The following is a 144,179-nucleotide window of genomic DNA, read 5'->3' as shown; positions in this document are numbered from 1 at the left end:
TCCTAAGTGCAGGACTCTGCACTTGTCCTTGTTGAACCTCATCAGATTTCTTTCAGCTCAATCCTCCAATTTGTCTAGGTCCCTCTGTATCCTATCCCTGTCCTCCAGCATATCTACCTCTCCCCACAGCTTAGTGTCATCTGAGAACTTGCTGAGGGTGCAATCCATCCCATCCTCCAGATCATTAATGAAGATGTTAAACAAAACCAGTCCCTGGAACAGCCCGAGGGGCACTCCTTCTGGTGTAGTTGCTCCTGAATGCTAGACCCACAGAACAGCTTTGTACATGATGCATCTCTAGGGCCAATGTGTGTCGCTTCAGACCTGTGCTGTACCACCTACAGAGGGAGCACCCTGCCAGGAGGGATGTAGGAAGAGTAGCACCTCTGTTGGCCCTAATCATGACTTGCCATGCAGGTGGGAAGATGGTGCCTGCCCATGGTCTCTTGCATGTGGCTGAGTGTCTTGCAGAACCCTGCCCATTTTTTGTATCCATTTCTTCAGCCTGCACACCGAACATCACCAGTCTTGCCATCATTCTTCAGGCAGGACCCCAAGCTGCAATTCCTTTACTTCCCTTCTTGCAGAGACAGATTGCAGCTTCCACAGGGACGGGTGGAATGCCCAAACCTTGTGAGATGAATGTTCTGAGTGGACACTTGATGTTTGTGAAATAATCGATCTGGCTTTGCTAGGCAAAATGAATGTAGACATTCTCGTGTGATGCAGAGACACCTGAGCTGCATTTATCCCTTTACCATCCAGGGGGATGCAGATATTGTCATCAGGGTCAGGATGAAGGTCTCTTATCTAGGAAACATTGTGCACAGTGAATGTGGTAACTTTGTGTAGCTTTGCCACTTGTCTGTATGGAGAACTCCACCTGTGTCTATCTGTCTGTCCTTTCTTGCAGCTGGTACGACTGAATAGAAAAGAAAGGCCCTATCATCTTTGTAGCAAGGAAGCACAACTGTGGAGGAGTTCAGTTTACTGATCTGCAAGCGTCATTTGATTTCCATAGCAAAGTGAGTGATGTAGCAGAGCACAGGGCACTGGCTGGGAAGAGCCCAGTGTATCTGATTCTGAACAGCGTCTAATATTGCGCCATCCCCGGCCTGGAAATGTAGCCAGAGGAGACCTGCCCCTCAGTGTTTGCTGGGTTCAGGCAGCCTGAGAGGAGAACTAATGGTCTTCACGGGGAAGCAGTGCTGGGAGTAAGAGCTCAAAGCAGATAACAGGCCGAGCATGGGCCAAAAGAGATGCTGAACTGGTACATGCAGGGACATTAGGTGGGCCAGTGAGACATGGGAGGGGAATAAAGGGTCTGGGATTCTGGTGTTGTCTCCGGCGGAGGAAGAGAAGAGGTGGCTTCAGGGAAGCGCTGCCTTGTCATTCTGTCGGGGCATGTGAGGAGGGTGGGGTGGATGCTTGTGCACTGATGTGATGTCCTGTGGCTAATGTACTGAGCATAATGCTACCAGTGAGGGCTCCTCTTCTCTCCCTGGTTTGCAGAGACTTTCCATTCTCCGCGGGTTTAGTGCCTTCCGGGAACAAAACGTGCTCAGCTGCACCACAGCAGACGACGTGCACCTCTCACTGTAGAACGGCTGCTGTGTCATGGGAGCTATTTCCTCTCCTCCCCTTTCCCAGAACATGGTCACCTTTTCCTTTGCGGGGGGACGGTGCAAGCTGAGCGGCTGGCGACAAGCACCGCTGTCTGCAAATCGGTGATATTTTTGATGTATTGACTCTTCGTAAATTGGTGCCTTGTATAAACTCTGCCCAGTGGTTAAATGCTTCCTTGTTCCTGGATCAGTTAGATTCCAGAAAACATTTGGCTCTCCCTTGGCAAGCTGCTAACCTCATCAGACAGGTATAACCATTCTTCCTGGCCTGACTGGAATGCGGAGATGCAGTGAGGTGGAGTTCAGGGCGTCAGTCGATAGAGCACTGAAGCATGGTGCTTATATGGCTGACTTCATAAAAGAGGGAATAAATAAAGTCTTCTACCGTTCACCCAAGAACAGAAGCGAGAGACAGAGAGGGTGTGTATGTGTGTGTGCAGAATTGTATACATAGACCTACAGCATTTCAAAAGCCTGTACGGCTGGCAGGGTGGCAGAACCCACCCACCCACCTGGCTTAGAGTGGGTTCCCTTCCCTTGGAGGCGCTCAAAGCTTTGTGGAAGAGAGGGGTTTGGTGCAGAAGGCTGTGTGAGACCCTCCCATGGTCCATGCGTTAGTCAACTAGCCTTCAGACAGCGCTTTCCAGGTGCTCTTGGGTGCTGCAGAGGCCCTCAGACAAGAGTCTCACTGCATATTTGAAGACTTCTAGTAACAGCACCTCCCTGTTTGCCCTCCACCTCCTTCCCCACTCACCCGTTCTCCCACTGCCGGAGCCCAGCCACCTGCCTTCACCTGCTGGGAAGGGCCCGCAGTGAGTTTGTTAGTATTACAGTAGCATCTAAAGGCGCCAACGAGGATTGGGACCCTACTGCATTGGGGTGGCACATGCATATAATCGTGCCTGACCTGAAGAGGTTATATAGGAACATAGCAACTGGCTGGCTGAATTGCTCCCGGGGTCCCATCTCTACCGGTGACTGGCACCAGCTGCTTCAGAGAAAGGGGCAGGAAAAGCTGCAGTTGTGGGATAATCTGCCCCAGGGAAGTTTCCTCCCAACCCCTAATATTTAGAGATTGGCTTATGCCCGGAAGCATGAGGTTTTCTCTCCGTTCCAAAACTCCCTATCGGCACTCAGTATTCTAACTGGATACTCTTATCCACAGGGATGTTCGCTCTCTTTGAATCTTACTAAGGTCTTGGTCTCAGCAGCTTCATGTGGCAATGAGTTCTGCAGTCCAGTTATGAGTTGTGTGAAAAACTATTTCCTTTCATCGGTTTTGAATTTGCCATTTTTCAGTCTCATGTCTGTCCCCTTGTTCTTGTGCTACGGGACAGGGACAACAGAAGCTCCTGATCTCTCATCTCTAGACCAGCCATTATTTGATAGACTTTTATCATGGCTCCATCTCCTTTCTCAGGTAACTATCCCAGTCTTTTCAGTCTCTCTTCAAATGAGATTTTTTCCAGGTCTTTAGTCATTCTAATCTAAATAGGCAAAGGGTGGTTCTCCACATTTTACAGAAGGGGAAATGAGGCACAGAGAGTGAGTCCAGGAGCACAGAGTGAGGTTTTTGCAGAGCTGGGACTAGAACCCAGATCTTTTGAAACCCTGGGAAGTAGCTTAAGCCAGTGGCAGCATTCCTCTCCCAGAAGATACAGTATGACGTTGTAAATAACACAGGAGCCAGAGCTTAAATCCATCAGTGCTTGAAATGAAGCTGTGGGTGTGGTAACTGTATCTGTTAGTTCTGATAGTGTATGGAAGTGGGAATGAATCCTGAGGGGTCTCAGAGTAGCAGCCGTCGTAATTGATGGGCTGAGCTTTGAAATGAGCACACATTGAGTCGGGAGCATGTGGATGCTGGACTCGGCATAGGTGCGTATTATAACTTCAGTTCATTGTAATGAACTGGATGCTAAATAGCATGCAAGGTTATTATGGGGACGGTGTGCACATAGTAATAAATAGAGTTGTAATGAATTCAATGTTGTTATAATGAATGCAGGGATAATGTAATGAATGTGCGTGTGCTGTGGGGATTAAGACACTGGGGTGATGAATATTGTCTGCGCACCATGATGAAAAGCCTATCTCCAATACAGACGTCCAAAACCTAATTTAAGACTGAGAGCAGCTTATTAAAAACGAGGAGAGGAAATTGTCACGGATCTATTTAGAATCCCCTGGAAGTTAGGGCGAGCACTAGAAATGAAACCGCTGTGTTTTGGGGTGAAAAGCAGAGAGATGGGTGTGACCGGGTCTGAGATTGGGCTGGGGCTGGCTCTCTGCAGGGACAATGGCAATGGAGCCCTTGTTTAAGCCTGGCAGGTGGATTCCAATATTGCACAAAGGCAGCTGAGCGCAGGCTGCTTTCTGGTTAAACGGGAAACTGAGCCAGAACTGCCATGGGTTGGCACAGGCCATGTTGAGCCCTGTGACCAGTGGCTGGAGGCAGGGGCAATGGATTCTTTCTAAAAGTGGGGGGAGGCCCTGCCCCCTCTGTGACCATGCCCCTGCCCCTCCTCTTCCCCCTGAGGTCCCGCCCCTGGCCAAGCCAGAGCCGGGACGCCCAGGCTCCTCCACCTGCCTGGGGTTGAGGGGGGCCTGAGAGCAGCCCCCAGCCCGCATCCCCGTCCCCTGGGCCCCCTGCCCAGGGCATGTGGAGCGTCCGTGGCTCTCCACAGCCACCCACCTGGCTCTTACCCTGACCCAGCTCCTTTAAACCCTCCAGGGTTGACTGGCTTTGTCCTTCCAGGAGGCCTCAGAGCTAGTAGTTCTGGCATTGTCCCTCAACACTCTGAAGGGGCCTGATAGGTCACCACTGAACTCTCTTTCCTGCCAGGACCACTCCAGATGCTTCACTAAACACCAGTATATGGAAAGGAGGCCAGAGCCAGGCCAACACAGAGGATCAAACTATCGCAGCCAGCTCCACGGCCCTCACGACCCGCCCTTCAGCAACAAACTGTCTCCCCAGAGATGCAGACTGGCCTGCTCTGGAACATACAAAGTAAATCACTGGTTTCAGGAGCGGATCAGTGGGAACCAAAGGAATCAATCTCAGGCAGCTGGATTCTTTGCTCTTTTCCAAGCTCCATTTTTGGCAGGAGTTTTTTGCAGCTCTGGAGAGAGGGAGTTGGATGCTCCAGTTCCCTTCTTGAATAAAATGGGGCAGGTCACCCAGCATCAGCTGCTCCCCAGAATCCAATTCAAAGCCCTAACTGCACCCAGGTTCCAATTCTGACCCAGACAAACAGCTTTGTGTTAAATGCCCTGACGCAGGAGCTGGATGTGCCGTCCAGCAGCTGCTTTGCTGAAATCCCTGAAGCCAAACGCGCCTGTTGTCTCATTTTACCTCAGTTCATTTCCTGTATCTCTGAGCAGTTTGTCTCTGTGTGATGAAGCCATTAGATGTTGTAAGCACTAATAAATGCACTCTTGGATTTCTTTAGGGGGCAAACTGGCTTTCTCAGAACAGGGTCTAAGTTTTACTTTTATCTTGCGTTATCAAGGAAAGAATCCCCAAGCCCCATTGAAAATTGATGATCTTTGCTACTGCCTCTTTATATTTTATTCTCTTTCATTAGATCAAACTAATTTTTCTTTTAATGATGGCCAATATGCCTTGTGGAATATACACTAAATTATGCTAACAGATTCCCGCCGTAGGTAAACAGAGGAAACTAACTATCTATTGTTATGTTGTGGAAAAAGAACACACACACACAAACCCCTGCCGTGTCGCACTTGGTCTCAATTAGGGTTGTGCTGGGTGGACTGGCAGGAATAATGCTGGGCTTGGTTCCGTTCACATTAGACACTTGGTCACGCTCCCACTGGCCCGACTGCCAGAAGGTAACAGGGGTAGCAGGAGTCATGGAGAGGAGCTGCCTGGTGTCGGGCAGCAGATGCTCCTGTATCCAGGGCTGAGTTCAGGAAAGCCGCAGTCTGTCTCCCAGGCTGCGGAATCCATGCACGGCTTGGTGAGCTGAGAATGCAGCCGCGAAGGATCAGCTCTTCCCTCTTAAGCAGGCAGTTGAAACCAGGGCACGTATAGGGAGCGAGTTTCTTGTAACTGGTTAGTGTCCATACAAAGAGGGACGGGTAGTGCTGATTAGCGCTAGGCAGAGCGCAGGGAGGGGCTGTCTACACTTCCCACTCGCGGCTCTCCCGGTGCCCCTCATTCCTGACCTGTGCTCCCAGTACAGTGCTCAACACAGGTGCCCCACAGCACCGCCTTGGCACCCGCTGCTATGCCGGGCCTAGGCTCTTTGAGAGGGGCCATTTGTGCTGACTAGTAATCAAATTGCTGTTGAGCTCTGTGCTATGAACAAGGCTCCATCTTCTGTTTCTTTTCCTGGTAACCGAAGTATGTGGTTAAAACATGTGTTATTCAGAACAAATAAGGGCCACATTCTGGGGGCTCTCTCTGGATTTGGTCCCCTTTCTTACCCTTACATTTGAATGGCCATTTCCTTTATCATAACCTGACAGGGAACCTAGATTTACTGCAATAGCCTTTCCCCTCACAGATCTTTCTGTCTGACATTTTGCTGGACTTTCATTCTTTGTCCCACTCTGGAAGCAGCTGGTGGGGCCCAGGGATATGCGGATTATTATTTAATGTGCATTGGTATGGTAGTGGCTAAGGACCAACCAAGAATGGGGCCCCAATGCACTGGGCATTGTGCAAACAGAGTAGAAGACAGCCTTTGCCCTGAAGACTAAATAACAGCCCTCTGGGGTGTGGTTAAGACGTGCATTCCCCAGGTACTAGCTAGCCCCCTCAGAGTTCTTTTAAATGCAATATATAATCCCTATCCTTCAAAAATTCACTGCATGTTAATAAGAGTCACATTTCAGAAATGTCATCCCCCCCAGCTTTCTACTAGACCTGATCTAACTACTAGCTGTGGACTACTCATCCCTCTCTTTTCTCACTGCAAACAGGGTGGTGCTTTCCCTGACCCTGTTTGCTGTAGGGAATGATTGCAGGCAGATGGGTGCGCCATGCTGCCTTGGCTGTTACATATCCAGGTGGTGTGACTGGTCACCCAAGTCACACGTTATGGCATCTGTTCCCTGACTGGGTGTTGTAACTCTGATTAAACAGGAGCCCTGGGCAGTGGCTCTCCCCCGAGGAGGGTGGGGAGCATGTTAGGGAGCTGCAGGCCCAGGGCACTGGAAACCTTCCTTGTCCCTTTGTGCCTTGGGGAGAGTGCTCTGTTTGGCATTTATATGGTGCTGCAGGCAGATTTACAGAGTGCTGGGCTCTTTCCCCAGGGAGTGGGAGGGACAGGCATAAACCGGATTCACTGGCTGCCTAGCGGAGTTGGCCCTCGGCTTGCTCGGGGGACTCTCCAAGTTCCTGCTGTGGCTGCTGAGACCAGCTCCCTAGTGCTGCTGCTTTCTCCAGGCACCTGGCAATCAAAGCTTTGATCTTGACTATTTTCCTGGCCGGTCACTGAATCTTGCCGCACTGTTCGCTATGGCAGTATCACTGAAAACTAACTTTATGTGGCAAAGCTCTTCTTGCTAAGCAGTGTGTAACTACACACGGCCAATGCCTCCAAGACATGGGAGCTAACTGTGTTCTGTCAATATCCCGGGGCATGTCAGCTTTAAAGCCAGGATGCATGGGGGTGGGACTGCACCTCCATCACTCACCCAGGCTGAAGGAGGTTTCAGTTTTATTATCTCCTGAACTAGCCAATGCCTGGAAGGTTCTGACTGAAGCCATTTGAAAACATGACAACATCTTCAGGACAAGGGGTGGCTAATCTAATGAAGCTAGATTGCATTAGCTATGTGCTGCGTAAAGCGAGGAAAATGCAATTAACGCATTCCTGAGGACAGATGTCGTCCTATGTAGGGGGCACTCCAATGAAGACGTCTACAGAAGCCTAATGAAAATAAATGATCAGTTTGAAATGTTCCTCCCATCAATAACGGCGCCTAAGCTGCCCCCACTTCTCCCCAGTCCTCAGACACCTACTTCTAACGACAGTCACTTTGACCAGCTGCATTTTGTGATTTATACAGCAGAGGGCTTGGGATGGCTCAGAATAGCTGAACAGCTGTTTGGAACTGAATATGGAAGGTAAAAATAAAATAGAAGAACAGGGAGGTTTGCACAGAGCTCTGTCCCTGCTACTACCTGCCCAGCGGTCTTCCCTTCCTCTGCCCCCTCTTCCCCACTTCCTAGCTGAGCTCGCCCGCACAGCAAGCAACGTTTGCCTTGTAATTGTGCTGAGAGGGTCATCCTGGGTGTGCTAAAGTCCTGGCTGATGCGTCACTCCCAATAGCCCGATCTGCCACTAGCTGGAGAGAGAAGGGATCCCTCCTGTGCCCCCACAGCTGAGCAAAGCCTGGTTCAGTCCCTGACAGACTGGACTGAATGAGGTGGGCTGTGTTCCCAGCCTGGGGCTACCCCAGGACTCCACCCCACCACCGAGCCTGCCTCCCCTGCTCACACAGGATGGACGGGACTCGTGTGCCAGGGCGTGGCATCAGGCCTGATACCTGGAGAAATGGGGATACGGCTGCAAGCCTGCTCCTGACAACATCCCCTTACGCAGTTATCACGACTAACATACAAACAGGGTGACCATAGGGTGGGAGCAGCTGGGCTGAGACGGGGGAGATCTGGGTTCTGTCCCTGCCGCTGCTGCAGACCTCTGCGGGTGACAGGCTGAATGCGTCCTACCTCCAAGGGGCGGAGGGGAGGAGGATGAAACCTGTGGATGGTTGTGAGGTGCTCAGACACTATGGTCAGGAGGGTGCCCAGCTATTCCCCCTTCCGAGGAGCCAGCATGAAACCAGCTCTCCATGCTGTCCCATTCCACCCATGTTTTGGAGATTACGTGGTACCCAAGCCTTGTGCATCTGTCCAGAGGGGATTCACCGGGCCAGTGAATAAGGGCGGAAGTGCTGGCAAAGTGGGTCAAAAGTTTGGCATGACCAAGCACTGCACAGAACTATTCCACCGCCTCTCGGCCGCAGGCCTTCCAGGGCTCTGATGGGAAAACGGGGGTGGCGGCAGGGATTTTCTGTGTTTCCCTTTGGAAATCATCAGCAGCCTACTTCCGCACATCCTGGGGAAGGACGTGGGAACCCTCCCCAGAGGGGCTGAGAGGTTGCTTGGTTTCCATGAAGCATGGCCGTTCTGGGCCTCTGGCAATGGGAGGAATCACTGAAGACGCAGAGCTGAAGTGTGTCGCGCTGAAAGGCAGGCCGGCTCCCATTTCAGTGCTTGATGGGGTACCGTGATGCTGGAGGCGGAGGAAGGGGCATCAGGCTGTAGTTCCCACTGAGTGATTCTGGATCAGGGGAGTGTCTCCCAGGGCCTATTTTGCTGAAGGAATAAGGTTGCTGAGTTTTGGTGCTGTAGCTCACGAAAGCTTATGCTCAAATAAATTGGTTAGTCTCTAAGGTGCCAAAAGTACTCCTTTTCTTTTTGCCGATAGTTTGTTACCATCATGAACCATGAGGAGACCTCACAGCCGTGAGATCTGTGCACGTTCACACGGAGGGAGGAGGTGTATAATTACTGTGTGTGCTCTGAAGATCAGGTTCCTTGAAACAAGTGTTGGCTGTCTGGGGCGATGTCATGGACGTAGCAGTGGGGAAGGGAGGGGATATGGTAACCCACCCTTTGCAGTCTATATTTATAAACTACCCCCTCGGAATGAAATCTGCCTGGTGGCCTCTCTGTGGCTGTGAGATGGGAATAGGGGATGCACCCCGGCATTGCTGGGCTGCTGATCATTGCAGGGCTGTTGGACGCCTGATGCTGACGCTCAGGTTGCTCAGTGTGAGAGTGTTGGGGTGAAACCCTCATGCTCCCTCGCAGAACTTGAGTAACTGGGCCTTGTGCAGTGGACTGGAGGGGGGAACATAAACCGCCCTCCCGACCCACCCAGCCTCACCACAGTGGCTGCTAAGACACTGAGCTGTCTGGGCCAGCGACTGCCATTGATTACATGGGTGTATCTGTATGAATCTGGCCCAATGGGGCTCTGCTTTGGCTGAGGTCTCTGGCTGCTCCCTGGCTGTAAACAAGGATGGCCGTAGTGAGGGTGGCCTGCTGCCTTCCCCGGACTTGTGCAGGAGACTGGTGAAGTTGTAATTGCATCCCAACCTAACCTGAGAGCAGTGAAGTTCCTGCAGGCCCTGCAGGGTCGGCTCCAATCTCCCTGAGGCGGGCTCTGCGCCTTCCCCACACCCCAGAGCCTGTATGCGGGCCCTCTGCCGTTGTGAGGCAGCAGGAAGTAGGATGCGAAGCAGAGGTGAGAAATTTCTGACCCACATGTTCTCAGCGGGTACAAACCAGAAACCCTGTCCCAGCCAGGACCGCTCAGCCAGCGTACGCCAGCTGCAAAGCTGGCCCCATGTTCGAACTCCCCTTTCCACACATGCCACGGCCATGGCCTCCCTGAGTTCAAATGTCCAGAGAGGACTGCAGCTCACTCCCAGTCCCCGTGAGCCAGCTCAGCCCCGGGCCCCACACACGCAGCTGAAACGAAGTTCACCAAAGATAGTTGATTACATCCCCCACTGACAGGGCTGAAAAAGCATCACCATGGACCGTGCCTGGCAATCCAGCCCCCAGCAAACGCCGAGAGGGCGTCTGTCCGGGGAGGGGCAGCAGAAGCTGCCTGCCGAGGAAGCAGCTCAGATCCATCTGCCAGGCCTGGTAGAGGGTCCTGGAGCGGGTGTGCCAAGCCGGGCCTGCTGCTCGGTGAGCAGGGAGAGCTCCAGGGCTGGTCTGCCCTGCAGGGATTCTGGGCAATGCCTGAGGCTGTTACCCAGCACCCAGCCTGGCAGGTCCTGCCTGTTCGGAGCAGGAAAAGACCTTCTGCCAAGAGCTGTTGCCCTGCCACATAAGAACAGGGAGAGGCCATCTGCTGTCTTGTCTTAATCCCTCCATCCGGCTCTCCCTGCAGCCTCACCCTTGCAGAGGCAAAGCCAGGTACCTCCTCAGCTCCTTTGCCATGATTTAGTCTTTGCAGTATGCTGGCGCTAGAGGCCCCGTTGCACTGCGCCCTGCGCCCTGCGCAGACACCTAATCAGAGCCAGCCCCTGCCCCAAAGAGCTGACAGGCTAAGGGGCAGGGCAGACAAGGGTGGGAGAAAATAGTCCACCCCATTTCACGGAGGGGAAAGAGACAAGGCTCTGGTCGCCCGGGGAGTCCATGGCAGAGCTGGGACTAGATGTCAGTTCTCTGGAGCCACCAGCCAGTGCCGCCTCCAAAAGGCAAAGCTGCCTTCAACGGCCTGCTCTCCCTTCCAGTCGCCCTCCCTGGCAGGGTTGCTGCGTCACTCCTTAGGAGGGTGACATCCAGCTGAATTCAGCTGCCCACTTGGCAGACTCAAGGCGTTCAGCAGTTGCCAAGATCCTCTCTCACAATGGGCCCTGAGCTCCAGCTCCAAACCCGCCACCCCCTCAAGCTCTTGCATGTTGGGCAAGGCCTGTGTCAACCCAGCATGGCTAGGTAATGTGTCTGAGCTGTGAGGGACTCGGTGAGTGGGGGAAGGGAGCTGCAGCTAGCCAAGGGCAACCGGCAGCAATGGCAGGGCTGGCTGAGGGCCAGACCCCAGCTGAGTGTTCCTAGATACTCCAGCAAGCGCCGCGGGAAGCGTTTCCCCCGATACTGAGCAGCGTCACTCGCCCGGTGTAAATCAAGGTTAATGCCAAGAAAACCCAGCCTGGCTAGTATGGGCCGTTCGGTTCAGGTTCGTATCCCTCCGTCACCCCGCAATATTGTTCATGAAACATTGTGACTAATGTCTGTCACTGGTGGCTCCGTCCGTCTCTCGTGGGAAGAGCTTTGTGTGCTGCAGCGTGGTTTGTTTGGGTAGGGTTTTTAAAACCCGGTGCTTGGTGTTCAGTAAAGACAGATGGTTGGAGGAACATGCCTGGCACTTGCAGCAGGAGGTTTGGGATCATCCGTCATTCCCGCAGGCATTTGTTCCGGTCTCAGAGAGCCCCCAAGAAAGTTCTGCCCCTGAGTCTGCTCAAACTCCTGTCAGCGTCTACAAATATATTCCAGCCTCCCCATCCCCCAACTAGAAATTGTCCTTTCCCCACCTTGGCTCCATGAAAACTTCCTTCAAGGGAGGCCGCCTGTGTTCAAAGCCCTTTGATGCTGCTGACCCAGCAGCCCCGCCGAAAATGAAGAAACTTTGCCCTCCTGTCCCTTTCTCCATAGCAATCTGGGAAATGCAAGTTCTGATCACGCTCTGTGCAAACATAGCCAGCAATTTGTTCCAGCTTGGAAATTACTAAGTAACTCTCTGGGTGCAGGGGGTCCTTTCTGGGCTAGGGTATGGCTACACTGCAATAAAAACCCCTTGGCTGGCCCAGGTTAGTTGACTCAGGCTAGCAGGGCCCCCACAAGGTGGGATGCTCCCAGAGCCCTGGCTCCAGCATAAGCCTGAACATCTCCACTGCCCCGCAAGCCTGGGCCAGCCTCAGCTGCGCGGCGAGTCTGGTATCGCAGTGCAGCTGTACCCTTAGTGCAAAGATTATAAAACAGGCGATTTTTTTTTTAGGGTGACTTCATGCTTGCTGGTTCGGGTGGGGAGTGTTTAAAAATAAATTGCCATTCAAAAATGCCCTGTTTTTACGTGCTGACTGTTAAATTGTTCATCAACTCTCCCCTTGTTAATTATCCTGTTTTACAGGAGACAATAACAGCAGGATGCACTAAAGCCTAATTTAGTTCTTCGCTCATGGTTAAAATACCTTGAACAATTTACTCTCCCACTTAAACAACGTTTTATAAAATGCAGGGACTTTATCCGGTAGCTATACTGTGATACTCATGTGCAAGTGCAAAGAATTATCTTTCCACGTCTGCCTCTAATTCACCCCCTTCTCCTTGCATTGCCCCTTTTTGTGACTAAAATGAAATGTATAAAAACAAACTAAATCCCCTGGGACATGAAATGCCCGAGTTCTGTGTCCCTGCACAATGCTAATGCTGAGGAATCCAGCAAGCTAAAGTGAGGAGGGGTCTTGAAGCCAGGAGGAAAGCATGCCTCATGATTGAATACACGAGACCAGACGTCCCCAGGTACTGAGCACCCTCCCCTCCTGCTGACTTACAAAAACCAGACCCATAATTTCCCTTGCAACCTTTATGCAGCCATATTGCTTATATTGTAGGGCCAGATTCTCAGCTGCTGTAAATTGGCATATCTCCATTGAAGTGAATGGAGCTACATTGATTTTCACCAGCTAAGGACCTGGTAAATTTTCTAGTCCTTTTCCTCGTTATACTTTCATGTACAATACTGACTGTTTGTTATTTTAAGCGATGCCGTATTCATGCAGCGCACCCAGTCTGGCACAGCTCGTGTTCTGGCAGGCACCCCGGCAAAGGCAGCGCGGTGTGTATGGATTGGGTTGGAGGTTTTCCATTGTGTCTGTAACATGTACTTGGGTAGCCATGTCTTTCCCCCCCTTCTGCAGCCCCACCCATGTTATAAATAGTCATTAAAAACACCCACTTTGCAAGTTGCGGGCAAAAGTAATTTGCATTAAATGGCCATTGTGTGGCAGACAGTAACTGACAGTGATGGGTCTGTTCAGAGAAGAAAGTTTATTTTCGGAAGTTTGATTCATTATGGCCACATCACATTTTGACAGTGTGTGATGTGACATTTGACACATCACATTTCCATGCAAGACAAAGTAACGATTTAATGTATAACTCTGCTTTATACAGCAACACAATGTATCAGCCTCTGAAAATAAATTAAAGAGCTGAGATCCACCCCGACCTTACCAAGCAACGCAATTAATACATCCTAAAGATGAAAATGTAACAGGCCCTTGGAAAACCTTCTTTCTTCTTTGCAGACAAATGCAGCAGTTCACATAGCGCTTTAGAAACAACATTCAGAAATCACCAATTTAGACATAAACCTGAGGACCTGGCCCAAGTGCAGACATTGAACATCCCATCACACATTTTAACAGAAAATGGAAAACGTTCAGGAAGCTGTAAAACTGCTATGTATCAAATGGTCTGCCCCACTGAGACTGCCATCCTCAGGGCACCCCGGCTAGGCTAACAAATACAAAGGGCCAAATTCCGCCCAGCTGGAAGGTGGTAGGGTGGACCAGTGGCCAGGCACTGGACTGGACTCAGGAGACCTGAAGTGCGAGCAACTGCATTTCCTGACCCTGACCAATGGACAGTGGAGATCCAAGGGATCTTCCCAAACGGCAGGTACTAGGCGAGTCCCTCCCACTTAGGCGCGACATTTTGCCATGTGTTTCTAATGCGACGAGTGAGGTGTATGGACTACACTGCTACAAAGGCTGTTCTGCATTCCGGTCAATTCCTGCACCAACATCCCTCCCCGGTAATGTTGGGATTGAGACTGCCAAGGCTACCAATGAGAAGGGCTCAGGCTGTGCCTTGTGTGGCCGAGGAGAGCTGGGGAGTTGCATAACATGCTTCAGCCTCCCGAAAAGGCCATGTCTGATCTGGCCCATGCGATTTCCTCTCGCAGCAGGGCTCATGCTGAATCAGTCCTGCGATGTTTTCATTCATGGAGAGTGCTAGGGGATGCCAAAACCACAGCTGCTGTTCAAAACGACTACAGCTGACAGTGCTGCATTGGAGGGGCTTCCTGGATTCGAGATGCTGTCGTTGCCTGGCCGTAGGATACGGTGGGAAATTGAACATGGAATTATTCTGGCAGGACTAGGACTTCAGCAGATCTGATGTCTTCGTTACCAGTCCCTGGAGCCACAGCTGGAAGACCATCAGAGTTCTTGTAACTTGTCAAGTTAACGACCTTCTTCACCTACACGTGTGTTTGCAACCTGACGACTTTAGACTGCAGCTCATGGGCTTTTACTACCCAAATTCATCGGCCCTGCATCTTGTTTTGCTGGTGTACTTGGAATGGTGCCATTGCACAGTTACTGGAGAGGGAGTGAGCAAACGTGTGTGTGCCAGCAGGAACTGGGCGAGTGTGTGACCCTGCTGTGCCGCACAAACCCCAGTGACCTTTGGACTGAAAGGGGAGAGTGTTCCCATCCTGGTTGCCAGCCTGAGCCTCACATCTGCAAGGCAAGGTTAGAGCAGCAATAAATTAATTAACACAACTAAACCAATAGCAGGCACAACGTGACAGCTGTCCAGAGTCAGTTTCACACTCACTGTATTACACACACACTCAGCTGGTACCATTGCTTTAAAATCTCGTGTGATTAGAAACGCCGATGAAAAGCCTCAGCCCAGCCCATCAGTGGAGCCCGGCTACTGCCATTCAGCACCTGCCCTTTGGGGAGAGCCCTTCCACCCTAGGGCTGGCGCTCCACCCCAACAGGAACTTTTAAGTGTGAGAACAAACTCCTGACCCACACTCCATGCAGTCAGGGTAGCTGGTAGGTCGGGGCCCCACATACCTGCTGGGTGACGGACTATAGCCTGGAAGAGCCGACATTCGAGTTCAGACTGTACTGTACAGGCATATCGACTTCTGAATGAGATAACAAAGGCAGCTGCATCATAGCCTGTGCAACACACACACACACACACACACACACACAGAAAGACGTTGCTTCGGAGCTCCTGGTTATGAGCTTGTGCAGAGGGAATAAATCTGTTGCTCTTGCTCACATGAGCCATTGTAATAAATTCTACTTCTCCCAGCAGAAACTGCATTATATCTTCACTTAATTTAACTTTGTCCAGAAAGAGGCGCAATGAATGCAATCTGGGTCCCAGAGTCTATTCTTCTCAGGAGATATACAATATTGCCAATTTACATACCACTTACCCTGGGAAGTTTATATTTACAGCCTCCAATGGCTATTTATTCAGAGGTGCAATTGCCATGCTTCCAGAGCACCTAAATCTCACAAAAAGCATTTTCATTGCCCATCAATCTCGCCTCTTCCTGAGCTTTAATAGGATTCACTTAAAAATATTTAACAGAATAAAAACGCCATGACTGAATATCATTCCCTGCACTGCCTTGAAATATGAATCGTGAGCGTATCTCAGCACTGGGCCCGCAGCTCCGGCGCTAACTATGCGAAGCAAATGGCAATGTCTGGCCCTGTTGGCCCTGGGTCTTTGGAAGTCGTTACCTCGAGATAGGTGTGAGTCTCTCATCTGAATTACTGCCCAGCTGTCCTGGCCATGCCAAGCACCTGCCCCGCTTCTCCTCCTCCAGCAGTGAGGGCAAGGGCTCTGCACCTGTCAGGGCTCATCCCTCCCCTCCCTTGCCATGCACAATAAGCTCTACTCGTGGGTGGGTTTGAGCTGAACATCTGGCTGCAAAGGGGAGGGTTCTCTGGATAACCAGGGCATGTCTGGGAGAGGCTGGGCCCAGTGCCTGAGCGAGGGGGTGGCACTCAAGGGCAGATGCTGGCTGCTGCAGAATTGATCTGTAGCTGAATAGCTGATAGATCAGGTAACAGCAGCTGGGTTTTGTAGGTCCCAGTAAAAGCAGCTGCTGATGCAAATGGCTGCCTCTGTGCCACTCTTTACCTCCCTGCTCGGCTTAGCTCTGGCTCTGACCCTCTCAGAGACACTGCCAGATTGCAGCGCATGCTCCTTGCGCACTGGCCTGAGCACGCTGCACTGGGGACATGCATGCCCTGGGCTGGGGGATGATACTGTCAAAGTTTGACTCAGACTCACAATTTATCAGACCACTCCGTTTTATTAGCAAAGCTGCTCTGCTAATACATTTAGAAGTGAGCCCCCCGAGTGGAGCTTGTGTCTCTTAATTTATACAGTTTTTTGGAGAACAAGTTACAGAGAAGTTACAGACAAAAGAAGAAAAAGATTTTAGTCACCACCCTTCGAGATCCCTGAGACCAGTCACGTATCTTCAATTACCTGCCACCCTTAACAATCTCCTTTAACAGCTTCCAGTTAACTTAACTAATTGCCCTTCACACCTTCCATTCTGATGCCTGCTTCTTAGACGTGCTGGCTCTATCTTAATTGCTTCTCCATTCAAAAGCTAACTGTCCCTACGTGTGCTCCCTCAGATACTTTGTAACATGTTTTGGCATGCCCTCTCAGATACAATGTATCCAGCATGTCCCCTTATACAATGTTATACTTCCACAATACCATGGGTGCATGCTGCAGGGCTGCCTCATACAGAGCCCGATGTTCAGGGGAATCCTCGGAGGCTCATCACCCCTCCTGAGCAACCGCTGCTGGGGAAGAGGGAGGACCCGAGCTCCCGGCCGAGCAGAACTTTGCTGTCTTGAGGTTCTGCCAAGCGGTGGCGAGTGACACGGTATCAAGGAGCCAGTTGCCTGGCAGTCCCTGAGCGTCACACAGTCCCACAAGTCTGTCCAGTCCCCACCCCAAGGGGGGTGGCAGGGTGCTATCAAATGCCAGGCGCAGCAGCACGAGTGGGCATCATTAAAGCAAAGGATTCTTCCAAGCAAAACCTGGATCACCTGGTTGTAAATTCATGCTGGAAACGTGCAGGGTGGCGCAGCGGTGACTCTGTAACGTATGAGCTGTGATTCTAACTCAGATACGAGACGGCTGGTTTAGTTCAAGTCCATTACGGAATTTAAATACTGTGCAACTTAATGGAGACGTTTATGATTGTACATAAAGCAGTGAACTGCGCTCCATACAGGGACTGTAATCGCATTTGGCTGTGTGCTGTCTGGCCATAAAACCACTGGAAGATGAGGTTTATCTTCGGAGCATGCTGAGCAGGATGACTACCCAGCCAGCCCCGTGCTGCGTCAGGGCTGCACTCCACTACGCACGGGCTACTGCTCCCTTTTCGCCGCACTGAACCATCAGGCGAGCCCGAAAACACTGAGAACAGCAACACCTCCATCCCTTTCAAACTCTGGGCCCTCGCGTTCTGTGAGCTGGCTGCAGAGGGAAGGAGCTCGCTGATGTAATGTCTCCACTGCTCCTCCTCCAGTGGGCAGCTGCTTTGGCTTGTGATTCAATATGCCATATGTCGCTGGGTTTTATTCTAGAGCGCACGGGATGGCTAGAAATTGGACTCCCTCTTCTCCCAGCGGTGCTGCCCTTGTGACCAGACAGTGCATGGGAATGAGTTGCTGTGTCAAAGCCACAGTCTCCTGGGCAAGGGCCCCAGTCTTCAGGGTAGGGACCAAGTGTGCGACGGGGGCGAGAGGGTGGGGAGGAGGTGGAGAAGGCTGCTACATAGCCCACTGGCATGAACACAGACTCCAAGCCTGCCGCAGCATTAGCAACCTCTGCCTCTCTGCTCGCCCAGCCAGCATGGAGCCAGGGGGCACAGGGCCTCTTTTTGCCTTCGTTAAAAAAAGTCTGAGCCTGAAAACAAACCAGCCAAGTGGGGGTGGGACATGGTGAGCTGGGGAAATGGCCCAGCTCAGCCGGCAGAGAGAAGGGGCTGAAATGCAGACCCAGACCCAGACCCAGAGAGAGCAGCAGACAGTAAAGCCTGCAAAACCAGCATCTTTGCCACGCTAAGGAAAGCTGCTGCTTCCCCCAAAAGCTTTAATCCAAGGGAGAGGCTGGGTCAGTTTCCTGGAGGTCTAGGGCTCATATCTCCCCAGGTGACCATGCCCCTGTGATGCGCCCAGGTGGGCCAGGCCCCGGCTGTCGGCGCTGCTGTTTACGTCTCCGGTGCTGGTTCTGCAGCGTTGCACTGCGCTTCTGGTAGGACTGAGCCCTAAAATTCTGGGCCTGTTAATAAATCAGGGGCTCATAAAGGTCATTTTTAATTATGTCCTGTAAATTAGATGCTGCTTTTAAAAAATTTGGACCGACGAGCTGTCTTATCTCTGCTTTTATTAAAGCCTATAAATAACCCACTGTGCCTCTCCTCTGCTCCCCTTGTCACCGGAGATATATTGCTGGCTTCCACATGCGTCTTCATTACAGCTCAGTGCGCCAGCCGTCTGGAGAGCTGGGTGCATTCTGCTTCACCCCCACCGCCCCGCACCCCCCAGGGATCCTGTGCGCCCGGTGGCAACATTGGCCTCATTATGCAGCAGATTGTTGTAATTCAACAAAAAATAAGGCCTGGAACAAACAGAAACAAGGTCCTCAAGCTCCGTCGGTGTAACAGAGCCCATGCCACCACGCCTGCCAGCTGCATGACCCCTCCCTTCCCCGGTGCCATTGAACGCACCCTCGTTACCATTCTGCGGCTAGCTTTTGTTTACATCCATTCACATCCCCTCCGCTGCCCTGCCCTGGCGGCTGTGTGTGGCAGTGATAAAGGCCTCCCTTTGTTGGATGTGGAAGGTGCTTGTCAAGCTCATTGTGATAAAACCTCATTTCTAATTGTGCAGTTAAACAGCTCCTGTGCTTGAAGGGCATCTCCCGCTGCCGGGCAGCCAGATTTATTGTCAGCCATCAGTAGGAAATGGCAAGACACCCAAGGCTACCTCTGCCCTGGAAGGGTTGATAGCGCAGATGCCTTGTGCACCAGCTCCGCTGCAAAGGTTATCGGCCCTGGGATGGACATTGCAGACACCACGAGCCCCAAAGAGTCACTTCAGACTTGGCCTCCACCGGCGGCTTCATCCGCTGGCAGAGATCCAGGCTGTGTACACTGCCTGCAGGGCAGGGAGGAGCAGCCGCGTGGCCCTGGTGCTAACACCATGGAGCTTCCGGGGGAGTCACCACCTGCTAATCGACACGTCTGCAGTGGCTCCCAAATGACCCTTCTTCAGGGACATTGCTTTGTTCGCTCAGAGACGACCCATCTGCAGTGAGCGCTGCAGGGGTAATTTATTTTTTTAAACCTACTCCCTGCTTCCCTTCATGCCAGGGGCTTGATCACTGGCCTGGGAGCCCGCCATGCTGTAGGCCTGGGCATGGACCAGGTGTGTGTTGTCAGTGCAGACAGCCTGGTCCCTCTTTGCAGTGTCCCAATGGAAGCAGAGAGCACAAAGCTTCATTCATTAGCCAAATGTAGTTAGCAGCTTGAAAGCTGGCCGTAAAGAAAGCAGCGACGTATTAGCTAGCTCCTGCCTCCACCCCCAGAGCCACAGAGCAGGGGTGACGGGTCGGGGGCTGGAAAGCAGCTGGCTAGGATCCAGCAGGTGAAGCGCTCGCTTCGTTAGCATGGAGATGCTGGGAGATTAATACGAATAGGAAAGACGCAGCCATTTCCGTGACACTCGCATTGACAAATCGCTGATTAGGATGATGGATGGTGCAGGCTCTTTGTGGTAATTAGCAATTGTTCATATTTAAATGTTACGCTCCCTCCAGACCTGGGCGCTCATTAATAGTCCCCAGAATCACGTCTCCTTCTATCCTGTCCCCTTATGGGGCTGCTTCCCAGGAGCCAACTCGAGTGACCTCTGTGTGGAACTCTTCCTTGTCCCCCCAGGGACCGAGCGAGCCACAAACCAACCAAGGGGCTGCGGCAACAGCTCTTCCAGAGACGGCAAGCCCACCCTGCTCCGGTGCCTTGTAAACCACAGCCTGCACTCACTGCGCTGGCCTGCCGTGGCCCCAGGGAGACAGGCGGGGTCATCGGACCGGCCCCCATCCCTGCCTTCTGGGAGCATGGGGCTAGTCTGTCCACACTCAGCACTGCACATTTCCAAGGGTCTCTGCTACTCAGCCAGGCCAAGGGCTCTGCATGCCCTAGGCGTGTGGTGTTGCAGCAAGGTTAGGAGGAAAAAGCCCATTTCCTGTACGTCCTGAGGGGGGTGTTCCACCAGGGAGACTAGTCGAGTTCCTTCTTCGGGAGCAGGTGTATTCCCTCCCCCCACACACACTCTTTTCCTCAGCATGGTGGAAGAGCTTGGCCTGTGTTCTGAGGCCATTCCCGCCTCCGCCAGAAAAACCTCCCACGGCTTTGGGCAGCTGGCAGACAAGCTCTGTGCCCTGCTCATGTTTAAAATTGACTGTTCCCCAGCAGCGGTAACTTAGCCACGCCGCCCGGTACACAGCAACGAGCAGTGACAGCAGCCGAGCGCCCAGGACAGTCCAGCCGACAGACCACGTCCAGCCTGGGCAGAGCACGGTACCTGAGTGTGCCACCCGGGAGCAATGGAGCTGGGCCTCCAGAGGCTACGGCCGTGCACACGATACATCGGGACGGTGCAACAGAAACCCCGTGGTTTGCCCTTCCTCAGCCTTGCAGCTCTTCGTCCTGGCTGCTGTAGTCTCATGCGCGAAGCATTTGCATTTGCCTGGGAATTTAATCTAGGCTGATCAGGGACTGCAGGGCATTGATCTTCCCTGTTGTTGATCATTGTTCTGAGGACGTTTCCACTGTGTCTTTAACATTTTCAAGTAGCTTGGTTTTTGTCCCGGTTTCCTGTGAATTCCAGGACTTGACAGGGAAACCCCGAGTTAGGAAAACTATGATGCATCTGGAATAAATAAAACTGTCGCAGAGGGAAGAGCCACGGAACACACTTTTACAATATTCTAGTCACATGCAAAGTGACCTGGGGCAAGGTCCTTCCCCTTCACCCTCTACCTGTCTGTGGGACAGGGTCAGTCCAGGCCCCTCCCCCCAGCATGGGGCCCTCTGGGCTCCATTGTACCACACATAAGACTCATTATTTAATAAGAGCAACAATAATAATTCCATCCTTGGGAAGTGAAATTCCAAACTCTCTTCTGTTGCCAGGTGTCAAACAGACTGTCCCTGCGAACAAGAGTCCAGTTCCTCAGCGCGTGCTCTGCTGCTGCCATGAGGTCAACACAGCAACGCTGGCTTCCCTAGCTAAGGAGCTGTCCCTCACCTGGAAAATGAAGACACCTTTTTCTGGATACCAGAATGCGATTTAGTCAAGCTGCTGTGTGTGGCAATGAAACAATTGCAGTCTGGTTAACTCCTCCACACAAACGAAGGAGCAGGTGCATCAGATTCTGTACGGGGCGGAACTGAGGCACAGGGAGGTTAAGGAACTTGCCCAAGGTCACACATGGAGTCTGTGGCAGAATTGGGACTTGAACCCACTTTACCAGAACCCTAATCCAGGGCACAAGACCAGCCTGCATCTCTCTCTTTGGGCTGGAACTTGTCCTTCCACAGCCAAACCACATGCCCACAAGGACAGTTTTCCCAGCCTTTGCTGCAGGTGGAAGAGGTGACAAACATCTGTGACAAACCCCCATTTCGCTCCTGCGGCACAGCCCACTCTGACAGAGAGAGGCCGCCTCTTCCTGCCTTTCTCTGCATGCCGGAGAGCACACAGACCATTCAGTGAAGCCCCGCACGTGAGCGTGCACGGAACTGCCATCCCAGCAAATTACTCTGCTTGTTAGGGTGATCAGACTGTACGGTCCATTTGCAGAAGTGGCAGGGGAAGTACGACTTACCCATATAATTGCCCATGGTTCATTACAGGTTTTGTACTAAGGCAGCATGCCTTGGAACAGGTCAAATGCCGGTCATGGGATGGGCCAAGCAAGTTCAGAACCTTAGGCCAATGTCCCTGTTTGTTGCAATTGGCCAATTAACAAGCTGGAACTTCGAAGACAGGGCAGTTCACTTCCAGCTAATGGGTTAATAGATTCTCATTGGGAAAATATCACAGCGCCTTTCTGGACAGTGATTATGAATGAGGCCATAAAGCCCGTTATAATGGCTCAGGTAATTGCTAGGAACTTAAGGTGAGTGCTGATTAGGAGCTGGCTCTGAGGGTGTCCCATAGTGAGGAAGTTATGACAAGGGAGAGGCTGGCCTGGCTCCTCTCTCTGCCTCCTTGGCCACAGTTTCAGCATTCACTGAGTGAGAGGCATTCACAGCGCTCCATGCAGAGCAAGGCAGAGGGTCAGTGCCCTTCAAGACACTGGAGAGCTCCTGGCAAGTTCACCTGGATACCCTGGTCAGCAGTCCTTGCTGAGCGTCTTGGGCCCTCATCCCCCTGTGAGAGCCAACTCCATGAAGGAGTGAGCAGAGGGCAAGTCACAAGGCCCTTCACCCTGCCCTAGGGGCACTTCCTGGAGTTTAAGGCAGAAGGGACCCTTAGACCAGCTACTCTGATCTCCTGCATAGCGACCCAGTCACCCCTGTGCTGAGCCCAGTGACTCATCTCTGACTAACGCATCTTCCAGAAAGGCAGCCAGGCCCATCAGGAGCTGGTGGCAGAGGTCTAGTGGCCGCTGTGCCCCAGACCAGGCAGGCGGGCGCACCCCTCCAAGAGCCCCCACCGGGCTGACCAGCTCCGCTCCCCAGCCAGTCGGCTGCTTTGCTGCATCCGCTTTCCCAGTTCACTTGGGTTAATCGTTGCCGTTGCCCAGTCCAAAGGGCTCCCTCTGTTCTAGTGGCAGTTTAACTCTCCACAGTGACTCTCTCAATCCTCCTCCTCAAAGGAAACCTGCACAACACCTTCCACACAGGAGCCTGGGAATTCACTTTCCTAACTGTGCTAGACACCAAAAAGCCTGGCCACAGCAGAGACACTAGTTTTATGGCTCATTAGGACAATTTGTAACCTACTAACCCTCCTTTGGCCTGTGAGGGCAGAGGTGTTAACTGCCCACTTCGTTTAACTGGTCTCCTGCAACCTTAACGCAAAACAGTGTGTTCCACCTTGTACAGGGCTGTGTCGCTCTGATTACCTCTCCTAGACCCGAAGCAGAGCTCTGAACAGCGGCAAAGTTTGTCTCTGCCACCAACGGAAGTTGGTCCAGTAAAAGATTTAACATTTTTATTGACGTTAATGTTTAAAGTCAAAGTTACCCAAGAGGGAAGGTACTGTACCTCTGAGGTCAGGCTTGGGTTATGAGGGACTACAAGTATCGGTTACAAGGTTTGCGAGATACATACATAGCACATAACCAGCATAGACCCAGATTGGGGTGTAGGAGTTTTTAAAATGTCAGTGGCTAAGTGGGCTTGAGTACGCCATCCAATGTATTTAGAGTCCGAGTCAGTATTGGTGTAGCGCGTAAGCACATGGGTGGGGTGCGTCCGTTGATTCATCAAGGAAGGAAGTGGGTTATTTCCCTGGCCGGCGGTCTCGATTACTCGACCTGGTCCTGGCGGTGTCCCATGATGTGCTCCATGTATATGTCTGTGATTACACCTCCCCCACCTTGTCTCGTTACTTCCCATGGCAGGTGAACACACTCTGGTGAAGGAATATGCCAAGGTCAACTCCCAACATGTCACACCCACCCAGTCTGGAGCATGGACCTACACACATGGATGCTGGCACAGCTCCACGAATGCGATGGGATTGGGGGGATACTCTGATCAACCTTTTAACCTGAGACCAGTTAGGAAGTGGAGATAAACCAGACAACAGATTACACTGAAGGGCAATTGATACACCTGCTTGGTGATTGATTGCACTGTATTCCCCTCCCATTTGTCCTGCCTCTATCACAGACCAGGGTACGGGTTCTTCACTCCTTCCATTGTTAGCCCCATGGGGGCAGGGATTCCCTGAATTGTTTTCCATCCATGCATCAGATGGCTTCCTTTCTAGATGCAGGCAGGGCTGTGGCAGAGTAGGCTTGGAGAGAGATGAGACTTTGGAATTTTGTAAACAGAGGAGACGTGGACAGCAGCAATTTCAGCAAAGTACTGGGTAGACCAGCAGTTCTCAAACTGTCGGTCAGGACCTCAAAGTGAGTCGTGACCTAATTTTAATGTGGTCGCCAGGGCTGGCTTAGACTTGCTGGGGCCAGCGGCTGAAGCCCAAGCCCTACCATCTGGGACCAAAGCCTGAAGGCTTCAGCCCTGGGCAGTGGGGGTCAGGTTACAGGCCTCCTGCCTGGGGCTGAAGCCCTCAGGCTTTTGCTTTAGCCCTCACCCCCAGGGCAGCAGGGCTTGGGTGGGCTAAGGCTTTGGTCCGCCTTCCTGGGGTCATGTAGCAATTTTTGTTGTCAGAAGGGGGTTGAGGTGCAACGAAGTTTGAGAACCCTGGGATAGATCTTTCTGGGAGGATCCAGCCAGGCTATCGAAGGCAAACACTAATGCAGCAGTTGTAGCTCTGGCAGCCAGGGGCTTTCCTTGGGTGGGCGGGACAGCTACAATTAGCCAGGATGCTTGCTGTGTTTGTGGCAGACATTTTTCAGAGGGTAATTTCCTCCTGGGAGAGGTTGGTACCATGCTAAGAATGTTGTTGAATATGCAAGGCATACACATGGTAATGGATGGGGCTGTAAAGTTTTCCTCTGCTGCACTGCAGGATCTGTTCTAGGAGAAGTGAGTCGAGACGGGGCTGGGGGGGGTTGGTGTGTTGTACAGAAAATATCTGCAGACCAGTCACCTGCATCAGCCTGGGCGGTGGGAGGGAACAGCCCCAAAGTCAATGTCAGCTTTTGGAACCAGTCCCAACAACGGGGCCAGTTCTAACACTGTGAACAGCGATAAGGAGAAAGCGTCCAACATGAGGAGAGCGGAGAGACATGGACGCTGTTCAGTACAACAGCTTAATCCAATAAGCCAGAAACCCAGCCTCCGCTGTGGCCAATGCAGGGAATTGCTCAAGAGTGGCTCAGTGAGATGGAGATCCAACAGCAGTGGAACTGTTTCCTGAACTGCAGAGGTGAAGGAGCCCATTTCATACCATTAATTAATGCCAGCTAATTAGACAGGTGGTGGGGCCGTAACAACTCAGTTCTTGGCAATTTTCCTTTCTCCACATGGAACGCTAAGGTAGAGACAAGGTTTGTCAGGCAAACGATGGGGGCTGGTCTTGTGGGTTTACAGCTCCAGACTCCGCCCCGGGAGATCTGAGTTCAAGTCCCAGCTCTGCCACAGACTCTCTGGGTGACCGTGGGCAAGACTCTTAATCTCTCTGTGCCTCGGCTCCCCCTGCGTGGAATGGGCGCAATGGTACTTCCCACTGCGTGGCCAGGGGTGTTGGGAGGTCCAAACTATGCGTTTGTGATGTTGAATGATCTTTTAGGAGGGCTATATCTTGGGCACCTCTGCCCCCCCACCAAACTTGGATCACGTACCCTACCCCAGATGCCCATGAGGCACTGAGATTTTCAAGACGATCTGCCTAAGCGTGAGGATTTTAGAGCACCTTGGGGTGGGAAATACTTGTTCAACAGTGAGTTTCAACCGAACTCGAGCAGAGTTCCTGCATCACTACCAGCAGGGCCACGCTGCGCCCTACGGACACTCACGAGACTAACACGGCCATCCTCGCAGCACTCGAGCCAAGGCCCCAGGCTTGGGATGCCGAGTGGGGACAAGAGCAATGGTCAAGGGCTCCCGCCTTCCCATAGTCACTGTACCAATGGAAGGGCCTGATGCAAAGTGGGACCATGGTGCTGTTTTTATATTTATTTCTAGAGTTAAAATCTGGTTTACAGTTTTAAGTACATCATTTTAAAAAACCATTGTTGAATTGTCTGATCAGCAATGTTTATATAATCTCGTGCCCCTAGTTGCTTCAATCAAATAATTACATTTCTATCAGTTAAAAAAGTTAAACATTTGTATTAAAAACTATTCATCTGACCTTATCTACCCCAGATCCCCCAAAGCCCACCTCTAATTACTGTAATTTTAATGGATTTAAATTTTGTTCAACTTCTTGATGCTCAGGAGCATGAGCTTTACTGCGGTCCCCAAATTCCACAACCACACCAGAGTCACTCAGCCGAGTGCAGTTAAACCCCAGGCCCAGCGCCCAGGGGAGGCAAACCGGCAGATGTTCAGTGTTTAGGCTGCTCCTCCTACTGAGCCTTCCCCGTCAGAGCCCCTGAGGACGGTGAAGGTCAGGGCTGGTTTGTATTTCGGGGCAGGGGGCGGTTGTCTTGTCACCCGAACAATTTTTTTAAACCTTGGTTTTGTCTCCAATTAGCCCCAGCTGCTAACCCTGCCTTTCAGGCTAACCTTTCCCTCACGTGCAGGTAGGCAGCCGCTAATGATTTCAGTTCTTCCTGCGTGCCGCCGCATGCAGCCAGTGGAGGGTTTGTCTCAGTATGACAAGATTTCAGTTATAAATGGCTTGATTTACAAAGGCAGCGTCTTCACCACGCAGCTGGCAAGCTCCCTCGGAGAGGCTGGGGTGTAGCAAAAGCGCATCCTCAGCCAGTGATGGATGAGCCCCACACCCACCTGTGCAGGACAGGCATGAACTTAAGCTCCTTGGTCCACGTTTAAAGGAGTCAGGCCCCACCTGTCCAGCCTCCTGTCCGCTGCGGTGCGCCTTGAAGCCTAGGGCGCGGGCCCGGGTGGAGCCACCGCAGCCCCTAGGACAGTGGGTCTCAATCTATTTACCATTGTGGGCTGCATATGCAGCTCTGTAAGTGTTATGTGGGCAGCATCCACACAATGTATATTCTACCCTGAGGAGGTCACACGGGCCACCCCTCAGCGCAAGTGGCCCGCAAGCTGAGAACCACTGGCTTAGGCAAAGATCCTGGATCCGTGATCTGCACTCACTCACCCCTCCCAGCTGCACCTGGTCTCGCGCTTTCTGCAGGATCCTAGAGAGTTGACCAGTGAGCCCCCTGGCCCAGAGGAGAGGAGAACTGATGGAGCCAATGTTCTTTGCTAGTGAGACGAGAGGGAGGCCCCCACTCCTGCAAACAAGCATGCATGTGACTTTACGCCTGACCTCAGCAGGACTAAGGAGGTGCTTACGTGCTGGCAGAACCGGGGCCTTATTTCCCAGCTGGAGAGCTGAGTGCACTATCCCCTTGACTTGCTAGAGCCTCTGATGATTTCTTTAGTGCCCGTGTGATTTGCTGAGACAGCTCCTGGTGGAGGCTGGCTGAATTAATTGGTAGACTGCAGGGAGCACAGAGGAGTTCACCCATTTTAGTTTCCATTCAGCTTCCTTCTAGCAGCTGTTGCTACTGTCAGGATGCTGAAAAGGGGCTTTTGTTTATGTAGATTAGCATTAATATTCAAGCCCCTTGAGAGGAGAAATTGGGGCTGACGAAGAGTTGCACTGAACTGGTTATTTCTAAAGGCCTATTTCTGTGCTGCGTTTGCATTTAACCTGCTGGCTGTACGCTGCTTTCAGTTACTCAATAAAACAATTATCGGCTTTACACACAGTATCTACAGTGGTTTTCCCTCTATCCCAAGCATCCTTCCCCCTCCCCTCCCTGCAGCAACATGCATAATAGACTGACAGTTTGCATCTGTATTGACAGCGAGACTGCACGGCTGATAGCTCCAAGGTCACCCGCTCTTTGGAATAATGTTGAGGGATCCTTTGCTCCTGGAAACAGGCAGATGGAGACAGCTCTTCACCCGAGAAAGTACCTGGGGTGGATTGTTGAGGTAGAACACCAGGCAAAAAAATATCACTGGACGGGCTTCCGCCTTACCCACCACCTCTGCCGCAGGAGGGGAGGTTTCCCTTTCAGCATGCACACTGCTTAATAAACCATTGACATATTATGTCACACCTTGCCAGAGCTTAAACTGCTAATTGGCTGATAATTGCCATCTGTGCTAATTGGTGCATTTCGCTGGAAAACCTGAAATAAACCCACACAGACAAGTCCTGGCGCAGCTGGGATTGGGTTTCACTTATGCATATAGTATCTCTTTATTGCAACCTTCAAACATGAGTCAATACATACAAAATTAACAAAAATGTCAATATAGCTTTATTAATTATATTATTATTCCAAAACAATAGTGATTCCTGGAGACACCTGACTAGAATTCAAATAGTGAAATGTTCAGTGTCCCTTGTGTTCTTATATTACATTTGTTGAAACTTATAAAAATATATATTGACTTTTCCAGTATGTATTTACATTATATCACATGTGGTTAATGAATATCAAAAAACCTAAACTGCTGAACCAACTTGATTCCAATTTTGGTTTGGAGGGGAGGGGGGACGCAGTATTTAATACCTCGCTAGTCTGAACACACGAACTCTTGTTAAATTAAAGAATGGAGCTAATTTGTGCTGAGTGCTTTTAAGCTCAGCACTTTGGACCATCCTCATTTCAGGCTGTCCCTTCCCTCAGGTCTCGTGGGTACTAACGCTATCGAATATGATGCTAGTTTTCCTACTTTAAAACCTCCCCTCAGTATCCCCCAGCAGAGAGACACCTGTTTGCCTGACCCCACTTTGGTATGGGATTATGGGAATTGTGGTAGTGGCCAGAGACCCGGATCAGATTAGGGCCACATTGTGCAGGGCATGGCCCACACAGGCAAATCCTTCAGGACAGGGCCTGTCCGCCTGAAGACAAGATGCAAGAAGCGGCTTTAACAAACAATGGGAGAGAAGCTGAGGAGTCCAGCTCCGACCCCGGTGCCAGATGGCAGCCTGGCCACACACGGGCTCCTAACGCAGCTAATGCCGGTGGAGCTGAACAGCAGAGACACTGTACAATTATTCCCCCCTGCCGCCGCGGGACAGTCAGATTGCTGCAGGCAAATGACCTGTACCCAGGCAGAGTTGCATTTCCAACGGAGAGGTATTAGTTAGCGATTACGTGGAAAAGCCCTTAAACGTTGCTCCCTGTTCGTGGGTTGAGCTGGCAGTTATGCTACCGGAGCAAGGAGTGGAAAAATGAGTCTCAGGAAGCCAATAATAGGCTCAGACACCTAGCAGGAGATGGGGATGACATGCTCGGGTGTGCTCCATACTCTTCCTGAGAAGTACCAGGAGCCCCTGGCCCTGGCAGCCACACGAGGCACAGAATCCTCGCCAGAAGGGAGCCGGAGACTAAGCGACAAAAGGAAAAGCCGAAGTGTGAGAATAACAGCCTCATGTCAAGCCCTCAGCCGAGACCTGAATCAAAGTTTATCCTTTGTAAATTAACAGAATTAAGTCCTCCCGCTGGCATCGCCCTGCATTAGCAGCATGCCAAGAGCAGCTTTGCCTGTCGAGTGCTTTTTGCACCGGCACTTTTGTTCCGATTATCATCCAAAGAAAACCCTTTGTCACAGCGTTGTTAGCAGATTAATGCAGAGGCACCCAAAGGAGCTTTGCGCGAATTTGAACAGGCAGCCTGGAAGGTGGGCAGATGGACACCCCTCCCGCTCCAGAAGAGAGATTGTTTCACTGGCGAGTGCAGGGACAGAGGAAGCAATTGCTGATAAGCCTCTTTGAAGGGAGGATTGAAGCTGCTGCTCAGGGCCAATTGTTTGCACTAAAAATATAATTGACCTGTGAGCCCAGAGTAATTTTTGGTTACTCAGATTACAGTGTCTTTCCAAGAGCACCTCTTGCATAAGAAAACGCAGGTTCTGCAGGCATGATGGGTGCAGAAAATCCGTCCCTGGGAGCATGGCCTGCTGGCCATACAGGCATGTGCTGAACCAGGACACCCACTACCAGCCTGACAAGTCCTTCTCACTTACCCAGACAACCTGGGGGTTTTCAGCACCCTCCTGCAGGGAAATGCTGGTTCTCACTGGCCACCACGTCACTTGCCAATGCAGATGTTGACAAAGTCTTTGCGCCTGAGGAGGTCACAGAGCCTTTGCATGTTAAGTTCTTTGGGTCGCTTTGCTCTGCGGAAGGACATCTGGGATCTAACGGCTGTTCTGTTTGTTTCATGCTTGCAGCCAGAGCCCTGGCTGAGGAAAAGCACCCAGCATGTGGCCACTGGGAGCTCAGCTGTTTACATACAAGGTAACGGCCCCATACCTACAGAGGTACAGAACTGTGGCCTGGCTTATGGCAGTGAGGCGCCTTTGGCCAATGGGACAAGCTAAGGAACTCCGATTTGGGTTCAGTGGTTTTTTCCACTCCTGGAGCAGGGGAGGGGAAGGGAGACCCGAGCACGATCCTACTTGGGTGTGGTTTCTGCCACACACACAGACACTTGGTGCCTTGGCCACATTAACGTCCACAATCTAATCCTGTTGTAATTGCATTTATTAGCTCTAGTAAAGCCTGCTGATGACTAAAAAGTGTTCTTTATTCTCCTTGTAATAGGTCAGATTACACTGATGCCCCATGGGAAAGAGAGGGAGTACTGGGGCAGAAGCATTAAACCTTCCTTACAGCCCAATTGATCAGGGCATCCCTGTGACTAACAGAGGAGGGAAGCCGGTTCTCACTGTGTCCAAGATTGGATGGGAAAGAGAATAAATCCCCTTGGTCGAGCAGCTGAAAAACAGTGTTGCTAATTCATTTACTTATAAAGGCAATGAACACAGCCCTAAAGATTAGCTACTAATGGGACAGAAGTTAATATTAAAAATATAACAATCATCTATAACGAGGGCCCTACCAAATTCATGCCCATGAAAAACGCATCACGGACTGTGAAATCTGGACTTCCGTGTGCTTTGACTCTATACTATATAGATTTCAAGGGGGAGACCAGCATTTCTCAAACTGGGGGGGCCTGACCCAAAAGGGAGTTGCAGGGGTTTCACATGGTTATTTGGGGTGGGGGGCACAGTACTGCCACCCTTACTTCTGTGCTGCCTTCAGAGCTGGTGGCTGGAGAGCGGTGGATGTCGGCCGGGCGCCCAGTTCCAAAGGCAGCCCCCCGCCAGCAGCAGTGCAGACGTAAGGGTAGCAGTACCCCTCCCCCCCCCAACTCCTTTTTGGGTCAGGACCCTACAATTACAACACTGTGAAATTTCAGATTTAAATAGCTGAAATCATGAAATTTATAATTTTTTAAATCCTATGACCATGAAATTCATCAAAATGGACCATGACTTTGGTAGGGCCCTATCAATGACGTCTTCCATTCATCTTGTTTAGCGGCTGCACTGTTGAGGAGGGAGCCCAGTTAAAGAAGTTTATCGTTCAGATCAAGGAAAGTGTTCTCTGACCTGGGCAATTTTATGTCTTGTTTCTGTTGACAGACACAGTACAGAGCTTTTGGATGGGACTAACAGAGAGGCCCTTCCAATGACCAAGCCTGAGCCCCTCAAAAGAGTTAGTTAGCAAAGTAATTAAACTCCCAGGTTCACTCTGGAAACAGGTAGAGTCCACCTAACATGAGACACGGCAGTTTGCAATTCTGATTATAATTGAGAAGAAGGGACAGAACTTTTTTCAACTACGTTAAACCAGGTGTTTCAGAACGTAGGAGCAGATCCTCAGCTGCCATAAACAGTTATTACTCTGATGAAGTCAATGGAGCTGTGACTTGCCCCTCAGTACTCAGCTAACTGATGAGACAGGAGGCCCTTTAAGAAGCTGGGGCTAAGAGGGCAGCTGTGCGCTGACTCTCCCCCTCCTGCCGCTCTGAATTAATTAGATCCTTCCTTAATCAGCCTACTGTCACCTACCGACTGGCTAATGAGCTCTTGGAGCCTCTGCACTGATTGAAGAGCAAGTAGATCTGAGGTTAGTAAGGTTGCCATTTTTAGGTGTGCAGGGCTTCTCTAAAAATAGGCACCTGAATCATTCCTAGGCAACAGGGAATGATGCTTAATCTTCTGGGAAGGGAACCTCCCGTTTCAGTCTCGGTTCCGTGAGGACTCAAGAAACTTGACCATCCCGCAAGCCGCAGCATTGCTGCTGAAACACTACTGGGACTTCCCAGCCGTTTAACCTCCACCGCCAAGCCTCTAGGTAGTCTGCCAGTTGGTCGGTCAGTCCACCCAGTTGGCAGCATAGTATTCTACTGGATATAAACACAGGACGCATCTAGCTCAGGGGAGCCATATCACTGTAAACGCTGCTCCTTGGTTAGACAGTGAACTGATTACATGTTCCAGAATACAAGTCATCTGGCTCCAAGAGCTGCCAATTATAGAGACAGATTCCAAGGCCAGAAGGGACCACAGTAATCACCTAGTCTGACCTCCTGCCTAGCCCAGGCCAGAGAACTGCCCAAAATAATCCCAACAGCAAATCTGTTAGACAAGCATCCAATCAGTTTAAAAATGGCCAGTGCCGGAGAATCCACCACAACCCTCAATGCCATGTTCCAATGGTGAATTACTCTCATGGGTCAATATTCACACTTTAGTTCCAGTCTGAATTTGATTAGCTTCAACTTCCAGCCCTTGGGCTCGTGTTAGGCCTTCCTCTGCTAGCATGGTAGATTTTAAGGCCAAAGGGAACATTATGCTCACCTAGTCTGGCCTCCTGCCCGACACAGGCCAGAGAACCTCACTCAGCGATTCCTCCATCTAACCCCAACAATTTATGCTCCAGTTCAACCCCATCTTTTGGAATGAGATCCAGTTTTGATTTAAAGACTCCAAGTGATGAAGAATTTACCACATCTCTTGGCAATCTGTTCCTATGGCTGATTAGAGTCACTGCTAAAAATCTGCAATTGATTTCCACTTTGAGCTTTGCTGACTTCAGTTTCTAGCCATGAGATCTTGTTATGCCTTTGTCTGCTAGATTCGAGTCCTCAGGTAGCTTTTCCCTCTGCAGGTACTTACAGATCATGAACAAATCACCTGTTAACATTGTCTTCAATATGCTAAATAGATTGAGCTCCTTTAGACTCCTGTTGTACGGCATGTTTTCCAGGCCTTAATTCACGTGTCTCAGCGTACTCTGGGCCCTTTCCATTTTTCAACACCTATTTAAAGAGTAGACCCCAGAGCTGGACCCAGTTATTCCAGAAATGGTCTCCACAGCAGCTCTGCACACCATCCAGAGTGCACACAACCCTTAGAAACGATCACAGCCAAGAGGTTACAGATATTGGGAACCCAAGGGAAGATGTCAAATGCAATGAAATGATCAGGAATCAAGTTGGTTCAATTTCTTACCTAGAGGACTATAGTACACTTTCTCTATAGATAAAATGTAAACATAAAGAGCATACAAATTGCACTTGATCCTTAGGATCTGGCATTTCTACCAAATGAAGGTTTCAGTTCACAATTATTATTTGTCTGGGTAGGAAACAACAGGATGTTGACTAAGTGGGCTGGAATTAGATGAACCCTGAAGACAAATTCTTTCCATTAAACGTTAACCAGGTGACATTGGGGCAGGTGTATTTTTCTTAACTGAAGAAGTGACAAGGAGAAGAGAGTCTGTCTACCTCAGGGAGAGTTCCCAACCCCAGCAATTCCCCCAAGAAATGGTGTGTTGAAAGGCATGTTGATTTCCGCATGCTCTGTAGATTTGTAGCACAAATGACCGGTCCAGTTCTCTACAGGGCAATATTTCTTATCTCTTGCTTTGCACACAATTTGTGCTCGTTACTCCATTGTTCCTTTCCTTTACTAGCAGGAATTGCTTAAATTTGTTTCAGAAGCCTGCAAAGAAAGGAGGCAACTTCCTCAAGGTCAGCTCACACAGTCTGAGCTGCCTGGATTCAGGATCCTTTGACAGGAGAGTTCGGATGTGACATTGCCTGAAAGCCTCTATATGGGCAGGAACATTACAAAGAGCTTTAGCTGCAACCTCTGTTATACTTAAAATACACACCCTCTTGGTGCCACATCTAGAGGATCTAATGTAGTGACATGATGAACACTCTCTGTACATCCATCCCCAGGGCCATACTGTCCCTCTGTGGAACTAAACAGATATAAATCCAGGCTGATGAGGCAAGGAGGCAGTACAAAATAACCAAGAAAGCAAGCCAGCCAAGTCCCACGTAACTGTCAACAGAGAGTCACAAAACATGTACACATCATTCCCCACCTTATAGGCAGTGTTTGTGAAATGTTATCTGAGAAAATCCCCTCTCGAGAAGAACGTTCCGTTTTGCTTTGAAATGCAACAAAACCAACGTAAATCTGAACAAAACTAAATCCTGCTAACAAAACCGTTGGTCTCCGGAATCTGAACAGATCACAGCACCTGAGCCGAAGCAGAATTTTACTCAAGTATGGACAATTTAAAAAGCCCACCTTAGAGTATCTCTTTCTGAACAAAAGTGTTAGATCCCCAATGTAACAGACTCTGCATCGTCACCACGCCAGAGAGAAATTAAAACATACGATTGCCTCTTTGTTTCATCGAGAGCAGAAGGAAGAATGCCCAGGCAGTGGGTAAATACTGTGCCAACACTACCGGGGATAGGAGGAGTTAAGGTCCTGTATTTAGTTTCAATTTAGTTTTCTATCCCTATGGTGCAGTCTAGTAGGCAGATCTGAATCACAATGCAAACAGATTTCTAAATGTGCTTTGAATACTTTCCACTGCATTAATTCCCTTTGTAAATCTTTGTCTTTCATCATCGATAATTCTCTTGTAATGCTTATAGATGATAATCAAAGGCCTACAAAACTCTGTACATCCAACTGAATCCAGGCTGCAAAAATCCATTTAATTAACTAACTTAAAGGAAATTTGTACTGCTAAGCAAATGCCATTGGTGATGTAGGGTCTGATCCCTGACTGGAGACAGTGGGTGTGTTTGATGTGCAAGGAATGCAGGACTGGGCCTGTTATTTACAACAAAACAAGGTGCTGATACTGCCTGCCTTGTCTGGATTTCATGACAGTTTCAGAGATCCCATTGGTTCATTGATTCCGTTCGGATACCCATTTGGCCAGAATTTCCTGTCTTGGGATCTAATCTGGCAACACCACCGTTGAAATTACCTCAAACTGACACCCCAGCTGTGGCTAATCAAACCAACTCCCAAACAGCGTAGAGCGTTCTCATCCCAGACAGCGCACACGGCCCAACCCTTCCTGGTGCTATAGCACCAGGCGTCTCACACCCAGCGAGCAGCTTTGGGATGCACCCTCTGGCTCTGACATAGTGGGATACTGATCCGTGATGTGAAACGTCAACATCATGCTATGCTTTAACAGGGTGATTCTGAGAAGCCATTTCTAGTCCTGCTCCAGAGAACGGTTTTAGGGAGTTAGTTGGGACAGTCTATGGGGGAGAAATGGAGGCTACTCACCTGTAACCAGAGTTGTTCTGTCAGTGGCTGTGGGCACGTCCCAAGAGTGAGAATGGACAGAGTCCAGTCGAAGAAGAACAGATACACGCTGCATTCTTCTCAATAATACAATAATAATTCTTCCAGCCTGACTCCCTAATTTTATCTGTCCCATTTCTGACGGAATTTGGGGACTTTTGCCTGCCACTTTGGTTTGAATTAGTTACTTTTCACACACTTTTTGTGACTTAATGAGGTAACCCTTGGAATGGAATGGATCACGCTGGGGAAGAGTGGGAATTCAGAATCTGCTCTGGAGGGACAGGAATGGATGGGCCAAGTCATCTTTCAAAGCTAGGCCATTAGAGTGTGCTGTGCTCTGGACTCTATACAACAGAAGGTACTCGTGGGGTCAGTAAAATACATCAGCTTGTATAAAAAATACCTATGGATTTATCAGTAGAACACTAGATACTAAAATACAGTCAAATCCAGTACACAAGTGTCCAGTCCACCCTGTTAACCTAGGTACCATGTGAAACAGCATCATTGTAGCTTGACTCTCATCCTACAAAACATTGCTGGGGAAAAACACAACCAACCAAGCACACTGCACTAAAGCTGCTGTAGGGAGACCCCCAGGAAGGAAACACCAATTCCTAGACTCCCTCACTACTCTGGAATGACTAGTTTGCAGCAGACCTGTACTTCCTACCTCCCACTCACACAGCTGCTCTTGGTAAAGTCTCAGAGATTTGGTCCAGTTTAGGGGCCAGCTCCCGGCCCTGCTGCATCATTGTCCCCAGGGAGTTTTAAGTCAGTGCTCTGAAAGTGTCTGTCCCTGCTGGGCTCACACCTGCACGCCGCGACCGTGCATCTGTATCACCTGGGCTCGCAGGGTCTGGATCCCACTCAGGATGGTTTTCTGATGTTCCACTGAGGTGATTCCCAGACTCAGGACATCTCTGGAAAACAAGCCCCACAGAAGAGGTGAGTTCGCAGCATCAGACCCCAAGGCCACCAGCAAATGGTGGAAATAGAGATTTTAGACTAAAAGGCAACTGTGGACTCAGGGTTACAGCACGTGTGGATGCGAAGCCCCATGCAATTCTCTTTGGAGCAGCCCACACAAGGAGTCCCAGCCAAAGGAGACAGCAGCTCAGGGACAGAGACTGTTCAATGACCATGGATGCCCACAGCATGCTGGGCATTTCACAGGCAACCGATGCTCTCTGGCCTGCAGACTTTGGAAGGGGTCCCACACTGTAATCTCCACTATACAAGAGAAAGACTGGAACAGTGACAGGAGTCACGACAAGAGAAGCCAAACCCAAAGGAAGCAGGCTGGAGGAAAAGGGTTACAGTGAGATCAGGAGCTCACTTGGGGGCTGTGCTACCTGTATTATCTGGAAATAGGACTATTTATTTCCAGCTTTATAAACTCCAGGTAAGATCTGAGCTGTGCTGGGAGAGGTAGCCGGCCAGCCACTCTCCCATAAATACTATAGGTGGCCTCCGGTTTTCCAGCTTTAAAATCTACAGGTCAAACAAAGGACAGATACACACACAAACACATGTAGCTCCAACCTCTCCTGGAGCACGTTCTCCCAGGGCATCAGATGCTCCATGCATATCTCTTGCTCACATGTAATAGCAGCTGCCTGGTATTTCAGAGCAGGCTTTTTCAAGCCGCATCTATTCTCTTGGTTTATTCCTAAGACACTCTTCACTTACTGGACCATCATCCTTGCCACAGACTCCAGGTAGCAGTACCCCGCAGCGGTGAAGTTATCTTTGTACCTGCCCATCTCTATGGCTTCCAGCCACTCACCCACGGAGCTGAAGGACGGGAAGGCTGAGAAAGTGCGTTCGGCCAGGGGGATGGATGGATTGTGAGGCCTGCCAACTCAAACAGCACATGAGCAGTTAGATCACACCAAAAGAAGGTTAAACTCCCATCCATAGGACTGAACCTGGCAGCTACCTCTCTAGCAGGCATGAAAGTGGGCTTGGCCCATGCAAGTTTTCAGGGAACAACTGAGGCAAGGCACATGGAAATTTAACCTGAGCACTGGCCATGTAAGAAAGGGGAGAACTGAGGGATGGTGGCTATTTGGTTTCCTAATCCTACCCACTCTGTGGGGATCTGGGATCACAGAATGTTCTGCAGTTCCATCAGGAGCTGTCTCTGGCTGTGATCCTCGGTTACTGGGCACTTCACCTTCCTCCCAAGTGATCCAACAATAGAGAAGGCTCAGTCTGCCTGGAGCAGGTCTCACCCCTCCACCAAGAACCGGAGCAGAGCAGGGCACCTGAAAGTCCCAGATGCCGTGCAGCACGGCTATCCATTGCTTATGAAGTCATTCAGTCACATAACACGGCCTGACACAGACTGAAGTTGACTAAAAGCAGAACCCTTCAGATGAGGAACCAGGGGTTTAAGAGCAGCTCCTCTCCTGACTTGTCAGCAGAGACGCTGCTCTTAAACCCCTGGTTCCTCATCTGAAGGGTTCTGCTTTTAGTCAACTTCAGTTACAGAATCCTCCTCCAGCCAGAGCTCCCAGACCCACCCGCTGGGGCTGAGGAGAGTCTCTCTGACCCGGTGGCGCTGCATTCGCTGGAGGAGGGGAGAGGTTTGGCTCTGCAGTAGAGGCAGCGTGGGAGAAATCATCAAACAACGTGGGTTAAGTGGCCAAGGGACCCTCACAATAGAGCACTCGCTGGATCCCACTTCCCACAACACCTGTCTCTGCACTGGCATGCAGGGTGCCACCCGGATCGAGGGGGGCAGGGGAGACAGACTCCTTGGGGGCCCTCTGGGAATCCTGCCACCCACCCCGTGCAATGAGGTTGTTTTGGTCTTGCTGCATCCAGGGTCCTGTGTTCCCAGAGGAGTGGGAGGGTAGAACTGGGGCCATTCCCCCGCGGCAACTCGCTGGAGCTCAGGCTTGGCAGGTTCCTATCACGGGTGTCAGCCCAGTGAGATCCACGCAGCACGCTGTGAACCCAACTTCAATTGAGCAGGAATCCGGCAACTCAGCCAGATTCCACGATGGCCCAGTCCTGATCTCAGTTACCGCAGTGCGAGTCTGGGAGTTACTGTAATGATTTAGATGGAGTGGCTCTGGATCTGCTTCAGCGTAACTGAGTTCAGCACCTGGTGTCACCCTGGAGCGAGCTGTGTGGGGTGGCCTATGGGATACATACAGAGGCGAACGCTGCGGCATTCGAGAATGAAAGAGAAAGAGCAGTGATATAGGCAGATTTTCACCTGGTGCAAGTGGAGCTGGTACATTTTAGTGGCTCTGGGTTTTGAAGCATCTTGCTTAGGATATTGTGGATGTGTGAGAACTTGGGCCTCTCATTGCGATCCTTCTGCCAACAATCCAGCATGAGCTGGTGAAGCGGGGGCTGGCAATTCATCGGGGGAGGCAGCCGGAACCCATCCTCGATGGCCTTGATCACCTGAAATCCCACCCGGACAGGAAGAGAAGAGAGATATACAAAGGAGTCATTGAAGAGCAGCAAAGCAGTCCCTGTCTGTCAGCACTACTGGAGGACGACATTCCCATTGCTTGGAGGGAGCGGCGCGAAATTATTCAGAGGAAACATTTTTCACCGCAAATTGCCGAAACATTTAGTGACTTCGTGTTGAAATTGCCAAATTGTTTGTTTTGGTTGGGGAAAAAACCCTGAAAAAACCAAAACGTTTTGTTCTGAAAACGTTAAAACAAAATGTATCAATTCAAAATTATTTATTTTGTTTCAAATTTTCTTTCAGTGTCATTAAAAATTTTAAAAGGGTAAAAACAGTCAAAAAGTAAATGAAAAGTTTTGTTTCAGGCTGAAGAGACCATCTTGTTTAACCCGAAACAATTGTTTTTAAATGTTTTGGGTTATTTGCATAGCTCTTCTCTTATAGGCCAAAAATATACAAACGTCCCCCTGCACCACGTTAACCCAAGATGGAAATACGGAGCCACTCGAGCGACATGCATGGCTTGCAATTCCCGCTATCCACCAATGCCCAGCATTGAAACATGGTCACGTATCAAGTGCCGCTCTCTCCGTGGGGTCAGAGTACAGTGGCTGCAAAGCGACTCACATCCTGGTTGGACATGTCCCAGTAGGGTCTCTCCCCGTAAGACATCACTTCCCACATCACGATGCCAAAGCTCCACACGGCACTGGCAGAACTGAAGCGATGGTACTGGATGGCTTCGGGGGCTGACCACAGCACCAGGCTCTTCCCGCCCTGGCCAGGCAGAAGAAAGGAAAACATGAGGTTCTCAGCAGCAGCAGGACAAGGGAGGCGTTCACACAGGCTCACTAACGCCTCCGATCAGCATGCGGCCCACCTGGGTCGTGGAGCACTTAGCGACCACAGACCTTGGCACCACGTACAGTTTTAACGCGAGGGGAAAACTTTGTACCAAATTCTTTAACAATGGAACAAGCACCAATGCTAGTCCGAAGGGCAGGGCGAGACCTGAAACGTTAACGTGGGAGGTTCCGTCTCCTGAAGGAGCTGATGGCATTTTATCCATTAATATTGAACGAAAACACACTGCCACTCCCTCCCACCTCACCTCTCTTGTATTTAGTGTCTGCAGAACCCTTCTGGCTGCACGTGGGACAGCCGGCACTGGGCTCCTCTAACCCATGTGCTTACGCACTACGCCAACGCTGACTTGGACTCTGGAGACGTTCCATGGGTGGCGCACCTGAGCCCACTTAGCCACTGATACTTTAAAAAACTCCCACACCCCGTCTGGATCTATGCTGGTTATGCGATATGTATGTACCTCGGGAACCTTGGAACCGAGACTTGCAATCCCCCATAACCCAAGCCTGACCCCAGAGGTACAGCACCTTCCCTCTTAACTTGGGTAAATTTGATTTTAAACATTAACTTTAATAAAATTAACTGCTGGAGACAGAGACAGACTCCGGCAGTCACACACCCTGCTTGTTAGAGAGAGGGAGACCTGGTGCTTCCACAGGTCTCTCCAGCCTTTCCTCAACTGGGACATAACTGGCCTCCAGTCTCTCGTTAACACCAACGAGGTTTCCATCCATGACATTTGGGACTCGGAGTCTCAGGTATAGCTCCGAGCAACATGCTTTCCTCTCCAGTTCCACAGAGCCTCCAAGTCAGGCTCTCCCCTGGCCGGACACTCGATTGGGCTGGGGGGACGTGCGGAACACTCCACCAGCATCAGACACTAGACTAACCCAGATCTTTAAGTGCCAGGCTTGCCAGAGCTGGTGAGCATCAGCAGCTCCCCGCGCAAGCCAGCAAGGCAGGGAGGGTCACACCCTCAGTCCCAAGGGCTGGCTGAAGGCAGGGTGTCAGCGGCCGCTAGTTCTTTGCGCTACCAGAATACTGCCTGTGACAGTACGTGTTCGTTGGAGTGAAGAATCCACTGTCGTTTTTAAGGACGAATGCCGTGGTTACTGTGATGACACAATGGTGCTGGCTCACCTATGCTGGCAGTGGGGCATCAAATGAAACCATCTTTTATACTGTACATTGATTTCTTCACTGGCAAGTGAAATGGTCTAAATTGGACTGTGAGTGAATTAGTGCGAGCAGTGTTCTACTGCCATGCTAAAGGTGTGCTCTTGGGGAAGTGTGCGTCATTCCCCCGAACCTGCAATTTGCCTCCCTAACGGAGTCTGCAGGACAGATCCCCCCTCCAAGTGCCATGTTTGGGGTGCGGGTGTGTTTCTGGGGGACTGTAATGGGATCTCAAGCCCCATCTGTGTGTGTGTGTGTTTAGGAAGTGTATTAGCTGGGAACGTTGAATAGGTACGTATGTGAATCAGACAGGTCTTAAATTCTTAACTGAAAACCTTGTAATGAAATTCATGTGATAAAACACACACAACGAACCCTCAGGCTGCGTGAGCTGATTACAGCTCCCAGTGCGTGCATGTGTATGTATATACACACACAGGCGATGAGAGGGGAAGAATTTGTGTTGCACTGATTCAGATTCATAGGGAGCTTAAGCAGAAAGCCTTAGCATTTCACTGCCATTTACTTTAATCTCCAGCTGAAAAGAAAACTGTTTACATGCAAATACTGGATTCATGTAGCAGGAAGAGACCAGGCAACCAGGAAACATACTGCTTCTGCGGCAGGTTTGCTGCATCTGGTATTAAGCAGAGCCGTGAAACTCAGCTGGCTTCAGATTTTGATCCCTACTCAACATTCAGATCAGGCCTGCAAACCTCTTGGGTGATGCTGGGCCTAGTTTTAGGTTATCCTGATTGTGGCTTTGCATCGAAACAAGGAAAGATCCAGTTTTGCAAAGATTCAGCATGAGAACGTGGCCATTCTGCCCAAGGTTTGCATTTTGCTTTGGGAAACATTGGAACCAGATGCCAAAGCTAAAGGAAACTTTCTCACAAACCCTGTGAAGTGGAACCAGATTGGTTTCTGGCGACAGCAGTAACCCCAGCTGCTGGGAGAAGACTGTTAGATCTCTCTCTCAGGGGCAGGGTGGTGCAAGAAGACACTCCTTGAGTCCCTGCCATGACAGAACTATGTTCCTGTTCTGATGGGTGGCAGCAGCATCTGCACAAATAGCCTCAGACCCTTGGCTCCATCGTGAAAGGGGCTTTCAGCATCTCAGAGGGATCTGGACTTGTTCTTTTCTCTATCAGGTTTTTGCAGGGAATGTGGTTCTGTCACCCGCCAGGTCCATAGAAGAGAGGCTTCTCTATTCTTACATTTCCAGGACCTCCATGATTTGTACTTTGTACAAGGGAATTCCTCCTGCCTTCTGAACCTAGGTTGGAAAGTTTTCCTTCTCAAACTCTACACTGCACAAACATATCAGTCTATTTCCAAGCACAAGAGATGGTCTTATAACCACGTTACCCAGGGAGCTCATCTTTGTGTTCCTCAGTGACTGTCCCTGATATCCCATCTCATGCACCTTCAAACCCAACCCTGCCCTTCCACTTCCCCCCTCCAATGACCCCACAAAGTTAGTGAGTATCCAGCTCTGTCACAGCACAGGTACTGCACTGAGAGCAGCTCCCCGTCCTTGCTAGTCCCCCGCAGCTTACCATGGTGGTGAAGATGGTCTCCATTTTATCTTCCTGGGACTGTCTGAAGCCTGATATTTTGCAAACCAGGTTGCTATTCACAAGGACTTTGTGGGCAGCAAGGCTTTTATGTACGTAACCCATCTCGGTCAGGTACTTCATGCCGGAGGCAATCCCATGTAACATACCAGTCAGCTGGGCGGCTGTGAACTGGCCCTCATGTTTCTGCAAGGCAGGAGTAGGGAAGGCTGCATTTCAGGGAGGTTCAGCTTGGGCTCAAGTAGCACAAACAGCTCGTGCTGTGACTCTTCAGATAGGAAAATGGCAGCACTGCTCGGCAAAGTTCAAGGGGGTAACCGACACCCAGGTACACTCACCCTGAGAAACGAATCCAGCACTCCGTTCCCCATGTATTCCATCACAGTCATCATGGTATTTCCTGGGTGCACAGACAGAAAAGGAGTATTTAGCTAACCTTGGGTTTATCGAGCACAGTTCTGCGCAGATATGAATACATACACCCAGCAAAACCTGCAGACCCAAAGGTGCCCTGCCCAGCCCAGCCCTCAACACTCCAGTCCTTTAAAGATTGTTTTCTGCTTGCTTTTCACACAAGAGATTTGGGTCTTGTCAGCTCTGTCTGTCATGGGAATCTCTGTGCATAACTAGAGAGTTAGTCTACATTCAAAGGAAGGGACTCCTGAGCGAAGGAGGGGAGCTGGGGAAGGGAAGGGATTTCTACTCACTCTTTAGAACCGGCTTTTTAAAAGCCTCAAACTCAAATGCCTGATAAATAGTGGGGAGAAAATCTCTCTCAAAGATTCAGCAACCCCACCTCCTGCCGCCAAAGTGGAGAACTCCTGGAGGTGAGCTGCTGGCTGCACACCGTGCATGAAGCTGAAGGTTTTGGTCTTGTGGAACACTGGGCCACAGTCCAGTGGGAGACGGGGCTGTACCAGGCGACGGTCTACATCCCTACATTAGGGAGGGGGCTAATCTTCTCAGCTGGAGACTAACTGGAGCAGTCAGAGCAACAGAGGTGAGGGTGCTCCGAAGACAAATGCAGAACAAACACAAACTTAGCTTGTCGCAAAAAGTTTGAACCAATATGACAAAGAAGGTGAAGAGAAGAAAATTTTCAGTGGCTTAAAAACCGATACTGGGAATCTGGGTAACAAAAAAGAGGAACTGGAAATTCTCCTTGATGAGAAGAAACTTGGTAAAATTGGTATTTCCGAATGGTCGGACCGTCCATGAGGGGAATGCTAACATCACTGGTTACACCCTACTCAGGAAGGGTGGAGTGGGCCAGCACTCTAGATGAGAGACAGGACTTGTTGTAGAGTCACTAATGACTCAGTCTCAGGACCATGAATGACTCAATGTGTTAAGTCACGAAGTCCAGGAGGGGGTACAGGTGAGTTAGACACCAACTCAAACCAGAGAGCAGGATGAGCTACTCCTGAAGCACCTGTCAACAATGTGTGGAAAGTGAAATTGTGGTGTTATGGGGGGGGACGACTTCAACCCCCAATCCAGGCAAGAAAGGATTAAAAGCCCAGTCAGTCACAGCCACCTCACCTGGGTGGTAATTAGGTAGTTACTCCTCAGCCAGAGGTGATAACAGTCACCTGGTCCCTCTATATAATCTGAGAGCTTGTAGCCAAGGGAGAGAAGCCACAGGGAGCTGGCTGGCCCTTGCAACAGGCCAAAGGGCCAGCGACCCTGGAGGCTAGCAGTCTCAGGAGGAGGTAGGCTGGGCAGGACAGGACTTGATACTAGAGCCAGGGAAAGGCAGTGGAACCCCAGGGCCCAGAGGGCAGGCTGATTCTTTGGGATTTGGACTGCACCTGGCCATTGTGTTATCCGGAAGGAGTTTGGACCAGCCGCTTCTCAGCCAGAGGGCTGACCGGCACAAAGGCCGACAGACTGCGGGGGCACCGGAGAGGAAACCCCTGCAGCACTGCACCCGGAGACAAGTGGGCATAATGGCAGGGGGTACGCATCGTTACTGGGAGTCATGTGCTGAGGTCTCAAGCAGCCACCAGTAAAATGTACCACTAAAGGGTTTCACCCTGCGCTAGGCATCTCTGATTTGGACCTTACTATGATGGAAGTTACTGGAAGTTAGTGCTTGCCTAGGGACCAGTGATAATGACCCCATTTCATTCAATATGGGCAAACAGAGGATAGTCCCAACCAGGAATACAGAAACGTGGGGGAGTTCTTTGAGAAGAGTTTATTACGTGGCGTAAAAGCCACAATTCCACAATGAAGAGAGAGGAGACCTCTGGGTAAAAGCCCACCCTGGTTCAGGAGTTTAAATGAAGGTAGCAATTAGAAATAAATTAGCAACAATGTATCACAAGGAAAAAGGAGGAAAACAGAAAGCAACCAATGTGAATTAGAAGTGAAGGAATGTAGGAAATTGATAAGAAAAGCTAAAGACATCAGAGGAGAATCCATGGCAGGCAAGGCTCAGGACAGTTAGGAGGAGTTAGCAATCTTATAGGCCTGTTACTAAAAGTAGAGGATAAAACCATAAATATTGATTCATAAAAGGGAGAAGTGTCCAATGAATTTCCCTGTTCTATATTTTGAAAGAAGCAGGATCATGTGCTCATATTACATGAGGACGATGAAGTACTTTCCAGTCCATTGGTAGCTAAAGACAGTGTTTTAATACAGCCAAATGTAAAGTTATCCCTCTAGGAACCAGGCATGCAGGCTATCCCTGTAGAATGGGGTTTGGTATCCTGGAAAGCAGCGACTCTGAAGAGGATTTGGGGGTCACAGTGGACCAGCAACTCAATAAGAGTTCCTAGTGCTGGGGCAAAAAGGGCTAATGAAATCCTTGGCTGAAGCGGGAGAAGGAGCAGGGAGGTGATTTTACCTCTGTATATGGCATCGGTGAGACCTGTACTGGAATAGTGTGTCCACTTCTGGCGTCCACGTTTTTAAAAGGACGTTGAAAAAGTGGAGAGAATACAAAAAAAAAGCCACAAAATTATTTATGGGCTGGAGAAAATGCCCGAGAGTTAGAGACTTAAAGAACTCAGTCTCCTCAGCTTATCCAAACGATGACTGAGAAGAGACTTGATTTCTGTTACAAGGACCTTCTGGGGAGAAAATAGCAGGCCCTGAAGGAGTCTTTCATCTAGTGGAGGAAGGCAGAACAAGACCCAATGGCTGATTAATTCACATTAGAAATCAGACACATTTTTAACAGTGAGGGTGATTAACCTTAGGAACCAACTACCAAGAGAAGCGGTGGCTTCTCCCTCTCTGATCTTCAAATCAAGACTAGATGCCATTCTGGAAGTTATCCAGATCAGTACAGGGGCAATTGGGTGAAATTTACTAGCCTGTGATATATAGGATGTCAGACTAGATGATGGAATGGTCCCTTTTGGCTATAAACTCTACGAATTTATGAAAGGTCCTGCTTCAGGTCTCTAGATCCTCCAGTGCAGGGGCTCTCAATCTTTCCAGACAACTGTACCCTTTGCAGGGTCTGATTTGTCTTGTGTACCCCAAGTTTCACATAAAGACTACTTACAAAATCAGACATAAAAATATAAAGTGTCCCAGCACACTATTACTGAACAATTGCTGGCTTTCTTATTTTACCAAATAATTATAAAATAAGTTGACTGGAATATAAATATCACACTTACATGTCAGTGTAGAGTATATGGAGCAGTATAAACAAGTCATTGTCTGTATGAAATTTTAGTTTGTACTGACTTCGCTAGTGCTTTTTATGCAGCCTATTGTAAAACTAGGCAAATATCTAGACGAGCTGAGGTACCCCTGGAAGACTTCTGCTTACCCCCAAGGGTATGTGTACCCCTGGTTGAGAACCACTGCTGCAGTGGGACCTCCAAAAAACAAGACAGCAATGACCTGGTACTCCTGATATTTCTCAGGTAAAAAAACAGAAAAAGAAACCTTATAATAAATAAATAGCAATAATCCAGGCCTCCTTCCCGTATCATCAGATGGCTGAAAAAGGCAGAGAGACATTTTTTTTCTCCCTTTCAACAAGCTCCCAGCCATCATTCAGATTTTACATCCACAGACTTCAACTTTCTGCTATGAGAACAGTGAATTAGGGCTTTCAAAAGTATGGCTCACTATACAATTCCTATATGGTGAAATGCTTCATGAATATCAAGTAGCTGTGGGAATGATGGGAACACAAAGCTTGTGTGGGTTTTTGAGGCTATCAGACCCTGATATGTCTCCAGAGTCACAGCTAGATGATTCATTTATTTTGAAACAAGATCACATCTGCCAAACAGAAAAGGAGGGAACTACACAGAAAAAGGGCCATCAACAGTGAGAAGGGTGTGTTTGCTCAGGGAGAGACTTGCAATTCTCTATCACAAATGTATAATGAAAGCAACTAATTAGCGTTTCTGACTACCTACTAATAACGGTGGAGCTGTTCATCTAACTGGCGTAATTCACACACCCACAAAGCAAGCATGCTCGTCGTATTTTGAAGAAGAAATTAGTAAAAGGTAGGAAATGGAATGGATATAATTAGGGGTACTTAAGCACTTGACCATCAAATGATGGATTTCTGTACATCTGTATTGCATGCAAGCGGCTTAAACTCTAAGGGCCTGATTCTCTTGTTCCTTCGACACCAACCCTGCAGTTTGCTCTGCCTCCATGGATCCGAGCGCAGGTCCGGTGTCTCAAAGAGTCGTGGATCTCACCCTGAGGAATGCAGTCAGCATAAGGGGCCCTGCTCTTGATTTGGGGAGGAATATTAAATACTATTGCTCGGAACACTTTGAGTAGCACCGTTGAGGAGAAAAGTATTACTCAACGTGAGAGAGGGTAGATGGATCGGGCCCTATGTTAAAACAGAAGCTGATCCCCTGCGTTATAAATAGCACGGTTAACAACATGCGTGTTCATGTTTCTCTGTATTTATGTGGATCTCTATTTAACTACACCTTCCTCAGATTCACAGAGAACACACCCTGCCACAGGGACAGACAGCAACCACACACATCTGTTTGCTGACAAAACCCTCCTTTTAATTTACTTTTATGATAAGAGTTGGGTTTTGCTGCTAATCCAGTTTGGCTCCCTGGCTTTATTAATCTAGCTGTAAAAATTCTATTAAACAACATCAGAACCATAAAATAATAAAAACCAACACAAGCAAACGTTTGGCTTCCAGAGGGCAACTGTACAGCATCTCCACCACCAGATAATCACATAGCTAAACAACTGCTCCAGCATATTACTGGATTAGTTCAGAGGCGAGACTCCTGCATTAATGACCCAAACTCCATGGTGGGTAATTAAGAAAACAATCAGCATTCTTCCTGCTTTTCCACAGGACAATCACTTTCTATTGCTTTTAAATTACCAAGTAAACGAGGCCGCACTGTTGCCACAAAAATCAGATCAGGGAGCGTATCGCTTCATTTTGCTGGGCACTAATAACCGTGTAACAATACCGGAATCACTTTGTATCTATTGATCAGAGTAAGTGCCATGCAATCGCTGTGCGACCGCCTGTGCACATCTCCCTCACGCTGCCCAGCTTGCACAATGATCAGCCCACAAACGCTCGGAGTTACACAGGACTTGGAATTGTGTCGTAACCTGAAGCAAACATGTCATTACTGCTGTGTGTGGATAGGATGTTTTTACAGCGGTCCCATACGTGGGTGGAGCACAAAGTCTCATGTAACGCCCATCTCTCTGGTCCTGAATATCTCCACATAGTGATTCCGCAGACGGTGAGCAGGTGCCTGGGCACTTGGCCTCCACTGTAGCTCTGACACAGGCTCCTGGTCTGTGGTTCTGTTTTGTCCTCAACATTTCCTGTAGCCAAAGCACCGGCAGCCACTGGCATTCTCACCACCACGTCATGCAGGCCTACTCTAAGCAGGGGATACAAAAGTCAACAGCTAAGCGCTCCCAGCATTGGTACCACAGTGGTGATCAGCCAGTGCTAGTGTGTTTGGAAATAGCTGGCCAAACAGTCCAGGGTAGGCACAGTCTGTGTTGTCAAGTCCTCGCTCCTCCCCAGGCCTCAGTTTCCCCATCAGGCAGGGTTGACAATACACACCTGTCCTTGTGGAGGGCTTCGGGTGCCCTGGATGAAGGGGGCTGTGTGACCATTCTCTGTATTTTCTTGCCCTCACTCTGAGAATCGCACAGTGTTAAAACTGCAAAGATAGTGAGTGAAGCATGGGATTCTCTCACCACAACACAGCACAAAGCTGCCGGTATTCTGGGATTCGGCCCTCTCTCAGAGAGAGGGAACAGGAATCCAAAACTTTTCAAGCTGAAAGTGAGGGGGTGGATGCAGGGGTCAGTGAACCTAGTACGTTAGGCTTTCCATGCATGAGGACTGGATTCAAATCTAGCTCTAGGATCTAGTCACAATGGGTTTGGCAAGTGTCGTCCTAGATTAATTGGCCCTGTCATTTAAAAAACCCCAAACACCACAAAATTTGGAACAGAAAGAAAGTCATGTGGGATTGTGCCACAGAGACATAGGACCAAATCAGCAGATGATGGTGCCGTTTGGGGTTGAAGTGAGGGGCAGAGCAACTGTAAAGAAGGGGAAGGCTCAGACAAATGCCTTGCCTGAACCCAGATTAGCTCAAACCAATGCTGTGGGCACCATCCATGCCAGGAGCACTAGGCATAGCACAAGACAGGGAAAGCTTGGTCTGTTTGGAACGCAATGAGTTTGCATACCATGACGTGCAGAGTTAATAAGCCTTACCTCTGGTGATGACGCCCTCCAGGCGGATGATGTTGGAGTGATCGAACTGGCCCATGGTGCTAGCCTCTGCCAGGAAGGCATGCTTCTGCTTGTCTGAGCAGCCAGCTCGAAGGGTCTGGATGGCAACCAGGAGCTCTCTCTTACTGGGAAGTTTCAAGCATCCCCGGCAGACTTCTCCAAACTCTCCTGTGCCATAGGAGAGACGGGAATTAGAGTGTCTCCAGCTGAAGGAGCACGGACATTTAGCGTCCCTGTGGTTAGACACTTGAGAGTGTTAACATCAGTATTTTCCACTGAATGCATCCGATGAAGTGAGCTGTAGCTCACGAAAGCTTATGCTCAAATATATTAGCCTCTAGGGTGCCACAAGTCCTCCTTGTCTTTTTGCGAACATCCCAAAAGAATGCGGCATGGGACTGTTTTCATACTGTCATTCTAGGAGCTGAGCTGGCTGCTCTCTTGGTCACTCACAGGCTATGAAAACGGGAGCTATTGCTACAGCTGCTTTTATTTACGGCTTTCTCAAATCTTTGAATATCACTGCGCAAAACAGCGCTGCACAGATCTGCTGCCGCGCACTGGGTCGCAGCGCTGGAATTTCTGACTCAGAACAAGGGGCAGCGCTGCTCTTCTAGAAAATCAGCTCCCCTTCTGGTAGCGTTTCCTTGTGCCCCGCATCCCATAACAGGACCTCTGCCTCTGGACCTGCAAACACTGTGACCTGGGAGCATAGAAGCGGGTCCTGGGATGTGGGCAGCCGGTGTGTGAGTACCTGGCTAGTTGGGCAGATGGGCTCTGCTTTCACATAGCAGGGATCTGTACTCTCAGGGGAAAAATCCACCCACAACACAGGAAGGTGGATTAAGGTCCCTTTAAAAATGCTCACCCTAGCCTCAGTTTACCATCTTCCCCCACTTCTGGGGGGCATCATGACTTGCTGTGAACACACAGACCATGAAACTCTTTAGTGCCAACTAGCAGTTACAACAACACATGATGCAAATTCCTCTCTTTGGCGGCTTAGGCCATTCCCCTAATGCACCAGCCGAGTGCACACTGCACTTTTGAAGTGCTTTCCATGAATGGAAGATTATCTCCCAGAGATCAAGAGAGTCCTCGCTGGGTTCTGACTCTCTCCACTCCCAAACCATCCCAAATGTCAGCTCTCTGGTGACTCCCTCCTGCCCACATGAAGGATAGTCAGGGCCATGCATTGTTCATCAGCACTTGAGACAGAACTTTCTGCTCAGTCGCAGCCACAATCAGGGCAGCACAAAGTGACAAATTCTAATAAGAAAAGGCCAACTTTGGTTTTACAGGGAAAAGCCAATGGATATGAAGAGCTTTATTGATCTGAGAGACAGGTAACCGGCTAGGTCACCCGGGAGACTAATACAAACCATTCTACATTCCTCCCATTTAAAAGACCTATTCTACTTGGATTTCCTTCTCATTAATTATCTATTGCTAAAAGTTCAGAATCACTGGGCCAGTTTCTCTGCCCTGATGGCTGCTAAGATTCCTCTGCCCTCCACTGTCTGACAATCACCTTCTATTTCCATGTTCATATTTAAGCTGCTAGTTAAGCTACTCCCCTGCAACTTCTCTTTGGGAAAATGACACCCAGCATACCAAGGCCTCCACAGATCTGGCTTGTATTAGCAATTAAAGCTGCAGGGATTTTAATTTGCTTTGACGTTTTAGGCCGTATCTCAGAATCTCAACAGCCCATTGGTACCTGCTCGGCTCTTTGTAGGATTCTGGGAGCCTCGTCAGGGTTCTTAAAGCCATTTACATATTTCCTAGGAGGGGGCCAGACAGCAGCCTGACAGTTCAGCCAGCCAGACACACAGCTCTGCTTTTTAAAACAGAAAACTCTTGGCTGCTGACTCAACGTACTGCTCGCAAAATGGATTTACGGTTTTGCTTAAGTCCCAACTAATGGCAAGAGCTACACCAGGGCTCTGTGCCTGGCAAACCCTGAGGCCAGACAGAGGCTGGGGATTACACAGAACTGGGCCACACTCCCTCACCTCTGAGAGGTTCATCCCCTGGGAGTGCAGAAGGGTTTTTGGGGGGTGAGCAACGTCACTCAGAACGCAGGCCCGCCGGCACCTGCCAGAGGGGTAGTGAGCTCTCACTGCACTCGCCCTGGCTCCTAGCTGGGGGTCAGGCTGCAGACAGGTGCCAGCAGCATTTGCTGGGCTACATGACAGAGGCTGGAGAAGAACTGAGCTGGGAGGTAAGCTGTGACCTGCTCCACCTGGAAATCCTGCCTCAGCCTGGGATTGCAGCCTGGAGGCCTGTGAACCCTGCTGGGAATTAGCCCCTTGGGGTGAAAGAGGAGCTAGAAACCCTCCCTCCCCATGAGGCTGTAAATCCACACCCAATGCCCATCCAATGGGCTGAGGACACGCTCTCCTCTTCAGACTGATCACTGTGTCCCCGTGGCACAGGCGTCCTCGGCCCAGCAGGAATGCCCCTCTGCAGAGCCCACCGGGAGCCACGCTGCAGCGTCTCGAAACAGAATACTTGCCTGTTCCAATGATCCGCTCGATCTTGATACTCGAGTTGTCGAGCTCTTTGGCAAAGAGGTGCACGGCCTGCATGGGGTCTTCACAGGTGTCAGGGTCAATATATGTCCTCCTGGTTGGTATCTTAACTACAGCAAAGAGGGGGAATAAACAGAGTATGTGTGAGAAGAAAACCCTGTGTCACCTCCGCAAAGCTCTGCCCAGCCGGGATCCCACTGAGAGAGAGGGAGCAGAGTGCGAACCAGCAGGAGCTCTGCCCTCTCTTTACCTGCCAGCACCGCAAACCCCCTCCAGGCTGCAGTCCCCTCGCTGTCTCCAGTACTCCTGTTGCTGCTCTTTGCTCCCTGGCCTTTAGCTGCGCTTTGGGGCTCAGGACCTGAATTGGGCCCACACTGAGGGACACTGCAGCAGCTAATCCACGCCTACAGCTTTCCTTTCGGACACCGTGTCCCCTTTCACGGTCTGAGAATGCCGCTCAGAGAAAGCCAGTCACAGTCACACCAGAGCAGCGTCCACATATCGGCTGAGCACAGTCCTCCACGTAAATGCAGAAAGCCCAAGTATTCTGTAGCACCCAGAGCGCCAGGACGCAGGCCTCGGCAGAGGATGGGAGCAGCAGCAGGAGCCGGACTCAGCACTGGAGCAACAGCATCTATCTGGATTTAATTTAACTAAGAAACACTGCTGTTTAAACAGGTAATTAGCTCTTCAGCTTAAAGAAGCCCAACAATAACTTCCCTAGGACCCTACAAACCTGTGTCCTCCGGCTGTGCTGCTTGGGCCCCTTGTGGAGGCCCTCTCCTGTCTGCGTAGCAAGGGGATTTGGAAAAGAACAGGCAGCTCTGCAACCTACATTATGCTCCGCGGCTCCCAGCCCCTCCCGCACCGGGGAGATCTTTGCAAGGCTCTGCTCTTTATCTCACAGCCCCAAATTACATTTGGCAAATAGACGGTCCTCTCCTCTCTGTACACTGTTAACGAAACAGAATGAAGTGAGGCAGACAGCTGTTAGGGTCGTCTATGGAAACGATCACTAAGGCCAGGGGACCGGGCTTCCATTCCCCAGGACGCGCCATCCATTCAGGCTACAGCCATATTGACACAGCACCATTCTGAACCACCAGTGATATCGCAGTGCCAACATGCAGAGCTCCTGTCCTCATGGCTTTAGCCCCCAGACCACCTCTAGAGATACAGCCAGCTCCGGCTACAGGTCAGGTTTGCTCTATGTGGGCTGGAGGGCTGGTCAGAACTGCCATTAGGACAAGCTGGGGAGCATTGTTTGGAGTGCTTCTCTGGGTCCGAACGCAGGAGCTTTGCTTCCAGCATCAGGACTGATGGAGCAGACGTGCTGCCTCTCCCCGGATCGGCCTCAGCAGGAACCTCCTGCCTTTTGGGACCAACACTGCACTAGCTAAAACTTATGAGAAACTTGGCTCTATCAGTTTGCTACCAAGTTCCTACAGGGAGAAAAGGGAACCGTTCCCTCTGCTCATTCTCACACCGCCCAGCTCAAACAGAGATGACAGCCCTTGAACTCAAGGAGCCGCCCCTCGGAGTCTGAGCAGATCCACCTCCCAGGTTAATCCTCGCCTACCTGAACAGTCCAAGCCCTCCAGCAGGGATAATTATAACCATGAGCTGTTCCAGGCCCCGATGATCAGCAGCATGGATTGCAAAGCCTTCCCCGCACGCCACTACCATCTGCTAAATGGTAACTGACACTGCCCGGACTGCGCCCAGGAGAGCCAAGTGCAGTGAGAGCAACCCAGTTACAAAGAAAAGGAGGACTTGTGGCACCTTAGAGACTAACCAATTTATTTGAGCATAAGTTTTCATGAGCTACAGCTCACTTCAGATGAAGTGAGCTGTAACTCACGAAAGCTTATGCTCAAATAAATTGGTTAGTCTCTAAGGTGCCACAAGTCCTCCTTTTCTTTTTGCGAATACAGACTAACACGGCTGCTACTCTGAAAACAGTTACAAAGAACATTGCACAGCGCGGGTGGGGACCGTTGCTTCCACTCACAGGTTTCCTGTAAACCTTCATTTTAAATTCCCAGAACAAATAACAAAGACAGGAGCATGTTGGCTCTGCTGCTCCTGGGGCCTCTGCTCCCAACACAACAGCACTGGGTGCCCTGACCTCAGGGGTTTGCCTTGCTCAACCCAGAGGGGCAAAGACTGACTGAGTTTCTGCACATTCCAAACAGGCAGGGGGCTGCTCCTATTGGGGAACCAAACCAGCAGCGAAGGCCAATCCCACGTCTACTGAGCACAAATTCCAAAGAGCAAATATAACGCATGCGGTTCCTCTGGTGTCCTGCCTGTGTGTGATGGCACCGGAGGTTGGGATCAGGACACCAGGAGCAACCCCCTCCCTACCCAGATCACTAACAGGTAGCCTAAGAAACCCCAGCTGCTGCACTTCATCTCTCCCTGCTTTGTATGGAAAACTCTCAGCAATAATCAAAGATCCTGAAAAGCGGATGATGGCAGCAAAGGCTTGTCTGAAAGCGTACGGATTCTGCTGCCTCTCAGATGCTGCAGGGAGCAGAAGAGGAGGTCTGTGCTTAACCGGCATATGCCAGGAATCAAATACACTCGTCAGTTCTGACATTTGCATTTCCTTTGACAACTGTTGTCTGTAAAATTATCGCTGCTTGGTAATCAAGAGATGCCCCAGAAAACAAACCCCCGCCCTCCCGTAGCTGGATGTGAAAAGCTGACAGAATAATTCATACGCCCTTGAGAAAGCTGAAAGCACCTCCGTTTCCTGTGGCTTGCCAGTGACCTCCCTGAGCAGCCAGCGCTCTGTGCGCAGGAAGGACGGCCACTGGCTTATGAAGCTGTCAAGCCAGCTGTCTCCAGGGAGCCTTGCTGTGCTGAGCTGGCCTTCTCTGGGCTAACACGGGATGACAGCACTTCAAAAGGAAGGATTCCGGGCTGCTCTGCAGACAGCAGGGTTGTTAATAACAGTAAATGCAGAGCTCCCCATGCAATCGGACAGCACAGTGGCCAGACGTCACTTACAATGGAAGTACAGCTCCTCGTCTCCGTCCTGGCTGGCTTTGCTGTACCCACACTGTCTGCAATGAGAAGCAATATTCATGTTAGGCCTTGGGTGTGAATCTCCCACTGGATACAAAGCCCCAAATGCCAGTGCCCAAGAGTGCTGTCCAACCCCCCAAAATACACCAGCACAAGAAGCCAGAGGTCAGGGCCAAGCAAACCTGTACACTTAACCACTGTGGTCTCTGTGATCCCAACCCCAGCAGGAGAGAATTGCTGTGGCAGGGACTGGATGTGGAGCTGCATCTTCTGCTGTGGGAGTGGAAGAGCCTAGGGGTTACTCTGCAGCACAGCAGACAAGCAAATGGCTGGGGGCAAACCGCGCAGAGTGGGACCAGGCTGATCCGGGGCTGGGGTAGAAGCCAACAAAGGGCAGGTCAAATCCGGAGCAGCAACATGAAGGCAAGTTCTGAACTCCCAGGGATAATGACGGAGCAGCATCTCCAGGTCATTTCCAGCCCACACGAAGAGCACTCTGGTCTCCTTAAGCCGATGGGCACCAGACGCCTGGTATTCTGACACACAGAGCATTTGCTAGCTCGGTCATGCGGATAACTCAGATGTCCACATCCTCTGACAGGTGCAGCTAAGCCCTGCAGCAGCCAGGATATTTGCCCGTGTGTCCACACCCCTGTAATCTCAGCCTGACATCACCCTTTTTTTTAGAAAAGATGCTAGTCAAACGCCCTGGGCTGGACAGACTCGCCTCAGTGCCACAAGCAACGAAGTCACCAGGATTTCAGACATGGCACTCGTAGTGTGACCGTCAGATCCCTGCTCTGACCTTCAGGGACTCCTGTTAGCATAGATACAAAGCCAGCTCTGCTGAGCTCCTATGGACCACCAGTCAGCAGCCTAAACCCTCCCTGGGCTGATGCTGCACTGGCTGCGGGCAGTGGGAAAAGTCCTGCTGGCATCCAAGGGAGCAGGGCCCCAGTGAGGACCAAGCTGGAGCGTGAGGCTGCCCCAGATGCTGGGTGGCCTCTGTCTTGGAGAGGACCATTTTGTTCATAAACTAAAAGCAAAGCCAACACCACACCCTGCTGTTCCTCTGGCAACTTCCCACCTCAGCACCCCCATTAACACCAGCTCCACGCCAGAGGGAGGAAGGAATTTCCCCAGCTCCAAAGCAGGGGCCCAGAGCCTTGCACCAGGGCTGCCTGCACCTGCAAACTGTGCAACTCCAAACAAAGGAAACAAGCCTCCCCTCCCTTGGAGCTGCTCCTCTGCCACCCCAGGGCGTTCAGGGGAAACGGCAGCTACTGGGGGGGGCGGGGGGGGAGCCAAGTGAATTCTTGATGCCTGTGTGAGCCTGGCTCTTGGAGCTCAGGCATTCTGTGCACCGGAGCTCGGCCTGCCACTCTGGAGCCCCACCCCAGCCCCGCTGCTCCAACAAGGGGCCTAGGGACCTGGGATTCCCGAGGTGAAGCAAGTGACAGTGGCCTGCTCTCACCCCAGCCCTGTCGTTACACAACACACTAGTCTTCACTCGTAATTTTTTATTATTCTATTTACTTAAATTAGTCTCATTTGGGGCTCAATTTAATCTTTTAAGTAAAAAGTTATAGATCGTTACACTGAACCATCTGTCAGATGACTACAGATGCCTCTCTGAACCATTTCTCTGGTTCTAGCAGTCCTGGCAGGAGGAATGGAGATCAGAGCGAGTGGCTCCGAAGATAGCACAATTATCTGCTTCATATACTTCCCAATGCAGTTTGGAACTCCAGCTGTCTGGGTTTCACCCATCCTTCAACTCCAGAGCTAGATCCAGCCAAAGCAAACACCTGAGCCTTGGAAAAGCCCCAGATTAGGAAGATTAACAGAAATATAGATTTTTAAAATGCTAAGGTAACTTAAGGGAATTTCTATCCTTGATTTACCAGTTGGAAAAGTGAAGAGTTTCACACTGTTTGGAGATGTCCCAGTGTGACCCACTGGTGACACATGACCCGAACCACAGAGAATGCAAGTCTGTTACAGTTCCAAGATACGGCCAGGAGTGCAGAGACTCTCATGCTCTCTCTGAAGGTCTCCAGTTGGCCAGCATGGTGGCCACATTGCAAACAGTGCAGAGAATCCTGGGGGTTTAGTTGTTATCCACTGTAGCCAACAAAGTCTCCCAGATTTCTCCCCTGCTTCCCACCCAGGCCCATTGTCACAGTCACATCGATAGTTCACTGAGCACCACTGTGGCTGCAGACACACGGCTCTGGGTAAGCTTTCCCCACTGCCCGTTCCCCAAAACCCTCTGACCTCGGGAAAGTGACTCACGTGTGTGACAACAGCCCAGCCTGGGCCTTGGCAGACTGTGGACCACTCGGAAAACTGCTCTAGCCAGAGCCTGGGGGAGCTCTGAATGCCACCAGCCACTCCTGGCCAAAGTATTTGATTTGCCAAAGTATTTTTCAGCTACCGAACCCTGGAAGCCCACTTGATCCCCTGGCACAAACACCGGCTATTCCAAGCCTGGAACAGGAAGGTGACATTCACCCCTGTGCAGAGGGCCAGCTCTAGGCCTTGTGTTGGCCCTGTCAATGAGCGGATTTGACCCTAAGGCAGCCAAACACGCAGTCCACAGGGCAGAACTTGGCTGCTACAGAGACGTGTCTCTTTCCCAGTGTCCCCCGAACCCCAGCCGCAGCATTAGGAGTATTAGCTACACCAAGTCAGCAAGCCGCCCCCAGAAATCCTTGGTCTATAGCCATATGCACAATGGAAGAGGCGCGAAGTCTGCTCACCTCCTCCAGATCATCACACCAATCACCATGGAAACCAGCACGATCAGCCCAGCGATTGCAACCACGACGATGATGATGATAGGGTTCTGCTCACTGGGAGCCACGGTCACTGCCAAGGAGGGAAGCGAAACAGGGGTTAGGTCTGTATTCCCCTCTGCACGTACCCGGCACCATGGTTACAACTCCAGATCAGCCTGCCTTGGCTCGTGCTGCATTCCTGCACCAAGGGCACCAGGAATAGCCAGCATCAAGTGCAGAGCCCTGGCAAGGTCATGGTGTGTGTCCACTCCCAGCCCGCCAAAGCGCCAAGCTCCAGGGCGCTTCTGCACCAGATAGCACTGCATCACTGGCAGTGTTTGATAGGCCCCTCGTGTTTAAACACAACCGGAAAAGGGGACGAAACTCTGGGTGTTTCTAGGGCAAAACAAAAGCGAGAGAGAGAGAGACTGAGGTAGGGTGAAAAATCTTGCAGGCTTTTCTGCATCATAAAGCACCAAGAAAGGGGACAAAGCAGGTCACTTTTAACAGCCTCCCCTTGCACATTTGCCCTAGGCCAGTGGTTCTCAGCCAGAGGGACGCGTAGCTCCGGGGGTATGCAAAGGTCTTCCAGGGGGTACAGCCGCTCATCTAGATATTTGCCTACTTTTACAACAGGCTACATAAAAAGCACTAGCAAAGTTAGTACAAACTAAAATTTTATACAAACAAAATGAGAAAGTCACCCATTCCTCAGTAACAGTGTGCTGTGATACTTCTCTATTTTTATGTCTGAATTTGTAAGCAAGTGGGTTTTAAGTGAGATGAAATTTGGGGGTACACAAGAGAAATCAGACTCCTGAAAGGGGTACAGTAGTATGACTAAGTTGAGAGCCCAGTGCACTAGACTAAGCCGGCAGTTTGCAGATGTTACATGGTCTGAAAACTTTGCCTAAGCCACAACCTTGCCCTGATGGCTGAAGCTGAGAAAACATTTCTACCAGGTTTCCGAGTAGCAGCCGTGTTAGTCTGTATTCGCAAAAAGAAAAGGAGGACTTGTGGCACCTTAGAGACTAGCCAATTTATTTGAGCATAAGATGAAGTGAGCTGTAGCTTACTTATGCTTCTGCTCAAATAAATTGGTTAGCCTATAAGGTGCCACAGGTCCTCTTCTTCTTATTTCCACCAGGATGCATTTGAAATGCAGGAAGTGACTTTCATGCTGACCCCTTGTTAGCAGCACACGACCTGTCTGATGTCAGGCCAGACCTGAGAGCAAGGGGTCACAGTAGCTGCTCATGTAAAGGCAGCAAGGGGAGCTTCACATGCTATTTTCGTAGGGTCTGCAGCACTAGGGCTGGTTTTTAACTCTAATTTCACAAGGAGACTGGCAGCTTCTTTCCAAAGCAAAAGCAGCTAGACAAAAGCTAGAGGAATTACCACACCTTGGTAAGGCTGTAAACACACTTGAGTCTCAAATCTTGCCATGATCCCTTGGAGCATCTCCCTGTCCCAGAGCTCGGCCCCTCCTCCTGCTAAACCAGCTCAGGTTCCTCTAGCACAGACCTTGAGAAACTTTCTCTGCAGGCGGCAAGCTGCTTTTTATTGTTATTTCTCTAGCTCACGTGCTGAGGCCATTCTGGCAGCCAGAGCCAGCGCAAGCAGAGTGAAGGCCAGTGTTGACAGGGTGAGCAGAGGAACCTCTAGCTCTCAGCTCTCATGGCGGACTCCTCATTCTATTAGCTGGTGTTTAGGAAATAGTCCTGTTTATGGGGGAGACACATTAAAATGTACAGATGGTCTCCCTCACTAGTTCAATACTTTCCTCTCCTGCGTTGGCAGAGGTCTGAGATAGGACATTCGATAAGACAACTTTTACTGGATTCAATGAATTCTGAAAATATTTCCGTGTGGTAAATGGATGCAATTTAAAGCCCTGTTAGACACAATCTCTGGACATTCACTTCCAGCCAGAGTGGGGTATTAAACTGAAACCTACCGTCTCCCTGACCCCCTCCTTTAGACAGTGAAATAAGATGTTCTTGACAACAGGTTTGAATGGAAGCTGTAAAAGGTAAAAACCCCAACAAAATCCAGTGAAGCCGATTCAGCTAGTCAGCAAAGTGACAAAAACCCTAAGTGCTCCATAGACCAGGGCTCTAGCGGGGTAGAGCAACCGTCTCTGATCTGGACGCAGGCTCGAGACCAGCTCTGCCTCCATGTGAAATGATCTGAAGGACCCTGGTTTTGTTTTCACTGGACGATCGTGCACTCAACCCCTCTTTTCTGTGGCATTACTTGTGGCTCAGAGGATAGAAAGACAGGTAAAGTGCCCTTCACAGTTCAGCAGGCAGCAACGGACAGCCATTCCCATCCGACAGCTCTTTGGTGGCCCCTGTGAATGGAACCGGGGGGATCCATCCAGATGTCAATGTCACAAAAACCAAGTCACAATTGGCCCTAGTGGGCGTCCTCCTTGGCAGCCTCAGTAGAAATCTCAGAGATGTCCAGTAAATTTCTCCCCTCCTACTGCCGAGGGGGCTCCCTCTAGGGCAGGGCAGGTGGGTGCTGCACGTGCTCTGTGGACGATCCGAAGGCGTCAGCCTGCAAGGCTGTCAAGCCAGCAGCCCTCATTGGCACTACATCGATCTCGGACATTGGAAGAAAACGAGGGCCTAGGAAGGAACAGGCCCTCGCTCAACAGAAGGGCCCACTCCCTCCTTAGGGGACAGGCCCACACCCAGAACAGACTCAGTTGAGTCTCCAGCACGAACCGTGGGCCGTAGAGCTGCTGCAGCTGAAAGTAACGCACCTGACGTGTGCTCTGTGTTCGATACGCACCCCACTGGCCTGCCTGCACTTACGTTCCCCCAAGGTCTCCACTTCGATGGCAGGACTATAGTTTCCATAACCCTGGGCTGACGCCGTCCGGATCTGGAAGACGTAGAGCGTGCCAGGCCTGAGGTTACTGACTGTCACGGCCGTCGACGCGGTTTTCACGGTCGAGTAACTTTGATCTCTTTGATCCTATGAAATAATGAAACACGGGAGATTTAACAAGATGGACAGCTGTCCTCTTGCTGTGTCTCTGGGTCCCAGCAGGGCTGACTAGCCAAACGTTAGACCATCAACGAAAATGAAATGTTTGCTAGATGCCTCATTAATAGAAATTACAAGTTACAAGAAGAGCAAATCAAACGCAGCGAGGACTAGAGGATGTGACTGGTGAGAGGCTGGGGAATGTGTGGTTATAAAAGGGGCGACACCAGCTTCGTGGGCTGTCCTCTCCCATTCACGTCTTTACATTTTCTTTCACACCACCTTGCATGCTGGGAGAGTGCACGCCAAGCCCCTTCCCCCTCCGCCTCCAAGGAGGTCCTGAGCGTGGCACTGCTTACAGGACACGATTAATATGAAATCACCATATAGCAAAAAGTAGTTCCACCAGGTAGGGCTGAAAATAAACAGCTAACCAGGCCTGGCGTTCCAGCCAGCAAAGGGCACTGGGTGCATTCACACACCGCATGCACTCAGACACCAGCCAGCGCACTCCTGTCCCCCACCCCAGCCCGAGTTACCATCTCCAAAGAACCCCAGAGGACGGGCAGAGGGTGGTTGTGGATGTATCTTGGGCAGCCCTGATATGGAAGGACATTCGGAGGGGTTGCGTGGCATGTCCTGGGGGAAGCATTGAGTACACAATCAAGCCAGTGACCGGGCCCAGCTCATCGAGGGGACACGGGTGTGCAGCGACACTGCCTGAAAGCAGCCCTGGGAAGTCGCTGGCCGAAGATGCCGGCGTCCCAAAGGGATATCAGAGGAGAAGAGTCCGAAGGGAGGGACGGGCTGGAAGGTGCTAAATGACCCCTAAATGCATCAGGGCAGGTTGGGGGGATGAGTCGCCTGAGGGGCCAAGAGTCCCATGCTCAGTACCCTGGATGTGGGGGAGGCTCGAACAGAGAGGCTCTTGGAGGAATCAGGGGAAGGGGAAAGGGCAGGCTGAGCGAGAGCAGAGGCAGGTTAGGACAGAGGCAAGTTGGTGCATCCTGGCAGCAGCATGGCCATCTCCTTAAGCTCCCTCTGTAACAAAGGGGCCTTTCAGGCTGGGACAATGGGTGAGAATTTGCAGTTGGGTCTGCAGAGAGGGGTTGATTTAAATTAAATAGGAGCTGCAGCACGTCCCTGGCCCTGGGGGGTTGCTACAAGCCATTTCCAAGGAGAGGAGAAGGGACCTTCAGCCTCTGGCGAGAGGCAGAGGGGAGGGGCTGAGGCTGAGCAATGAGCAGGTTCTCAGTGAAAGGCACCAAATGGGGGCCACAGCCCCAAAGAGGGCTCTGGCTGCAGCTGGGCCAGAGCCCAGGAGAACCCTGAAAAGCAACGAGCAGGGTGGAGGTGTGAGGGGCAGAGGAGACAGTGCCCAACAGAATCCGCCCCAGAGGAACGCTTATACTCACTGCACTACTCAGGAGGACGGCACGTCCACCGTTTGGAATCTGAACACCTGCTGCCACCAGGCCATCTGGAGAGGGCCCTCTCCACAAACTGGAGCCAGCTCTGAATGCTGTTCTACACGCAGGTGGTCTAGGGAGACCTGGGTTACCCAGCCCAACAAGGCCTCTGTGCACCAGATCACCATCTCCATGCCAGAATCCCACCACACTCCAGCTGGGCCATCAGCTGACAGCCAGTGGAAAGCCACCGGACGGGTAGATCTAAGCCCTTCCTCCCAACTCTACAGAGTGGACTAGAGCCTGGCACACAAACCAGGTTTCCTAGAGAGAACACAGCATTTTAAACTGCTCCAGCAAACAGCATCAGGGGGAATCTCTCGGCCACGGCACCAACTACAGCAAAGACACGTCCACTTAGAAACGCTTTAGCTGAGCTGGTCTGGAGCGGCCGTGGCCCTGCAATGCCTCACTCACCCAGCCTCTCCTGCCCAGGACGGAAGTCACACAGCCTCAGCAGAGAGAGTACCGCACCCGCTCCCTGGTGCTGCCTGCTCTGCTCTTTGGCCAGAGGGAAAGCAGTCTGGAGAGTTACTTGTTCTCATTATGGCTAATGCGAAGGCAGCACATTGGATCTTTGCAAACAGTCTAACTTGACTTCTCTGTTAGTAACCAGCGCCGTGACAGGGGGATGGTATTAAATCCACCGGCGCTTCCCAGGCATGTTTGACTGGAGCAGCCCTGCTGGAGAGCTCTGTGAACAGCCTGGAGTGCCGAGGGCCGAGCTCTTCGCGGATGCAGGCTGCTCTGGGCGCCCGCACTGCGCTGTGTCTCAAGACTAAATAAACGTGTTAGCACACATGGAGTAATCAAAGCTGGCAGACGCATTCTCTAGCGATTCCAGTCCCGCGAATGTGATTCACCTACCCAGCTAGCTCCGGATTTCTGCCTTGTTATGACAGGGACAGACAGAACCTTTCCAGCAGCGGCTGAGGAATGTCAGAGTGGGAGGGGGAAGCTGTGTCTGCATGGCAGCCCTGAACAGAGGAGCTCGGCTGCAGCACTGCCTAAGGCAATGGGTCGCAGTGTGGCAGAACGGCAGTTCTGAGGGCTTTGCTGTATTCCTTGCATTTAAAGACACACTTCCCATGGGCTCCAGAGATGCAGCCTCTACAGCAGGCATATGTTGCCACAGGCAGATGACGTTCTCCATTGGGAATCTCAAAGTCTCAGGCCCCTGGGTATATTCATGCTTCTCCCTGGCAGCACCTCAGGTTAGGAAAGCTCCTCCCAGAGCCTCCACCTCCTCAATCCAATCACTCGCACAGCATCACCCGAGAAGGAGCTTAGGCTTAACAAACCACTCAAAGCATCTAGACATGCGCAGCATCCCACAGGTGCTGCACCCCCCGGCTTGAAGTGACTTCCATCATCTATAGGGCTGCCAACTTTCTAATCGCACAAAACCGAAACCCTCGCCCCGCCCCTTCCCTTGAGGCCCCACCCCCTTCCCCGAGGCCCCGCCCCCACTCTCTACATTCCCCCTCCCTTGGTGGCTTGCTTCTCCCACCCTCACTCACTTTCACTGGGCTGGGGTACGGGTGCAGGCTCTGGGTTGTGGGGTGCAAGAGGGGGCTCCAGGCTGGGGAGGTGGGGCCGAGGGATTCAGAGTGCGGGAAGGGGCTGCAGGTCGAGGCAGAGGGTTGGGGTGCGGAAGGGGGTAAGGCCTCTGGGCTGGGGCCAGGGATGAGGGGTTCAGGGAGTGAGAGTGGGCTCTGGGCTGGGATCAGGGATGACAGGCTTGGGGAGCAAGAGGAGGCTCCAGGTTTGGTGGGGGGGGCTCAGGGCTGGAGCAGGGGGTTGGGGCTCAGGCTTATCTTGGGCAGCTCCCAGTCAGCGGCGCAGAGGGTCTAAGGCAGGCCCCCTGCCTGTCCTGGCACCATTCTGCGCCCCGGAATCGGCCAGCAGGTCTGGTTCCTAGGCGGGGCGGGGTGGGGGGGGCAGGAGGATCCACACGCTGTTCTCGCCCACAGGCACCGCCCCCACAGCTCCCATTGGCCGGTTCCTGCCCCGACTCAGATACAGGTTTAGTCTGGCTCAATGGCGCTCAGCACCCCCACTACACAAATTGTTCCAACGCCCCTGTCCAGAACCTACGTCTTTCCTTGCCCCCCCCCCCCCCCCGTTAGGGTGTGTTTGCTACATTCCCATCAATTAGGCTGGAGCACCCTGGAGCAGGGACTAAATTTAAGGGTTTTCTGTGAGGTGCCTCATATGTTTTTGGGTGTTGTAAAGTAAGTAATAGCAATAGTAGGCAGCAACTGAAGGATTTTCACTGCCTTGTTCGCTATTTCAAGGCAGGAAGGAGACATTCCCAGCCAGCTGGGGCTGCGTGTGCAGGCGTGAGTGAGATGTGGGGAAACGCACTGTTAAAGCTGGGACATTAGATGCTGATGATTAATGGATTACTGCTGTTATGGGAGGTAACAATGACATTTTGGAACAAACTGCTTGGCAAACGGATTAGTCTCTTTTCACCCAAAGCTCAGGTAGAAGTTATTTGAGGCCAGGTTTTACTGCGGTCTGTGGGTTCCAGAATTAATACAGCTGTACTTTGTGTCAAAGGCTTAGCAGAGCTCAAGCCTGGGTTTCTCACACACTATTTATGCTGAATAACTAACTTCTCAAACCCTAGTTTCTAGCATTAATGCCGCAGCCTGGATATAGTTAATTACATTTCTCCTGGGTCTGTATATGTTGTTGTGCAACATGCTATCTATTTGAGGGGTTTGTTTTTTCTCAGAGCCCTTTGTGCAGAGAATCATGAAAAAACTAAGTCCTCAAATACAAGGACCAGGTACCAAGCCAGTTTTCTGGAGTCAGCTCAAATATTGATTTGTTTACATGTGAGCAATTGCTAAACTGCAGAGTTAAACTTACTTACCAAATTCAGAGGCAATGGATTGTTATTTCACATATGCTCCAAATCTCGTGACAATACTATTTTTGCTAAGAAATTATCATATTATATTTCAGCGCCTGACCTCACAACAAATTCCTCTCTTGGAAACTATCAGATATTAAAGGGCAAGTTAATGTGAATCTATTTCAGAATCATCTGTTTCAAGGGAAAGAATTTCAGCATGTCACTGCACCTTTTAAAAGAAGTCTGCAAATTAATTCCAGTTCTGCAGTCTCTCGTTGGAGTCTGTTTTTGAAGTTTTTTTGTTGAAGAATTGCCACTTTTAGGTCTATTATTGAGTGACCAGGGAGATTGCAGTGTTCTCCTACCGGTTTTTAAATGCTTTAATTCCTGATGTCACATTTGTGTCCATTTATTCTTTTGCGTAGAGACTGTCCAGTTTGACCAATGTACATGGCAGAGGGGCATTGCTGGCACATGATGGCAGATATCACATTCGCATATACCAATTCTTCAACAAAAAAACTTCAAAAACAGACTCCAACGTAAAACTGCAGAACTGGAATTAATTTGCAAACTGGACACCGTCAAATTAGGCCTGAATAAAGACTGGGAGTGGCTGGGTCATTACAAAAACTAAACCTAATTTCCCCCATACTAATTTCCCCCTACTGTTACTCACAGCTTTTTGTCAACTGTTTGAAATGGACCACTCTCATTACCACTACTACATATTCACCTGCTCTCTGCTCACTAGTTTTACTTCTAACACTCTCAAACCTCGCAACTGCTATCAAACAGTGGCCATTTTTAAATTTAAAATACAATCACAAAAACGTTTGCTTCATTCCCCTCCAGTGTGAATTTCACTCACGAATCATAGCTCTAAAATCCAGGACTGGTAATAATCAGTCCTGAACTCACTGAATTTTTAAGGTTCAGTATTTTGTGACCCGTCAGTGCCAAAAATATAAGCCTCATCCTGCTGCAGTTCTGGGAATGCCTCTCATCCAAAGGGACTAAGCACTTGTGTTGAACTAAGCTGGTTGCAAGCTCCCACGTCTCAGAATTCTAATGCACTTAAGGAAAAGCTGTTAAAAACCTCTAAAAATGATTAGTTCTACTCTTTCTCCCTGGAGGTTTATATATTAGGACTTGCAGTGCTGATGCAACCTGGCTTCACAGGTGGAGACAGAAAAAAACCAATTAAAATAAACTCTAAAAATAGCTAAAATAATTTAAAGTATAACCAAATTGCATGGTGGTGATTTGGGGAACGTGGAACTTGAAAGTAGCAGGAGCATCCCAAACTCATGCCAGTAAAGTCTTTACAATGCCATGCACTACACACACACACACCCTTGTACATTTTCCATTCCTGAGGATTTACAAAGCAAGTGGGTCACAGCAAACATCATGCAGACAGCATCGGTAAGGACAGCACTATGTATCACAAATCTGGCTGGGAAGCAGGGGAACCTCTCATTTGAGTTTTTGGCATGTCACTGAAAAGACGGGAAACAAGGATCTACCTTTTCATAGTACTTGATTTCGTATTCAGTGTTACTGGCACTTGGGAAGCCCGGCTCCTGCCATGACAAGGAAATGCTCTTCTGTTCAATTGTATCTGTGTGGATGTCAGTGACAAGAGCTGGTGCTGAAAAAGCAGAGAGAAGAAACAAGCAGATCACTAACACCATCGCCCCAGAAGGCTGGGCTCCCCCACCACTCTCCCCAGAAAAACAGCACCCTGATTATAGAGTCTGACCGTGCAGCCGTGTCATGCAGAGACATCTCAGGGAGACTTCCATGCGCAGAGCTGTGGCAGAATTGGGCCCTCGAGGAACAGTATCAACAACCCATTTCTATGCCTGGTCAGGGTAGTAAAATACAAATGTGCCCCAGTGACAGATCACTTGTGAATGCAGCACAAAGGGCATCAGCTTCTGGGCAGACAGAGTTTCACAGACAAACCCTTTGACACAATAGGTGTCACTCCACGTTAGCCTAAGTTGTGTTGTAATAAAGGGATAGTCGGCATCTGCCTGACGCACACACCGTGCACAGAACCGCCTTTGTTTTCTCTCTCTGCTGAGACAAGAGGCTGGAAGGGCAGAGGGAAAATCTCCCTCTTCTACCATAAAGGGATAGCTCAGTGGTTTGAGCATTGGCCTGCTAAACCCAGGATTGTGAGTTCAATCCTTGAGGGGGCCATTTAGGGATCTGTGGCAAAAATTGGGGATTGGTCCTGATTTGAGCAGGGGGTTGAACTAGATGATCTCCTGAGGTCCCTTCCAACCCTGATATTCTATGATTCTATAAAACCGGGGTGTTGAGCGCAGCAAGACCTTGTTGCCCAGCTCGCAAGCACCTGCTTTGTGGCCAAGAAGTGAGACGGCAGAGGAGGCCTGGGTTTTATTTGAGCAATAAGACCTTGAAGTACAAGTCCCTCCCTAGGACTACTGACCAGCCATGAGGAGACAGAGGCCCAAGGTTAGTTACAAGACACCAACTAGTTGCTGCTGCCCAGGTAATTCCACTGCACTGTAATCCTGTGCTGATAAAATAGGCCCTGGGCTAGCTCCTTTAGAAGGCAAGAAGTTTCCACAGGGCACTTAAAAGGCATGAAATAAACTCAATTGCATCTGCCTTTAGTGGCCTTCCAGCTGTGCTCTGTCTGCAATTTTACAAGTCCTGGGGCTCTGTCCTGCACTAAACGTGCAGAAACTCTCAGGATTCAGAGTATAAACATGGAGCAGAGGAAATCAGCTCTTCCTGATATATTATTCAGTCAGCTGTTCACATTCCCTGGGGCTTGCTTAGATCCTGGCCTGGCTGCCTGCATTTACAACCGGATAGGTCAAGAACTGATGAAACAGGCAGAAATACATTTGGGGGGGTGGGGAGGTAAACACAGTTGAATTTGTAACCTTAGTTGTTTTGTTAATTTCATTAGGCTGTTCCGTTTTGGTTAAAAGTACTGATCCTGTCAGGGTGGCCTGGCAGAGCCAAGGAAAGGTCATCCGAAAGCACGTTCAAAGGGTAACGTTTCTAAAAAAAAATGCGGCTTTGTTACAGCCAAAATCTTTTGCATTAAAACAGAAGGAAGCTGCTTTAACTTTTTGGCGACAGCAAAAACTACAGGACTCTGGGACCCTCTTTGCTGCTGCATAATTTCTAGCTTAACACATAGGGATCTGTCTGGTCAATTAGTCCAGGCAACACAAACAGGCTCTTTGCTAAAAAAGGACCTTATTAAGTGTGGAACTCAAGCACCCTGAGCCAGATCCCCCCAGTCGCCCAAAGGGGGTCTCCAGCCAGCCAGCTTAGCTCTGTGGACTTGCACTGAACGTCCATACTGGGAGCGGTTCCCCTTCCAGCCCTGTATTTTAGCTCCAGCATTCCCTTCTTGCTACACACACATCCCCGCATTGACTGTCACCAGGAATTCTGCAAGTGTGTGGAAAGCAGGGTATTGGAGTAGCGTTCTGCAGTGCAGAGCTGGGAGGGGAATTTTCCCTGAGCCCATTGGGTTAAGTGAGCACCGTTTTTTGCCAGCAGATAAATTAGTGGCTAGTCAGTCTATGCTGGGCTGTTTAGGAGGGAGACTGAGTGGGACTGGGGTTTATAGCACACAACTTCCTGGAACCTTCTGCTGGTCAGAGTTTGTGAACTCTCACTACAGTCAGACAGTATTATAGGGCTGCATGGTCACAGGTACAAATGAGTCTCCTGGGGTCTCCAGAGGACACTGGTCTATCAGAAAATCACTCCACAACTGGCAACTTCCAGCACTGGAATAATATGGGGTACAGTGCAGCACATCCAGGAGCAAGGTGCGTCCCAGAGTCAGGAGCCCATATTCGTGCGTTCAAAACAGATACCAATGGACACAAAGGTCCATTTGCACAACCCCCCCGTTTCCCTAGATACTTGTACCGCAGTTCAGCTCCACAGGGTCACAGCTCCTGGTTTTCATCTCCGGTACTGAGGTTTTTTAGACCTTTTCACTTTCCCTTTGGAAATCTGGCCCACAAAATACAGACAGTATAAATTAACTCATACCTCGGTTTCCTTGAAGTGACTGTTATGGCCAGAGGAATTAGAAAGCTCCACCAGAAGCTGGGTGTTAGCAGAGCTGAGATCTGAGAACAAACTAACAAGGCTGTCTCCACTGGGAGGCCTGGGGTTCTTTTCCAAAAGCATATGCCTTGCAATCGCCCGTGAATTGAAGGGAACATGACTGCTACTGGGATTTCCTGGAACCGTCTGTGCTAGCCGTATTTACTGGAAAGACGCACCCCCTTCATTGGGGCAACAGACAGGGCTATATTATTGCCATGGGGATGCAGGCAAGAGCAGGTGTCTTGCCATTGACCATGATGAACGACTAGCTGGATTTCAAGGCTTATCAAGAGAAAGCTCCAGTCATTTGAGAAATATGAACAAAACTCACCCATGCACAGACCATCAGCTGCTACAGGTTGCTGCTAACCTTAGAGCAAACTCTCTGGCAAGCTACCAGAGCAGGAAGGTATTTTCAGCTGCAGCCCACTGGCATCTCTTCACTGCAAACCTTTTGCTTAGGCTCTAAGGGATGCTTTGTGAACGTGGAGTAGATGAAGGAGACCAGAGTTCAGCTGTTTATTGCCCCATTAGCCTCCTGTTGTGCTGTTAATAGGCAGTAACTGGCCCCCTGGGCAGACAATTGGAATGCTTCAGACTCCATGGGAAGTACGACTAAATACCAACACTCCCATTAGTCAGCTTCACACTAGAAGAGGAAATCTGAGCAGAGCCCAGGTCAGGCCCTTCCAGCCCGTTAGATAATAAAGAGAGATCAAATCTCTGCCTGGACATAACTCAGCATAGCATGGCCTAGCATTCACCGAGCGTCAGACACGGGGCAGAGTTTGACACGCAGACAGTGTCTCCCCAGTCACCACCCAGGAGCACAGCTCCTGCTCACAGGACGTGAAAATCCGGCTCTTTATTTGGCCAGATAGTCCCGTGTGACAGCCTGACTCTGCGGGCCTGGCTACGCTTACACAGGGAGCGGGGTCAGGGACAGGGCACCCGCTGTGGGATAGAGGCGTCAGACTCCAAGCCTCGCCTCCCCACTGATGTACTTTTTGCTGATTTATCAGGAACTGGGCAATGGGCTGATTGGACTGGAGAAGCCCAGGGAGATGCCAACCACTTTGCTAAATAGTTCAGCACAGAAAATCCATCTCTAGTACATTGGATACAAATGTCCATTGAAGTTTCTTTTTGTCCCAGATTAATGAGAAACCCAACTCTCCCCTGAGGCAGCACCGATCACTCTGACAGGAGAGGGGAAATGTTTTCCGTCCTTGGCCTGTTCCTCCTGATATAAAGTCTCTTTCGCGGCTGCTGCAGCTTGTTGGGCTGCCATCACCTCCCACCTTCCCCTGTTCATTCTAAGATCTGGGTCCTGGAAATGCCTAAGGAGCAGACCATCGCATTCCACCTCTTTAAGCTGCAAGGCAAGAGCAGAGAAGAGAGTTTACACTGATTTATCCTCTGAAATGAGCTTCTTTGAGGGAACTTTTGGTCCGCAGGTGGCTGTTCACAACAGAGTCTCCACTGGGGACACTGCTTGCACCTGCTGCTGGAGCAACAAAGAGGCCGAACCATGACCCCAAATCAGGGACACAAACTCTTTGATGTTCCTTTTCCCCCATCCTCAGTAGTCACCAGAGAACAGCAGCAATAATCCGTCTCAGCGGTCAGACCCCAAAGGAGTGGAGTTCGCTGTTTCCCTAGTTCTGGTTTGCTCCCATTTTCCATCACACCCACTGAGCTGGGCGTCTACATTCCCTCCCTCACAGTCAGAGGGAGCATCCGTATCTGGGAGGCTGGAGCAAGGGATTGGGAGTCAGGTCTCCTGGGTTCTACACCAACTCGACCACCAACACTGTGGGTGGCCTTTGGCAAGATGCTTCATCTTTGTTCCCCAGTGTCTTCCTCTGGAAAGCTGAGACCAGAATCCTCCTGTCTCACAGCAGGAGCGCTGTGAATTTTAATCACTGGACTGGCACTTTATTTTGCCCTTCTGTAGCATCCTTCCTCTGGGCAGCTCCCAGCATTCTTATATACATGAGCACACCTAGGATGTCTCTGGCTCCAGAGGCCTCCATCCCCCCCCCGCACACACACACACACGGCTCATTGACAGGAAATGGGGGCCTGGGGCAGGTCAGAAAAAGATGCGAAAGGGTGCCCTGTTCTCATGGATTCTGTCTGTCTTCCTAGGTCAGTTTTGGCTTCCTCATTTATATCCTGACAGGTCATTCAAACACAAATCCCCAATCGTTAAAGCCCAGACAGATTTTACTTTTTGTTAATCAGAGCAAGAGTCTCTCACAGCCCCTCCATTAGCTGGCACAGGGGACGGCAGGGCTGAGCGGACAGCCTGAAAGGAACCTTGTTGAGGAAAGCTGTCTGGGAAATTAGCTAGTTCTATGTTGTCTTCCTTCTCCCCAGATTTTGGGAGCTTGCTAGAGCCTGACTATCCTACAGGGAATTCCGGTGAGAGGAACAAGTCCCTGGAAAGCAAACTTAAGTAGCTGTGAAATGTTGGATTTATTATGTAGCTCATTAATCTCTGCTGAGAAAAGTCCTGCTGATGAATTATTCATGTTGACTGGCTCCTGGTCCTTTCAGCCTCTATTTAAAAGCTGGCACAGGCCAGACCAGCCTCAACATGTGCCACCAGCAAAAGCAAGCCAGGGAGCTGCTGTTTGTACACGCGCGCGCGCTCTCTTTGCACAGGTCACCTGTCATTTGCTTCTAATCTGACTAGACGTTGTTATTTGACATTTTAAGAACAAATGCTCCAAGTAAATACACAAGGTCTGCGCACTGACCTTTAGGAGGATATTGAATTCTCCATATGTAAAGAGGGTGGAGCAAATTCACTCCAGCAATGGGGAAAGAGGATAACAAAGGTTATTAATGTTTCAGAACATAGTGACAGACCATGCAGAAGAGGCCTAGTTCCCTGGGTGGGAGCAGCATGAATGAATGCAGAGGTTGGAATCCTTGTCAAGGCCCAGAATGAAAAGGGACCATTTGGGATTTTCATAGACACCAGGGTCAGCTTCATCATTCCCACAGCTCAATGGAGACCTGAAACAGAGGATGACCTATTACTGAAGCCAAACATCTGGCTCATCCTGAGCCCTCAAGTTCTGGCAACTCTTTTTCCGAGATGATAGCCCCTGTGTAGTGCTGGGGAGGGAGCGGGAGGATTCTGCTGTGTTTGAAATTAATGACCCAATTTCAGAGTAGCAACCGTGTTAGTCTGTATTGGCAAAAAGAAAAGGAGGACTTGTGGCACCTTAGAGACTAACCCATTTATTTGAGCATGAGCTTTCGTGAGCTACAGCTCACTTCATCGGATGCCAAATGATGATGCCATCCGATGAAGTGAGCTGTAGCTCACATAAATGTGTTAGTCTCTAAGGTGCCACAAGTCCTCCTTTTCTTTTTGCGAAAGACCCAATGACAGCATGAAGCCGGAGAAGCAGACCTGTGACAGCTCTGCAGGTGGATGTCCAGGTGTGGTCTGAAGCTGCATTTGCCAGTGTGCCTGCATTTGCCATTGCTGCTAACTCTACATCCTGTATGGTCTGTCCGGCAGTTACAACAACAGGCAGAGGACAACTCTTAGATTCCGTCTAATTCCTGCAACGTGAGTCTTGCTGGCGTGGCCTTTGCACCAGAGTCTCTGGTGTGGAGCTGTATTTGAAAACTTCAGGTGTCAGCAATTAAAGGGTCCCATCCCACCAAAGACACTAAAAGCTATGGTTACAGGAACAATAGGAATGGCACGAAGCCTGCTGCCCCCGTGTGGTAGTTCAGAGAACAATAGTTAATATGACAGGATTACTGCTGGTTCTGCACTTCCTTTTACCGCATCTTGCAAATTACACCTGGCTACCATTTCCCTCAGAGCCATTTTCTGTGATGGCAAAAATTCAAGTGCAATATTTGCTAAGGGATGAGGGTGGGAGGGAGAAACTATTTTTACCTGCAAAGAATCTTTCAACAAGAGAGAAAAAACAGAAATATTCTAGGTGAAACCATGATAGTTTTTTGCCAGCCTTGCAAAGACAAAGACACACACACACAGTTTCAGCTGTAGTAACTGGAACAGCTGGAAAAATGCCCGTCTCCACCATGTTTAGTGGCTACTGCATGCCTGTAGTATTTTTAGAGCGACAAGGAGGGTGAGGTAATCACTTTTATTGGCCCAACTTCTGTTGATGAGAGAGACAAGCTTTACACCTACACAGAGCTCTCCTTCAGGTCTGGGAAAGGTACTCACAGCTAAATACAAGGTCAAACAGATACTTTAGCATAAGAAGTTAGCACAGATTGTAAGGGACCATCACTGTCAAACGGCCGTTAACCTATAGTCAGAGGACAAATATCTTTGTGCTTTGTAAGAGGTCAAGTTTTGTTGGCTTCTGGAGAGCAGCCTGCTCTTTGATCGTCATTGTTGCTCTCCTAACTTGTGCAGGGGGCCTAGGGCCTGGGCCTTTTTAGCTTTGCGTAATTTAAATAAAGACCCTCCACATCCAGTTCTGCTCCTGGGCCTTCTGCTTTCCAACAAGCTGGGGAAAGTCACATTGTTTTCGTTAACGATCAGAGCCACCCACACAATTCCACCTCTGTATCGCCTCCAATCATTGCTGTGGCTCACAAACCCTATTCATTGCTAATCATACTTAGGTTTTTTTCTCGTAACTCCATGATCTGCTGCAGACCTGTATGCAAGACTTCTTCGTTCGTGCCATATGCTAGATACCAGCTACAAAGTAAAGCCCCAGATGCATTAAAAAGGAATTAAAAAATCATACAGCTATAGAGTAATTCATGTTGTGAATAAAATGTTTCTTATTAATATTTTAAACTCCCTAACATTGCCTCTATTCTGAAAAGCAAACATTAAATTATTCACCATTCTGCCTGATTTTATAAACTCCATCTCACTGTGCGTGGCTTTGTTCCTCTTAATTAACAAACCAGCCAGCAGAAAAGGCATAAAAATAGGTGTACTCACTGCAGCCATCTGCTGAGAAAACAACTGCATCTGAAATATGGATTCTAGCAGGAGATGTCTAGTGATGTCCTAAATACCTGGGGAGGGCTCCTGCCTCCTGTCCACCCAGGAGACCTGAGGGAGGGTGGGATCCACTCTCCATGCATATGGGCAACTATTGTGGTGCTACTGGGAGTGGAAGCGGAGGCTCAGAAAGGAGAGAATAGGGAAACAGAGGAGATCTGTGGGGATGCCAGACAAATCCCCCTCTCTCCATCATAATCAGAGAGGCAAACTAGTCTGCATCCTGGGGAAGGTACCACATGGCAGAAGAGCGAGCTTTGGGATCTCTCTTCCAAGTTCACCAAGTCATCTTTATTCTGAGAGAGAAGCTTTCATTTTCCAGCTCAATTTCTTCCCATAGGCATCCTATGTCCTTTAATGTGGCATTAATTTAGCATCTTTCCCTGTAAACTGTGGGCATCATGCAAGTCCCCCAGAGCAGGGAAATATCAGGTTTTTTATTCTGCATGGAACAAAGGTCTAAGCCAAACAACTCCAAGATGAACATGCTTGCAAAGGTTTGTAACGTGACTTGAGGCAGATGCAGCCAGAGACTGCCCAGGGCAACCCCAAGGAAACAAAGTTGAAATCAGTTAGTAACATGAGGTCTAAACCACTGCTGCTTTAAACGCTCCCACCCACCCACCAAGAGGGCATCATGTCAGCAGACTTAAAGAACACTTCACTAACATAACATCTATAGGAGAAAGCAGCTCTGTCTGGGGCTGCCCAATTTATAATTCCAAGAATTCTGCGGGGCAGAGACAGGACACATTGCTTTAATAGGGCAGTAAAAGAGATTCCCTCCTCCCCACTCTCCTTCCCCCCAAGGTATTTATCATTATAAATTCAATGAGATGTTGGGAAAGGCTGACATAGCCTAAGTGGCTAATGTGCAAGACATTAATTCTCTTGAAACTGAAAAAATTCAGAGCCAGGAGGATTCCGTTTTTCTGGGTAATGCCGTTTCAGGTGGTCTATGTCTACACTGCAATTAAACACCTGTGGCTGGGCTGGCCCACGTCAGCGGACATCAGCTCAGGGTGCACAGCTGTAAAATGGCAGTGTAGATGTTCAGGCTCGGGCTCAGGCTGGAGTCTGGCCTCTGGGACCCTCCCCCATCACAGGGTCCTGCACGTGTAAACCACAATTTTACCACCCTGCAGCCCAAGTCAGCTAACATGTACCAGCCGTGGGTGGTTAATTGCAGCGTAGACGCACCCTTCATTTTAAACCTAACTACTTACGTGCAGCTATTCCTGGGGTTTAATGGCCAGAGATGGATAATAGACCTCAGTGCCTAAACTCCTCTCCACCTCGGGCCAGCTTCCTCGCACAGCATGCTGGCAGTAGATATGAGATCAGGCATCCCAGTTTATACACAGAGTTGGCGAGGATTTGGGTGTAACAGAGCATGAGCCATCGTGTTATTAGAGCATAAGCTTTCGTGAGCTACAGCTCACTTCATCAGATGCTGTAGCTCACGAAAGCTTATGCTCAAATAAATTGGTTAGTCTCTAAGGTGCCACAAGTCCTCCTTTTCTTTTTGCGAATACAGACTAACACGGCTGCTCCTCTGAAACGTGTTATTAGAGAAGTTCAGCAAGTAGTCCCTGAAAATCCTGCCCCGTTTGGGTCAGTATCAAAAATCCCAGAAACAAAAGGAAGAATTTTCAGACCGGGAAAGCACACGAACAGTTATTGTTGGACTCTCAGGGGAGCTTCCCAGGAAAGCACAGACGGGAAATTAATGGTGTTTACGGTATCTGTGCAAAAGAACTTTTAACGTGTGATTTAATGGATAAGGAATTGAGAGGGGCCCTTCAGGAAAGCTTTAGAGGATAATATTATTCTCCACAGACATTTCTGTCTGTCTCTGTTGCCATTTGGCATGCAGGGAGAACACATGTAATAAGCACAAGTCAAGCTACACACTCCAAGTTATCACACTGGGGGGAGGGAGGGGAGAGGTATGGGACAGAGCCCTAGCCCAAAGGGACAGAGCTCAGGACCCCCAGGAGTCAAAGCTACGAAGCAAACCACATCCAGCCTGCAACCAAAGTCACACTCCAAAACCATCCAAAGAAATTAGCGTGAGGGTTCCAAAGTGAAGGCAGGAAGGGAAGAGAACGAATGCTGGAGCTAACATTGTGGAAAGGCAGCTGATCTCTCTGAACTTGGACAGAGCCCAACAGCCACAGAGACATGCCAAAGAAAAGATGGCTTGGGGATGTGTGATGCTGGGAACTATTCACTCCTATCTTGTGAACGGCTTTACAAAAATCAGCATTCAGCCATTGCACACTCTATACCTGAGGTCCGATTGTGTTCAGCAGCCATAAGAGAGGCAAGACAAAGCCTGAATGACAACAGGGACACACAGCAGAAGTTTAAGCCACAAACACTAATTCCCACCTGTTAATTTGTGTGAATTGGCTGCAGAGAACTCCAGGCTGTGACATTAAATGAACTCTGAAAAGAGCCATAAATCTAGAGCTTAGTGTCCCTGAAAGGCTCTGCTCTGACTCTCCTGCCCTGGTAGTTTGCCCAGTTATGCACACAGACCAGATAGCAGGGCAGAAGAAGTGGATTTACCAGGAATAACCCCACTTCTCACTCCATAGGGTATTTGAAAATCAAACACATAGAGCCTGGGAGCAGGGGGACTGACTTCAGTGAGAACTGAGTGCTCAGCAAACAAGCGCTTGACAGACGCAAGCACCTTGGGAGACGGGGTAATCATGCTGACCAGTTGTACAGATGGGGATGGTGAGGCACAGACAGGGGAATTCACACAGGAAACCTGTGGCAGAGCCAGAAATAGAACCCAGGAGTCCTGACTTCTTTTCCCACCATAGGAGACAGCATTCCCTCCAGAAGATCCAGAGCGTGATGCTAGCACTCAAAGGCATGGCTTGCGTTGGACTAGTACGAACAAAGCCCTGGAATTTGTTTTAATGTATTTAGAAAAGCTGCCCATTAAACGCACGTACCCAGCAGCAATGACCAGTGCAGGTATGTGAGGAGCACCTGGGAGCCAGGACTGAACTGCAGCTTTGGGCAGGGCAGCTCAGCTGAGTCAGCTGGCTAGAAGCCAAGGCCTGTTGGGAATTCTGCAGGTAACCGCGGCTCCCCTTTATTTGCTGAGCTGCTGCTGTAACAGGGGCTGTGCCCAGCTCCTGCTTGGTACCTAATGGTTCTCCCTGTACTGGTAAGAACGAGGACATTTGAATTTCCTTGTTAACAAGTGTCACTTTGAATAGTTATTGGCTGGTGAAGATAGAGCACTGTAAAATTTATAGTTCAAAACCTCAGGTTTACTCAAATCCAGGAGGGAGTTTCCCTCATTAATACAGTCCAGCTGCATCTCCTGCCGCTGTTGGCACATCCAGATGAAGCGTGACAAAGGGGAGCATATGGCCAGCCCCGTGCCGGTTGGAAGGGAGTCTGAAATCAGCGAGGAAACGCCGAGGAAGCATGCACTAGGACTGACGCGAGCACTTGGAGATGCCAGCACTTGCCTGCTGGAGGCTAGAGATAAGTGGGGAGAAGGTCAGGGAACCGAGCAAAATAATTCACACATTCCACAGAACAGCCTGTCTGGGGTAATGAACTGTTCCCTCGGCCAACTGAGCACTGCACAGGACAGTTCGTGCCACGAGGAACTTGCCATCTAAGCTGTAAATGAAGCTCCATGCATTTCATTGGGAGGCTCTTTCAAAATAGACACTAAAAACCAAGGTCCTCTCTCCTCTGAGCAGATAGGAAAGAGCCCCAGGGGTGTTTCTGCAGGAGACTGACCTAGTATGTCCTCACACTTGTGCAATAGGCCAGGAGAAGTCTGGTTACCCGGTTACCACCCTGTCCAGGCAGGGTGGTCAGGAGCATGCCAGCCACGTGTGGCCACATAAAGCTTCCCTGCCAGGCCCTAATTGGGCACAAATCACATCCCCACAGACACAGAAATTAGAGTGTATTTCAGCAATGGCCGCACTATTAATTTGCAACAAATTTAAAAAAGACAGAACCCAATCCCTGCCGGGAATGTAAAGGACCTTGTCCTACAGTGTACATTTGCATGGTTAATGCACTCCTCCCCGCAGGTAAGCAGCTCCATTCTCTCTTTAAACACTTTTACTTAGCCCCATGCTGGGCCAGATTAGAAAAAACACAGTATTAATTTTGCCTCCTGTGGACTAAATTGCATCTGCAGACACAATGGAGACGTGTTAATGAAACCTCTTGTGAACACTGAAGGGGCGGGAAGTGGTTAGAGCAAGCTTTAGTCAAAGCTATATTTACAGGAACAGGGACCTGGCAGCGAAATAAGACCTGGTTTCTTTTTTTAAGTTTTCCTCTGAATCTGTATAGCCGCAGCTGGAGCTTTGCTGCTGCAGATCTCCTCCCCTGAAGCTGCCACGTCCCAGCCATGAACAAGGTCTCCTCTGCTTCTGCATCTTCCAGTTGGTCCTGGCTTCTCTCTTTCCACACTTCTCTGCTCCCACAGAGCAGGTCCACACTGCGCTATCATGGGAAATCAGAGCAGCTTTGGCAGTTCAGGACACAGCTGAGTCCTTGACAACCCTAACTTACAGGGCTCATGCCAAAAAGAGAACACCCCTTCCTTAGCTCAGTGAGCCTCCTACACGTGCATCTGTGCTCGGATAGTAACTGAAGCAATGTAGAGGAGGACTTGTGGCACCTTAGAGACTAACAAATTTATTTGAGCATAAGCTTTCGTGAGCTACAGCTCACTTCAGCAATGTAGGAAGCCTGAGGCCCTTTGCTTCTTTCCAGGCCCAGTCAGGATGCTCTTCACCTGTGAAGCAGACTAGCTGAGGCCTAGAATGGTCCAACAGCTCTGGGCTTGCTGAGGCACCCGACAAGGGAACAAGAGACGGGGATGCTCAGGCTCAACCTTCTCACATGTGCTCCAGGAACCTAGAAGGGTCTCATAACTCTGCAGCAACTGAGACGTGAAAGAGCTTCTCAGCGCTGCCGCCACCGACAACTCTGTGACCCCAGTGCGGCCGCCACTGCTGCTGGTTTTGTACCCGAGGGTCCCCAGCCATACGGTGGATTCCTCACATGTGCTAAGCATGCTGCCTTGAAAGGCCTCCTGCCTCTCACTGTCTCCAGACTCAGAGCCAGAGCGTGCCGCACAGGTACCCAGGCTCTAAGGCAGAACACCCAGAAAGGAGGCAGGTGGGAGGCCAGAGGGAAAGCTGGACTTAAAGGACACTAGCTCATTCCCTCCCCCACCCCTTTACAGCCTCCCTGTGCCTGGCTCAGTCCAACACACGTCTCCGAAGTCTCTGCTGCTCTGAAATAGCGGGAGTTCAGAGATTCTCGGACCCAGTCTCTTAAGAACAGCTCAGAGCGACGAACTATAGTCCCAAAACCCTGGTTACTGCTCTTTTCTATTGCACCTCGACCAAGACCAGTGCACAGTCAGGATCCGACCAGTAGTTTAAAGCCCTTGGGGAGAACTGTTTCTTTTACAGGCAGGCAGGAGCGAATATAAACAGCCCCGGAGCTCTCCTCTGGTCACTGTCTTTCCCTTACGTAAGGGATGTTCCACTGGCAGCACAGGGAGGCACATCCCTCCCCACAAAGGGAGCTGCTTGGAAGATGCAGGTTTGCAGAGAACCCCAGGTGTGAACTTCAGCCCTACCCATATCACCAGGACAGAGTTCGCAGAATGGGCTCATGCTCTGCAGTGCGTTAATAGCCCACTTTAACTGGGGGCACAGAGCTGCTCTCCTGCGGGAACATCAAGGCTCACAGAAAATTGCAAGTGACAGCTTGTTAAACAAAGCGGAGGCCCAGAGCACTGTGACTGCAATGCCCAGGGTTTGGATTGCACATTCAAAATGAGTTTTGCTGCTCTTCCCGTCTGACCACCCCAGAGCAGAGCGCACACACAGGTGCAGGGATTTCACCAGGGAAGGTTGGTCTTTTATCTTGCAGGAATGTTGCAGGCAAGTCAGACTTGTAAGCCACCTTGGTGTGGGAAGGTGCCCTCTTTTCCTTCTTGGTTGGTGGGCACAAGTTAATTATCACAGTCATTTTTTACACAACATATCAAAACAGAGGAATTGGGTCTCCTGCAATTCAGCACAACCCCCAAAAGACCAAACACAAAAAGAACAAAATCAACCATTCCAATCTAGCAATTCCATGGATTCCCACCACCTAGATAAAAGTCTGTTTCAGCACAAATGGTGCAGGAGTCTCAGCTGGTTAGCTAATTTCTGTATTGCCAGCTGCATCTGGAATCTCAGCGGCTTGACAAGAGACACGGATCTGGGATAGTTTACGAGATTACTTCTGCCATATTCTTTGTCTGGATTTCAGTTTCTTTAGGAGTCATGTATTTGTTAAGCAGTTTGCGAGAACCACCCAGGATTCCCATTAACCAAGGAGAAGGGACATGTTACATACACACACCTGGGGCGTATGATAATCTGACTTGTGTTGCCACTTGCTTCTCTCTCACTAGAGGAGGATGGATCTTGCAGCAATAGTTGCTGTCCTAGCTTTGTCTTAGTCTCATCCTGTAGGACATAATAGCTCAGGATACAGATTCTGAGAGCACCTGTCTCCCGACCGCCCTCTGCTGGGAGACCTTTGTGGGAGCTCCTCTAGCGCAGTGGTTCTCAACCAGGGGGACACATACCCCTGGGGGTACAAAGAGGTCTTCTAGGGGGTACATCAACTCATCCAGATATTTGCCTCGCTTTACAACAGGCCACATAATAAGCACTAGCGAAGTCAGTACAAACTAAAGTTTCATACAGACAATGACGTTTATACTGCTCTATATACTGTACGCTGAAAAGTACAAGATTTATACTCCAGTTGATTTATTGTATAATTATATGGTAAAAATGAGAAAGTCAGCCATTGTTCAGTACTAGTGTGCTTGGGACACTTTTGTATTTTTATGTCTGATTTTGTAAGCAAGATGCTTTTAAGTGAGGTGAAACTTGGGGGTACACAAGACAAATCAGACACTGAAAGGGGTACAGTCGTCTGGAAAGGTTGAGAGCCCCTGCTTTAGAGAAACTTCTCTCTGTTTCTCATCCCTCTCAGCCAACAGATTCACCCAGTCCCTGTGTCTAATACACTCTGGTTCTGGAAACTTGCAAATCAGCCCTCTTGTCCTTCCCCACTTGTCAGCTGTGACCAGTGTTGGCTTCCCACCTGTGGATAAGTCAAAGCAACACGGAAACACATTCTGCCTGCTTGCTGCCAAACCAGGAAAGAGTCTTTTTCCAATGGCAGCAAGAATCTGTCAGACAGTGACCTGTGAGTGGCTCAAACACACCTTCCTCCCACCCTCGCCTCTCCGAGAGCTCCCCTAACAAGCTCTCCTGCAGCCACAGCATTTCCCTGGGGGCTAATCTGACTTTTTCTACTTTTGAATCAAGCCATCTGACTGCCTGACATGGACCTACGGGGTTAACATGAGCTCAGGCACTAAAAGCTTTTTACCAAGCTAGGACCCTCCACTGGTCAGAAGAGGTCTCCTGTACGGAAGGATGGGTCCATGTTGGCCTTGCACAGTCACAGAAATGACTGAGTGAGGAAAGGAAAAGCAGCTACGTGAGCAAAAACATTTGATCAAACAGTGGGGAAATTATTCATAACAAGATCAAAGTTTAATCTCTCAAGATTAAATTGTTGGCCAATTCCTATGGAGAGGGACATGGAGATGGCTCATCTCCATTAACTGTGGCTAGGGAATGGATTTTCATGCAAATTAACAACAACAGAGGGAGAGACAAGGACACAACAAGCCATCGCTGGCTTGCCTTGAGGAGGTTTAAATCATGGAGAGGGACCTGCAGAAATATAACGGGATTGGAGCAATGAGAACAAGCCCCTCTCCAGCAGGGAAAGGCTCTGGCATGCAGACAGAAAGGCTCCTCAGTTCTGCTCAGGTCAGGAAATTAAAGGTGTGAGCCCCTAGGGAGAAGGAAGACATTTACAATGGGAAATTGTGCCCTGAAACGTGGCCTGGAGAAAACAATGTAACCAATAATTCTAACGCTCTCCTAGTCCTATGGGACAGCCAGCTGCTGAATCACTCTCTGTTAAGGAGTTTAACGTGGCTGGGTTGCAAGAACTGAAGACACTTTTGTGATCCATAAATTCAGACTGTAACTTAATCATGCAATGGACTCTCAGCTCCATGGAGCTCAGAACCTCACCGTCAGAATAGCCTTGTGTAGCTTTGAAATAGCACAGTACAAGGAGAGCTAAGGGCTCTGCAGACAGAGCTGGATTAACTCTCCTGTGGGCCCAGGGCTATTAGATTATGTGGGGCCCCTGTCTACAAGTCTTTTTCCGAATTTAAAACAAAATGATCACAATTATGGCATTGAGGCTATTAACGCTATACTAAACTTGCTTTTTAATTAACATAAAGCCGTTCTGTGGTTACATTTCAGTCTTAAAACATGTAGAATATAGTTAAGTTAATGCAAAATAGCCTACGTCTTACCTTAGAACAGCTGTTATATTAGTTTCTTTTTGGAAGGGAGTTTGGTGCAGGAGGGATTCTGACCTGGTGCAGGGGGTTGGGGTGCAGGAGGGGGTGCGGGGTCTGGAGGGAGTTTGGATCTGGGGCAGGGGCTTGGGGTGCAGGAGAGGGTGCGGGGTCTTATCACAGGTGGCTCCCGACCGGCAGCACAGCATGGCTCAGGCAGGCTGGCTGCTACCACAGCTCTACACCGCTCCCGGAAACGGCCGGGTGGCATGCCCCTGGTGGGAGGGGGACAGCGTGTCTCCGTGAGCTGCCTGAGCCCACAAGTGCCTCCCCCACAGCTCCCACTGGCCGGTTCCCTGGGAGCAGGGGCAGCACGTGGAGCTGCCTTCCTGCCCCAACCAGGGGCCACAGAGATGTGCCAGCAGCCGGCTGTTTCCAGGAGCAGCGTGAGGCCACGGCATGCAGGCAGCCTGCCTGAGCCCTGCTGCGCCAGGGCCCCCCTTAGCCTGCGGCCCTGGGCTGCAGCCCCTAAAGCCCCTGCATTAATCCAGCCCTGTCTGTAGCAGAGGAACGACTGGCCATCTTACTGCTGAGCAATGGGCTTTTCTAAACCCAGCAAGCTTCTGTTCTCTGTATTCTAGCAATGAAAACCCAGCTCGAGCGTCACAGAGCTGCCTTCATCTCTTCCCATCTATCTGCCTAGGCGCTGGTACGGTCCTCATCACTGCTGTAGTATCTGTGTGACTGAGTATCCAGCGGACGGGGTGAAGGTGAGAGGCCCCGGGTGGAGGTGGGGGCCGGCATTGTCAAGTCCTCACGCTGGGGAAATCCACTGGCCGAGCTGTACGTGAGCAATCACCATGGCAATCACATCCTCCCAGCAGCCAAAGCTATGTTAAAACCAGCTCAGGCGTGTCAACCCCTCCGGCTCGCTCAGCCATCTTTGAAAAACTCCTAGCAGATCATGAGAGCAGGTAGACAAATGAGAGGATCTCTGGCTTCCTGGTAAAGGTGCCAGGAAATGGACTAGGACAGGAACATGACCAGCACATTTGGGAATACAGGGACCTGTGAAGTGACTACTCAGCCCTGTGCACTGTATCCCCCAGCCCAGCGCTCTCAGTGAGTGCTTACGGGTCAGCAGTTCTTTCAGAGACAATGGAAACTGCTGCTCCCTCAGCTAGCACGGAGCACGGGCTGCGGTGCTGGACAGGCCATTTCCAGGGGCAAATGGTCTCATGTTACTGGGGAGACAACATCCAACCAGGCATTCCCAGGAGCGCTGCCAAGGAACGTCACGTCCCAGCACTATGACCTCAGAGCATGTCTGGGATTCCAGAAACAGCTGCTCTCGATCACACACCTGCATATCAGGCCCAGTGGTTCCTGTATATGTCACTTGCTTCAAGAGGAGCATATTGGCCCAGCAGTGAAAGTGACCCACGCCCCTTCTGTAAAGATGGGCGCTGCAGCGTGCTAACCTGACTGTTCCTCCCCGGGGGTCCCGGGGCTCAGAGCTGCAGAGTTGCTCAGAAAACCTTGGGCTTTCCAGGAGAGCACTACATTAACAAAAATGGTAGGAACTCCAAGCCAACTAACTTCATTCTATGCCACTGCCATGCTGGACAATACTCCACAGTCAGCTGCATGCCTCGCTGGCCAGAGTGGCACTGCATGTAGCCAGGCAGCTCCCATTAGAGTCAGCAGAAAGCTGGGGAGTCACTGAAGCGGACGGGAGACAGCGTGGTGTCCTAGCGCTGTCTAGCAGGCTGAGCCGTCCCCTTCCTGTAACCCCTTTAGGTGGGCTCTGTTTTGCTGAGCCCTTAAAGGGGCAAGGCATTGCTGGTTTCACTAGTTACTTGTATTAAAGAACAGCTACCTACAGAGCCCTGCCCAGCTTTATAGTTTATTTCCAGCTCTGCGTGTCCAGCCGTCCCACCAGCTGTTGGGTGCAGCTCATAGAAACTGAGGGGAGTTAAAGCCAGTGGCTGTGGGCTTTGCAACCAAGGGCTAAGATTGGAACCTTATTCGTAGTGCAAGTGGGCTGGGGGAGGTTCATTCGCTGGACTTGGGCGGGGGGCGCTCTCTACAGCACTCCCTTTTTACCCCTTCAGGATTCTTGCATCACAAAGGGCACGTTTCAGAAGCTCACAGGAAGGAGCAGAGGGGGAATAAAGCAGCAAGTGCAGACAGGGGTGGCCCGTACCTGTGAAACTGGTGGAGATGTTCACTTCCACGTACTGCGGCTTTGACAAGTCACTGAAATCAGAGACGCCATTGACAGCTGCCACACGGATAGTGTAGTTAACATGTGGTAGCAAGTTCACCAGGGTCACGGTCCTGTCCACCAATCCCGTCTGCTGGGGCACAAAGCCAACGCTGCTGCCACACTGCTCGCATTGCCGCCGGAGAGCCACCGAGCAGCGGTCACACAGAAGGTTATAGGTGACGTCGGTCCGGCCGCCCAAGTCTGCTGGTGCGCTCCATTCCAGAACCAGCGTGGACTGCTTCAGGCTGTAGATGAGGTTCCTTGGAGCAGACGGGGGACCTGCAAGCAGAAGAGTGAGCGTTTCACTGCCTGGGCACTGGGTGCAGCCACCAGCAGCACCAGTGCAGGGCCATCACAGATAACACCACGCTGGCCCTGCACTGGAACGCAGGGGGAATTACAGAATGGCAGAGGCAAAGCTGGATCCAAGAGAGCCTGGCAATGGTAACGCCATCCAGTCACACCAGGGGTCCCGCAGCCTCGCCCACGTGCAATATGTGCTGGAGGTGTCCACACTGAAGCAACGTTGTAAAGAAAGCGATGAGCAAGGCAGCACGGGATTGATGATCAGTCTCCCTGCAGTCTGAGTGTATGTCTACACTGCAGAGGAAGGTGTGCTCTTAACTCAGGTTAGCTAATCTGCATTAGCGGACTCAGGCTAACATAGCAGTGAAGACACAGCAGCTTGTCTTTTAACTTGCATTAGCAGCTTAAATGAAAGCCTGTAGGGAAGCATGGGGTTGAACTCAAGCTGCTAACTGGAGTTAAAAGCCAAGACACCGTAACTTTGCTATTTTAACCCCGATTAAGGACACACCCATTCTTGCAGTGCCCACATACCCTTAGTGTCTGATACCTGCTGACACTTTACACATGCCAGCTACTCACACTGCTCCAAGCTTTGCTGGGTTCCCACCGTGAAATAGCTTAGAGCCAAGCCATCTGGCTCTGCAGAGAGGCCAAGAATAAGACACATCTCACTCGTGCTAGCTGTCAGTCAAACCACGAAGTCTGCTTCTTATTATATAAGCAATTCTAAAGTGCCCATCACCGTAGTATCTATTAATCAAATTTAATTAACTTGATGCCATTTAATTAAAAACGTGTGCCAGGCTAGACTGTGTCTATACAAGCTTGCCCCAGTTTTATTGGGGTAATGCCTGCAGTCCTTACTGGCGTGTTTATAGCCTCAGATTTCAGGCCTTGTAACCTCCGACTATGAGCTCCCTGTGGTAGGGCCTGGCTTTTCCTATCTGTTTGGAAAGCACCTAGCTCCTTGTGGGTGCTACTGAAATACCCAGAATAATGCCCTGGGACACGGCTACCGAGGGCAAGCGGCTCTGCCTGGGTGCTGGTGGCCTAGGTGCTGGGGTGGGGGGGGGCAGCTCCTTGGCCTGCCATGGGCCTGGCCAGCCCCATGCACATGCGGCAGATCTGGCTGGCTCCTCTCTCTCCCTTCCAGTTACCGAACCACGGATGTTGCTTGAGAGAGACGTACGGGTGCAGGAGGCAGATGGCGGGTCTGATGGGGACCGGGAGTAGTTCTTCTGACACGTGCAGAACGTGGAGGCTTCTCGATGTGTGAAGCTGTGCTCGGGGCAAGGAGAGCAGAGAGGGAGTCGGGGGGATAGCTTATAAAATCCAGTAGGGCAAGCTGTGAAGAGACAGACAGACTGTTATGGCAAGCCGAGTTCTGGCAGCGCAAGCAAACAGAGCGGTTGTTAGTGACCAGCCTTTCCCAGTTCCTGAGGCCCCCTTTGCTTTGGGTCTCAGTGTTCAGAAATCTATCTGCAGAGTCAAGGAAAGAGTTGGGCAATTGCCAGATTTTAGCGACAGCAGGTTGGAGAGGCATGAGGAGAGCAATGGGGGGGCAGGAAGGGGGCTCTCAGCAAAGACAAGGAGGAGGGGGCTGCAGGATGAGGCAGACAATGAATAATGCATGGCCCAGGGTTTTACGAGTCAGGAGGGACAGGGAAAGTTCCAGGGATGACACAGACACAGCAGTAGGATTTAGTGACAGTCTGAATGGGAGGGAGGTACTCAGCCCTGGTCTACACTAGGACTTTAGGTCAAATTTAGCAGCGTTAAATCGATGTAAACCTGTACCCGTCCACACGATGAAGCCTTTTATTTCGACTTAAAGGGCTCTTAAAATCGATTTCCGTACTCCACCCCTGACAAGTGGATTAGCGCTTAAATCGGCCTTGCCGGGTCGAATTTGGGGTACTGTGGACACGATTCAACGGTATTGGCCTCCGGGAGCTATCCCAGAGTGCTCCATTGTGACCGCTCTGGACAGCACTCTCAACTCAGATGCACGATTGTTTGCCGTTGCTCTGATGCAGGGAGGGGCAACTGAGGACACGGCTTACAGGGTTGGCTTCAGGGAGCTAAAATCAGCAAAGGGGATGGCTTTACATCAAGGAGTATTTCAGGCAGGACTTCACGGAGGGTTCCAATAAGAAATGGTGCACCTAAGTTATTGTTCTTATTGGAACAAGGAGGTTAGTCTGGCCTCTGATTGATACATGGCTAGATTTACCTCGCTGCACCTTCTCTGTGAGTGACTGCAGTGTGACCTAGAGGAATGAGTCCCCTAGACAGGGGAGGGGGGGAAGCAAATGAGTACAAAACAAATCTGGTCTATTTCTTGTTTTGATCCACTCCATCTATCTTTTACATCTTTGGCTGGCAGCAGACGGTGCAGAAGGACTGCATGCCATCCACATCTCATGGCTGCTCGGCAGAAGATGGTACAGTACGACTGCTATCCATCCTCATCTCTTGCTTGCCCGGCAGAAGATGGTACAGTACGACTGCTAGCAATCCGTATCGCCTGCCTGCTCACCATAAGACGGTTCAATAGGACTGACTGCAGGACTAAAGAGAATGACCTGGTCAAGTCACTCCAAATTTAGTCCCTGCGCCCACGTCTGCCCAGGCGCTCCTGGCTGACGTGGCCAGGAGCACCTCGGACACGACGAGGACGGCTACCAGTCATATTGCACTGTCTGCTGCCAGAAGGCAATGGGTTGCTGCTACTGTGTAGCAATGCAGTACCACGTCTGCCAGCACCCAGGAGACATACGGTGATGGTTACCTGAGCGGGCTCCATGCTTGCCATGGTATGGCGTCTGCACAGGTAACTCAGGAAAAAAAGGCGCGAAACGATTGTCTGCCCTTGCTTTCACGGAGGGAGGGAGGGAGGGAACGGGGGCCTGACGATATGTACCCAGAACCACCCGCGACAATGTTTTAGCCCCATCAGGCATTGGGATCTCAACCCAGAATTCCAATGGGCAGCAGAGACTGCGGGAACTGTGGGATAGCTACCCACAGTGCAACGCTCTGGAAGTCGACGCTTGCCTCGGTCCGGTGGAAGCGCTCCGCCGAGTTAATGCACTTAGAGCATTTTCTGTGGGGACACACACACTCGAATATATAAAACCGATTTCTAAAAAAATGACTTCTATAAATTCGACCTAATTCCATAGTGTAGACATACCCTGAAAAAGGGAAGAGCCAATGATGACAACTAGAGCATTTACACTAAGGCCCCTTCACATTGCCAGAGTGGTGTAAAGAGACTCATTGTAAATGAGAATCAAGTCACAAAGCTGCATGCCTGGGCAAATAGGAGGAGTATGGCTTTATCAACACAGGAGATGGATTGTGGGTGGTGAGGTGGTATAATATAGTCATCGATACTGAATGATAAGAATATAAACTTATCACCTAATAAACTTTACAAACAACTTTTGGTTCCCATGTATTCTCTGTAAATTACCTTTGAGGTTCAACTAAACAAGGAAGTAGTTTCAATGGTGACCCTGAAAGCATTTGGGACGAGAGAAGCCTGAAAACAAATGCGTGAGAGTCATGGAGGGATCAGACAGACAGACTTGGATATATGCGCTTTCCTGCGCTGCTTATGGAGCAGGAGCGCCAATCGGGACCCCTTTGCTATGTTGGGCAGCTCCTGTGTCTGTTGCGGGAGCTACCTCCAGCTGAGCCAATAGGGGCTGCGATGAGATTGACTCAGCTGGAGTTCAAGCCGAACATGTGAGCAGAACATAACTTTCGGCACCCCGCTTTGCTTGGCTTCTCCTTCCTCTCATTTGTGAGGTGCTGCTGTCTGCTATGCCTGCATCAGCTTCCTGAATATTTAAACTTAATCACTTTTAAACTTCCTAGCTGCACAGTCCCACAAAACACCCCTATCTTATCGTTGTTAAGGAGTTCACTGCTGAGATTGTTCCTTTTACAAGAGATTATTCCAGGGCACTCCATGGAGTTCATTAATTTTTTACTGTGATAGAATACTGGCAGCTACAATTGTAATCTTAGGACAAAGTACCAGAGATACAGCATCAGCTGTGGATGACATTTATTCATAGGGCAATGGAATGCTCAGGCAACACGTAAAGTGAAAGGCAGATTTTCATCTATTGCGAAGTATTTTTAGAATTCACATCGCCCTGGAAGTCAAATCAAAGTGGGGCATGAAACATCTTATTAATCCTTCCTATTCCTTGAGAGCAAAGTTCAGCTGACCATTCTCTGTGCTGCCTGGAGTCTGGCACAGGTATGGATTGCTGGCTGGCAGAGTTGTGGTCTAACACACAACTGAGAGAAATTTTTCTTTTTTAAATGTTACATAAACAGCCTTTCAGGAATTGCCCCAAACCCACATTTTTAAGTCCTGATCCCTGCAATGTCCTGTCTCAGTTCTAGGTACATGTGCACCCAGGGAAGAGGAGAAGCATGCTCAGTAGCCATAGACTTTCAGTGTCGAATCAGAGCACATGTCCGTGAGACCTCCTCCAAGAGTGCTTTACCCAATACCAGCCAAGCAAACCAAGAGCATCAGGGGAAAGAATGGAGCAGACTTTGCCAACAAGCTTCCCCAAATGTGTCCAGTAACAACAACAAAATGCTGTCACAGCTTAGACTGCAAGTCCTGCTCAGCACGGGAGAGACTTCCAGCTCTGCGCTTTCCCAAGACTAATGTGCCACGTTCCCAGAGGTCTGTAACTCTTCTTTTTCGCGCGGTAAGAGACATCTTCTCTTAAGCTGCTGGCAGAAACGGAAGCATTGCATACAGTCAGTATTGCAGGCGCTGCAATGAGCTGCTGCCCGTTCTCAGCTCTGTACAGCAGAGGAGCTTTGCTGCAGTGGGTACCGATAGCATCTTGTGCAGCGTTCAACCTTAAAATGAGGATTGTTTCCCTATTTGTAAAAGGACAGTGAATCCGCTCTTCTCTCTGAAAACCCAAATTAAATAGGATTCTTGCACAACGTTACAGCCATGCAAAAAACTAACAACTGCCTGGCCGTTGTCAACACTACTTCTGTATGGGATGCAAGCCAAGTCTCCTAAGCCTGGTCAGGTCAGAATTCTCGGAAGCAAAAATAGAGCGATCGGGAGAAATCTTGTCACTGAAGCAGCTGATCTCTCCTTGTCAGCCTTCCTGGCACTCACCAGAATGCTGGGGAAGCTGCAGGATGATGCACTGAAATAGGGAACCAGGGTCTGCAGCATGCAGTTGCCTACAACTGCCTCCCCAGATCTCCATGCCTTGCCCAAGTCATAACTAACCACAGGCCCTTAATCATGGTGAGGAAGCCAAACTAGGACTCAGAGAATACAAATATTGGTGTCCTTTGGATCCTGCTCTTATTCTCTTAGCTTGGGTCCATTTAAGAGAGCACAATAGTGTATATTTTTGGCAGTCTTTGTTTTAAGCAAACCTTGCAAAAAGCTCAAGCCCGGCGTTTTCCCCTCTACCAGATTTGTCCCTTCCTGTTTGTTCACTTCTTGCTGCAAGAGAATGGTGCTCAATTTGCAAGGAGGCAACGTTCCTGTGGGATTTGCCATGATGATGAAGAATTTCCTTGAATGTCCCCTTGTTGTGTTAGGGAGAACAAAATCCCCCAGTCTCCAATCTACTCCAGACCATTCGATATGCCATAGACTTTTCTCACATCCCCTCTTGTCTCCTTTCTAAGGAAAACCACCCCAAACTTTTCAATGTCTCTTTCTAGAAGAATTTTTCCAGGCCTCCTAACCATTTCTGGAATGCTTCTCCAATCTTCTCCCATGCCCCAAATTCTGCCCTATCCTTTCGGAAAGGGGGGGGACTAATGATGCACAAAGTATTTCACATGAGGACACACCATTGATTTACATAATGGCACCCCAATTTTTATTGTCATCTGCACCCCACTCCTGGGCCTCCAGGTGCTTCCACAATATAAATGTTAAATAATGGTAATGACCCAAAAATGTAGCATTCTATGACCAAACTTGTGGTGCCAAGCACACCAAACTGCCTGCCTCCCTCCTAGTCCCATCACTGATGCTCATGCAAGCAACCTCGCTTACCATGCATTCTTTACAGCAAGTGCACTTGTTCCCATCTTGTTAAAACACTGTGTGCGCTCAAAATAGTAGCAAAACAAGCATCATTGATTTGTGCTGTAGGTTGGCAGATAGATAACCTGGCAGATGCACCCGTGGGAAGGTTCACTCTTACATACACAGCTGCTGCATTTCAGTGGAGGGAGGAGTGGAGACGGTTCTATCGAAGGAAGAAAGTGACATCAACTTTCATGCCTGACCTTTTCTGGAAGGAGAGCAGGTGCTAGTAGGGATGCAGCATTCAGATGCACAAGGCAAAGCTGCTCAGATTATGGTAGGACATCTGTGTCTTCCCCTGCCCAACAGAACTGCCATATCCTCTCTGTTTCACAGCACACTATAGTAACTGAGAGCCTCAAACAAATTAATTTATCCTCTGTTTCCTTGCAAGGTAGGAAAGTATTAACCACGTTTTAAAGATAGGGAAATGGAGGTACAGATCATATGACTGGCTGAAGGTCACACAGGAAGAATGGCAGAACCAGGAATTGAACCCAGGTCTCGAGTCCCACTCCCGTGTCTGCACAACAAGACCAGGCCCCTAGAACAGAGACTGATCTAGACCCACAGATGGGATTCCAGCTCTTCCACGCAAGTACTGTAGTGTGAGATAGTGACTTAGACACAAGCAACATGAAGCCATTGACAGTGCACACAAAGCTACACCCCATAGCCCTTAGGCCGGGCAAGTGAAGACTGCTCTGCAGTGGTACCTATGGTAACCGGGGCTCTGTGACCTGCAGCACGAGAACCACCCTCCCCCCAGGTCTCCAGGTGGACACAGACACATTCGAAGGCCAAGGCTCTGCACTGTGTCCCATCATGACCTGGCTGAGTGATGGAGTCCAGTTGGCATAGGGATTTAATTTGATGCCAACATAGCATCTGAGATGGAAATTGTAAGTGTCCTGCAGCCTAATGGCTAACAATGCAAGTGCAGTTCTCAGCTACTGTCAGTGTCTGCCACCCACATTCCCGTCCGCAGCTCACAATCCGATCGGGACAGACGGCAGCGCAGAGCAGCTCCTCTCAGGATGGAATTGTATTGGCAGTAACACAGCTCCCAGGGGAAAGACGGTTCTCTACAAGAACGGGAGGCCGGGCTGGGATTGTGCTAGTGGCATCTTATAACTCGGCCAAGAGTTTAAAGAGATTCAGTCGCAGCCACTCTCACTAAGGGGGGAAATCTACAGCCAGTTTTCTGTTGCCGTCTTGCTATAAGAACCATGGAGACACGGCTAGGTCTAAATAAGTAGAAACTCACCAGGAGTAAGTAATAGCAGAGGCTGTGATCCTGCTGCTGCAGTGGTTCTCAACCTGTTTACCATCAGGGACCACATAAGTGGACCACAACGTGTTATGGGGGCTGCATCCAATACTACCCGTATGGCCCTGAGGATGTCACATGGGCTGCAGCTTTCTGCTGATCGGGCCGCAGGTTGAGAACCACTGTGCTGTTGGGTTCACTGAGTTAAATTGTACACAAAGGTCTGTTGTGGAAGTAAATTTTATTTGCATAGAGGGGTCCTGGTCAGAAATCCTCCTGTTCTGCTCAGATTCCACAGCCACTTGCTTGTTACAGCGGTCACATTTAGATGTTTGCAGCTTTATTACACTGGTAAAGTCAGAACCCTTCGTTGATGGGGCTTGGCTAGCTGGAGTGGAGCCATACACCTCCCCTCCTCTCCCAGGTTCACACTGGGTGTCTGCAGCTGCTGCTTCTGCATTATGAAGAGCCAGCCAAAGTGCTTTGTAAATTATGCAATGGTATTTAATCAGACAAATGTAAGCATGAGCATGTTAAAACCCACTAAAACTGACCCAGCAAATCAGTAGAGTCCAGTGAAAATCAATAATCCATTCTCTGTGGCCTTATCATTCACCTGACTAACTGAAATATGCTTATCGTTTTGCAAAGAGGAGTGGGGCAGAGACCTGAGTAAATATTGCATCTTAGCATAAAATAAAGAGGATGAGCACAGAGGGGAGATTAAATACAAGGCGGAAGCCACTTCCTGTTCTGGATGTAGGAATGAAGCCTAATGCTAATACTAAAACGAGAACAAACTTCTATATGCTTCCTCTCCGCCCCGACAGCCGTGGTACATGTCTCCTCCTCCATACCTTCCTTCAAAAGGGGTAGGTTGATATTGTAGAGAAAAGGTGAGGGACCTGCAAATGAAAATCAGGAATTGCTCCAGCAGGCAGCAGGGCTGGGAGAGGGCTCCCCTTCTGCGTGAATTTCAGGACAAGCACTTTGAAGATCACAACTGTCTGCTGCCCAGGGCGCGGGGTTGGGTTTCTTAGCCCACCTGCATGATGCCACTGCTTATAAAAACCAAGAGCTTCTCCTGTGGCTTGTGCTAGTAGCTCTTTCCTTGAAACTGGGAGCGAAGCCTCTGGCCACTACCCCCCGCCCAGGATGCCGTGCTGCTTTGTGTGTTGTCTAGTCAAAATCTGGAACTCCCCATATTGAATATGAGCTTCATCTTTCCAAGCCGCAGGATAAAGGAGGATGTTCTGAACATTTCCTCCATGGAGCTGTTTTCAGATGTAATCACACTGAGGTGGCCTTTGTGAGGGGAGCTCCGTCTCCTTGCAAAGCCGATGCTCTAGCGACACTTTAAAACATTTGTAAAAGGCTAAATGGTTGTGGCTACTGTCAGGCCTCGGAACCTCACAAAACAGCATCATGCAGCCAACCCAGCCCTCGGACAGTAGAGACATTCTCTGTGGAAACGGAAAGCACCGATTTCATGGCAAGGTCAATCCAGAATAATAAGAGAAGACCTGAGAAATGAAGTCAGTTATGTCAATCTCTCCCATCAGCAATAACAGCGAAACACGCTCTGCCCTCATCAAAAAATAACTGACCGTGCTGCGCAAACTCCCAGGACACACCCCAGCCTGGAGGGGGCAGCTTGCATTTCACCTGGCAGGAGCCACAAGATTCATGTCACAGAAGTTCTTAGGAGACCTCCGCAGGAGGGAGAGCAGCATGGTGAAGGCAGGAGGGATCTGACTGAAAGGAAGTTTAGCTACTTTAGCTCACAGGATGTCAAATTATTTGTGAAGTTCCAAATTTCAGTGCAGCTGCCAGCCTTCCACACCCCCCAGGAAGCTGTCGGAGCAAGAGTGTTGAGGTATTCCCCCCCCCCCCCCCACTGCATTAGCAGGGCTCCAATGGTAGGGAGAAACCCCCACAGATTTGGAAGGAGGCACTCTCAGAAGTTGCAAACATCTTCACCTATCATTCAGAGAATGGCTTTTAAACGAACTGTGACCGCTGCCAATTCACCTCCCTGCTAGATCTGCATCTAACACTACTGTGACATCACAAGCATGGGTGGGAGGGGCAGACAGACAGGGACTTGGGGCTCTGATTTGCTGCAGTTAGGGAGAACCCAGCTTGAGTTTCAGATTATTAAAGTGGCAAAATTACATTGTTTAGAGGAATGGGAGGGAGATAATTGGGAGGCCCCAGTGTGACTATAGCGGACTCAGACTGCAGGGACTGCTCGCGTACACGCTTCCTAAGCATTCATGTGGTGGGAAGTCTTGACATGCCAACATCTGAATGGTGAACACAAGAACAGGCCAGTGTTCCATCTAGTGCCTCTCTCCCCCAACCACCTCACCCCTTCACAATCTCTCCACTGGCTCCCCTTCCTCATATCACCCAAAATCCAAGCTTACGGTCCTCACTTTTACACGTCTGCTCTTGCGCCTTCTTATTTACCTCCCCTGGTCGCTTATCAAGACATCTTCTCTGGGCCACACCCCCAGCCCTTCATCCGCCTCTCTTTGTCAGTTTCTCAACCAGTGGCACTGGACCATCTTCACCTCTGAGCCCTGCACATGGAATGCTAACCCCGAACCGATGCAGAAAGCCACGTTCCTCTTCTCAAGACCCCTCTCTGCAAAGGCACCTACAAGAGATTTCCCCAACTCTGAGGCAGAAAGTAGGTTATTCCCTCCTGTTCTACCTCCTCCACAAACAAGGCAGAGCAGCAGCAAATGCCCCAGAGCCACATAAAAATGTTTTTCCACAAAGCCAAGCAGCAGCCCCCACAGAGGAGAGCGCATCATTATGGGACAAATACACACATTTCTCTGCAAAATGCAACTCAAACTGGCTTTGACTGGTCTCCCAAAACACCATTTTTGTGGCTTTGGGGCCTGATCTGCAGGTGGGAATCCCACTGAAGTTCATGGGATTTCCATTCGCACGTTGCTCACCGGACAGGACAGCAGGGGGTACCACTGTAGCCTGAGCCTGGCCTGAAAGGGTCTGCTTTCCAGCTCTGGTGGGGAAGTTATGCTAGAGCTAGACCACTTGGTCCCTTGGAGTCTTGAACAGAAAAACCCTCAAATCCAACTCACTTTTTCTCACCAAAGCTAGGGCTGCCTGCTGCATCACATGGCAGCGGCACATTCAGAGACGGTAGAAAGCTGCCCGCTGATGTACAGTGGTTCAGATCAAAGGATAGAGCTTCACAGTTCAAACACCCTAACAGAAGCGGAGTTTCTAATTAAACACGTTTTCTTCTATTCTTTCTACTCTCCCCTTTTCGCTCTTGTGTGAGGCTCAGATGTATTAAATCTAGAGAGTTTGTTTAACAGTAAGTGTAGGAGGAAACAGATTGCTTTTTTCCTCATCACATTTCCATAACAGCCTGAGGGCGCTGTCCCAATCCTCAGACCAGTAAACAATTTCTGGAGTGGTTGCCACATTGGCTTTTCACCTTCTACTTGAACTCCTATAAAAAACCTCTCTCCTCTTTGGGATTTTCCCACATTCACTGTGGCTTTGCAGCCAAATTTTGGTCATGAGTTTGTTTCTTCTAGATAGCTGTCTTCGTGAAATCAGACTCCCCCTTTCTGGAATTCTTCTCTTCCCTTAACAATGGCTCTTCTGCTGTTCAATATGGTCATTTTTACCTTTGTTTTTTTATATACCTCTTAAGCATTTACTTTTTGAACGTTTTTGACAGATCTGTATTCTTCTCATTGTCTCAACTTACTCTGTTCACCCACAAACATCTCTAAAGCAGAGAGGCAAAAAACCTGAAGGACACAGTATGCATTAGCACTATTGAACTTGTTCATGTTGTTTAATTCATAGCTATAGTGGAAGTGTTGTATGCTTGCCAGCACGAATCAATAGTGCCTGCAGTTTCTCCCCCAAACGCCTATACGATCATTTATAATTAACACTACAGCTCAGTAGTCTTCTAAAATCGATTCCTTTCATTTTTTTGGGAGAAATTGTATTTGACTAAGTTTGTACACTTTTAACGTGTGTTAATTTTCTGTGCTGAGATGTTTAATAGCATGCCTTCATGAAAAGGCCATAAAGGAGAGATGACAGGACAAATATGCCAAACCTAGTGATTCAGACCAGTATGTTTATGGACCGTTACTGGTCACATGTACACGTCCTCACGAGTTAAACGTGGAACCTTCAATCCCCTCACATCCTACCAGCCAAAGAGCCACCAGCCCACCCTCCTTCAAACAGGTCCCTGACATGGAGCCAGAGGAGTTATTTAGCTGGAGAGGGAATGCAAGCTGATTTGGATTAACTTGTTCTATCCACTCCAAGTGCTACACACGCTCATCATACACCCCATTACTGCATTCGGAGGTGGGGGGGGGGCGGTTACAGGTTCATTCCGAGGCTTGTTGATAATCTGTTCCCAGCAGAACATGGCTGACCACTTAGTGGTGGGTGTTTCTTGCAGGGAAAACATTGAAGGGCAGGGGCGAAAGAGAAGTGGATTGTTGTACATTCTAGGTTCCCCTTAACCTCTGCTCAGAAACTAGCCCCTTCAACTCTCTGCTCATGTAACAGGGCTCACCCAAAGCTCTAGGTATTATACACAAATTAACACACTACTGGGTAGGTATTGAGATACTGTAGAAAGACCCCCTTTGAAGCACAGTGGCAACAAACACCAGCACACAGCATTGCAGGAGAAAGTTCTTTGTTTCCCTGTGGGTGAAGGACAGGGCAGAACATAGCACTAAACCAATTTTCTCCTTAGACTCCATCAGTTGCATAGGATGGAGGTTTAGAAGGGAGGGGAACTGGCTTTCACAGAGGATAATTGTGCTGCTGTGTCGAGGCCTTGTGATGAATCACACATGCTGAGCGCCTTCAAAGTCCCTATTCCAAAGCCAGCTCCTGTCACATGGCGGTAAAACAGTTACATCATTTCCCCTAAGGCAAGAGCATTTGCTGCAAATTTCAACTCTGTTGTATAGATAAAATGATGTTTCAAGCTGACATCTATTCATATAAAGAGAAATGCCACTGTCCCAGTGGGAGCAGCGCTGCCGCCTATTAATCCAATAGCCACAAACAACGTGAGCTGGAATTAATTTGCTCTTCGCCAAAGAGGAGAAATAAAAATCAATATTTATCTGTGTGTGGCTCCCCACAATGACGTTTGTAAAGTTCCATAGTCAGCTACTTTGTAGCGCTCCAGTCTGCTCTGTGGCATTGGGTGCCAATGATCCAGGATGAACAGACATCTGGGCTCTGGCCCTTACCCTCACCCTCCACCCAATTAGCACTCACCTACCGTCATTGTGCAAACGTAACTGAGGGGTGGTCAGAATTAGGGCAGCACACAAGTTCAAGCGGGAAGAACCCACATCACACCACCTCTGGGACAAGTCCAGGTGGCACATTCAGCACTGCACAATTTGCCAGGCACTTTCTAGAGACAGCCTCCTCCCTCTGAATCAGAAGTCGCTGGCCGCTCCTGGGAGGCAGGCCATGGAACTAGATGGACTACATGTCTGATCGGGTGAGGCAAGACTAATGAGAGTGAAGGGACAATGGAAAACCAGGGGAACTGCTCTGGAGACCACTAAGGAGAATGGGAGCCATCATCCCCGCCTTGAAGAATTCCCAGGGGCAGTCACCCCGTCTGCTGTTCTACCTTCCCGTCTTGAACCAAGTGAACTTGCCTCTCTTCTGACAGGGTGCAAGTTGTGTCAGGCAGATGCAGCGCAGTGGCATCCAAAGCATGCTGGACTTGGGGCAGAAGTAGGAGGTTAAAACCCCTGCCCTGCAGAGATGCCAGGGAAAGAGAAAGCAGGGGGAGTAGAGGGGGCAGGGTGGCATGTGGTACATGTCTTAGTTCCCCACTTTAATTTTGCACGTATACTGGAGCACCTGCTGCTCTGCTACCAAGCCAAGGACGCCTGGCAGGGCGCTTGCGGGGGTGGAGGCAGAAGGAGCTTTCAGGAAGGATTTGAATGCCAAGAAGGCTGGACAGACCAGCTCAGAAAGGGCATAAGACTGGGATGGAAGAAAATACAGACACTGTTGTGAGAGAAACAAACAGGCAGAGTATGGAGACTGGCACACTGGTGCTCTACCATAAAACCCCTCTTCCCACCCCTCATTTAGCCCCACCTGCAGTGGGATTGCTGAGCTCGGAGAGAGGGATTGCAGCTTTAGTGCATTCCCTTCCGCGAGTCTCACTTTGTCAACTCTGCCTCTGCCTGGAGGGCTTCTTTTCCATCACCGTCCGCGATAGATTAGAAGGCCCAAGCCTCGTCATTCGGTTCCTAGGAGAGGGGAGACACGGGCAGAACCAGCTGACACTGTATGATAGCTAAGATTTGTCTCCCCTCTCCAAAATCTTCAACCACCACATTTCAAGATGGTAGTTACCTTTGTGGGCGAGTCCATGTCAGACTAAACTTGGTGTGTCCCAACAGGGAAGCCTCAAAGCAAAGCCCCTGAGCGGGAGGCAACAGAGCATTCGCTAATGTGCTGGAAACCCAGTACCACCTCCCCAAGTGGGGTCAGAGTCCGACAAGCTGCTGGCGCTGCCTATGGGGAAAACAGAAGTCGAGCAGAAGGCTGCAGGACCCACATTTAGTCCCACTCCTTTGGGAAGAGGAGTTCCAACTCTGCCTATAGCTTCTCAGGTGCCAGGTTGGGGAAGACGAGACAGAGCAGAGAGGTGGATGTCTAGAACACGAATGCTGTTCTGTGTTAAAGAAACTCGGCAGTGGCTTTTGCTGTGTTCGGGCTGTTCCACGCACAGCTTCTGCTTCACTGTAACTATATTGATTTAGACAAAGAGTTAAAGTGGCCTGGTCCCTGAACCCCTTTATGCTGCTAGAATTGCATCCACACTGGGAGGTCATCCTGCTTTACCTGTAAACAGTATCAGCTGAGAAACGGATAAGGCAACACAGACATCTGCTTGTAGACAAGCCCTCAGACACAGGAGACACCGGAAGGGAAGAGCAGAAATTTCTGTCGGCCAGGTAGCAAATTGGATTTTACCCAGCATTTCATGGGATCGTCTTTGGTGCCTTGCCCCCGTCTCAGCTGTAACAGCTATATCATGCAATATCTTTGGGAACCACATTGAATTACGTTTATGTATCACCGTGGGCCAGAGATTGTATGCAACTCCAGAGGGGAGGGTTCCCACAACTCCTCCAGGAACCAAACACGGGGCGGGGGTGCGGAGGGGGAGTTAAGATATATCACTCAGGTTGTAAACACCTCCCCCTGGGGAGGCCTTCCTAGACTGGGTCAAACTGGGTTTTCACAGACCAACAGACAAAGATCTTTCTGGTAAGTGGGCCTTGTTTTCCCTAGCTGCAGAGAAATCATTCCTGTACTACCGGACTTCCAGCCTCTGCTCCACTGAGGAGCCAAGGGGTCTCATAAGCACTCACTCACTTCATCCACCCCGGGGGGGAAAAAAAAGGAAGGAAAAACAATCCTGGAGACAAGGGCAAATTCTCTGGTGTCCATTGTATAAGATCACAGATTTTGCTGTCACTAAATGAAATGCCAGGATGAAACCTTTTATAAGAGAAAAAGAAAAAATCCATTGAACTGGATTTGGTCTAGTACATCAGCAGGTAGGAGAGGGAGGGGTGTGAGCAACAGGCCCCCACAATGAGCCAAGGATTAACTGAATAATCTATTCCCCGACAAAGGGCAAGGATGAGAGATGAATCACAGATAGAGGGGCAGCTGTTAAAATAGCCCATTTTCCCTATAAAAGAATCAGTCTTCATTTTTCTTAGTGATGATCCTGTTCTATCTCATTTCTCCCAGTAGCATTCTTGGCTTTCAGGTGTCTAGTCATCTGAAAAACCTAGCACATTCTTCCAGTGATTCCACAAATCCCCTTTCAGTCTTTGCCTAGCCAGTATCTTCTCCTCCAGTGCAAGGCAAATGAAGTGGTCACTCAGAACTATGGCACAATCACCGCACACATTGTTAGTGACTTTTCATTACAAAGGACTGAACAGCTCTTCACAGGTTGTCTTATGCATTTTACACATACTGGAAACTGCAGGTCCCTAGGTGGAGCCCTGCGTGTGGACTACACAGATGCTACTTCCATGTGTCCTGCTGTGTGACTGAAGTAACATGAAAGCACAGTTACAGCTGCACGCCACCCCCCTTCCTAATGTCATTGCGGAAAAGGGTCCTAACTACACCGGTCTACAGCAAACTGGACATTTGAAGTACTGTATAAACATCAGTCTCCCTTGTCGCTGCACCTGCGATTTGTGTCACCTTCAGCGGTATGAACTACAAACCTGCTCTCACTGCAATTTCTCTCTGGAGTTCTTCCCATGGATTTTAGCTACCACTGATGCCCCCTGTACCAGGCTGACTCCTGGCCTCTCATCCATCTGATTGCCATTACTAAGCTTAACTCACTGTTATATTTCAAACATTGTATCAGACTGTCAGGGGGGACGTGTGCTTCTTAACACACAGGGATGAAAAGAGAACCTTTGTCAAGGAAGAGCTAGAAGTGCTCTGTGTAGGCATGTCATAGATTCCTCAAGCCCCATGGCAGGCGGGGAGCGGCGGGAGATGGATCAGAATATCAAAGTACTAAAACTTGGGAGAAATTCACCCGCAATCTCATGCCAGGTAGATCAGAGACATTCCCACTGGGTGATCACCTGGATCTGGGAAAATGTCCCCATTTTTGGCACTCACTACACATTCGAGCCAAGACCCACATGTTCCAAAGTGGTCTCTAACTTCGGGTTCCCACCTTGAGATATGAAAGGTCTCGTTTTTAGCAGGCTGAGCACTTGGGCTGTTAACGCACAGCACCTCTGGAAATCTGCCCCTTGCTGTCTCAAATTTAAGCCCAAGATCTTCAAGGAACTAATCCCCGGACAAAGCACCAAGGTCCTTCCTCTGTCCTGTGAGCACAGCAGAGGTTTTATTATGCTCCTCCAGCACCGACAGGAACTACAAGGTGCTGCAGAGTTCATGTAATTAAGTTTCACACTCTAAAGATTTCATTTAAATATCATTAAGGAAGTCTGGGCTAGAAGCACAGCGGCTTGGCCCTGGGCAGCAAACCTGGCTCTAATGTAGAAACAGGCCAACTAATTTCCAGCCAAGGCTTATCTGGAGTGCAAAGTGGTGGTGCTCACAACGGGCCAGTCAGTCTCCCAAATAAGCATCATGCCCTGCTCCTCACCCCAAATAGGGGCAGAATAGCCCTGATACCCCCAAAGAGATGCTTGGAGGATGGGGGTGGGGGATGGGAGCTGGCCACATACCCCTCTCCTTCCCATGGAAGCTGTTGGAGGGGTAGCAGCGTTCATTTCCCTTCTATTTCCAACTGGGGGGAAGGAAGCATCTCTCTCACACACGCCCATTGCCGGCACCCGAGAGCCAAGGTAGCCCATGGAACACACAACCTATAGGTCGAGCAAAGCTCAGCCAGTCTGGATAACTGTACACACTTTGAATGCTGGAGTTTGCCGGCTTGCTGCCAGGATGGGAGTGTTCGATTCACAGCTCTGAGGGACAATGCAGCCATGACCCCTGTGAGCATCAGATCATCGCACTGAAGTTGTCGATCATTTGGGTTTCCCTCCATTACTACCGAGACGCATCAGTTACTGACAAAGGCGAGCTGCCGCTTCCCTTCATTCGCCTGGCCCCGGGGGAAGTTTTGCCAGCTGACTTGTAAAATGCTATTGCCACGTGTGGGCTTGTTTCTGAATTGGAAGTAACTAGGGTGACCAGATGTCCCGATTTTATAGGGACATTCCCGATTTTGGGATCTTTTTCTTCTATAGGGTTCTATTACCCCCCACCCTGATTTCTCACATTTGCTGTCTGGTCACCCTAGAAGTAACGGCACCTGGCCTCGCACTGTGGACAGTGAACTCCAGCAGCAGGATTAATCAACACACAGTAACTCTGCAGACAGCATCAGCTTCATCCTAACACTTTGGGTGGGTTTGTGAACAAGTTTGCGGTCAGAATGGAAAGAGGTGTCGTCCTTACAGAGCCCTCACTGCTCCCTGCTTGGGCTCTCTGAGGCTCACCGTGACAGCTCCAAATTAGCAGCAGGTAGCACGGGCTCCACTCCATCCTCCTCCCACAGCGAATAAAGAGAGCGACCGAAATAAGGACCACACTCATAGACAGACAGCTGCTCGGATGCTGAGACTGCCATCAGGTTAATTTGGCAGCACTGTGACAGTCATACGAAGAAACCCTCGGGTGGAGGGCAACAGCAGCGACCCCTGCCTCTCCCAAATAGCAAGCACAGACAGAGTCCTACACAGTTCCAAACCCTGCCAGGCAGCGTGCAGAAGGGCCATTCCCTCCACTACACACCTGGTGATGTACAGATTTGGGTTATAGCACTCAGACAGTAATTCACAACACCAGGCAGCAGAGGTAGCTGCCCCTGGGTATGCCCAGCTATGGGGCAGATTTCTGGGCAGCATACTGGTCTGCTCTTGCAAATATCTTATTTTCTGGCACTGCAAGAAAAAGCTTAAATACAGCAGAACACAAGCCTGCTGCTTAGCATACCATCTGGCTGCTCAAGACACAAACTGGCCCAGCCCCTGACCACAAGAGAACAAACTGTTCAACTCTCTAGACCTACCTAGGAAGAGAAAAAAATTATTCTTCAGACAGAAGTAATTTCAGGTGAGATAGATTGCTCAAGTGTGTTTTCATTAGGGCTGCGATCTCTTGTGTTTTACTCCTGGGCTACACACACCAATTACATCAACATGAGAAATACTAGCAGAGTGTGCAGGACACTTATCCGGATGGAGATGCAGCTGATACCAATGTGTCACATCTGCTATCATTACTGGAAATTTACTTGGAGGAAAATTGGAAGAGAAGCCTTTGTGTCATTGCTCTCTACGCAGACTCATTCAGAAGTCTGACAGTCGCTCTCTTTATTCGCTGTGGGAGGAGGATGGAGTGGAGCCCGTGCTACCTTCCCAGCTCCTCATCCCAGGCCTGGTCTACGCTAGGGAATAGCTCTTGTTCAGCAATCAATGCCCAGCCCGTGGGACAGCTAGCCCGGTGCTGACCCATACGTGTAGCTTGCACTGATGGAGCTAATTGGAGTTTACCCCACTTGAAATTGCCCCTCCCTGATATTTCTGAAAAAACCATCGGGTATTTGTTCCTTAAAACTGTTGCACTCGATCAGTGACTTAATGCAGCAGGTCTTACTTTAAAATAAGGGTCAGCTCTGTTGAAGAGCATCTTTTAAATCGAACAGTGGCCACACGGCCTGTTCGAGAAGAAAACTCAGGGCTCTTGGGAAAAATCATCTTCACGTTTCCTGTCCAGACTTTTGCCCCTGCACCACAGATCAAAGCTGAGCTGCCGTTCATTACTATGGGCACCTCTCAGGAATCACCACCAGCCCTCTTGTAACTAAGCAATCAACACCTGGCATCTGCAAGGAAGTGGAGGAGAGACAGGCAGCGGCAGGAAGGCTCAATTAGTTAAGGACACACCAATCTCTACAGAGCAATTTCTTCCACTCATATAGGCATGTTATTGAATGTCTTATTTATATGCTGCTCCAGCACCTACTGCGGGAACCCCCTCGAAGAGGGTGGGCAGGACAGGGTGGGGGAAATTCTACAGGTTTCTCCACATCCCCCATACAGGAGGTCAGACTAGATTATCACAATGATCCCTTCTGGCCTTGGAATCTATAATAAAGTGTAAGTGGTTGTGACGTTATTGACATGAACTGGGACCGTATAGATCATTGTTGCAACCAAAGTCCTATAGTGGCACCAAATCTTGTATAAAGGGGATCAAATAAGGTGTCTAAGACAAGGTTATAGTTTGCTGGTTATGATTATGCTATCTGTATGCATGTATCATTTTTTTATTTAAAGTTATAAGTATTGGCTTTATACTGTCTGTAGTTCAAACTTGTGCTATGCTACTGGATGACACCCCAGACAAGTTGGTGTCAGCTCTGCCTAGCCTGCTTGATGCCCCATTAAAGACCATCAGCTATACAACTGACCCACAGAGAGAAGGCAGACGCCTTGCGACTCACCAAGGTGTGCAGGGACATGCCTATGGACAGAACTCTCAGGTTTTTCCATGCCATGTGATGGAATGCTTGTCTTTGGAACAAAGAAAGAAAGACCACATGGCAAGAGAATATAAAAGGCCGATGCCTCATCTCCATCTTGTCTTCAATCCTGCTTCTTACTTCTGGAGGAACCTTGTTACAAACAGAAGCTCTACACAAAGGACTGATGACCTATCCCAGCTGTGGATGTACTCCAGAGGCTTGATTTGAACCTGCAGTTTATTCCATCACTGAACCTGAACCAAGAACTCTGTCATGACTGTATGTCATTGATTCCATTTAACCAATTCCAGCTCTCATCTCTATCTTTTTCCTTTTATGAATAACCCTTTAGATTTTAGATTCTAAAGGATTGGCAACAGCGTGATTTGTGGGTAAGATCTGATCTGTATATTGACCTGGGTCTGGGGCTTGGTCCTTTGGGATCGAGAGAACCTTTTTTCTTTTACTGGGATATTAGTTTTCATAACCATTCATCCCCATAATGAGTGGCACTGGTGGTGATACTGGGAAACTGGAGTGTCTAAAGGAATTGCTTGTGTGACTTGTGGTTAGCCAGTGGGGTAAAACCAAAGTCCTCTCTGTCTGGCTGGTTTGGTTTGCCTTAGAGGTGAAAAAAGCCCAGCCTTGGGTGGTAACTGCCCTGCTTGAAGCAATTTGTCCTGACTTGGAGTCCTGGGGCACCTTATAGACTAGAAGACGTATTGGAGCAGGAGCTTTCGTGGGTGAATACCCACCTCGTCGGATGCATGTAGTTAAACGCGTCCGACGAAGTGGGTATTCACCCATGAAAGCTCCTGCTCCAATATGTCTGTTAGTCTATAAGGTGCCACAGGACTCTCTGCCACTCTTACAGATCCAGACTAACACGGCTACCCCTCTGATACTTGGCACTCTCAGTTGGGTCCCGCCAGAACCAGCATCATTACAGTGGTACAGCTCCTGAGCTGGGGAAAAAGCCTAGTCAACAACTGTCATTGTCTAACAGAGGAGCTCTCCTGTCTTCCCCATACATGCTGGGTTTGCAATCTTGCCTTGTCTTATTGCAAAAAGTGTCATCAATATTTTGCAGGCGGTGAGCAATACTGGAACAGAGCCCCACTGTGAGGAAGAAAAGGACATCTTGTACAATCTCCATGCCTGTGGAAGAGGGACAAAGTCAGTATGAAAGAGATCAATACTAGCAGTGGATCAGTTCTTCAAGGGACAATTATGCTCTTCCCTTTTAAACTCCTGTTATCTTGGTACCTTACTGTTAAAATGGATCTTTCAAACTGGGCCACTTTGGAACAGGAGGGAAATCAAAAGGTGGTTTTTCTTCTGCTAGAGAACTGGTATTCAACAATACTTTTCAAAGTCTACAGTCTAATGTGTTCTCAGTCTCTTTGAAATCCTTAGGACAACACTACAGTATGTTTTTTGCCCTTCTTAAATAATTTTAAGAACACAAGTGAAATAAACTATGTCCAGATGCCAGAATTTTGAGCATGTCTTGAAATATTAATAAGCTCTTACTAGGAGAAATTAAATTCAGTGATTTTATCTAAAGGAAAATTAAATACCCCAACTGTATTCAGTAAGGCAGCGCTGAAATATCCCACTATGTGAAGTCCACAAAAATATTCACTTGAATTCAGTGCAATCACCAGTACTGAACAAAAACCCTTATAAACATTTCTATTTATGCAGAGCTCTCCCCAAGGCCACATAAAAGCAGAAACATCAACAGAAGCCAACTGTAGTTTACGGTTGTCGGTTTCAATTTCGTAACGTAATTCACCAAGTTACAGGTAGGTCAGTCCGTACATTACACAGGAATATCCCCAGCCTACCCCAGATAACAACCTGGAACCTACCTGCCTTCCAGAGTTCCCCTGGCTGAGAGTGCAATGTTTATCACCTGCCTTGCCTTTCAGTAGAACAATTAGTATGCCCATCTAGGAGCCCAGCATCTATAACCTTAAGCTTGACAGGAATTATGCAAACAAATTGTGAGTCTTGTAATTTTCTGAGTATTTTATGCTAAAATTAAGAGTCATTGGGTAATTTGTGTCTAGCTCTGCCATGATTTCCAGGGCCCTAATTATGTCAGACACACCATAACATAGCAATAGTATTTACAGGACAATAAAATATCCCCAAGCTTGATAAGCACTCCAAAAAGAAATTTACAGCAGAAACATCTCTCATAAGGAAAGGCACAGGAGAAAGTGTGTGTGGCCCCCATCAAATCTCAAGGCTCAGACGGTCTTCAACCTTTTTGAATTCTGCTTTCTTACCTGGCTAATGTAAGAGTCTCTGTTCCCAACATGGCATGGAGCACTCCAGGATTTAGGTATTATTATTCTTAGTTATTTGTATTATCATAGTGCCAAGGAACTCAAACATGGACCAGGACCCCGCTATGCTAGACACTGTACAAACAGAACAAAGAGACAGATGTTGCACCAGACTTCCCATCTAAACAAGTACTATTCAGACACACCGTCCCAGCCACGTGGAAAGATGCCACAAAAGCACTGTCCCTATTTAGCGAAGATGGAGTCTTTCTTTAAACACCTGTGTTTAAAACCTACACATTTTATAGAAATAAATATATTCTATTTCTGCAGCTTCTGAATCCCCACATCTGCCCCTCTCATCTTAGTTCTAGTACAGTCTTATTTGTTCCACATTCCAGTAATTCTGCCATTCAAGTACAGGATGAATACTGAGGACAGCGAGAGAAGGGTTGATGTGCAATGCAAACAAATAACGCTTAGGATTTACGAGGACAAAAGCGCAGTACGCATTTGAGTGCCAATACAGGAAAGACATTGCCAATAACTCACTCAGTGCCAGCAACTGCCTTTTATAAAGCTGATGTTTGCATTTCCTCTGTATGAAGAAACTTCACTGCCAGCTTCTGGCAGAAGACACTAAATCAAGTCCTGAGTTTAAGGCACTGGAGGGGAGGCATTTGGATTTACTTGCTGCTCCCTCATCCTCATCTGGCCTCTGGGAGTAAGCGATTATAGCACCCACTAACCTCTCAGTGAGGAGCTCTCTGTGTCAAGCCTCTCACATGTCAAGCAAACACCGATGCTCAACTCAGTTCCTGCAGCTGTGCCAACCTCTTCCATTTTTTGCTGAGTCCCCATCTTAGGGTCCGTGGCAGGAAAACACTGTGTCTTTATTTGCTTCTCTATGATGGGTAGAAAGGGCCTGAAAGGTTTAATCTCCCCCTTTCAAATACTCTTAAAAAAGCAGCGATGTCCCCACTGTAACAGACATTCAGGTCTTGTTCAACCTGTCTTAGAAGTCTCTATAAATGACCAGAAAATTAGCAAGGTTAAGATACTGGACAACTCCTGCATGTAACGCTGGTTGAAAACCCAACTTCTCTCCCCATCCCCCTGTGAAAGATTTCAAAATGAAAAATTTCATTCAAAATCTGACTTTTTTGCAGGAAGATTTCATTTTGAGTCAAATCAATTTTGCTGTTTCATATCAGTATTCTAAAACAGAAAAAAAAAATCAATTTTGGACAGGTCTTCTCTTTTCGGCATGGACTGTAACAATGAATGAGGCTATGTCTACACTGGCAAGCGGAAAACAAAACTTTTGTCCTTCGGGGTGTTAAAATAACACCCCCCCCTCCCCCACCAAAAGACAAAAGTTTTGTCGATGACCAGCACTGGTGTGAACAGTGCTTTGTCCTGCTGATAATGCTAATGCCGCTCGCTCGTTGGGGGTGGAAGTTTTCTGTCAGCAGGAGAGCTCTCTTCTGCTGACAAACAGCGGCTACGCTGCACATCTTTTAGCTGCACAGCTGTAAAGGCACAGCCTCGTCGCTAAAAACTGCGTAGTGTGGACAGAGCCCGAGGCAGAGGTTGGGTTTTCTCCCATTCTTTCTTTCCCCATTAACATTCTGTAACTTCCCCAGCTTTGGACAAGTTAGAGAGAAGCAAAAGGAAAACTGAAACACTAACAATTCTTCCAAAGTTGGGAAAGAATTGAAAAGTTACAAAATGATAAAATAAAACAAAACCCCCACACATGCCCTGGGCATGATACATTATATTACACTCAGTGTCAAAAGGGGGAGAAGAGGCAAAGAGGGAAGAAAGATGGGGACACACCAATTATTTGTTTTCAAAAACTAAAATGAAACAAAATTTTAATTTCATTTCAAAATTTTCCTTAAAAAAAAAAAAATCTAACAATTTAATCCAAAGTGAGATTTTCTTGTTACAGTTCAACAAATCCCCTTTTTGACAGGAAAAAAATTGTGGTAAAAAATTCCAACCAGCTCTGTATGTAAATGAGGCCTGATTAGACACCGTGAAGATTTGTTTCCCTGTTTAGTTAAAGCTATTTTCTTGCTGCTGCAGGATAACTCGTTCTGCAGCTATATGCTCACGCTTTGACTGATCACGTGCGCTAAAAAGCCAGATTTGCAACACACTGTGTGGCCTTTTAACTCAAAGATTCAAGTTGACCCATAACCAATTTGAATGGTACAGAAGTCCTACAGAGGGAAGCTTTTTGTTAAGGGCTCTGCGCACCAACCCTTCAGCTAAAGGGCTCAAGAAGCCAAATATAGGAAAGAAAAGACTTCTGCCCTGAGATTTCTGCAGTAAAAACCAAACTAGACTCTTCAGGCCTTCTTTATATATCAGCGCAAGATAGGCCGTGGCCCAATTTAATTGTCCTTGGCGGACCAATGTTCCGAGCCAGTGCTGCAGCAGGATCTTAGCTGGTTGAATTACGATGGGGAAAGGTGGGGAGGTATTTGCAAATCAAAGTCCTTGCCTTTGACAAAGGGATGGTCACTGGGCAGAGATGGTGGCTGCTCAGCAAGAGGCATTTCCCCAAAGGTTGAGGCAGATTGGTGGCATCTGAGAAATAGCTGGACCGTTAGCAACTGCCAAAGGAAGAGAAAGAAACACCCAGAACACAGGCAGACTGAAGGTTTCCATGCTGCGTTTGCACTCTCGGGCAGTAGTCTAGAGGTACAGGGCAGTGTTGCTGCCAGGCTAATAGAGAGACAAGGTGGGTGGGGGAATAGCTTTTATCGGACCAACTTCTGTTGGTGAGAGAAATGATTTTGAGCTTTATACCGAGCTCTTCTTCAGGTCCTGAAGGCAATCTCTGTGTAGCTCGCAAGTTTGTCTCTCTCACCAAACAGAAGTTGGTCCAGTAAAAGCTATTCCCTCCCCCACCTTGTGTCTCTGGATGTTCAGTGTTTCGAGTACGTAAAGAATGGGTGAGGAGCCCCGATAACAAGCCAGGCTTTGCCATCGTAAATCTTGTCTCATCATTACCAACAACAATTACATGCTGTCAGAGAACATAATTATACTGTGCACTCGGTTAGATTCAACAGCCAATTCAAGCTATTAATAACATGCTCTGGCCTAATCACACAGCAGAGGTACAATGCTGCCCACTGCGGAATCCCATTGCATAACCAAGCACGAAGCTGTTTGTCCCCATTGCACAGCTCTAAGCAAGTGCCAATGGCACCTACCATTCTCCGGGACCGTTTCCTTGTAACTGGAATGACGATCGGCGTGGGCCTTGTCTCTCATCGGGAAGTGCTAACAACGCTAGCTGAAAAAACGAGGAGTACTTGTGGCATCTTAGAGACGAACAAAATAACTAACGCTAACTGAGTTAGTGGTTGTAAAGTCCTTGGAACCCTTCAGGTGGAAGGTGCTAGAAAGGGCACAGTACTGTTACTAATTAAAAACACATTGCAAAATACAGGGCCCCTTTCAGCCAGTGAGGAAGCCTTCCAAAGGCGCACACCATATCTGCAGGTTGTTAATTATCCCATTTGCTAATCCCTTCCCCAGAGCACCCAGCAGCATTGCTGGGAGCCTCTCAGGTGGAAAAGCAGCCTCCTAACTCCAGAACAGCTAATGACTTTACCTTCAGTCCCACAGACTCTGGCCAATACAGCAATCCCCACATAAACAAACATGCCAAACAGCTCCAAGCTGATAGGAATGCAAGAGAGAGTGATGTGACTGGCCAGAATCCTCCCCCAACACGGGGCACAGCTTTCATTTCCCATCTACAGAATTTTGGAAAAACTTGTGTATGCTGCAAAAATCTACACAGCTGCTGAAAGTTCTGCATCAACAACCCCACTAGCTCCACCGCATTCCCTTCCCTCCTCCTCAGGCTCCTTTTAAACTACTTGGAATGTTTCTGAGAAGGGACGGGTGGGAGAAGCATCACATTTGCAATACGAGCGGGGACATAGAAGAGCGGCTGACCCAGGTGTCTTGGTGGGAGAATGGAGGAGAGTTTGGGGCTAGGTGACTTGTCTATGGGGACTCAAACCTAGTGACCAGTGCAACATTTGTAGGGGTTTGGGCACAGAGTCCCAAGCCTGGCAACAAACATTCGGCTCTGCAGGAAGTTTTGCTTGGCTGTCCCTTGTCAGACTCATTTTGTCCATTACTATGCTCTCCCAACATCAGCTCTCTTTCTGTCACAGTCTCATGGCAGAAGCTGCTTGGGCAAGACTAGAAGGAATGGAAGAGGCAGGAGACACCTGGAGAAACAGCAGGGTCGTTGGGAGCATCTTGACTTCCTGCAGAAGTACAGTTTGCTCACAGAGGGATGGCACACAGGGCATGAGATGGAGCCTGTCACACAGACTCCCCTTTTCCAAACGTCTAATGCAGCTAGGAAGAGCTGAGCTCAACAGAAGTTCATCACTCTGAGGTGCAGTGTAAGGCTACTGGTCATTGACCATGGCTGTATCTCCAACTTCAGGATCAGGGAAAAGGCCTTTCCTAGGATTCTCATTTGCACATTTTATTTTTCCATCAACATTTCAAAATAAACTTTTCTCACTGAACCTTGACTGTTCCCTCTGCTGAGTTCACACTTGACCAGGGGCCTTTGCCATTGACGCAGCAAGTCAGAAGATGAACGGTTATTCAGAAGTAACTGCAACACAGGACAGAGCTCCCACAGGGAACTCGCTGATGGGTTTGGAGAGATGGCTGGTCAGTGGTGCTGACTCTCCTTGTTTCCCGCTGTTTCTAAAGGTGCTTTTGCATTAGACTGGAACAAGTTAGAAGTTCCTGAATGTCACTTCTGCCTGTGCGTGTGATGGTCTTGGAATTGCTACGTAACCATCTAAGAATGCTAAAAGGTAATAATTTCATGAACATTGACTGGGACATGGTCAGCAAGGGGAAGCTTCTGTTTACTGGGTTATTAGAATTTCCTGTAGGATGGTATTAATCTAACTTAACAAGGGGCTGTGGGAAGAGCAAAATAGGAAAGCAACATACTGGATATAGGCAAAGACACCCCAGCACACACTTGAAAAAGACAACGGGGCAAACGATTAGCTTCAGGGATCAACAAAACACTAGACAGTTACACAGCCCTTCTCCAGGGCAGGAAGGTGGTGTGTATTTGGAAAGCTAACCATCAGCAGGACGAGTCATTCGCTCTTCTAAAGGAGATGAGTGGTCAAGCAGAGTCCTGCTGTTACAGCCACTGTTCAGTGAGTGTCAATGGGAACACGAGACCCCCTCACGCTCCGCTGGACGGCTGATTTTACAGGATTACAGCCCAGCGGGTACTACACTGTGCTTGTTGACACAGTCGTGTACACAACCTGCACAGAGCGTAACATGAAAGAAAACTAAAGCTCCCACCACTCCTGCCTGGACATTGCATGGCCTCAATCATAATGGCACCTTTCAAGCAAGGATTAGGTTAGTTACTTATGCTCCACCCCACGTTCCACACTCATGAAAGGGTGAGACCTAATGTATGCATCCGATGAAGTGGGTTTTAGCCCACGAACGCTTATGCTCTAATAAATTTGTTAGTCTCTAAGGTGCCACAAGTACTCCTGTTCTTTTCACTGAGCATGCTTATCTTCCCACAGATTGAATCCTGTAGAGGGCAGAATCTCCATCACCAGTGTGGGGTGATGGGGTTTCAATGGCCAATAGAGAGCAGGGGGAACCACGAGATTCCCCTGCCCCGCAAATAAAGTGAACATGTCATACCAGAGAAGTGAAAAAAAATCCATATTTAAAGAGGTTTTTGTCCCAGCCCAAGTCCATGGGTAAGTAGGGATTTGGGCCATTATTTGCTGTAGATTTATTAGTGAGTACTCAACATCTGCAATTACTCACACAGTGAATTAACAGCTCCAATGCTTTGTGCTGTGTCAAGTCTGACTGGCTGCTCAAAAATCCAATCAGCAACTTGGGAAGAGAATGTGTTTCACACCAGTTACCCAACAACAATTTAGATAATGAGCTGATGAGGCCAGTAAGTTGCCAATATGACTTGTGGGACAAGCGTGTCCCTCAACAGCAAAACAGGGTAACACTAAGCGCTGTGTGCGCATCACCCTGATCTGTTAGGAGAGCGTTTACGTACATTTTCCTTCTCTGCATTAACTACTATAAGCCCAGGACAGAACTCATGACCATCAAGCGTTTGACAGGATGTGTCTCTAGAGTCTGCTCCTTCACAGTAAGTGTGGCTGCAGTTACCACAGTAATTCATTCAATATGTTAAACAAATAAAGGAGAAATCAGAGGAATCTCTCCCATGAACAGATTAGCAGCTCACGAGATGAGCCCCTCATCCCCAAAAGCCCTTTGCCACACAAAGGGCTCCAAGCCCAGGACACGTAAGAGTGCATTTTCTAAAAGTGATACATAAGTGTATATAAAATCTCCCACTGTATTTTCCACTACATGCATCCGATGAAGTGAGCTGTAGCTCACGAAAGCTTATGCTCAAATAAATTGGTTAGTCTCTAAGGTGCCAAAAGTCCTCCTTTTCTTTTTACATAATTCAGTGTGAATTACCTTATGAAAGTAGAATACTAGCCCATCACCCCCTCTGGGATGGTGCCCCGATGTTCTTAAGTGTGCACGTCCATTTCTAATTGCCATCTCATTTGTGGTGTTCCCGAGCACTGGGCTAAGCCCATGCTATGTCCCACGCCACGAGTAGAAATCTGTTGGAAAGTTTGATTAAAATTTAACACAGTTTCAGGTGTCCAGGAGCAAAATCCACATTTCCATCTCAGCGTGCAGAGCACAAGACAGAGTCAATTAGAACGTGCCCTGCTTGTTATGTTAATATTAAAGCCTTTCCATATTCATGTCAGAGTGTGTGCTCTTCCCATCATTAACACATACTGATGGTCTGTGTCATAACCATGCTTTCTAAGGTAGGCTGGGTCTTAGTGTCAAGAATCTCTCTCTAATTAATGTCACCTGAGTATTTGATTTAATTTGAGTTCTTGTCAGCACCTCTTAAGGAAAAGACCTAGTGACCTGAGACCAGGAATGATTAAATCCAACTCCCTGTAGTTAGGAGGAAGAGGAGAACTATAGGGGCAGCAAGGCACAGTATAAATGGGGACTGCTCACAATCTAAGCTTTGCTTTCAGTGTACTAAGGATAGAGAAGGGGAAAGAGGGTTAGCGAGGTGGGCATTTGGAGAAAGAAGCATTGCTGCATTTATAGATAGTTTAACCCTTCGGCAGTGAGAAAAGGAGTACTTGTGGCACCTTAGAGACTAACCAATTTATTTGAGCATGAGCTTTCGTGAGCTACAGCTCACTTCATCAGATGTTTACCGGCAGTGGTTCACATCCTGGCACATTCTATTACCCCCCCACCCCACCCCGAGAAACTTTCCAGACTGATCCACTGCTCACAGGCAGCTTCTTTATGGGGGTGGCTTGTAATGTGGACTGTCCCTTTGCCATCTCGCTAGCTCCTACAGCACGGCAGATACGAGACAAGGCTGAACTCCAGTGAGATCAGTCCTGCCCGGTTAACCCTGAGGCAGACCAAGGAATCAGGAGCATGCAGTACCACTGCTGTGCCTGGACCTCTTCTGCACATAAGAACGGCCACACTGGGTCAGAGCAAAGGTCCATCTAGTCCAGTATCCTGCCTTCTGACAGTGGCCAATGCCAGATGCCCCAGAGGGAATAAACAGAACAGGACAATTTACCAAGTGATCCATCCCATCGCCCATTCCCAGATTCTGGCAAACAGAGGACACTTCAGAGCATGGTTTTGCAACAAGAGACCATCCCGACCTGTCAAATTGGCCCTTTAAGCCAGCACTAAATTCCCTTTTTTTAACAGGATTTTTAAAATCCTGACAAAGCAGTAGAGATTCCACATCCCTCCCCAAATTGGTTTCGGTGCCATTATCCCCACAAGGAAGGTGTCCTAAAGCCTGTGGAATTGCCTGCTAATTAGATCATAGCCTCCTGAGGGGAAAAAGATGCTGACTGGCAGGTGATAGAGGTGAAGTAAGAACGACATACAAAGAGGCTATTTCTCCAGTGCCTGCTGCAAGCCCAGCAGAATACTAACGCGCAGCCAGCTCCCACCAGGGCCGTCAAAACGGGGCAGAAATAAATTGAAAAGAAACCTTAGCTACAGCACGAATTTACGTTTCTGTCAAAGAAAAGCGGCTGATAGCTATTTTTGGAATCTGGTCTCCATCATATTAATTTACCCTCTGGTGGAAGTTGTCTCATTTGCAACAAATCTGGCTGGTAAATATTAACCTTGGGCTTTGTTGAAATTCTCCTTGCAGATACAAAGAGGAGAAGGATGGAGAAGATGAAGCAGAGAGAACTTTAGAACAAATGGCAGGCAGAGTCTCTACATTAGGGCTTCAGTTACACAAAAGATATTGCATACACTAGAAAGTAAATTATATGTAGGGGCCAAAGCATGCGTCTCATGATATTAAGGGTAAAAGGACACAGCTGCTGGGGAGCCTGTCAGGAAAAAAGCAGGAGTGGACAGGTCTGATCAGCTGCAGTGTAATAAGACCTTTAATTCACTCACTATGTGATCACTGGAGCTAGATTTCAAAATCAAGATAAGCACAGAGCAGCATCTGGCTGCAGCCCCAGCTAAACAAGAAGAATGTTTCAAATGTATTTATAGTGACAGAACCTCATCTTATCTGAGAAGACAGTCAACAGCTACCTCATTCTACCCTAGAGGTGGCTGCATTTCAGTGACTGGTGAAGTGATTTATAATATATGAGAACACATACAAAGTTTGTCACCTGCCTTGGGATCCGTTAGGATGAAAGCAACTGTATAGAAAGATGAACAGCAAAAATATTTGGATTTATTGCAGCAGTGATCAGTGCATGCTATAAATCCTATTAGTCCTTTTTAAAAAATCTCTGATTACTGTGCTAAACCATGAATGTTCCCTTACCACTACAATAACCTCAGTACTTTAATCACTAGAATACTAGAGCGTTATAATCCAATTATAACCCAGCCTTGCAAATTCAAGAAGACACAGAAATCCGTTTCTTCCCCACTGAGAAGGGGGGGGCTATTCGCGTGGTTCTTATTCCCTGCCACCATTTAATTTATTTTTTCTTCCTATTTGGAGTTAGAGTTAATCAAACACGTCTGTCCGTGAGCTCTGTGCACCCAGCACATTACAAATCTAAAACAATAGAATCCGTTCTTCACTTTTACTGTGAGCTGGAGAATGGGGCAGATTTTGAAAATGAAAAATCGATTTATTGGGAAAGGCTCCTGGCTTGGCAGCTACCCGGGTCTGGAGTTAGCTCAGGAGCCAGCTTGTGTCTTGTCTTCAAGGGCTCATTTTTAAAGGCCAGTCAAGAGCAGGGCCAGTGCCACTGGTAAGGGAGAAAGATTCAGCCCTGGCTTTTTCATCTGCAAAGGGCATCACACACTTTCAGATGCATCTAGCTTTAGTTACTTTATCATTTCCTCATTGCAATGAATGCCTAATTCTTCACTCTTCCTACAAGGCGCAGGGCAGGCGCACTCTCCGTTAATGACAGCGTCAGAACCAGGGCAGGCAGGAAACATTTGGAAGAGGGAGTAAAAGAAAAAACATTAGGTCCTGGCTTATGTAGGGGGGAGAGGAGCAGAGGCCGAGGAGGGGGATCAGGTCCTGACAGACAGACACTGCTTTGCTCAGCACTCCCCTTTAAGGCTGAATACTGAGAAGAGGTTAACTCCGGCAGAGGTGCTCCAATAATTTCATTGCTCTGTCCGAGCCACAGCCCTGCTGCAGGCTCTCTTGTTTCCACATGTTTTAAAAGACTGGGGCCAGATCCAAGCTTGCATTAGTAGGTGCAATGCCAGGTCAGCTGGGCTGCCATTGCTCAGAGCAGGGCTGGATTTGGTCTGGCACGCCATGGCTTTTTATCACCGTACAACTCTGTTCATAGTGACCGGCAGCCCTCATGGGAAGAGCAGCTGGGAGGCCACAAAGAGTTGCCTGACTCCTGCTGACCTCTTCATGGGGCAGCACCAGCTCTGATCCAGCTCACTGCCACCTCTATAACCCACTGCCTGGCGCCAAGCAAGCACACAGAACTGTGCCCTCAGCAGCCATGTTTCAGGCACATTTATGGCCTCCTGCCTGACGTGCTCATGTGGCATGGCATCCTCTTACTGCAGAGCCCCCAGGCAGGTCACAATTTCAGCTGGGCAGTCTGCATGATCCTGCAGGATCTTACTGTGGGGGCAGTTCTCCCTCTCATGCTTGGCACCGCCCCGCCGCGTTCAGAGAGTTACCAGCCCTAGGGAGCTCATTGCAGACGTGATGCCAGGTGACTGGTGGTCCCGTACATGTTACCTCTTCCCAGCAAATCTCAAAACATGAGATGCAGCCAGAAGGGTGTCAAAGAAGGTCTCGAAGGATAAACAGACAGAGGCCAGGGAGCTCTGAAGCATAACATGAGGAAAGGCCTGGCAAAGAGCAGGGCCTCCTAACTGGCAGGCCCCCATTACACCAGACAAATGGTCTGCCTCGGGCTAATCCCAGTTTAACGGGGAACTGTCCTTGAACAAAAGAACAGGTACTTCTGGATGCCAACAAAGAGTGAACCAGAGAAACCCATTAAGATTAAGGGCCCTGCTCACAGCCACAGCACCAAATCAGGCAGTGACACTCACAGGCAAATGGAGCCTCAGGGCAATTCATTGCAAAACAGTCAAGCCCCATGTTTCAGACATGGCCCCAGAGGGAAAGGGAGGGGGTGTTCAACAGACAGAGGAGCAGAATAGCCCAGCAGGGTTGATGAGGCCCTCTCCTTGGGGGAGAGAAAAGACCATGGCAAACGCTCTGGCAGGCCAGCTCAGTGTGTGAGAGACAGCGCTGCACACACTCTCCCCTAGACCCTGGCCTTTACCCCCCAGCTCACATATCAGCATGGTGCCTTGCAACCAAAATGATACCCTGGGAAAGGATTTCTGCTGCCGCTCCCACTATCCCAAGTCAGAGCTGCTGCTCCCCAGGGGCATGCCGGCTTGAGCTGGCCCGCAATCACATGGGCTGGGATTGCTGCTCCCTCCACTGGATTCTCTCCCTCACTGGTAGGCAAACGCACCGGTGTCAGTGATCAGAGTCACAGTTTCACTGGGAAGGAGGTCCTGGAAAACTTTAACCTGGAGTAGGGCCCTTCTCAGAACAGATCTTGGGAGCAAAGCACTGGAGACAGATTTGCTGCACAGCCAGTCGATTTTAACATCCACAAAAAGCCATTGTTGTTTGCCTTCAAGTGAAGCTAATTTTTTTGTCCTTGTCGAAGAATTCCTGCTGCCTTGGATGCTTTCATCATAAATCTGTAACGTTATTCACTTAGCACTATGCTAATGCAAGGCTTAAAGAAATCTCCACTTTTCAAAATTATTTTGATATTTGACCAGACATCAGACGCAGCTCCACAGAGAGTGACTAATGACCTGCTTTCTGTGAATGGGAAAAAAAAACCTTAATTATGTCCATTAAATTACTTCAAATATTTTTCCTAAGAGAATATGAATTATTTAAACTCAACACGGAGAAACCTGAAACATTAGCAAGAGCCCTCTGGGACTCGCTATGTAAATTCCCCACTCCAAACAGATGGGAAGAGCATGGCAAGCTGCCACACAAGCACTGAAGCAATGAACAATACCAAGATTTCAATTCAATAGTTTTATTATGGTCTTCTTAAAGAGGGCATTAAGTGAATCACTACTACCAAGAGCACCATTAAAGGCTTTCCCACCTTCCGGAGGAGGAGGGAGCAGAGTGAGATGGCCGACACACTGCATCCTGTAAAGGGAATTTAAGGTTTGCATGGCACCAAGTATTCATTTGACAACTGAACCGTTATCCTTAGGCAGAGCTCACTCTTCTAATACATGGGTGCATTTCTACCAGAGAAATGTTAGCACTTTAGGACATATTTACGTCCTGTCTCCTCTCGCCTCTTCACTGTGTGAGATTTCTGCAGCCTTGCATGGCCTTCCAGAAGTAGAGTGTAGCTGGGGTTTCACCCAATCTGCATTTTCGCAATAGCTACAGAGCCACTGCAATCTTAAAAATAAAGTTACCCTGACAGTCACCAAGATAACCTCAGTTTTAGAGTAACAGAATCACAGGGTTTGAAGGGACCACAAGGGTCATCTAACTAACCCCCTGCCATGATACAGGACTACTTGTGTCTAATCCATCCAAGACAGATGCTAGCCAGCCTCCTTTTGAAAACCTCCAGTGAAGGAGCTTCCACCACCTCCCGAGGCGTCTGTTCCACTATCCTCCTGGTCTTACAGTTAGGAAGTTTTTCCTGAGATTTCATCTAAATCTGCTGTGTGGCAAGAGAACAACTTTTCTCCATCTTTTTTATGGCAGCCTTTCAAGTAGCTGAAGACCGCTATCATGTTCCCCCTCAATCTCGTCTTTTCCAAACTAAATATAACCAGTTCCTTCAGACTTTGCTCATATGGCTTGCTTGTTCCATCCATAGTTTAGCTGTGGGACCAACCAAAGTCAAAGCAAGCTGACCTGGACAGAAAGAGAGAGAGGTGCCATGATTAGGAAGACAAACCAGCCGCAGAAGGACCCTGGAGGCCCGCAGGGAAGACTGACCCCAGCCCAAAGAATGCTCTGGAGTAGGGAGGAAACCAAGGCAAATGCATGAAAAGTTTATTATTTTTGTCTAGAACTGTGTATTTCTTGTATGATTAAGTAAGAGCAATCATATTAGATTCCTGTGCAAAGGCTGTAAATGCATTGTGTTACACCTATCTCAGGCCCTTGAAACGTTAACCTGTGGGACCAGCATGCTCACACAGATGGAGTTCTGGAACAGGGTGTGTTTAAGCTTTGGGGGAGTACGGTGGGAGGAGGAGTCAGCACTGACCACAGGGGCTGGACCGTTGGGCATGGAGGCCTCAGCTCACAAGAGGGGTTGCTAGACAGAGGATCTGCATGCTGGGACTCCAGACTAAGGGCAGTACAGGAACTTGTTAGGCCTCAAGCACTCGGGATCCGGCAATTGGTTCCCCTCACAGCAATCTGGACAGTGCCCAAGAGGGGACACTCGACTAGACGTGTGACAAAAGGGTACACAAGAACTTCCTAGTATTTGCACAGATAACACCACTCAAAGCACCACTTGAAATTGTTTGAAGAGATGCATCTTAGTTACTTTGACATTTTTAACTTGATTTACAGAAGCATTTGCTACAATGCTGAGCTGAGATTAAGTACTGACCAAGAACTAAGAAAAAGACATTAAAAAAATAATCCTCTTCCATTCCAAAAGCATTTCCAAACACTGATTCCAAGGACAGCACCAGCCCCCTGGCTCACTCAGCCCCTTGGTAATGCTGAGTTTTTCTCTTACCATCATTTTAAAAGAGAGAAACTGAAGTGAATTTCAGCATCATTAAAGTGACACTAGTTAAGTAGGGGTTATATCTATTTTTACAGCTGTCATTAAATGTAACCTTGCAAGCTGTAAAGTCACTGAATTATTAAATTGAGTGCAAAGCACGACAATGGGGACATTAATGTTCTAGAGTCATTTTATGGCACGTACAAAGTTATGGAAAATACCTGAAGCTATTCTTAGATGCTGCTGAATCAGTCGGCACAGTACAACCACCACCACCACAAAAAACAATATACCTTATTCCCTGGTCCCCAAATAAAACTCTGGTTATTGGATTAGCAAATCATAATGAACTAAAAACACCACAAACACAAGAGTGACAAAATGCAATTCCGTGTGTTTACACTGTGCTCTGATACCAGGGTGCTGGACGCAGTATAATAATGTGACGGACTGATTGGGGCCTGAGATAGAAATAGAGCATGAATGGCCATTTTTACCTTCACACCCATCATCCTTCTCTTCAAAGCCAGCACTACATGTACATTTCCCAATGGGGACTAGCCACGCCCCCTCCGCACTGCAGTGCATCCTGGGAGGACTATCCAGGTCTACTTCAGCATGATTGACGCAGGTGCCCTTAACTTCCACCAGGGTTGCAAATGCTGCTTCTGCCACAGTGTCTGGAAACACCGCCAAGTTCTGCACCGTGGAGAGGCACTTTTTGTAATAAACCCGCACGGAAACCAGAGCCACGCAAGCACCCACATCCTGGAAGCCCAGGTGGAAGCCTCTCTTGCTCAAATGCCCAATCTCCCTCAGCTCTGTGTTCAGCTTCATTTTGCGCTCGCCCAAGTCCCCCTGGGTGAAGCTCTCGTCAGCAGCAATGGTGTCAATTTTTGTATGCTTGTTCTCACGGATACTGCGGCCCAGATCGGAATCTGACTCAACGTAGTAGAGGTTGAAGGTCTCCTTGCATGTGCCAGCCACTCCAGGGATGCTGTTACAGTCCCTCAGGGTGAATTTCAGCTCAATGAAGATTCTTTGGCCACTGCGCCTGGCAATCCAGCCTGTCTGCAGCCAGTTGTTTTGATTCGACTCCATGACGTTGCAGACCTGGTAGGTACGAATCGGCTTGTAGTTTTCATCCACTCCACTGATTTCTTCCCACTATAAAAAGAACAGACACATCTTGATACCTGCTATTTAGTGAGAACCAGTCTTTCAAGTAAAGCCCCCTCCATACCAAGATCATTGTAAGTACAGTCACTAAAAACCCCTTAACCTATGCATCGTTATAACAGGCGTTAAAAAAAACCTGAAGCCCACAGAATACACAAATCCCAACACAGCCACTCTGCAGTGTTTTCCAATTTCTAAATATTTAGGAGGGAGAAACACAGTCAGTAACAGACAATGGACACAGAATTTAATGTCTAAAAAGGATCTAATTTCTAAAAGCCAGAGAAGTCTTGTCTGCTAAGCTAGAGGCAAGGTACACTATCCCCCAGTTCACTCCCGCAGGGCCAGGGATGGCATTCCCTTTATTAGTGACTAATGTCATAGTTAAGTGTATTATCAGGACCAGTTTCCAATCCCATTTGACTGACCTCTTCTCTCCAAGCACCAACCGAACTGTTCTGAAGGTGGTGACTGCCAGTCTCTCTGCAACTCCACTGGCTTTAGGTCATAGGCTGTATTTTAGTATAGCACAGCAGTAATTACAGCTCCCCAATGAGGAAACTACCCTCCTAATTAGAGAGCACCAGAGGGGGAGGGGAGAGAGTAAGGAGAGAGGAAGTGTCAGACCAACTTCTCCTCGCCTGTCATTTGGTGGGCAGGAGAAGGAAGGACTCCACCCTCCCTGACAAGAATGACTCCGGCAACGCTGAGCAACTCAGGTCAGAGTGAGGAGCAAAGTCCCCAAGGCCGGCTGTCTCTCACGGCTTTACCTTCCCGGACAGGTAGTATTTGCACTCTCACCCAGAAGCAACTCACACTGCCAAATATCAAAAGAAGCTAGAGATGGCTGGTGATGAAGGAGCCGGGTGCCTCAAACCCAACAGGGACAATCCCCAGCCTGAAAGCAGGCCAAGGACATTGATTCTCTCAAGGAACAAGCTCACCCAAGTGTAAGTGAAGTGGCATTTCCCTGCAGCGGCCAGGAAAGTGCTGATTGATGAGATGGTGATTAGATCATCTTAGCCCTGAGAAGGAAGTGATCTGAGGGCTGCTCACAGCAAGTCCTTCCACAGGTGGCAGAGTTTGCAGTGAGATAACCAAAGAAACCCCCTAATGGAGTTCCTTCCCAGCCACCCACAGCTCCAGTCCAGCTGACCCCTGAGCCAAGCTCCAAACATGCAGAATCACTTCTGACGAGGGAGTTAAGTGCAGCAAGAAACATCTGATTTCAGTGATTTGCCCTTTCAGGTGAAAGTGGGCACAGCTATAGACAAAGGCAGCAATGCAGCCATTCACTTAGACAAACTATAAATCATGCAGGAGTCACATATACGTATGGGGTCAAGTTCCCCAAGAATTCCAGAGATCCGGCCCTTTCTGCTCATCGGGGAACTGAGTGAATCCTTAAGGCAACTGGCCTGGAAAGTGAACTACAGAGAAAAGCTTTAATTGACTTGAGTTCCTTTTCTTAGTACAAGAATGCAAAACGCATTGTCATGAGCTATGCTCAATCTGCAGTGTTCCTCTGACATAATCAATACACTCACTCAGCTCCTCTCCCCAGCCGTCTGGGATTGACAAACATCACCGTTCATGTCACAGCAGCATTGTGTCAGCTTGTCAAGCCTGCTGTTCGCATCACAGAGACGTGTCGCTGCTTCTCAGCTCACCTCTGGGATCTGGATTTTAAGCAGAATTTTGTCTACCCATCATTCTAACGCTGTTAGTGGCTGAAGGCAGATACCTATCTAGATGAGCAATAGCGAAAAGCAAAGGCCCTCCACAGTACAGAGCATTTGACACCCCTGAGGAGATCATAGGGATCAAGAATTCCGTCTTCACCTCCTTGAAGGGAGTGCACCAACGAATGCACTTCCACAGGTGGCATTACTCAGCTGCTGAAGCTAGTTCACTCAAGCCATGAAGCCTTTCCCATAGATACAGACAGCCTGGAATCACCACGCAGAATCAGGAGACACGTGTAGGAGGAGACCACTGCTAGATGCACACCATTGCTCTAAATCAGAGTTAACCAGGCTGACCGGGGTGGGACGGGTGAGTAATAGCGACAGAACATGTTTGCGTATGTTTTTACTTACCCCATTCGATGGGTGCGATGTCCAGCCCAATTCGGCCTGTGACTCCTTAGAATCCAGCAAAACAACTGCATGGGAGACAGATGTGTTAAAAAGTGAATTTATAGAACTCACACCCAACTCAACCACCCTGACGAACTACACTGAACATCCAGCCTCTGAAATGACCAGCTGGCTCGACCATTTGGAAACGGCATTCGGATCACTTCTCACTTTTAAAAGGGCACAGTCTGTCTCAGACGTACACCCCACTGAGCAGTTTCACAGGAGTGACGCTGCCATGCTCTAAAGGAGACCTTGAAAGAGTTTAAAATCCCAGTTTGTCACCAGCGGACACTTGAAATGTAATGACGACAACTATCAGGGCGTAGCCGTGTTAGTCTGTATCCACAAAAACAACAAGGAGTCCGGTGGCACCTTAAAGACTAATGATGACAACTGTCACATCTTCAAACTATTTCAAAGGCCATTTTGCCTTCCCTGACCAGCTGAGACCCGAGCTGCAGGTTCTGCATTTGCTTTCTTCTACTGTGCCAACAACAGCAGCAAAACTGCCAGAGGGCATGCTGCTTTGGGGGCTGAAGGGTCAGCAACTATCGCAGGGTAACCACAGAGCCCTGAACATGGGGCAGGTGGGGTGAGAAAGACAGGGAACAGACCATCCAATATTTTGTTACAAATGTGTAAGTGAATTGAGAACTGTTAAGTTCAAGAACTTACTACAGTACAGACCCGTTTACACGCAGATGTCAGGAGTCAAGCCGTCACAACTGCGTGTTAACAGACCATGGGTTAAGAGGGCCATGCTGAAATAGCGTCCCAAATACTGCAGGCCTATCTGTTAATGGTGCTTTGCAAGAATATAAATTCAAATGTGTAATCTGATAAAAACATTGCTACTACTACACAGGGGTGAAAGTAACTCAGGACACTTACCGGTATGGGGCAGGGGCAGCTCTGGCCCCCGGAAGGGGCCGGGCCTCCAGCAGAAGGGGCGGGGCTAGGGGTCAGCATCCCCCCAGCCAGCCCTTCCAGGCCACCTGGTCCGCACTGCCCGGGGTTCCCGTGGTGATTTAAAGGGCCCAGGGCTCCCAACACCGCTGCTGTGGTAGCGGTGTCCAAAGCCCCAGGCCCTTTTAAATCGCCAGTCCCGGGGCAGCTGCTCCCTTTGCTCCCCCCACCCGTCAGCAGCCGACGGGGGGCAAAAGGGGCAGGGACCTTAAAGCGCTGCAGGGTCCTTTGCCACGGCAGCGCTTTAACGTTGCTGCCCCTTCTCCCTCCCCGTCAGCGGTAAAGACATACAACACGTTTCCGCTCCGCACTTCCTGTCGATTGCTATGTCAGCGAGTTAGTGAGCAAACCTCTAGCACCACATAGCAACTTCCCGTACCGCGTGTTCACGAGTCTCGCGTGTTAAACAGGGAGCACGGGGAGGCCTGGTGCTACCGCACGTTCAGCGGATTCACACGTAAACGGGTCTGTACTGTACTGCTCACGTGGAGCCTTTCATCGCCTTTCTACAGTCTTTCCTGTGTACCTCCGACGAGCCAGCGACGGCAGAGCTCCCTCACCAAGCTTCAGCAGCCCTACCCAGCTACCCTGTAATCGTAGCTATGAGGGTGGTCTATTTTACAGCGGCAAGAACCACCCCAGGATACACATTATAGCGCAAAATTACATCTCAGTGGTGAAATGCTGGTGTCACTGAGGTCATGGCAAAAGTCCCACTAACTTCAATGAGGCACAGCTTTCATCCCAGAAGTTCAAAACGCTCAGATACCATGGTGATGGGCACTAGTAGAAAAACCTTTAGCTAGCTAAAGACACCTAAGCATTGGCCTCTGTGTAGTGCCTAGCCACACAGCCCTTCATACTACAACCAAAACATCAGCCAAGGGACATGACTCCCACATGTAAGTCTGGTCTAGAAATATCACGACATTACAAGTGATTTTCAGTACTACTCCCATGACAACCACTTGACATTAAATACCACACTGAAATTGACTTTAATGCTTGAGATTAGGTCAGGTTAACCCACCCGGCTCCTTGGAGCAAAGCACGGTGTTCCACTTTACAAACATCAAAACCTTTACAACGGTAGAATTGCGGGAAATTTCCCCACTTTCTGATCCGAATTACTCAAAAGGGGTTGGGCGAGGTCAGTTTCCGACACACTGGAAAATGGTGCTGCCTTTTCCAAATGCACCATTGCCACCACCAGGCCTCAGATACTAGATATCATTTTACACTAAATATGAACGCCCACTTCGATTCCCCTATGTAATGGCCAAACACCACAGGTCACCAGCAGGGACAGATCCTGGGACAGTCGAGATGACCCAGCAGGTCTTTTCTACTCTCAATAGCTGTAGTTTCCATGCCGGGGATATACCAAGTCATTCATTTGTTCCAGTGCAGAAGTGAACCAGGTCTCTTGGCAGAGTACCCCGAGAAAGGCAGGGTCAAACTCACTCCCCCGTCTGAAAGTCATAAAGACCCCGTCTCTCTGCAGTGGGATTCCCTCTAAAACTAACAGGGTATAAAGGCTAATCTCCTACAGGCTCATGCCAAAAATAATAGGCTGGAACCATCTGCATTTTTATCACAGTGATAAACATTTCACAGGTGTATGTGTGGCACACGGGCCTTTTATTGGAAGAGACTATCACCAGTAGTCATTAAAATGTTCATTTTTAACACCCACTTTGGAATATAAAGACTGTCAAACATTTAAACGGATAGAATGAAGATATTAAGCTCTCAGGAATTTATGGCTATAACTTCTGTCACAGACAAACAGAGGGTAGCTTGTTTATTCAGTTAACAGACAATAATTAAAATGTTTTTTTTCATTACGGATTCCCTCATGAGTAAGGCTGCATGTCTGTCATGGAGGCCATGGAAGTCATGGATTCTGTGACCTCCATGACTTCTGCAGCAACCTGGGCCAGCAGCAGCAGTTTGGGCGTGTGGGAGGGGGCTCAGGGCTGGGGGGGGGTGGCGCTAACCTGGGAGGGGGGCTCCCCGGCTCCCACCGGCATGTCCCTGCAGCTCCTAGGTTGAGCAGCCAGGGGGCTCCGTGCGCAGCCCACAACCTCAGGCACCACCCCACAGCTCCCATTGGCTGTGGTTCCTGGCCAGTGGGAGCTGTGGAGCCGGCGCTTGTGGCGGAGGCAGCACAGGGAGCCCCCCAGCCGCCACCCCTCCCCCTAGGAGCTACAGGAACATGCCGGTTGGAGCCGGGTAGGGAACCTGCCAGCCCCGCCAACCCTCCCCCACCCCAGCACCAGGGGGAGTCCCGGGCCACACCCCCCAACACCCCCGTCCTCCCCCCCGACCCAAGTTTTAGTTAGGGGTATATAGTAAAAGTTGTGGACCGTGAATTTTTGTTTACTGCCCATGACCTGTCCATGACTTTTACTAAAAATGCCCATGACTAAAAAGTATCCTTGGTATAAAGTTTTCCCCAGAGAATAAGGGATTCCCAAGCCAACCTGAGAATGGGGGGGGGGGAGGGAATAGGAAAGAGGGGAGGGGAACCAGGAGATTCAGACAAAATACAGTTCATGATCTGCTTGCCTCTGAATAGCAGAGAATGACTAGTCGCATCTCTACCTTTGGTTTCCATTGAATCAAAGAAGTTTTAATTCACATGCAGAATTCCCCCCCACCATCGAGTTTAGTTATCTGTGAGCCTTAAATTGCCAGCCTCTGCTGTGCATTCCTAGCAGATGCTAGTTCTTCCATCAAATGATATTACTGCTGATTTGGTCGTTTGCTATGCCCCCTGCCATACTCACCATATTGTACCACTTCATAAATTCCACTGATCACCACCAACGGTGCTTAGCAGCATTAGGCTTCTCAGTATCTGAGCAGCAAATTGAGAGACAGGGCTGTTTCTGGACAGCACAATAAGCAATACTTAAAAGAAATATAATCTGTAAGAAGCGAAGTTCAGAGTGAACTGAAAACAAACCTTGGCTCTCTCCATCCTCAAATCATTCATTTGCAGCGGGGTGTTGGTTACAATGCAGACAATACATTTTACTCCAGAACCCAATCAAATTGGCCACAATCCACTGGGCACAGTTCAGATAATGCTCTTTTCCTACATTACAGTAGAGTGGATTACAGCTGTGCTGAAATTATTTACAGCAACAAATTCTGACAAAACCAGTACTTCTCGCAAATAACCTCCCTCCCTGCATTTCATGGTCTGCAGCTTCATTTCAAGCTGAGAATGTGCAAATGAGGCACCTGTATTTCCAGATCACAATTGCGTTTAGAGGAATTATTATTATTATTCACCACACTCGTGGGACTATTTACATAATCACCAAATAGCCCAGTAATGGGGCTTTCATTATTTTAAAATCTAGAGTGATGAATAAAAACCCTCAACAAATGAATGACAATTTAAGAAACAGACCACAAGAGCAAGTCACTGGCAACCAGTTTCTTCTTCTAGGTTTAGGGGTTTCTGATTTGGGGAGGTGGGGGGGAAGGAGAGGGGACTCAGTTTTCACATCACTTTTTTAGACACTCTTCTGCCCTCTCCAGACAGAGCTCTTTGTGGTTAAAAATGTCAGCAGGACATACTCTAGCGATCTCAGTGTACCCACAATTCCAGGGGGATTATTAGGCAAAAGATCCAGATTTCATCTGCATATAACCCATGTTAACACAGTTTGGCTCTGTGTCCCTTTCGGGGTTCGGCATGGGTAGGTATGAGGCTGCTGTTACCTCCAGCTAATAGACACAGACCTGGAGTTCTGGCAGTACCTGCTCATGCTTTTAAATCCACAGATCTTGGGTTCACTCCTCATGGACGACCCAGCCAGCAGCATCATTACATGCCCATAACGGAGTCTTATAGTATTAGAAGTAAAATGGGCGTGGGGAAGAGATGGGTGGAGGGTAAAGAGGAAGCCCCATCGGGTTTCCTTCCCTGCATCAACAGTGTTACTCTGGGCTGCTTTGGATTTAATTGCAACAAAGTGTGACAGACACAGAGACTAACAAGGAAAACAGTCAATAATGTGGACCACCACACAATTTACACTAACAACTCATTGTCCTCTAGCACCTTTCTACTGAAGGCCTCAAAAGCACTCTACAAGCAGTAATGAATGAAGCCACACATCATCCCTGGGAGGAGCACATTGTCCTCGCCTTACAGATGAAGGAACAGAGGCAAAGAAGGTCATGAGAAGTGCTATAAGTCACGTCCGCTGAGTAGGTTTGGACAGACGAAGGTGATGTTTGTACTGACTGGCTGCCTTCAGCTTTGTTTGACTCGAGTGTATTCTTAGTGAGCTTCTTAGTCAGCAAACTCGCTTACAGCCGAGGCTGCATAGGACAAAGGGGATGTTTTGACCACAGATATTACAGAAACTGAAGGGAGTTATTGGGACAACAGATACGCAAAATGTACTGCCAAGAGACAATTAGAGAAAAACAGGTAAAAAGTCCCTACACAGAGTAAAGGGTCAAAGTGACCTGGCCAAATTTACATGATCAATGGTAATAAAGCAATTAGATAAGAGAAATAACAACAGGAAAATAGCAAAGATAAACAGAAGTTATGCCAATTAAAGTTTACACATGTACTGTATGAGTTACATAAGATATGTAATATTCATGATACTTAATGGTGATTGGAAGAGAACTAATGAATACGCAATTTGGATGCGCATAATACAGAATAGATTGTCAGAGCTTTGTAGGAGAAACCCATTGTGACCCGCTGATGCCCCAGGAGACAACAGCTGGCCATTGTCTTTTTCTGTATATCTGTCATTCATTACTTTAATAGTGATTGCAATCCCAAGGCATGCTTCTGGTTCAAACAAAGGTTTGAATGAATAAACTCAAGTGTGTCAGACCTAAGTGGGTGGAAAGAGACTTCTCCGAGACACATCGTGTTTGTTCTAGAGCCAGGAACAGAAGCTAGATTCTCTCCTTCCTGCACCACATGCTTCAACCAATAGGCAACGCTGCTGAGTTCCACATTTGCAACACATCATCGTACCTGCTAGGCAAATTTGTATGCAGTCCATTTGGCTGTATTGTAACTGAAATGTAATGGAATATGTAATCCCCTCTCCAAGGGACCCGCTGATTGATCAGATCTGGTATCAGGTAACAGAACGTCATGATTGTATTAGGGAGCTCTCAAAGGAGCAATCAATACTTTACAAAATTAATTATTTGCCCTTTTAAATTATATTTATAAAATCCACTTGTGCTGCCATTTGAAGAGAGATCCCCTGGGAGAGACCATCTCCAAAGACCAAAGAGACAGATGTTTCTGGTACTGAAGCTTAATAGAGAAATTAAGCAAATATATGCACATCTGGATAAGAGAATAAAAACACATACAAGAGAGGCCTTAAAAGCTAATGAGATGTTCAAATATTGTTTCCTGGTGGAGTGGCAATAAAGCATGTTTTTCAAAGCACAGCAAAGCGCTCGTTTGCTCCTTGCCAGCACCACAACATGACAGGAAAGTATTGAGATTTCAGATCTCTCTTTAGTGCTACCACTGCACAGTAGCTAAGAAAGCAGGCATATGCAAATCAGCTTTCAGAGCTGCAGTGGAGTAACAAGTACAGTAAATTTAAGTCCCAGAAATCTCTGTGGGGCTCCTCTGGGTACAGTCCTCTGTGCTCCTTGACTCCATCTTCTCATACACACCACAACTCCATGTCCCAAGCCCCAGGGCTCCTAGCCACAGGAACAAGTGGGAGCTTTCTCAGACCCCAGTATCTCACACTGTTGCTTTAGCTGCTCCCTGACCCTCCTTCCCCTCTCAAACCATATGATCTACCTTTCACCCTCCAAAATCCCAGATGCATGCCTGTTCTTAATACCGTCCCATAGGCACTGACACTAGTTCTGAAGTGTGCCAAGCAAAGAGACAGGGTGGGAGTCCCAGAAGCCAGCATCCCACATGCTTTATCCTGCCCATCCTTCCCCTTGCATTAGGCTGCAGCTCCACTCTTCCCACTCATCCATGGGCTACAGAACACCCCAAGGTGCAGAAAATTCTGCTTTATTTCAGAGAACATTTAGCTTGTCATAGAACATGAACCTAAAGAGACAGAGATGGCCAGTGTTGTAATATTTGGAAAAACACAAAGGGATGTTTTGGAAAAATCACGTCATTTATAGATCGTTTGATGCTGAATTCTTGGATTTCTCAATTTCAGGAGAGTTTATCATCACCTGTCAGCGTGCATGGATTCCAGTGAAGCGCAGGCGTCTGCGCTACCAAGATTACCTGCCTTAGTAACTGAGCCCCATGGGGAGCACTGACTGCATGTGTTTGGCAGAGCAGAAGGTTAAACATATACACAGTCATTCCTTCTTTCTGGAGTCCCCACAGGGCAATGGGAGCTCAGTGGTCTGCTGAAGACTGAATGCTCTCTGAATACCAGCTGGCCAGCCGATGCTCTGCTGGCTAACTCAAGTATCACAGGGTGCACCACATCCACCAGCTAACTTTGTAACGGGGACTCCAACGGTATCTTCAAGCTGGTTGTTCGAGGGACTGTGCAGCCAGATTCCCCAAGAGCTCCAGGTCTTTCTGACCAACCTACTTTACCTAGTTTGCCAGGTAAAGCACACAGCATGCCAGAACTCCAGACCTAAATTCCATCCCACACTTTGGCTGCGTTATGTACTTTGCAGAACCGACACACAAGCAGCATCTTCCCCAGCACTTAGAACCTGATATTTCCCATCTAATACAACCTGGTACTTAAATTCTGAACAAATCGGAGTGGGATTATAGAGCAGGCAGGGCCAGATTAACTCTCCTGTGGTGCCGGGGCTATTAGATTGTGTGGGGCCCCCGTATAAAAGTCTTCTTCCTAAATTAAAATAAAATGATCACAATTATGGCATCAAGGCTACTAACGCTATACTAAACTTGCCTTTTAATTAACATAAAGCCGTTCTGTGGTTACATTTCAGTCTTAAAACATGTAGAATATAGTTAATTCAAAATAGCCTACATCTTACCTTAGAACAGCTGTTATATTAGTTTCTTTTTGGGAGGGAGTGTGGGTGCAGGAGGGGGCTCCAGGGTGGGGCAGAATGTTGGGGTGCAGGAGAGGGTGAGGGGTGTTGGCTCTGGCAGGGAGTTTGGTGCAGGAGGAGATTTTGACCTGGGGCAGACGGTTGGGGTGCAGGAGGGGGTGCGAGGTGCAGGCTCTGGCTGGGAGGCACTTATCACAGGTGGCTCCCGGCCGGCAACACAACAGGGCTCAGGCAGGCTGCCCTGCCTGCCATACCCCCACACCACTCCCAGAAGCACGTGGCTGCTGGCATCTCTGCACGCCCCTGGCAGTTGAGGGGGAGGAAGAGAGGGAGACAGCATGTATCTCTGCACTGCCTGCACCCACAAGTGCCACCCCCACAGCTCCCATTGGCAGAGCAGAGGCTCCAGGATCGACGGGTTGGTGACCACTGAATTGTATATAATTATGGATTTATTTATGCAGGGCTCCCTTTAGCCTGAGGCCCTGGGCTGCAGCCCCTAAAGCCCCTGCATTAATCCGGCCCTAATGGCAGGGTTGCTTGTGATTGGGAGGAGAGCAGGGGTCAGCTGCCTTTGGGGTCTCTTCTGGTTCATGCCTTATGTTCCTAAAAATCTCATGCTTCAGGACTTAGTTGGTTACCCGCAGGGGTCAGGAAGGGATTCCCCCCCCAAATGTATTCTGGAGCAAGCTTTTTGTTCTTCTTCTTCTGAGATGGCCCTGGCTGGAGGTAGAACACCGGACGGGTGGGCAGGCGAGCATCCTCTCTCAGATACTTGCCTCGTTGGTTCTTGTTGACATGCTCAGGGTCTAACGGATTGCTCCCAGGTCAGACTGGCTGTGATCTGAGGGGTTTTTTTGCTTTCCTCTGCAGCATGGCATGAGGGTCACTTGCCAGGATTATCCGGGTACCTCTCTCAATCAATTCCCTGCCAACTGAATGCGTCTCGGGCTTTGGTGCACCTCAGTCCCTCCTATTCTCTGCTTGCGGCACGTAACAGTCTAGTCTCCTGTGGGCTGTGATAATATGGCCTAATTTTGGTTGTTGAGTTTAGCATGTGGGCGTTGGTGGCCTGAGCCATGCATGAGGTCAGACTAAATGATCTTGGGTCCCTTCTGGCCTCAAACTGTCTGACCAGCTCAGCATAGAGAAGGCTAAGCCATACCGTAACAGTTGCTATAGCACCAACTCCCAAATTTAATTGAGCAGCAGAGTTGTTGAATACTTGCTAACTTACTGAATTGGCAGTCCCTCTCCTTGAATCACACTCCTTTGGAGGCCAGGAAACAGATGCCCTCATCTCCAGAGCAACAGAGCTCAAATGAACATTGTTGTCAAGCGAGGGACTAGTGGAATCCAATAAAATAAACTGGTTCAGTCTCTCCATGATGATCATCAAGCCCCCTAGCATGTTGGGCAGCCTCCTGAGGACAGAGTCTTCGAAATGTGTGCTTGGACAAAAGTTTCCTTATGAACCAGATGTATAAGGAATCTGCAGGCAGATGTCTGAGACACTGAAAGGTAGAAGAGAAAAATCCAGAGAGAAGAGCGACACTCAAGTGTCTAACTATGAGCCCTGGTCGCTGGGAGGTGGGCCCTAGCAGGAGCTGCAGGTATTCTGTTTGGGGATAGTTGGGCCCAGGAGCTCAAACTATCTAAGTGACAACCCGCTTTGAGAGAAATGCGCTGGGATAGTCCTACTAGAAGGCCAATAAAGTAGGTTTGCATGGAGACGCTGTTGTTCCAATTTCTTGAGTTTCCAGTCAGTCTCCTGGGAGCACAGTCCATTGTGTGGGTGGCTCATTCGTGGGGCTAACTGCAATAGAGGCTTTCACCTTTCTTGTGTTTTGCTTGAGGGTTAAGAGGACAGTGATTCTCCCCCACTACTGCTTCTGGCTGTACAATGCTAACTCTCTCCTGCCAAGAGGGAGCTAGAGTTGACCTACGAGCTGTGTTAGATTGAATAAAAATAACCCTGCTCTCTGATGCAGCACAAGGGATGGCAACTCTGTTTAATTTGTGAAATCAGTGGAGCTGAATAGCCAGAGCTCTTACTCTGCAAAAAACGGAGTGTGTGAAAACCTCCATATTGGTGCAATAAACTACTTTTATGATGGTCTATTATTTTAAATCGTAAGCCTTGCTGTAACTGTGTCTGCTCCCACTAACTTACTCTATGAAGGATTTGCAGATGCTGGAGGAGGGCACTTTATCACAGTGTAATAGCAATGGCTGAGAGACATCTGAACAGAATAATGAAACCTCCTTTATCAGACTGGCCCCTGGGTCTCTGGTGCCATGAAACTGTCACAGCTCAGGATTGATACTCAAAATCTCTTTGTCTTGGCTGAGATGGAGCTATTGGTCCAGACAGAGTACAGCTATGCTTGAAGGTGTGGGCTTGGGACAGAGACTGTAAAGGGTTAATGCTGACAATTTCTGGACTGCCGGGCAGTTTTATGTACACATCTGTTCCAATGCTTCTAAAAAAAGAGGCAGAAGACATAGTCAAGGACAACTTAGCTCTGCCCATGTTTGGGAGAGCTCTGCGTAGCACTATACCTTGCAAACCTGAACTCGGCCCCGGATGACTGAACTGATGCTAATGTCTGGTTACAGGAGTTGTAGAAGGATGAGAATCCCTGGCAGGCCATAGGAACCTGATGACTGAAGTGCTACATGGATTCCTTAAAATTCTTGTATGTCATAGTTAGACACTTGAGTGTCACTCTTCTGTCTCTATTTTTCTCTTCTGCCTTTCAGAGTCTCATCTGCCTGTAGATTCCTTATATAGCCGGGTAATAAGGAGACTCTTGTTGAAAAACACATCTTGAAGACACAGGCATATAAACTCTCTTGATAATCATCATCCAGAGACTAAGAATCAGTTTATTCTGTTGGATTCCATTCATCCCTTGCTAACAACATTCATTCAAGCTCTTTTCCTCTCAAGGCAAGTGGTTCTGTCTCCTGGACATCTAAGGAGTGTGGCAAAAAGATAGGGCAAGCCAAGAAGTGAATACTGATCCCCACCAAGTACATATCACCCCAGGAAAGTGAGAGAGGACACCCAGAAAGAAAGACAGGCAGGTGTCTAGGAAATTAAATTAGCACATTGGGCAAAATACTTTCATTTTCCAGTTCATTGTGAAGCCACTGTGAAAGGCATGCATCTGATGAAGTGGGTTTTAGCCCACGAAAGCTTATGCCCAAATAAATGTGTTAGTCTCTAAGGTGCCACAAGTCCTCCTTAGGTTTTTTTCTGATATAGACTGACATGGGTACCCCTCTGAAACCTGTGACAGTTCAGTAGCTTTCCAACAGTGGGAACGTAGGGATACCACCGTGTAACATACATGGCCCAGTGTACACTACGGTACACTAGGATCAAAATCCTGCAGTAAGGCTCCCTAGGCTCCATAGCACTGTGATGCCAAGTTTTGCAGATAAGTTAGACATGGTATTTATGGCATTAAATATGAAAGCAATCCCAGAGCACAGTCAGCGTAGGACTCCTTGATTTGTAGATTCGAAGGCAAGAAAGGAGCATTATCATCAATTCATCAATGAGTTTCCCAGACTTGAAGAAGAGCTCTGTGTAAGCTCGGAAGCTTGTCTCTCTCACCAACAGAGGTTGGTCCAATAAAAGCTATTACCTCACCCACCTGGTCTCTCTAATATACTGGGACCGACAAAGCTACAAACAGTCATTCTTTGGTCTCCCTACCCATAAGGCTGAGTAGTGTAAACAGAAAGCTTCAAATTCCTCAGGATCCTAGAGGAAAAGCAAAAGGTTGGAGCCGACAGAGGCTAACAGGCAAGGTTAATGCAACCCATGTCAGGAACTAAATAGGTGTAATCAGTGGGATTACTTGGAATGAAAAAGCTGCAGCCGCCAGAGGGCGTCACTAGAGTGAAGCAAAGCTAAAAACATACAAGGCTGGCAGACAGCAAACTGCCTTATTCCAAGGGACTGCACCTGCCCTAATTACTGAGAGGGGAAGACAGGCAGAGGATCCGTCTCAAATAAGCCAGAGTGTTCAGTCAAATGATCTTGGCTGAAAACCAGCACTGCAGCTTGATGTTGGGGGTCATTTTAATTGCAGATCAAGATTTAAATCAGGCTTTGTTAATATGAACATTGCAACCACTCGACCACCAGATCCAGCTGGGCTTTCAGCATGTTTCTATCCTCGTACCGTAAGCTTTCTTGGTGGACTGTGTTCAGACTCCAATGCTTCCACCACACCCCCAGAGGGATATTGTGACAAGGACAACACTATAAGATTTGGGGCACCAATACAGTATTTTAGGCATGGATGAATTGTGAAAGGGGCAAGAGGAAAGAGAGAAGGCTTATCTTAAGTGTCAGATCTTCATTGTCCAGCCTCCCATGCTAAGGCCCTCTGCTGTGAAGAGAATGGCACAGACATTCAGATGAGTCTTGGCTCCTCTCCCCCATGGGAATTTGTAAATGCATCGAGCACACGCAGGACAGAATAGATTGATCAATCAGTGATAAATCAAACCACTACCCATCAGAACAACCATGCAAGTGGAAAGCAAAGGCCAACATGAGCACAAAGCTCCATGTTAGGGGAAAAGCAGAGTGCAATGTAATCAGAAAGCAAGAGGCAAAATGGGGAAAGAAACCAAGCTTGCCATGCCATTTCTAGACAGAACAGAACTACAACACGTAGCATCCTCTAGGGCTTGGGCCACTTCACACCACAGTGCAACACTGAGCACCATCTTCATGGTGTAAATGGGAATTTCAGCAACACTAGTGACTCTAGTGTATTTTAACTTCAGCTCTTCAGAAATGCAAAGGCTATTAAATTAAGCTTCACTGGGCTCATTTAGAAAAAAAGTATATGAACTCCTAGCCATTTATTTGCCTGCTTGAATGAAAAATATCGCAGAAAGCAGATCAATATGCTATAGACAGATTGAATTCAATGATTTTGAGTGTGAAAGCAAAGCAGGAAGGTGGTAGAGGGGTGAGAGACATGAGCCTAGAACAAAGTCAGCCTATCTGAGTTTTCCTCCTAGGACATTTTTAAGTACCTCCAGAAGGCAAGTTCAGAGAGCTGCTGTGTAACCAAGTGTAAAGAAAGGGAACTTGCCAGCAAGAATTTCCAGGTGATCACAGCACTTAGACAGAACCACACTTTTCAAATATAGCTTCAACATGCATCCTGTTATTTGTATTGTTAACCATTAATGCAACATCATAGCTTTGCACGGCATTTTCCAGGGATTGCAGGAGAGGGTCACTGCCCCAAGGAGCTCTCTTTCTAAAGAAGATAAGCATAGAACACAGCAGTGATAGATACAGGGAGAAGGTAAGAAGCTTAAAATATAAGCCAGTTATTAGTATTACAAAAGCAGTAAGAGGCCCTGCTGTGCGGGCACTGCACAAGCATAGCATGGGACAGCCCCTGCCCTGAAGAATTTACCATCAAGAAAGGAAGGATTATCATCACTCTTTACAGAGGCGGAACTGAGGGAAGTAAATCTGATCTGTTCAAATACTTTTAAGCAGAGCCTGAGCTAGGAGGAGGAGAAGACAGTCCAGGAGGGGAGGTCAGTGATGAAGAGCATGGCGGGAGTGAGGGTCTTTCCAGGCATAGGGAGCATCATCACCCAAAAGTATGAAGAAGGGGCAGCAGCTGAGGTGGGCAGAGGTAAGGGCAGGAAGATGGGGGGATTAGAGAGAAGGTTGAAGCCTCAGGATAAATTTAGTATAGCAAGCACAGTCCCAACCTACAGGAGTTCACTTTCCTTCCCCCTCTCCACTCTCAGGGTTGTGTATTTTTATCAGATACTGTCCCATCCCAGAGGTGGGCACACTCAACTCTCTCAGCAGAGTTCCAGTGAGATCCACTGTCTGTAGCATTGCTCTTGGTAATCTATTCAACACCTGGAGGAGGCAGCCAGTGTTGGCAAGCTTGTGTGTCTATCTACAGATAAATACACAGCTGGGTAAGTGACCAGATGGGGAACCACACACAATATCCATGGGGCATTTTTTGTAAGCCAAAAGGGAACCCATAATGAAGGATGCTCTGAAGTGTAGGACTCCAGAGAACCCACACTGCATTGGCAATGGAAACAGAAGCAGCAGTTCACACTTTTCAACACAAAACAGAGCTGTGTCGTGCAGTTTAATGCAATGGCAGTCATGTGGCACCTAGACATACAGGAAATTAGCAGCCAGAAATAGTATTTCAAGTCAAAACAAACTACACTTGATGAGACTTTATTACCAGGATCTCCTCTAGATTAATTCAAGAAAGGAAAAGGAATTGAATCTAGAGTTTCCATTCCAGGGAATATTCTAGTCATGTAAATTTTGGGAGAATTTTGGGACTCTAAATTAACTTCTGCATACCACAGAAAAGCAGAACTGTTCTCCAACTATACACGTGCATGGCAAAGAGGAAAAAAAACTCCAGTCAAGCAACAACATATTGGGGAACTTGCAATACCTACCTGAATTATGAACTTTTATCACATAGGGCCTAAGTCATATATCATGTTCTCACTTAGTGCATTATTCACCAATAATACAAGAACAGACTGGTTACAGCACTAATTACAAGCTCTATACTAGTACCTCATGTTAGTTCACCTGAATGACAATTGTGCGTAAAGTACACAATCTACATGGTTTAGTTTACCAGATTATCCACAACGTCAGCCAGTCTGCCTTGGAATTTAGAGATAGTAGTGACTCTACTGTTCACATCACCAGGTGTCCATCTTCTACACTCTCCTTAAGTGATGGGATTACAACCCAGCAAACACAGTAAGAATTAATCAGACAAGAATGGAAGCTTTCGATTCTTTGCTCCTGGAAACCATAAAACTGCTGTCCAAATCTTTAAGCTACACACGTCTCTCAGCTAAATTAGACTTTATAGGTCCAGGGACGCAGGAAGTGAAAATTCACTGATTTGGCCAGACTACACTGCAACCTTTTCCCATCTCTGGCTGTAGCCTCTATGTTATTCTGTTCTTCAGGCCAGACCGGAGGAAGAGCTCTGTGTACGCTCAAAACCTCGTCTCCCTCACCAATAGAAGTCGGTCCAATAAAAGGTATTACCTCACCCACCGTGTCTCTCTGTGTTATTCTGTCAGTTAAGAAGGGAATGATAACTGCACAGCCTAACGAAACTCACCTACCGTCACATGGTCTATTGTCCCCACAATAGCACAAGTACAATACTAAAAATTCACATCTTTACAACCACAAATTGACAGCTCTACCATGATTTCACATTATATATGACAGGTTTCAGAGGAACAGCCGTGTTAGTCTGTATTCGCAAAAAGAAAAGGAGTACTTGTGGCACCTTAGAGACTAACCAATTTATTTGAGCATGAGCTTTCGTGAGCTACAGCTCACTTCATCAGATGTTTACCGTGGAAACTGCAGTTTCCACGGTAAACATCTGATGAAGTGAGCTGTAGCTCACGAAAGCTCATGCTCAAATAAATTGGTTAGTCTCTAAGGTGCCACAAGTACTCCTTTTCTTTTCACATTATATATGTTCTCTCTAGCTACTGATCCCATACATTATGAACCAGGAGGAGTTCACACAGCCAGAATAATAGTCTACAGAGGTTTTGGATCTTGGAGGCAGACTGGGAAACAAGTGTACCCTTCCAGCTGTTGACTTTTTGAGCAACCTGCTTGCTTTTCCTCATTCTGTCTTTTCTCTTCACATAGCATACAAAACTAGCATGAAGAACCAGGGGCTCCTTGTAAAGCTGCACGTGCCAAAGAGAATTATCTGTGCAAGGAATCTCCAGGCATAAGATAGAAAGGGACTAGGCACCGAGTCTAGCGGGAAGGGATGAGCAACCTGAGTCCAGGACAGACTCCCCACAGAAAGGAAGGCTTCTTGCAGACTCCACTCCCCTGATCCCAGCCTCCAGCTACCCTCCTTTCTGCTCAGGGGAAGGGAAAGGAGGATGAGGACTGGCTGCTGTTTATAGGGACATTCAGGAAATGCAATTTACGACGACAACAACTATTTATAAACATGCTGGAAACACTTTATTTATATGCAGATGGCAGAAACTCTTTATTCATCGTATCCCCCAAGTCCCCATCGCCTCATCCCCAAACTGTTCCCCTTTCTTCAATGCACCTGTTTTGGCAAAGGACCCTCCTAGGGAGGCTGGGAGGAACCACATGGGGCACAGGGAGGTTGAAGGTGTTCATGACAGAGCCCAGCTCATGGTCCAATGACAATCAATCCTCCCACCCACACAGATACTCGCTGTCACATCCCTACCTCCCCCCATTGCCCCTTCCCCACCCATCCCACACGCTGCCCCTACTCACCCTCTCCTCCACATTGCCACTGCCCCATCCACCCTGCCCTCCCCCCCCTGCCCCATCCACCCTACACATTGCCCCTGCCCAGCCCCCCACTGCCCCATCCTGCCCTCCCCCCCACTGCCCCATCCACCCTACACATTGCCCCCACTGCCCCATCCTCCCTGACCTCCCCCCGCCCAGCCCCCCACTTCCCCATCCTGCCCCCCCACTGCCCCATCCACCCTGCCCTCCCCCCACCCAGCCCCCCACTTCCCCATCCTGCCCCCCACTGCCCCATCCACCCTACACATTGCCCCTGCCCAGCCCCCCACTGCCCCATCTTGCCCTCCCCCCCACTGCCCCATCCACCCTACACATTGCCCCCACTGCCCCATCCACCCTGCCCTCCCCCCGCCCAGCCCCCCACTTCCCCATCCTGCCCCCCCACTGCCCCATCCACCCTGCCCTCCCCCCACCCAGCCCCCCACTTCCCCATCCTGCCCCCCACTGCCCCATCCACCCTACACATTGCCCCTGCCCAGCCCCCCCATTGCCCCCCCACATTGCCCCTGCCCAGCACCCCACTGCCCCATCCACCCTACACATTGCCCCCACTGCCCCATCCTCCCTGACCTCCCCCCGCCCAGCCCCCCACTTCCCCATCCTGCCCCCCCACTGCCCCATCCACCCTACCCTCCCCCCGCCCAGCCCCCCACTGCCCCCCCACATTGCCCCTGCCCAGCCCCCCAGTGCCCCCTGCCCGCGTCTCGGACCCCCCGCCCCCGGGCCGGACTCACCCTCCTCGGCGGCGGCCCCGGGCGGCAGCAGCAGCGGCAGCAGCAGCAGCGGCAGCGGCACGAGGAAGCCGCCTCCGCCCGTCTCCATGGTGCTGCCGACTCCGCGCGGCCCCGGCTGCCGCTGCCGCCTCCCTCATCCCGGCCGCGCCCCCGCCCGGCCCGCTCGCCTCGCGCGCGCCCCGCCCCCCCGGCCGCCGGGCCAATCGGGGCCGGGGGCGGGGGCGGGGGCGGCCACGCGCGGCGAGGGGGAGCGCGGAGCGCGAGGGGGCGCGGCGAGGGCCGGCCCCGGCCAATCACAGCGACCGGCGCGCTGGAAGGGCGGGGCGAGGATGGGGAGCAGCCACTCACGGCGCGGGGCGCGGCAGGGGCGAGGCGATTGGGGGCGCGGCCGCACGCAAGGGGCGGGGGTGGGGAGAGGCGCCCAGTAGCGACGCCGGAGGGATGGGCGTGGCCAGGGGAGCCCAGCAGCCATTCAGAGAAGGGGGCATGCGGGGGCGGGTCTCCCTGCCAGCCAATAACAAGTGAGGGGCGGAGCCGAAGGTGGGGTCTACGCGGTCTGGTTTAAGGTTGAACGCAGGGCTCGTCCCCCTCCCCCCTGGTTAACCCGCCCCGCCCCGGGCCGGGCCGGGCCGGGGGCCCGCCTCGCTGGGGCAGGCGCTAGGGGGAGTGCTGGGGGGCCTCTGGGATTGGGGGGGCCTCTGGCATTGGGGGGGGGCGGGGAGTGCTGGGGGGGCCTCTAGGATTGGGGGGCTGGGAGTGCTGGGGGGCCTCTGGCATTGGGGGGGCGGGGAGTGCTGGGGGGGCTCTGGGATTGGGGGGGTGGGAGTGCTGGGGGGGCTCTGGGATTGGGGGGGCTGGGAGTGCTGGGGGGGCTCTGGGATTGGGGGGCCTCTGGCATTGGGGGGCTGGGAGTGCTGGGGGGCTCGGATTGGGGGGTGGGGAGTGCTGGGGGGGCCTCTGGCATTGGGGGGGCGGGGAGTGCTGGGGGGGCTCTGGGATTGGGGGGCCTCTGGGATTGGGGGGGCTGGGAGTGCTGGGGGGCCTCTGGCATTGGGGGGTGGGGAGTGCTGGGGGGGCTCTGGGATTGGGGGGCCTCTGGGATTGGGGGGGTGGGGAGTGCTGGGGGGCCTCTGGCATTGGGGGGGTGGGGAGTGCTGGGGGGGCTCTGGGATTGGGGGGCCTCTGGCATTGGGGGGCTGGGAGTGCTGGGGGGCTCGGATTGGGGGGTGGGGAGTGCTGGGGGGGCCTCTGGCATTGGGGGGGCGGGGAGTGCTGGGGGGGCTCTGGGATTGGGGGGCCTCTGGGATTGGGGGGGCTGGGAGTGCTGGGGGGCCTCTGGCATTGGGGGGGTGGGGAGTGCTGGGGGGCCTCTGGCATTGGGGGGCTGGGAGTGCTGGGGGCTCAGATTGGGGGGTGGGGAGTGCTGGGGGGGCCTCTGGCATTGGGGCAGTGGGGACTGCTGGGGGGGCTCTGGCATTGGGGGCCTCTGGCATTGGGGCGGCGGGGAGTGCTGGGGGAGCGGGGCTGGCTTTGGGGCGTTCTGGGGGGGGGATCTGGAAATACTGGGACTTTAGAGTTGGAGGAACTGGGGGGGGCTCTGGGATTAGCAGAGTTGAGAGGGCTGGTGAACTCAAATTGATGTGGGGGAGCTCCGGGATTGGGGGAGCTGCGGGGGGTTGGACTGAGTTGGGGGGCTCTGGGATTGGGGGGAGCTGGGAGTGCTGGGGGGGACCTGGGGGGCTCAGGGATCTGTAGTGGAATTGGAGGCCTGGGGCTCAGAGTTGCTGGGGGATGTAGCCACTCCATAGGGCTGGGGATTTAGGGGGCACTAGGCTGCCAGGTTCTGGGCAGGGGGAGCAGCTCAGAGTCAAGTCCAAAGCCCTCCCTGTAGGTTGTGGGGTGGGGGTCATTGTGCCGTTCAGAGTGATGCGACTGCAACATCTCTGAAAGATGTGAGCGTCTCCTATTCATGCTGATGAGTTTGTGATTCTGAAGCCTAATGGCTACATCCCAGGGTCCTAGAAACATAGATGGACAATTGTGCATACAGAATGGGCTTGCAGCTGCCTGTGTAATTCATATGCACAGTTACTTCAGTCCCACACATAAGTGGACACTTAAACAAAGGGCAGAAATATCAGTGGTCCTAAAAATCAAATTACTACGTCAGGGTCATAGTTTGCCCTCAATATCATTGGGAAATCTACTGTGGAGGGTACTATATGTCCTTATAGTCACAGTGCATCAACCCTAATTAAAAATGTAATTTGGCCCTCTCCACTGAATGAGCTCAGCTCCCTGGTGCAGTTAATGAAAAATTAGTAAATGGGTAATCTACAAAAAGTGCAGAGTCAGGATTTTATTTTGCAAAATCAAACCCAGAAGCAGGGGAAGAGAGTTGAATCTTTTCTCCATTCGTCCAAAACCCCAGAGTAGCTCCAGTTTTTGTCTATCTCTGCTTTTGAACAATAAACAGAAGCAGGTCTAGAAAATCAAATTAACCATGAGAAGCTAGGCAATATTTGTTGTAAAATAGTAAGTCTCTTAGGTTTCTCACGAAAGCTTATGCTCAAATAAATTGGTTAGTCTCTAAGGTGCCACAAGTCCTCCTTTTCTTTTTGCGAATACAGACTAAAACAGCTGCTATGAAACCTGTAAAGAGAACACTACTCTTGTGTCACCCTTGAGTCAGACTCACTAAGATCCCCAGATATCAGGCAGAATTTTGATTGGCTTCTCAGCCTGTTACCAGTCAGACTCAGTTCTGCGTTTCATAATAAATTGGATTCATTTGATATGGTTATTGCAGTCATATTAAAATATGCCTTGAGCCCGCGTTACAGAACATGGTATTCCTAATATTATTAATAAATATGCCTAATGAAAGCTATGTTGTTAGTGATAGTGTGTAAACGCAGAGCTGCTCTTTATGTAACCCTGCTAATAAGTGGTGCAAGGGTTTGAATATTTATGTTAAGTCAATAAGGTTTCATGCAAGATCTGGGGTCTAATGGTGCACAGCTCATTGCAGGATCAGCACGTAAGTGTGCAAAATCTTATCACAAATCCTCATGTTATACTTTCATTGGTTGTAATCAGTCCTCTTTCAACCCAAACAGTGTTTTTTGAAAATGTCTGTATAGCTAAGTTAATAGGCAAGCTACAGAGACATGAATTTCAAACAGGTGTTTACAGTTCCACCGAGACTATGCAAGCAGAAAAGCTCTCTGTGCTGTCTGAATAGACTGGACCAGTGTGGGGCACAGAGGAGGAGCCAGGGGGATATAGTACAGTAGTAGAACTAGTTTCCCCCATGCTGCCCCCTAGCAGGGTGAGTTTAAAGGGGGCTGTGGCTAGGATTTCTTGAAGGGGGACTTGGCTTTCAAAAGTGAGAAACAATGGATTCGTTTCACTCATCTCCCACAAAGACAAAACCATTCCAGGCTATTTTTCTTAGTATGTTTCTATAATACTAACGTAAATCTTTTCACTGTCCCCTGATC

At 49.3% G+C, this 144,179-nt stretch overlaps 1 protein-coding gene across 3 annotated transcripts; it reads right to left on the bottom strand.

The window, feature by feature from the left end:
• Window positions 1-28,061: 28,061 nt before the first annotated feature.
• EPHA10 (EPH receptor A10) lies at window positions 28,062-140,810 on the bottom strand. Of its 3 annotated transcripts, XM_048825918.2 has the most exons (17): window positions 140,677-140,810; window positions 123,502-123,566; window positions 120,721-121,390; window positions 86,207-86,362; window positions 84,646-84,987; window positions 66,345-66,469; window positions 60,306-60,468; window positions 57,466-57,574; window positions 54,686-54,741; window positions 51,655-51,780; window positions 49,119-49,304; window positions 42,730-42,791; window positions 42,374-42,577; window positions 39,399-39,548; window positions 38,565-38,758; window positions 37,028-37,192; window positions 28,062-36,258 (listed from the first exon to the last, which is right to left on the bottom strand). In XM_048825918.2, the coding sequence occupies exons 1-17, from the start codon at window positions 140,762-140,764 to the stop codon at window positions 36,144-36,146; spliced, it is 2,976 nt and encodes a 991-aa protein (XP_048681875.1). In that variant the 5' UTR covers window positions 140,765-140,810; the 3' UTR covers window positions 28,062-36,143. The 3 variants fall into 3 exon arrangements, with proteins under 3 accessions (XP_048681875.1, XP_074977331.1, XP_048681874.1); XM_075121230.1 differs by lacking the exons at window positions 28,062-36,258; window positions 37,028-37,192; window positions 38,565-38,758; ... (1 more) ...; window positions 42,374-42,577; window positions 42,730-42,791 and adding an exon at window positions 47,550-48,264; XM_048825917.2 differs by lacking the exons at window positions 28,062-36,258; window positions 37,028-37,192; window positions 38,565-38,758; ... (9 more) ...; window positions 84,646-84,987; window positions 86,207-86,362 and adding an exon at window positions 118,522-119,388.
• Between the last annotated feature and the right edge of the window lie 3,369 nt (window positions 140,811-144,179).

This window comes from Caretta caretta, chromosome 19 (genome assembly GCF_965140235.1).
Source record: "Caretta caretta isolate rCarCar2 chromosome 19, rCarCar1.hap1, whole genome shotgun sequence".
NCBI lineage: Eukaryota > Metazoa > Chordata > Testudines > Cheloniidae > Caretta > Caretta caretta.
Note: the sequence above shows the minus strand (reverse complement) of the source record. Positions and strands in the feature narration are given on the sequence as shown.

Excerpts from the sequence above, each read along its gene's own strand:
- EPHA10 (XM_048825918.2), bottom strand. The coding sequence starts at position 140,764 with ATGGAGACGGGCGGAGGCGGCTTCCTCGTGCCGCTGCCGCTGCTGCTG. Across the intron at positions 66,470-84,645 it reads CATCTCCACCAGTTTCACAG|CACCAGCTCTTGTCACTGAC; the intron begins GTACGGGCCACC and ends CTGCTTTTTCAG. Across the intron at positions 49,305-51,654 it reads CGAGCGGATCATTGGAACAG|GAGAGTTTGGAGAAGTCTGC; the intron begins GCAAGTATTCTG and ends CCTATGGCACAG.